Source organism: Drosophila teissieri, chromosome X (assembly GCF_016746235.2).
Source record: "Drosophila teissieri strain GT53w chromosome X, Prin_Dtei_1.1, whole genome shotgun sequence".
In the NCBI taxonomy this organism is placed as follows: Eukaryota; Metazoa; Arthropoda; class Insecta; order Diptera; family Drosophilidae; genus Drosophila; species Drosophila teissieri.
In genome coordinates this window covers 6,592,632-6,714,527 of record NC_053034.1, presented here as the reverse complement: position 1 = coordinate 6,714,527, position 121,896 = coordinate 6,592,632, and the positions used below count along the sequence as shown (strand labels likewise).

The 121,896-nt window shown below is 46.8% G+C and overlaps 19 protein-coding genes across 26 annotated transcripts in view; 9 read left to right on the top strand and 10 right to left on the bottom strand.

The window, feature by feature from the left end:
* Window positions 1-16,373: 16,373 nt before the first annotated feature.
* On the bottom strand, window positions 16,374-17,201 carry LOC122623435 (ribosomal protein 63, mitochondrial-like). Its single transcript, XM_043802593.1, has 2 exons — window positions 16,924-17,201; window positions 16,374-16,850 (listed from the first exon to the last, which is right to left on the bottom strand). The coding sequence occupies exons 1-2, from the start codon at window positions 17,092-17,094 to the stop codon at window positions 16,701-16,703; spliced, it is 321 nt and encodes a 106-aa protein (XP_043658528.1). The 5' UTR covers window positions 17,095-17,201; the 3' UTR covers window positions 16,374-16,700.
* Window positions 17,202-17,245: 44 nt separating this feature from the next.
* On the top strand, window positions 17,246-19,064 carry LOC122623434 (WD repeat-containing protein 18). Its single transcript, XM_043802592.1, has 2 exons — window positions 17,246-18,141; window positions 18,199-19,064. The coding sequence occupies exons 1-2, from the start codon at window positions 17,371-17,373 to the stop codon at window positions 18,985-18,987; spliced, it is 1,560 nt and encodes a 519-aa protein (XP_043658527.1). The 5' UTR covers window positions 17,246-17,370; the 3' UTR covers window positions 18,988-19,064.
* Window positions 18,999-19,561, bottom strand: LOC122623436 (UPF0184 protein CG14818). Its single transcript, XM_043802595.1, has 2 exons — window positions 19,398-19,561; window positions 18,999-19,336 (listed from the first exon to the last, which is right to left on the bottom strand). The coding sequence occupies exons 1-2, from the start codon at window positions 19,474-19,476 to the stop codon at window positions 19,125-19,127; spliced, it is 291 nt and encodes a 96-aa protein (XP_043658530.1). The 5' UTR covers window positions 19,477-19,561; the 3' UTR covers window positions 18,999-19,124.
* Window positions 19,562-20,428: 867 nt separating this feature from the next.
* On the top strand, window positions 20,429-21,301 carry LOC122623211 (COA8 family protein CG14806, mitochondrial). Its single transcript, XM_043802222.1, has 3 exons — window positions 20,429-20,584; window positions 20,644-20,907; window positions 20,982-21,301. Exons 1-3 carry the CDS (start codon window positions 20,534-20,536, stop codon window positions 21,195-21,197), a joined length of 531 nt encoding a protein of 176 aa, XP_043658157.1. The 5' UTR covers window positions 20,429-20,533; the 3' UTR covers window positions 21,198-21,301.
* Window positions 21,297-29,946, bottom strand: LOC122623210 (histone-lysine N-methyltransferase trr). Of its 2 annotated transcripts, XM_043802221.1 has the most exons (7): window positions 29,364-29,946; window positions 24,007-29,300; window positions 23,421-23,945; window positions 22,735-23,330; window positions 22,549-22,678; window positions 22,303-22,485; window positions 21,297-22,230 (listed from the first exon to the last, which is right to left on the bottom strand). In XM_043802221.1, the coding sequence occupies exons 1-7, from the start codon at window positions 29,779-29,781 to the stop codon at window positions 22,138-22,140; spliced, it is 7,239 nt and encodes a 2,412-aa protein (XP_043658156.1). In that variant the 5' UTR covers window positions 29,782-29,946; the 3' UTR covers window positions 21,297-22,137. The 2 variants fall into 2 exon arrangements, with proteins under 2 accessions (XP_043658156.1, XP_043658155.1); XM_043802220.1 differs by having other exon boundaries at window positions 24,007-29,946.
* A 246-nt stretch (window positions 29,947-30,192) lies between these two features.
* Window positions 30,193-31,447, top strand: LOC122623407 (39S ribosomal protein L16, mitochondrial). Of its 2 annotated transcripts, XM_043802558.1 has the most exons (4): window positions 30,196-30,420; window positions 30,507-30,572; window positions 30,639-31,263; window positions 31,319-31,447. In XM_043802558.1, the coding sequence occupies exons 1-3, from the start codon at window positions 30,372-30,374 to the stop codon at window positions 31,253-31,255; spliced, it is 732 nt and encodes a 243-aa protein (XP_043658493.1). In that variant the 5' UTR covers window positions 30,196-30,371; the 3' UTR covers window positions 31,256-31,263; window positions 31,319-31,447. The 2 variants fall into 2 exon arrangements, with proteins under 2 accessions (XP_043658492.1, XP_043658493.1); XM_043802557.1 differs by lacking the exon at window positions 31,319-31,447 and having other exon boundaries at window positions 30,193-30,420; window positions 30,639-31,310.
* Window positions 31,438-40,783, bottom strand: LOC122623406 (armadillo segment polarity protein). Of its 4 annotated transcripts, none has more exons than XM_043802554.1 (7): window positions 40,659-40,783; window positions 39,131-39,190; window positions 35,199-36,838; window positions 34,925-35,125; window positions 34,585-34,857; window positions 33,478-33,574; window positions 31,438-32,157 (listed from the first exon to the last, which is right to left on the bottom strand). In XM_043802554.1, exons 2-7 carry the CDS (start codon window positions 39,159-39,161, stop codon window positions 31,880-31,882), a joined length of 2,520 nt encoding a protein of 839 aa, XP_043658489.1. In that variant the 5' UTR covers window positions 39,162-39,190; window positions 40,659-40,783; the 3' UTR covers window positions 31,438-31,879. The 4 variants fall into 4 exon arrangements, with proteins under 4 accessions (XP_043658489.1, XP_043658488.1, XP_043658490.1 ...); XM_043802553.1 differs by lacking the exon at window positions 40,659-40,783 and adding an exon at window positions 40,180-40,326; XM_043802555.1 differs by lacking the exon at window positions 40,659-40,783 and adding an exon at window positions 39,536-39,690.
* A 90-nt stretch (window positions 40,784-40,873) lies between these two features.
* LOC122624549 lies at window positions 40,874-42,135 on the bottom strand. The gene is made up of 4 exons (XM_043804185.1): window positions 42,001-42,135; window positions 41,623-41,800; window positions 41,217-41,429; window positions 40,874-41,165 (listed from the first exon to the last, which is right to left on the bottom strand). Exons 1-4 carry the CDS (start codon window positions 42,001-42,003, stop codon window positions 40,918-40,920), a joined length of 642 nt encoding a protein of 213 aa, XP_043660120.1. The 5' UTR covers window positions 42,004-42,135; the 3' UTR covers window positions 40,874-40,917.
* A 178-nt stretch (window positions 42,136-42,313) lies between these two features.
* On the bottom strand, window positions 42,314-43,270 carry LOC122624725. The gene is made up of 2 exons (XM_043804409.1): window positions 42,797-43,270; window positions 42,314-42,674 (listed from the first exon to the last, which is right to left on the bottom strand). The coding sequence occupies exons 1-2, from the start codon at window positions 42,960-42,962 to the stop codon at window positions 42,364-42,366; spliced, it is 477 nt and encodes a 158-aa protein (XP_043660344.1). The 5' UTR covers window positions 42,963-43,270; the 3' UTR covers window positions 42,314-42,363.
* A 653-nt stretch (window positions 43,271-43,923) lies between these two features.
* LOC122624936 (ER degradation-enhancing alpha-mannosidase-like protein 2) lies at window positions 43,924-48,060 on the bottom strand. The gene is made up of 3 exons (XM_043804716.1): window positions 47,629-48,060; window positions 46,439-47,567; window positions 43,924-46,371 (listed from the first exon to the last, which is right to left on the bottom strand). The coding sequence occupies exons 1-3, from the start codon at window positions 47,754-47,756 to the stop codon at window positions 44,671-44,673; spliced, it is 2,958 nt and encodes a 985-aa protein (XP_043660651.1). The 5' UTR covers window positions 47,757-48,060; the 3' UTR covers window positions 43,924-44,670.
* Window positions 48,061-48,182: 122 nt separating this feature from the next.
* LOC122624937 lies at window positions 48,183-60,296 on the top strand. Its single transcript, XM_043804717.1, has 2 exons — window positions 48,183-48,493; window positions 57,196-60,296. The coding sequence occupies exon 2, from the start codon at window positions 57,217-57,219 to the stop codon at window positions 60,034-60,036; it is 2,820 nt and encodes a 939-aa protein (XP_043660652.1). The 5' UTR covers window positions 48,183-48,493; window positions 57,196-57,216; the 3' UTR covers window positions 60,037-60,296.
* Window positions 49,030-56,386, top strand: LOC122624935 (WD repeat-containing protein 7). Its single transcript, XM_043804715.1, has 2 exons — window positions 49,030-49,596; window positions 50,852-56,386. The coding sequence occupies exon 2, from the start codon at window positions 50,980-50,982 to the stop codon at window positions 55,558-55,560; it is 4,581 nt and encodes a 1,526-aa protein (XP_043660650.1). The 5' UTR covers window positions 49,030-49,596; window positions 50,852-50,979; the 3' UTR covers window positions 55,561-56,386.
* Window positions 60,297-61,644: 1,348 nt separating the features above from the next.
* Window positions 61,645-64,338, bottom strand: LOC122623595 (translation initiation factor eIF-2B subunit epsilon). The gene is made up of 5 exons (XM_043802836.1): window positions 64,157-64,338; window positions 63,953-64,077; window positions 62,555-63,843; window positions 62,201-62,487; window positions 61,645-62,138 (listed from the first exon to the last, which is right to left on the bottom strand). The coding sequence occupies exons 1-5, from the start codon at window positions 64,247-64,249 to the stop codon at window positions 61,914-61,916; spliced, it is 2,019 nt and encodes a 672-aa protein (XP_043658771.1). The 5' UTR covers window positions 64,250-64,338; the 3' UTR covers window positions 61,645-61,913.
* Window positions 64,339-64,455: 117 nt separating this feature from the next.
* Window positions 64,456-68,834, top strand: LOC122623438 (type II inositol 1,4,5-trisphosphate 5-phosphatase). The gene is made up of 9 exons (XM_043802598.1): window positions 64,456-65,318; window positions 65,383-65,569; window positions 65,815-66,076; window positions 66,138-66,323; window positions 66,383-66,715; window positions 66,782-67,658; window positions 67,730-67,916; window positions 67,978-68,202; window positions 68,267-68,834. Exons 1-9 carry the CDS (start codon window positions 65,211-65,213, stop codon window positions 68,452-68,454), a joined length of 2,553 nt encoding a protein of 850 aa, XP_043658533.1. The 5' UTR covers window positions 64,456-65,210; the 3' UTR covers window positions 68,455-68,834.
* Window positions 68,835-68,995: 161 nt separating this feature from the next.
* On the top strand, window positions 68,996-71,860 carry LOC122623440 (carnosine N-methyltransferase). Of its 2 annotated transcripts, none has more exons than XM_043802601.1 (6): window positions 68,996-69,234; window positions 69,680-69,938; window positions 70,382-70,500; window positions 70,569-70,709; window positions 70,796-71,053; window positions 71,115-71,860. In XM_043802601.1, the coding sequence occupies exons 1-6, from the start codon at window positions 69,101-69,103 to the stop codon at window positions 71,539-71,541; spliced, it is 1,338 nt and encodes a 445-aa protein (XP_043658536.1). In that variant the 5' UTR covers window positions 68,996-69,100; the 3' UTR covers window positions 71,542-71,860. The 2 variants fall into 2 exon arrangements, with proteins under 2 accessions (XP_043658536.1, XP_043658535.1); XM_043802600.1 differs by having other exon boundaries at window positions 70,331-70,500.
* Window positions 71,861-71,975: 115 nt separating this feature from the next.
* On the bottom strand, window positions 71,976-73,887 carry LOC122623439 (protein SMG9). Its single transcript, XM_043802599.1, has one exon. It carries the CDS (start codon window positions 73,798-73,800, stop codon window positions 72,337-72,339), a length of 1,464 nt encoding a protein of 487 aa, XP_043658534.1. The 5' UTR covers window positions 73,801-73,887; the 3' UTR covers window positions 71,976-72,336.
* Window positions 73,888-74,188: 301 nt separating this feature from the next.
* Window positions 74,189-75,412, top strand: LOC122624479 (protein KTI12 homolog). Its single transcript, XM_043804034.1, has 3 exons — window positions 74,189-74,515; window positions 74,579-74,925; window positions 74,993-75,412. Exons 1-3 carry the CDS (start codon window positions 74,251-74,253, stop codon window positions 75,278-75,280), a joined length of 900 nt encoding a protein of 299 aa, XP_043659969.1. The 5' UTR covers window positions 74,189-74,250; the 3' UTR covers window positions 75,281-75,412.
* An 8,313-nt stretch (window positions 75,413-83,725) lies between these two features.
* Window positions 83,726-89,893, bottom strand: LOC122624027. 2 transcript variants are annotated; one of them, XM_043803450.1, is made up of 4 exons: window positions 89,712-89,893; window positions 88,268-89,191; window positions 88,032-88,208; window positions 83,726-83,940 (listed from the first exon to the last, which is right to left on the bottom strand). In XM_043803450.1, the coding sequence occupies exons 2-3, from the start codon at window positions 89,153-89,155 to the stop codon at window positions 88,122-88,124; spliced, it is 975 nt and encodes a 324-aa protein (XP_043659385.1). In that variant the 5' UTR covers window positions 89,156-89,191; window positions 89,712-89,893; the 3' UTR covers window positions 83,726-83,940; window positions 88,032-88,121. The 2 variants fall into 2 exon arrangements, with proteins under 2 accessions (XP_043659385.1, XP_043659386.1); XM_043803451.1 differs by lacking the exon at window positions 89,712-89,893 and having other exon boundaries at window positions 88,268-89,296.
* A 25,162-nt stretch (window positions 89,894-115,055) lies between these two features.
* The window catches only part of LOC122624026 (hormone receptor 4), a 19,550-nt gene continuing 12,709 nt past the window's right edge, over window positions 115,056-121,896 (top strand). The window contains exon 1 of the mRNA XM_043803449.1: window positions 115,056-115,114. The gene's annotated coding sequence lies outside the window, so the exon portion shown is untranslated. The remainder of the gene's footprint in view (window positions 115,115-121,896) is intronic.

Sequence of the window (121,896 nt, the reverse complement as noted above, 5' to 3'; positions counted from 1 at the left end):
TTATTTTAGCTGTGCTCCCATTTTTGGCCAAGTTATGGCTAAAACGCCGATTGAATATATCCGATTTTTTTTACAATTTTTTTTTCGATTTTTTTATACAAAATAATCAGTATTTCGTTGATAGCATTAAAAATAATTGTCCAAAAGTGGAATGCCATACCTCGTTGAATTCGTAACAAAATTCCCTATCGATCCATGTGCATATATTGAAATTCTAATTTTTGGCCATTTTTCGCAAATTTTAATGATGGTACCCCTTATCGAAAATGCAAAAAATGTGTCAAAATTTTTTTTTCGAAAATAAAAAAAAGTAGGGATGGACATAGTTAGCTATGTTTATTAGCAGCACAAAACAGTCTTTATTTTAGCTGTGCTCCCATTTTTGGCCAAGTTATGGCTAAAACGCCGATTGAATATATCCGATTTTTTTTACAATTTTTTTTTCGATTTTTTTATACAAAATAATCAGTATTTCTTTGATAGCATTAAAAATAATTGTCCAAAAGTGGAATGCCATACCTCGTTGAATTCGTAACAAAATTCCCTATCGATCCATGTGCATATATTGAAATTCTAATTTTTGGCCATTTTTCGCAAATTTTAATGATGGTACCCCTTATCGAAAATGCAAAAAATGTGTCAAAATTTTTTTTTCGAAAATAAGAAAAGTAGGGATGGACATAGTTAGCTATGTTTATTAGCAGCACAAAACAGTCTTTATTTTAGCTGTGCTCCCATTTTTGGCCAAGTTATGGCTAAAACGCCGATTGAATATATCCGATTTTTTTTACAATTTTTGTTCGATTTTTTTATACAAAATAATCAGTATTTCTTTGATAGCATTAAAAATAATTGTCCAAAAGTGGAATGCCATACCTCGTTGAATTCGTAACAAAATTCCCTATCGATCCATGTGCATATATTGAAATTCTAATTTTTGGCCATTTTTCGCAAATTTTAATGATGGTACCCCTTATCGAAAATGCAAAAAATGTGTCAAAATTTTTTTTTCGAAAATAAAAAAAGTAGGGATGGACATAGTTAGCTATGTTTATTAGCAGCACAAAACAGTCTTTATTTTAGCTGTGCTCCCATTTTTGGCCAAGTTATGGCTAAAACGCCGATTGAATATATCCGATTTTTTTTACAATTTTTTTTTCGATTTTTTTATACAAAACAATCAGTATTTCTTTGATAGCATTAAAAATAATTGTCCAAAAGTGGAATGCCATACCTCGTTGAATTCGTAACAAAATTCCCTATCGATCCATGTGCATATATTGAAATTCTAATTTTTGGCCATTTTTCGCAAATTTTAATGATGGTACCCCTTATCGAAAATGCCAAAAATGTGTCAAAATTTTTTTTTCGAAAATAAGAAAAGTGGGGATGGACATAGTTAGCTATGTTTATTAGCAGCACAAAACAGTCTTTATTTTAGCTGTGCTCCCATTTTTGGCCAAGTTATGGCTAAAACGCCGATTGAATATATCCGATTTTTTTTACAATTTTTTTTTCGATTTTTTTATACAAAATAATCAGTATTTCGTTGATAGCATTAAAAATAATTGTCCAAAAGTGGAATGCCATACCTCGTTGAATTCGTAACAAAATTCCCTATCGATCCATGTGCATATATTGAAATTCTAATTTTTGGCCATTTTTCGCAAATTTTAATGATGGTACCCCTTATCGAAAATGCCAAAAATGTGTCAAAATTTTTTTTTCGAAAATAAGAAAAGTAGGGATGGACATAGTTAGCTATGTTTATTAGCAGCACAAAACAGTCTTTATTTTAGCTGTGCTCCCATTTTTGGCCAAGTTATGGCTAAAACGCCGATTGAATATATCCGATTTTTTTACAATTTTTTTTTCGATTTTTTATACAAAATAATCAGTATTTCTTTGATAGCATTAAAAATAATTGTCCAAAAGTGGAATGCCATACCTCGTTGAATTCGTAACAAAATTCCCTATCGATCCATGTGCATATATTGAAATTCTAATTTTTGGCCATTTTTCGCAAATTTTAATGATGGTACCCCTTATCGAAAATGCAAAAAATGTGTCAAAATTTTTTTTTCGAAAATAAAAAAAGTAGGGATGGACATAGTTAGCTATGTTTATTAGCAGCACAAAACAGTCTTTATTTTAGCTGTGCTCCCATTTTTGGCCAAGTTATGGCTAAAACGCCGATTGAATATATCCGATTTTTTTTACAATTTTTTTTTCGATTTTTTTATACAAAATAATCAGTATTTCGTTGATAGCATTAAAAATAATTGTCCAAAAGTGGAATGCCATACCTCGTTGAATTCGTAACAAAATTCCCTATCGATCCATGTGCATATATTGAAATTCTAATTTTTGGCCATTTTTCGCAAATTTTAATGATGATACCCCTTATCGAAAATGCAAAAAATGTGTCAAAATTTTTTTTTCGAAAATAAAAAAAGTAGGGATGGACATAGTTAGCTATGTTTATTAGCAGCACAAAACAGTCTTTATTTTAGCTGTGCTCCCATTTTTGGCCAAGTTATGGCTAAAACGCCGATTGAATATATCCGTTTTTTTTACAATTTTTTTTTCGATTTTTTTATACAAAATAATCAGTATTTCTTTGATAGCATTAAAAATAATTGCCCAAAAGTGGAATGCCATACCTCGTTGAATTCGTAACAAAATTCCCTATCGATCCATGTGCATATATTGAAATTCTAATTTTTGGCCATTTTTCGCAAATTTTAATGATGGTACCCCTTATCGAAAATGCAAAAAATGTGTCAAAATTTTTTTTTCGAAAATAAGAAAAGTAGGGATGGACATAGTTAGCTATGTTTATTAGCAAAATACAGTACAAAATAAATACAAAATAATCAGTATTTCTTTGATAGCATTAAAAATAATTGTCCAAAAGTGGAATGCCATACCTCGTTGAATTCGTAACAAAATTCCCTATCGATCCATGTGCATATATTGAAATTCTAATTTTTGGCCATTTTTCGCAAATTTTAATGATGGTACCCCTTATCGAAAATGCAAAAAATGTGTCAAAATTTTTTTTTCGAAAATAAGAAAAGTAGGGATGGACATAGTTAGCTATGTTTATTAGCAGCACAAAACAGTCTTTATTTTAGCTGTGCTCCCATTTTTGGCCAAGTTATGGCTAAAACGCCGATTGAATATATCCGATTTTTTTACAATTTTTTTTTCGATTTTTGTATACAAAATAATCAGTATTTCGTTGATAGCATTAAAAATAATTGTCCAAAAGTGGAATGCCATACCTCGTTGAATTCGTAACAAAATTCCCTATCAATCCATGTGCATATATTGAAATTCTAATTTTTGGCCATTTTTTGCAAATTTTAATGATGGTACCCCTTATCGAAAATGCAAAAAATGTGTCAAAATTTTTTTTTCGAAAATAAGAAAAGTAGGGATGGACATAGTTAGCTATGTTTATTAGCAGCACAAAACAGTCTTTATTTTAGCTGTGCTCCCATTTTTGGCCAAGTTATGGCTAAAACGCCGATTGAATATATCCGATTTTTTTTACAATTTTTTTTTCGATTTTTTTATACAAAATAATCAGTATTTCTTTGATAGCATTAAAAATAATTGCCCAAAAGTGGAATGCCATACCTCGTTGAATTCGTAACAAAATTCCCTATCGATCCATGTGCATATATTGAAATTCTAATTTTTGGCCATTTTTCGCAAATTTTAATGATGGTACCCCTTATCGAAAATGAAAAAATGTGTCAACATTTTTTTTCGAAAATAAGAAAAGTAGGGATGGACATAGTTAGCTATGTTTATTAGCAGCACAAAACAGTCTTTATTTTAGCTGTGCTCCCATTTTTGGCCAAGTTATGGCTAAAACGCCGATTGAATATATCCGATTTTTTTTACAATTTTTTTTTCGATTTTTTTATACAAAATAATCAGTATTTCGTTGATAGCATTAAAAATAATTGTCCAAAAGTGGAATGCCATACCTCGTTGAATTCGTAACAAAATTCCCTATCGATCCATGTGCATATATTGAAATTCTAATTTTTGGCCATTTTTCGCAAATTTTAATGATGGTACCCCTTATCGAAAATGCAAAAAATGTGTCAAAATTTTTTTTTCGAAAATAAAAAAAAGTAGGGATGGACATAGTTAGCTATGTTTATTAGCAGCACAAAACAGTCTTTATTTTAGCTGTGCTCCCATTTTTGGCCAAGTTATGGCTAAAACGCCGATTGAATATATCCGATTTTTTTACAATTTTTTTTTCGATTTTTTTATACAAAATAATCAGTATTTCTTTGATAGCATTAAAAATAATTGTCCAAAAGTGGAATGCCATACCTCGTTGAATTCGTAACAAAATTCCCTATCGATCCATGTGCATATATTGAAATTCTAATTTTTGGCCATTTTTCGCAAATTTTAATGATGGTACCCCTTATCGAAAATGCAAAAAATGTGTCAAAATTTTTTTTTCGAAAATAAAAAAAGTAGGGATGGACATAGTTAGCTATGTTTATTAGCAGCACAAAACAGTCTTTATTTTAGCTGTGCTCCCATTTTTGGCCAAGTTATGGCTAAAACGCCGATTGAATATATCCGATTTTTTTTACAATTTTTTTTTCGATTTTTTTATACAAAATAATCAGTATTTCTTTGATAGCATTAAAAATAATTGTCCAAAAGTGGAATGCCATACCTCGTTGAATTCGTAACAAAATTCCCTATCGATCCATGTGCATATATTGAAATTCTAATTTTTGGCCATTTTTCGCAAATTTTAATGATGGTACCCCTTATCGAAAATGCAAAAAATGTGTCAAAATTTTTTTTTCGAAAATAAGAAAAGTAGGGATGGACATAGTTAGCTATGTTTATTAGCAGCACAAAACAGTCTTTATTTTAGCTGTGCTCCCATTTTTGGCCAAGTTATGGCTAAAACGCCGATTGAATATATCCGATTTTTTTACAATTTTTTTTTCGATTTTTTTATACAAAATAATCAGTATTTCTTTGATAGCATTAAAAATAATTGTCCAAAAGTGGAATGCCATACCTCGTTGAATTCGTAACAAAATTCCCTATCGATCCATGTGCATATATTGAAATTCTAATTTTTGGCCATTTTTCGCAAATTTTAATGATGGTACCCCTTATCGAAAATGCAAAAAATGTGTCAAAATTTTTTTTTCGAAAATAAGAAAAGTAGGGATGGACATAGTTAGCTATGTTTATTAGCAGCACAAAACAGTCTTTATTTTAGCTGTGCTCCCATTTTTGGCCAAGTTATGGCTAAAACGCCGATTGAATATATCAGATTTTTTTACGATTTTTTTTTCGATTTTTTTATACAAAATAATCAGTATTTCTTTGATAGCATTAAAAATAATTGTCCAAAAGTGGAATGCCATACCTCGTTGAATTCGTAACAAAATTCCCTATCGATCCATGTGCATATATTGAAATTCTAATTTTTGGCCATTTTTCGCAAATTTTAATGATGGTACCCCTTATCGAAAATGCAAAAAATGTGTCAAAATTTTTTTTTCGAAAATAAGAAAAGTAGGGATGGACATAGTTAGCTATGTTTATTAGCAGCACAAAACAGTCTTTATTTTAGCTGTGCTCCCATTTTTGGCCAAGTTATGGCTAAAACGCCGATTGAATATATCCGATTTTTTTACAATTTTTTTTTCGATTTTTTATACAAAATAATCAGTATTTCTTTGATAGCATTAAAAATAATTGTCCAAAAGTGGAATGCCATACCTCGTTGAATTCGTAACAAAATTCCCTATCGATCCATGTGCATATATTGAAATTCTAATTTTTGGCCATTTTTCGCAAATTTTAATGATGGTACCCCTTATCGAAAATGCAAAAAATGTGTCAAAATTTTTTTTGCGAAAATCAAAAAAGTAGGGATACACATAGTTAGCTATGTTTATTAGCAGCACAAAACAGTCTTTATTTTAGCTGTGCTCCCATTTTTGGCCAAGTTATGGCTAAAACGCCGATTGAATATATCCGATTTTTTTACAATTTTTTTTTCGATTTTTTTATACAAAATAATCAGTATTTCGTTGATAGCATTAAAAATAATTGTCCAAAAGTGGAATGCCATACCTCGTTGAATTCGTAACAAAATTCCCTATCGATCCATGTGCATATATTGAAATTCTAATTTTTGGCCATTTTTCGCAAATTTTAATGATGGTACCCCTTATCGAAAATGCCAAAAATGTGTCAAAATTTTTTTTTCGAAAATAAGAAAAGTAGGGATGGACATAGTTAGCTATGTTTATTAGCAGCACAAAACAGTCTTTATTTTAGCTGTGCTCCCATTTTTGGCCAAGTTATGGCTAAAACGCCGATTGAATATATCCGATTTTTTTACAATTTTTTTTTCGATTTTTTATACAAAATAATCAGTATTTCTTTGATAGCATTAAAAATAATTGTCCAAAAGTGGAATGCCATACCTCGTTGAATTCGTAACAAAATTCCCTATCGATCCATGTGCATATATTGAAATTCTAATTTTTGGCCATTTTTCGCAAATTTTAATGATGGTACCCCTTATCGAAAATGCCAAAAATGTGCCAAAATTTTTTTTTCGAAAATAAGAAAAGTGGGGATGGACATAGTTAGCTATGTTTATTAGCAGCACAAAACAGTCTTTATTTTAGCTGTGCTCCCATTTTTGGCCAAGTTATGGCTAAAACGCCGATTGAATATATCCGATTTTTTTTTAAATTTTTTTTTCGATTTTTTTATACAAAATAATCAGTATTTCTTTGATAGCATTAAAAATAATTGTCCAAAAGTGGAATGCCATACCTCGTTGAATTCGTAACAAAATTCCCTATCGATCCATGTGCATATATTGAAATTCTAATTTTTGGCCATTTTTCGCAAATTTTAATGATGGTACCCCTTATCGAAAATGCCAAAAATGTGTCAAAATTTTTTTTTCGAAAATAAGAAAAGTAGGGATGGACATAGTTAGCTATGTTTATTAGCAGCACAAAACAGTCTTTATTTTAGCTGTGCTCCCATTTTTGGCCAAGTTATGGCTAAAACGCCGATTGAATATATCCGATTTTTTTTTAAATTTTTTTTTCGATTTTTTTATACAAAATAATCAGTATTTCTTTGATAGCATTAAAAATAATTGTCCAAAAGTGGAATGCCATACCTCGTTGAATTCGTAACAAAATTCCCTATCGATCCATGTGCATATATTGAAATTCTAATTTTTGGCCATTTTTCGCAAATTTTAATGATGGTACCCCTTATCGAAAATGCCAAAAATGTGTCAAAATTTTTTTTTCGAAAATAAGAAAAGTAGGGATGGACATAGTTAGCTATGTTTATTAGCAGCACAAAACAGTCTTTATTTTAGCTGTGCTCCCATTTTTGGCCAAGTTATGGCTAAAACGCCGATTGAATATATCCGATTTTTTCCAATTTTTTTTTCGATTTTTTTATACAAAATAATCAGTATTTCTTCGATAACAATAAAAGTAGTTGTCCAAAAGTGGAATGCCATATCTCGTTGAATTCGTAACAAAATTCCCTATCGATCCATGTGCATATATTGAAATTCTAATTTTTGGCCATTTTTCGCAAATTTTAATGATGGTACCCCTTATCGAAAATGCAAAAAATGTGTCAAAATTTTTTTTTCGAAAATAAAAAAAGTAGGGATGGGCATAGTTAGCTATGTTTATTAGCAGCACAAAACAGTCTTTATTTTAGCTGTGCTCCCATTTTTGGCCAAGTTATGGCTAAAACGCCTATTGAATATATCCGATTTTTTCCAATTTTTTTTTCGATTTTTTTATACGAAATAATCAGTATTTCTTCGATAACAATAAAAGTAGTTGTCCAAAAGTGGAATGCCATATCTCGTTGAATTCGTAACAAAATTCCCTATCGATCCATGTGCATATATTGAAATTCTAATTTTTGGCCATTTTTCGCAAATTTTGATGATGGTACCCCTTATCGAAAATGCAAAAAATGTGTCAAAATTTTTTTTTCGAAAATAAGAAAAGTAGGGATGGACATAGTTAGCTATGTTTATTAGCAGCACAAAACAGTCTTTATTTTAGCTGTGCTCCCATTTTTGGCCAAGTTATGGCTAAAACGCCGATAGCATTAAAAATAATTGTCCAAAAGTGGAATGCCATACCTCGTTGAATTCGTAACAAAATTCCCTATCGATCCATGTGCATATATTGAAATTCTAATTTTTGGCCATTTTTCGCAAATTTTAATGATGGTACCCCTTATCGAAAATGCAAAAAATGTGTCAAAATTTTTTTTTCGAAAATAAGAAAAGTAGGGATGGACATAGTTAGCTATGTTTATTAGCAGCACAAAACAGTCTTTATTTTAGCTGTGCTCCCATTTTTGGCCAAGTTATGGCTAAAACGCCGATTGAATATATCCGATTTTTTTACAATTTTTTTTTCGATTTTTTTATACAAAATAATCAGTATTTCTTTGATAGCATTAAAAATAATTGTCCAAAAGTGGAATGCCATACCTCGTTGAATTCGTAACAAAATTCCCTATCGATCCATGTGCATATATTGAAATTCTAATTTTTGGCCATTTTTCGCAAATTTTAATGATGGTACCCCTTATCGAAAATGCAAAAAATGTGTCAAAATTTTTTTTTCGAAAATAAGAAAAGTAGGGATGGACATAGTTAGCTATGTTTATTAGCAGCACAAAACAGTCTTTATTTTAGCTGTGCTCCCATTTTTGGCCAAGTTATGGCTAAAACGCCGATTGAATATATCCGATTTTTTTACAATTTTTTTTTCGATTTTTTTATACAAAATAATCAGTATTTCTTTGATAGCATTAAAAATAATTGTCCAAAAGTGGAATGCCATACCTCGTTGAATTCGTAACAAAATTCCCTATCGATCCATGTGCATATATTGAAATTCTAATTTTTGGCCATTTTTCGCAAATTTTAATGATGGTACCCCTTATCGAAAATGCAAAAAATGTGTCAAAATTTTTTTTTCGAAAATAAAAAAAGTAGGGATGGACATAGTTAGCTATGTTTATTAGCAGCACAAAACAGTCTTTATTTTAGCTGTGCTCCCATTTTTGGCCAAGTTATGGCTAAAACGCCGATTGAATATATCCGATTTTTTTTACAATTTTTTTTTCGATTTTTTTATACAAAATAATCAGTATTTCTTTGATAGCATTAAAAATAATTGTCCAAAAGTGGAATGCCATACCTCGTTGAATTCGTAACAAAATTCCCTATCGATCCATGTGCATATATTGAAATTCTAATTTTTGGCCATTTTTCGCAAATTTTAATGATGGTACCCCTTATCGAAAATGCAAAAAATGTGTCAAAATTTTTTTTTCGAAAATAAGAAAAGTAGGGATGGACATAGTTAGCTATGTTTATTAGCAGCACAAAACAGTCTTTATTTTAGCTGTGCTCCCATTTTTGGCCAAGTTATGGCTAAAACGCCGATTGAATATATCAGATTTTTTTACGATTTTTTTTTCGATTTTTTTATACAAAATAATCAGTATTTCTTTGATAGCATTAAAAATAATTGTCCAAAAGTGGAATGCCATACCTCGTTGAATTCGTAACAAAATTCCCTATCGATCCATGTGCATATATTGAAATTCTAATTTTTGGCCATTTTTCGCAAATTTTAATGATGGTACCCCTTATCGAAAATGCAAAAAATGTGTCAAAATTTTTTTTTCGAAAATAAGAAAAGTAGGGATGGACATAGTTAGCTATGTTTATTAGCAGCACAAAACAGTCTTTATTTTAGCTGTGCTCCCATTTTTGGCCAAGTTATGGCTAAAACGCCGATTGAATATATCCGATTTTTTTACAATTTTTTTTTCGATTTTTTTATACAAAATAATCAGTATTTCTTTGATAGCATTAAAAATAATTGTCCAAAAGTGGAATGCCATACCTCGTTGAATTCGTAACAAAATTCCCTATCGATCCATGTGCATATATTGAAATTCTAATTTTTGGCCATTTTTCGCAAATTTTAATGATGGTACCCCTTATCGAAAATGCAAAAAATGTGTCAAAATTTTTTTTTCGAAAATAAGAAAAGTAGGGATGGACATAGTTAGCTATGTTTATTAGCAGCACAAAACAGTCTTTATTTTAGCTGTGCTCCCATTTTTGGCCAAGTTATGGCTAAAACGCCGATTGAATATATCCGATTTTTTTACGATTTTTTTTTCGATTTTTTTATACAAAATAATCAGTATTTCTTTGATAGCATTAAAAATAATTGTCCAAAAGTGGAATGCCATACCTCGTTGAATTCGTAACAAAATTCCCTATCGATCCATGTGCATATATTGAAATTCTAATTTTTGGCCATTTTTCGCAAATTTTAATGATGGTACCCCTTATCGAAAATGCAAAAAATGTGTCAAAATTTTTTTTTCGAAAATAAGAAAAGTAGGGATGGACATAGTTAGCTATGTTTATTAGCAGCACAAAACAGTCAAATTTTAATGATGGTACCCCTTATCAAAAATGCAAAAATGTGTCAAAATTTTTTTTTCGAAAATAAAAAAAGTAGGGATGGACATAGTTAGCTATGTTTATTAGCAGCACAAAACAGTCTTTATTTTAGCTGTGCTCCCATTTTTGGCCAAGTTATGGCTAAAACGCCGATTGAATATATCCGATTTTTTAAACAATTTTTTTTTCGATTTTTTTATACTAAATAATCAGTATTTCTTTGATAGCATTAAAAATAATTGTCCAAAAGTGGAATGCCATACCTCGTTGAATTCGTAACAAAATTCCCTATCGATCCATGTGCATATATTGAAATTCTAATTTTTGGCCATTTTTCGCAAATTTTAATGATGGTACCCCTTATCGAAAATGCAAAAAATGTGTCAAATTTTTTTTTTCGAAAATAAGAAAAGTAGGGATGGACATAGTTAGCTATGTTTATTAGCAGCACAAAACAGTCTTTATTTTAGCTGTGCTCCCATTTTTGGCCAAGTTATGGCTAAAACGCCGATTGAATATATCCGATTTTTTTACAATTTTTTTTTCGATTTTTTTATACAAAATAATCAGTATTTCTTTGATAGCATTAAAAATAATTGTCCAAAAGTGGAATGCCATACCTCGTTGAATTCGTAACAAAATTCCCTATCGATCCATGTGCATATATTGAAATTCTAATTTTTGGCCATTTTTCGCAAATTTTAATGATGGTACCCCTTATCGAAAATGCAAAAAATGTGTCAAAATTTTTTTTTCGAAAATAAGAAAAGTAGGGATGGACATAGTTAGCTATGTTTATTAGCAGCACAAAACAGTCTTTATTTTAGCTGTGCTCCCATTTTTGGCCAAGTTATGGCTAAAACGCCGATTGAATATATCCGATTTTTTTACGATTTTTTTTTCGATTTTTTTATACAAAATAATCAGTATTTCTTTGATAGCATTAAAAATAATTGTCCAAAAGTGGAATGCCATACCTCGTTGAATTCGTAACAAAATTCCCTATCGATCCATGTGCATATATTGAAATTCTAATTTTTGGCCATTTTTCGCAAATTTTAATGATGGTACCCCTTATCGAAAATGCAAAAAATGTGTCAAAATTTTTTTTTCGAAAATAAGAAAAGTAGGGATGGACATAGTTAGCTATGTTTATTAGCAGCACAAAACAGTCAAATTTTAATGATGGTACCCCTTATCAAAAATGCAAAAATGTGTCAAAATTTTTTTTTCGAAAATAAAAAAAGTAGGGATGGACATAGTTAGCTATGTTTATTAGCAGCACAAAACAGTCTTTATTTTAGCTGTGCTCCCATTTTTGGCCAAGTTATGGCTAAAACGCCGATTGAATATATCCGATTTGTTTTACAATTTTTTTTTCGATTTTTTTATACAAAATAATCAGTATTTCTTTGATAGCATTAAAAATAATTGTCCAAAAGTGGAATGCCATACCTCGTTGAATTCGTAACAAAATTCCCTATCGATCCATGTGCATATATTGAAATTCTAATTTTTGGCCATTTTTCGCAAATTTTAATGATGGTACCCCTTATCGAAAATGCAAAAAATGTGTCAACATTTTTTTTTCGAAAATAAGAAAAGTAGGGATGGACATAGTTAGCTATGTTTATTAGCAGCACAAAACAGTCTTTATTTTAGCTGTGCTCCCATTTTTGGCCAAGTTATGGCTAAAACGCCGATTGAATATATCCGATTTTTTTACAATTTTTTTTTCGATTTTTTTATACAAAATAATCAGTATTTCTTTGATAGCATTAAAAATAATTGTCCAAAAGTGGAATGCCATACCTCGTTGAATTCGTAACAAAATTCCCTATCGATCCATGTGCATATATTGAAATTCTAATTTTTGGCCATTTTTCGCAAATTTTAATGATGGTACCCCTTATCGAAAATGCAAAAAATTTGTTAAAATTTTTTTTTCGAAAATAAAAAAAGTAGGGATGGACATAGTTAGCTATGTTTATTAGCAGCACAAAACAGTCTTTATTTTAGCTGTGCTCCCATTTTTGGCCAAGTTATGGCTAAAACGCCGATTGAATATATCCGATTTGTTTTACAATTTTTTTTTCGATTTTTTTATACAAAATAATCAGTATTTCTTTGATAGCATTAAAAATAATTGTCCAAAAGTGGAATGCCATACCTCGTTGAATTCGTAACAAAATTCCCTATCGATCCATGTGCATATATTGAAATTCTAATTTTTGGCCATTTTTCGCAAATTTTAATGATGGTACCCCTTATCGAAAATGCAAAAAATGTGTCAAAATTTTTTTTTCGAAAATAAGAAAAGTAGGGATGGACATAGTTAGCTATGTTTATTAGCAGCACAAAACAGTCTTTATTTTAGCTGTGCTCCCATTTTTGGCCAAGTTATGGCTAAAACGCCGATTGAATATATCCGATTTTTTAAACAATTTTTTTTTCGATTTTTTTATACTAAATAATCAGTATTTCTTTGATAGCATTAAAAATAATTGTCCAAAAGTGGAATGCCATACCTCGTTGAATTCGTAACAAAATTCCCTATCGATCCATGTGCATATATTGAAATTCTAATTTTTGGCCATTTTTCGCAAATTTTAATGATGGTACCCCTTATCGAAAATGCAAAAAATGTGTCAAATTTTTTTTTTCGAAAATAAGAAAAGTAGGGATGGACATAGTTAGCTATGTTTATTAGCAGCACAAAACAGTCTTTATTTTAGCTGTGCTCCCATTTTTGGCCAAGTTATGGCTAAAACGCCGATTGAATATATCCGATTTTTTTACAATTTTTTTTTCGATTTTTTTATACAAAATAATCAGTATTTCTTTGATAGCATTAAAAATAATTGTCCAAAAGTGGAATGCCATACCTCGTTGAATTCGTAACAAAATTCCCTATCGATCCATGTGCATATATTGAAATTCTAATTTTTGGCCATTTTTCGCAAATTTTAATGATGGTACCCCTTATCGAAAATGCAAAAAATGTGTCAAAATTTTTTTTTCGAAAATAAGAAAAGTAGGGATCGACATAGTTAGCTATGTTTATTAGCAGCACAAAACAGTCTTTATTTTAGCTGTGCTCCCATTTTTGGCCAAGTTATGGCTAAAACGCCGATTGAATATATCCGATTTTTTTACGATTTTTTTTTCGATTTTTTTATACAAAATAATCAGTATTTCTTTGATAGCATTAAAAATAATTGTCCAAAAGTGGAATGCCATACCTAGTTGAATTCGTAACAAAATTCCCTATCGATCCATGTGCATATATTGAAATTCTAATTTTTGGCAATTTTTCGCAAATTTTAATGATGGTACCCCTTATCGAAAATGAAAAAAATGTGTCAAAATTTTTTTTTCGAAAATAAGAAAAGTAGGGATGGACATAGTTAGCTATGTTTATTAGCAGCACAAAACAGTCAAATTTTAATGATGGTACCCCTTATCAAAAATGCAAAAAATGTGTCAAAATTTTTTTTTCGAAAATAAAAAAAGTAGGGATGGACATAGTTAGCTATGTTTATTAGCAGCACAAAACAGTCTTTATTTTAGCTGTGCTCCCATTTTTGGCCAAGTTATGGCTAAAACGCCGATTGAATATATCCGATTTTTTTTACAATTTTTTTTTCGATTTTTTTATACAAAATAATCAGTATTTCGTTGATAGCATTAAAAATAATTGTCCAGAAGTGGAATGCCATACCTCGTTGAATTCGTAACAAAATTCCCTATCGATCCATGTGCATATATTGAAATTCTAATTTTTGGCCATTTTTCGCAAATTTTAATGATGGTACCCCTTATCGAAAATGCAAAAAATGTGTCAAAATTTTTTTTTCGAAAATAAAAAAAGTAGGGATGGACATAGTTAGCTATGTTTATTAGCAGCACAAAACAGTCTTTATTTTAGCTGTGCTCCCATTTTTGGCCAAGTTATGGCTAAAACGCCGATTGAATATATCCGATTTTTTTACGATTTTTTTTTCGATTTTTTTATACAAAATAATCAGTATTTCTTTGATAGCATTAAAAATAATTGTCCAAAAGTGGAATGCCATACCTAGTTGAATTCGTAACAAAATTCCCTATCGATCCATGTGCATATATTGAAATTCTAATTTTTGGCAATTTTTCGCAAATTTTAATGATGGTACCCCTTATCGAAAATGAAAAAAATGTGTCAAAATTTTTTTTTCGAAAATAAGAAAAGTAGGGATGGACATAGTTAGCTATGTTTATTAGCAGCACAAAACAGTCAAATTTTAATGATGGTACCCCTTATCAAAAATGCAAAAAATGTGTCAAAATTTTTTTTTCGAAAATAAAAAAAGTAGGGATGGACATAGTTAGCTATGTTTATTAGCAGCACAAAACAGTCTTTATTTTAGCTGTGCTCCCATTTTTGGCCAAGTTATGGCTAAAACGCCGATTGAATATATCCGATTTTTTTTACAATTTTTTTTTCGATTTTTTTATACAAAATAATCAGTATTTCGTTGATAGCATTAAAAATAATTGTCCAGAAGTGGAATGCCATACCTCGTTGAATTCGTAACAAAATTCCCTATCGATCCATGTGCATATATTGAAATTCTAATTTTTGGCCATTTTTCGCAAATTTTAATGATGGTACCCCTTATCGAAAATGCAAAAAATGTGTCAAAATTTTTTTTTCGAAAATAAAAAAAGTAGGGATGGACATAGTTAGCTATGTTTATTAGCAGCACAAAACAGTCTTTATTTTAGCTGTGCTCCCATTTTTGGCCAAGTTATGGCTAAAACGCCGATTGAATATATCCGATTTTTTTTACAATTTTTTTTTCGATTTTTTTATACAAAATAATCAGTATTTCTTTGATGGCATTAAAAATAATTGTCCAAAAGTGGAATGCCATACCTCGTTGAATTCGTAACAAAATTCCCTATCGATCCATGTGCATATATTGAAATTCTAATTTTTGGCCATTTTTCGCAAATTTTAATGATGGTACCCCTTATCGAAAATGCAAAAAATGTGTCAAAATTTTTTTTTCGAAAATAAGAAAAGTAGGGATGGACATAGTTAGCTATGTTTATTAGCAGCACAAAACAGTCTTTATTTTAGCTGTGCTCCCATTTTTGGCCAAGTTATGGCTAAAACGCCGATTGAATATATCCGATTTTTTAAACAATTTTTTTTTCGATTTTTTTATACTAAATAATCAGTATTTCTTTGATAGCATTAAAAATAATTGTTCAAAAGTGGAATGCCATACCTCGTTAAATTCGTAACAAAATTCCCTATCGATCCATGTGCATATATTGAAATTCTAATTTTTGGCCATTTTTCGCAAATTTTAATGATGGTACCCCTTATCGAAAATGCAAAAAATGTGTCAAATTTTTTTTTTCGAAAATAAGAAAAGTAGGGATGGACATAGTTAGCTATGTTTATTAGCAGCACAAAACAGTCTTTATTTTAGCTGTGCTCCCATTTTTGGCCAAGTTATGGCTAAAACGCCGATTGAATATATCCGATTTTTTTACAATTTTTTTTTCGATTTTTTTATACAAAATAATCAGTATTTCTTTGATAGCATTAAAAATAATTGTCCAAAAGTGGAATGCCATACCTCGTTGAATTCGTAACAAAATTCCCTATCGATCCATGTGCATATATTGAAATTCTAATTTTTGGCCATTTTTCGCAAATTTTAATGATGGTACCCCTTATCGAAAATGAAAAAAATGTGTCAAAATTTTTTTTTCGAAAATAAGAAAAGTAGGGATGGACATAGTTAGCTATGTTTATTAGCAGCACAAAACAGTCTTTATTTTAGCTGTGCTCCCATTTTTGGCCAAGTTATGGCTAAAGAGCGTCGAGTGAAATAGGTGGAAACTTGATCAAGCGCACTGCCTTCACATGTGCATGCGGGTCGATTGGTGTCCAAGAGCAAGTGGCAGTTAGTCCACATGGAATAACTCGATATAACTAGATATAACCAAGCCGAATATGGATGTTAATCGGGTGACGAAACGTTATACTCTAGTCCAACAGGCATTATATAATTTCATAACAACTAGATTTATTTAACAAGTAACGCCGGCTTATATATAGATATTATGATTGTTAGTCCCAGGCCTCCTTGATCTTCAGCTGGTTCAGCCGCTCCTCAATGGTAACGTGTGGCTTCATCTTGCGCAGTGTCTGCTCGTCCGTCCACTTGGCCACCAGCTTATCGCGCTTGTGTAGCTCCTTGGCGTGACCGGAAGATTGCTCCTGAGGGCGGACAGTGGACAGTGTGGTATTAGGTCGTGTGGTATTAGGTACGCGTATAGCGAGCAAGACTTACCAGGGTGAGATACGGGTGCCGGAGGAGCAGCATGACCTGCTCCTGGCGCTCGTACTCGCGGGTCAGGGTGTCCATTGCTCGCTGGCTGACCGGCTTCACCAGGCGCCGCTTGCCCCGGAATATGTGACCAGGCACGGTCTTCTTGAACAAATTGATCAGCGTCAGGTGCATTTTGTTAGCTTAGCTGCATTAGTTAAAAACTAAACTGTTTATTTTATAACAACTTATTATTTGTATTTTGCCCGAATTACGGTGTGACCAGGTTTCGTAAGAGGAGAACCCCCACCGATTACCGTAATCACTGTTCGATACGCCAAAGCAAATCACGCTTTCAAGTATCGATAAGAAACTACCGCTTATTTCCGGTTGAATTTATAAATAATAGTAATGCAATATCAACATTTTCACGTACTATAACACCAGCCTGCATTTCGACCTGATTACAACATGGGAGACGCTGTGGAAGCCCTCTTCATCAGCACGAGCAGCGAGGACAACACGACATGCAGCGTGCAGGATTTGCGGACTGGCACCGACCTGATGCGTTACAAGGGAGGCGGATGCGCCCAGCACCACAGCCTGGACATGATCCACCTTAACTACGTGATGGCGGCGAACTCAGCGAAGCCACTGCTCCACGTGTGGCCCATCAACAAGCAGGAGCAGATGGCCGGATTGCGGTTCGTGGTGCCCGGCAAAGTCAACGCCTTGGCCCTGACGCCGGATGGGAACTTTTTGGTAGCCGCCATCCAGGAGAACATCTACCTGTGGCACATGAACTCCGGCCGTATGCTTAACACCCTCTCGAAGCACTACCAGGCGATCACTTGCCTGCGCTTCACGGACAACGGCGAGCACTTCATTAGCGGCGGCAAGGACGGAGCTGTGCTGGTCTGGGATCTCACATTCTCCGCCGCCCCACTGGACACGGGCGGGGGCAAGGATAGCACGGAACCGCTGTACAGCTTTAATGATCACGGTCTGGCGGTCACCGATTTATACTCGGGCATCGGAGGCATCCGCTCATATCTGTACACGGTGTCGCTGGATCGCTGCTGCAAGGTGTACGACCTGTGCGGGGGCGTCTTGCTGCTGAGTGTGGTGTTCCCAGTGGCTCTGCACAGCGTGATCGTCAACAAGATGGAGACCAAGGTGTATGTGGGCTCCGGTGACGGCAAGGTATTTGTCTTTCACATGGAAAATGCGCCACGCATGAAGGTGAGTCCAGATATCGTTTATCCACTGCTTCGCCAACTAATTCCTTTACTTACTCAGGAATACCACCTGGAGGAGGAGGAAATACAGGCCTTTGTGGGCCACACACCCGGCAAGGCCATCACCTGTCTGGCACTTAATTTGAGCGCTTCCACGCTGGTCTCCGGGGGCGAGGACAATCAAGTATGCGTCTGGGACGTGGGCAGCCGGCAGCTTATCAAGAGTCTTTCGCAAAAAGGCTCGGTAACCAACCTGCGCATCCGGCTGCTCAGTCCAGCCATCTTTCTGCCGGAGCACAAGCAGCCGCAGCTATTCGCCGACAGTCTAAAGCGGATGATCAGTCCGCCGGATGAGAATGACGGTATCGAGCTGTTTATGGAGGAAGACGACTCCAGTGGACGCAAAACACCAGAACTGGACTACACCCTAAGTTACCCGGGTACGGATGAGGAGATAATACTCAAGCTTATAGCGTCCATGAGTACCGGAAAGAATAAGGAGAACGAGGACGAGGACGAAGAAGTTGAAGCTGAAGCTGAATCCGAAGCTATAGATGGCGAGTCCGCAGCAGAGGACGGGGACTCGGAGGTCGAAGAAGTAGAATCCGAAGCCGAGGGAATGGAAACCGCCACCAAGGAAGCGGAGTCCGAAGAATCGGATGCAGAAGATACGCCAGGCTCACCACAGACAAACGACGTCAACGTGCAAAAGCTGCTGGCCGAGAACGCCCGCCTCAAGGAGGAATCAAAGCGCATGTTCGAGATCATGTTCAAGTATATTGCCAGCGATGCCGCTGTCCAGGGTGAAATCGCAGAAAAGCCAAAGCGCAAGAAAGCGCGCCAGACCTAGTGAACCTTAAGTTTGCCTTCCTTCAATTACGTTTACTTAGGATTTAGAACAAAAATACATGATAATAGAAAGAAACAGCACTCAGTGTGCCTAAAAACGATTAGGGTGAATAAAACAATAACTGCTCGTAGACGGATCTACTTGGATGCGTCTTCGCTGCCCGACTGCCCGTCCATGTTGTCGTCTCCCGGTTCAGGAGCGTTGTCATGTTCCTCCGCAAGCAGACGACGGATCTCCCGGTTGGAGTTCAGCAGCTCCCGCAGTTGGGACATGATGTCGTCCGTGCGCTGCTCCACGGCGTCCAGGGCACAGCTGAGAGCGTCCAAGCTGTTGTTCACGTCCTCCATCTCTGCAGGGGTCATTCCATTAGAGCCAATCCCGACCAGAAACGAGGCGCTGCCAAAACTCACCTTGGAGGTCCGCCTCCTGGACATTGCTGTTGCCAGAGTCGCCGGACGACGAGGGATCGTGATTGTTTTTGGGTGACATTTTCCCCGGAATTCTCACCGGATTTTCACCGTTTGTTTTTTCCAGTTGGGTTTATTGTCACGGGATAGCTATAAACGCTAGAGGTGGTTTGCAGAGACCGATAGTTCACGTTTCCAATTCGATACAAATATTATTAATAATCGTAGATAATAGGGGAATTCATTATATACGTTTTTCTTTTTATTGATTATAAATATAAATTCACGAACAAGTTTCTTATAAAAAAAACCTGGTTTTATATTCACGAACCATTGTAATAATTGTGGTCTATCACTTGTCGTGCTAAATCGTGTCACGAACAAAGAAACAAATGGTTTTCGCATCTCTAAGCGTTGCCTAGCCTTAAACCAACGGTTCTTTCCCATAATGCTTACTGCTGATTGGCCAAAGTATACCCCTTCAAAAAGATAGCTGATTATGAACAGCTGATTGAGTTCGCAAAGCAATCAGCTGTCGTCCAACTACGTTTTCTGTTTGCCTGGTGCCTGAAGTCGGTCATCTTACCCATTTTAATTGAAAAATAATTTCGCGGCAACAAATTTCGACAGCAAATCGGTAGATTTCTTGCTTCAAACACCAGGCGAGCATAATCCGCAGTAAGTGAACAAGCCGCCGTTTTTACCTAGTTTTCAGAGGTGCTCCCGTGTCTCGTTTTATTTTCACGATACAAGCAAATTGCTAGTGAGAGTGGTATTTTTTCGTGTCTGACGTGCCAATTGCGTGTCACGGACAAAAAAACAAATGGTTTTCGCATCTCTGCTCTTGCTTAAGCTTTGATCTAACTGTTCATTTTCAAAGGGATGCATTCCTATTGGTTCAACGGCTATTTTATTGTCGACTGGGCGGCCATTTTGGAAAAAACAAACTGTTGTTTGATTATTTCGAAATGTACCAGCTGGCTACTGGCTACGGATTCTGCTCCCCTGGTATCTGAACTCCAGAAATTCAGTCGAGAATCGCATTCGAATGCCCACAATGTTTGTTGGCATCCATATTTAGGCTGTTACCTAGCGTCACAGTCGGCCACACTGGACCTCACACATAACATAACCGAAAAATGAACAAATGTTTTAGGTGCCAGCCCCGGATATTGCTTTTCCAGTTCAGCGTGAGTCCACGATTATGTCGCCATACAGGATTTGGATTTTCAATACCTAGTTTACACAGCTACCGCGATGCTATGCCGCAGTGCAGCCGGGATGTCCACCGCCACAGGAAAAACCCGTAGTCGGTTTGGCACACAAACCCGATCCCAAGACGGTGAAGTGTGACTACATAGGACCGCCGGACGCGCAATCGAACCTACGTCCGTACGTACGGCACTACGGCGATGAGGAGACGCGGCTGGCGAGGAGCTTGCGCCTGAAGCGGATCGAGGTGGAGGCGTGGAACACGGACTTCTGGACCAGACACAATAAGCGCTTCTATGAGGTACAACCACGGCCACTGTGCCATCTCTTTCTAATGCGCTAACTCCGTCTCTTTCGGTTTGGCTCGGTTCACAGGAAAAGGAGGACTTCATTCGGCTGCACAAGGAGAGCGGAACTAGCGAGGTTTCAGCGGACCAGATGAGCCACTTCTACAAAGCGTTCCTGGACAAGAACTGGCGCATCCACATAATGTACAACATCTCCTGGTACCTGAAGAACTTCGATATTCTCACCCTGGCCGCCGCTGTCCAGCTCCAGAGGCTTCTAGCGCTGGCCAAGCGGAGAACCTAAAGTTAAAGCTGCAATATCTGTCGGCCCCATTTCGTTATTTCCCAGTTAGCCATTTGCCGTTTGCCTTTTGCCATAAGTTGAAATAAAAGATCGTGTGCGTAAAATGGTGGCATAAAATTTACTTAGCTACTATTTAAGGGGATGAAAAATACACGTTGCTTGGAGTTAGTTAATGTACTTAAAAGTAATCGCAAAACTATTAAAATAAAATAGAAATAGGTGTTTATATCCTTATCAGTGTATATATTCAAAGAAGGTTGTGCACGATACATGTAGGATAACGATAACGAAGGATCGCTCCCCATGTAAAGTTGCCGAATATTGAAAGATAACCGCTACAATTATGATAATAATAATAATGGTAAACAGAGGGGAAGGCACACACGCATAAAGTCAAGTTTTGGGTTGGCCATCGGGGCGGTCAGTTTGCTCGCGATTATTGCAATGGTGGTAGTGATGGTAGTGATGAATGTGGAGATGGTGCTAAAACAAATAAAATTAGGTGCTCCAGCGACTGTGTGAGGGGAGGGGGTCCGAAATACATTACAGGGGTGGTCGTGTCCTAGCAGTAACATTTATGTATATTCTTTCTATATGGAAACGATAGCAATCATTCAATTTAAACTATGAAGACACTCTCCACTCCCTCCACTTTTGCACTTAAGAGCGATATAAAGGATACGAATTGGCTACAGTGGGCACATATACATAACTTACAAGGTTATATGCTCTCCACGAGCATATACGCATATCTGCATTTAGCATATATATATAATTGTATATATGTACACGAACTATACTGCTTAGCGAATCTATCTATTTGATCAGATACAACAAGTCCTTTTCCTGTTCCTGTTACTGTTCCTGTTCACTGGGAGCGACGTGCACGCCGCCGCTTCTTGCGCTTCCTTTGGTCCTCCGCCAGAGGCTCCTCCCGACTCTAGTTCATCCACTTGCGGCAGTTGGGCGCTCCACAGGCACACGGTATCTTGTGCGACTCGTCCTCAATGTCAAACTTGTAGTCGTACGAGAGCTAAAGCAAACGATTTCAGAAATATTATAATTCCAGTTACATGCGTATCACTCTTCCAGTTGCGGAACCCACCTCCTCGCCGCGATAGATCTTCCGCTTGGCGAATATTATGATCCGCACGTCGCGATCGACCTCCACTATCTCGGTAACACAGTTGGGATTGCACGAATGGTTGATGTAGCGCGCCAACCCGCCGCTTAGAGTGGCGTCCACCACGCGATCCTCATCCAGCCGGAACATGTAAATGCCACGGTTCTGAGGATGCAGAGATCAGAGATTAGTCAAGGTCACGAAGGTCAACCTAGTCACAAAACCCACCTTCGACTCGTACTGCTTCTCGCGTATCTCGGAGACTTCGGTGCGGATAACCTCGCCAATGTATTCGATTATCATGGTGTGTTTCTCAATGTCCCGAGCTGCATACAAGCCAAGACCCTGGATCTTAGACCTAGAAAATGTGGGCTTTAGCAATCAGTGGTTTATGAATAGATCCTAAAATCTCACCTCGCCAAGTAGACGTTGTTACGCCACTCCTGCTTCATCTTTTTGTACTGGGAGCTCTTCGAGTGTACAAACTGCTTGCTGTAGGGGCAGGCCACCTCACCGGCGATCGCAGCCGAGTTGGCCATCCGCTGGGTGCTGCAGCTGCCAGCCGTGCGTTGCGTATGTGGCTTCCTCCAGACGAGCAGCTGGCGTTGCTTAGGTTCCGTACGTGCCGCTCCCGACGGATTGATGGCTAGCGGGAACTCGAGCAGCGGATTGCGTCCATACTTGAAGCGGTAGTCAGTGAGAGTCTCAATGCCAGGGAGGCTTTCCAGGATTCGCACTATGGCCGGTTCCGTTAGGCCAAATAGGTCCTCACCACTGATGTGCTGGGGGAAGAGCTGTAACCACTTGTGGACCTTACGCAGTCGCGTGATTGGCTGCAGGATCTGCTGCCAGACAGCCGAGGGCGAACTGTCCCGGAACTCGCGCTCCGGCTCCTTGTCGCCGGCGTCCTGCACCAGGATGCGAAACTCGGGCTTGCATCCGGCCTCCGCGATACTGCAAATGTATCGACACCTACGATTGGGTCGTCGCACGCACCAGTAGTAGCGACTCTGTGGGTGGAGGAGGAGAGGGATTGAAGATTACCTTTATCAACACACCGGAATTCGATTCGATTCAAATTGGGCCGAACGTGTACTTACCACCTTATAGCCAATGGGGTAGATGTAGTGGGGTGTGTGGAAGGCCTCCAGCTGATGCGGCAGCAACTGACCCACGTTCAGGAACGTCATGTTGCCCACACGGAGCAGGTTGCTCAACTCTGAATAGTGCATGACGGTGGCCACCTGGCGGTTTTCATCCCGATCGACAAAAACTCTGCGGTGAACAACCAGAGAGCCCAGTTCATTGTCTGCCACAGACCCTCCCACTCCGGCGCCAGTCGTGTTGCCTGCTCCTGCTCCCATGGCGATGCCGGCATGAGCATGACCATGAACGCTGCAGTGCACGGACTTGTTCTTGTAGAAGACGCACTCCTCGCGAATGGCGCATGGCAGGTGGTACAGACTGTTGCATCGCGACTTGAAGCACTTGATGGTGGCGCCCAGTTGGTGACATGCGCTGCACGCCTGGTTCAGTCCCGCTTGCAGAGCTGTCTGGAAGTTCATCAGCGCCCCAGACACCGTCTCGTACACGCCGTTGGACCACAGGGCACAGTTAAGGTGAACCTGAATGCGAAAGGGTACATTAAGCTGCGATGCAATCATTGTGGTTAGCATGTCCACTTACCCATTTATCCACATCGAAGTTGAGCAGTCGCGAGGGTCCATCCGCCTGGCCGTCACCACGCTGATTGCAGAAGACGCACTGCCGTGTGTCCTCCAACTGCAGCCCACTAGTCTCTGTTTCCCACACAGTATTATTAACCGGTCCAGTCCCAGTTCCCGCGCCCGCAGTTCCGTCGAACTCCAGCTCGGTTGGCGTCGAGTCCGTGGAGAAGCAATCAGCACTGAAACACTTCACGATGCACTTGCGCTGCACGGGGATGTTTGTGGGGGTGCCAGGTACGCCCGGCGTTTTCTCAGCCTCGTCCTCCGGCTCTTGTTTGACTACCATTTCCGCTGGGACTGTTGAGCTGGTGCCGAAGCTGCCGGGCGAGTCTCCGTTGGATGATTTCGCAGTAGAGCCGCCCGCTGGCTGAAGCAACAGACTAGCCGCCTCCGCCTGTCCATCCTTTCCGTTCCACTTGAATCTCGCGAAGCAGGCGCGATCGCAGAAGTACACAAAAGGAGGGGGAACTGCTTTCCTCGGCAACATGTCCATTAGTTGAGCCAACCGGGGAAGTTGCTCTTCTAGTGCAGGAACACTGTGCCGAGGAACCCGCAGCCCAGTGGCATGAACCATATTTCCGCAGCTGCGGCACAGCTTACGGCGTCCGTTAAGAATCTTCCTCAGATGACCGTGACTCACTTGGCTTAATGGCCGCTTAAAGTCGATGTGCTTGTCATCGTCCTGATTCATAAACTGGTCCTCCAACTTGTTGCCAATCTTGTCCTCGATGATCTTGCAGGTAAGGGCGGGTGCCAGGTGCAGTAGATTGGCCAGATCCCGCAGCACGCCGGCTATGTTCTCCGAGGCCGAGGCGGGCAGTGCGAGTATCACATTCTGGTTCTTCTGCTGGTAGTTGTTATTATTATTATTGCCCAGCGGTCCCATTCCGAGCTCCATCTGCTGTGTCTTGCGTAGCTCCTCGCCGCAGGATCGAAGCAGTGGAGACACGGGAACGCGCATGGTCAGCGGATCCTCCGGCAGCGCGACCGGCGACATCCGCCCATGGCAGCGGCTGTTTCCATTGAGCAGTATTAATCCCGGATAGCGGGTAAGTCGCGGAAAAGCCGCCCACGCAGCTACGCCCTCGCTCTCCACTAGGTCTACGGTCTCTAAATTGCAATCCTTGACGGCTCCAATGTGTCGTACCAGGCGTTCCCTAGGATTACGCTCCATATGCGTGGAGAACTCCTGGTCATAAAAATCGTTTTGGATGCTAGACATTGGTATCATCTTTTCTGCTCCCGCAGAATCTGCTGGCGAGGGTGAACGGGTTCCCGCAGAGCCACCAACTAGACCTCTACTTCCGCCGAAGCGTTCGCTATCGTACAACGAGGGTATACCCGGCAGATGTACTCGTCCATAACGGCCGAGAATGGCGCCATCACAGTCCTCCAGACCTTCCAAATGCCTGCTCAGTGGCCAGCCTCGAGATCCTCCCTTAAGTTTACCTCCTCCAGCCGAAGATGATCCGGCAGAAGCTGTAGAGCTCATCGAGGCGGGCGAACCAGCTCCAGAAGTCTCGTTACTCCCGATAAGAAAGTGAAAGTTGCGATTAAGGTGCGGCTCCAGAACTTGAAGGGGCTGCATTTGACGGATGTGCGTCAGCAACTTCTCGGTAAATGCATCGTGATCCTCCTCCACCTTGGAAAACTTGCGCACTCGCTTCTTGAGCATGGGCGAGGAACCGGCTCCAGTACTGGCTCCTACTCCTCCCAGAGAAACTCCTTGTCCGGTACTGGTGATCACATGACCAGTCCCCGATGCCGCGCCTTGTATGTACTGTGTCCCCGGCGGCATTCCTGCCAGTTGGACCATTGCACCTGCCGGTAGTGGACCTGTTAGATCCTTGAGAGCTCCAGCCGCTTGGCCGGCGTTCAGATTCGTGCGCCTTGGCTTCTGAACCTCACGTTTGCGGCGCTTTCTTTGGTCACCCGCCTTGGGTTCCATGGTGGGCCCGGGGATGGGCACTGCACCCTGTCCACCAACTGGAACGGGAAGCGACGCATTCTGTTGTTGGTTCTGGTGCAGTTGCTGCTGCTGTGGATGCACGGCCATATGGAGCTGATGCTGTACTTGCAAATGCATTTGAGCGGGTATCTGCCCAGCAGCGTGTCCGGAGATTTGGCCGGGAATCTGCCCAGACAGGTGTCCTTGCATCGTCGCCTGCATTTGCGCCTGCATCTGTGCTTGCCCTTGGCTCTGGCTCTGAATGGGTTGTGCCTCGTTGGGTCCACCGGATTTCTTCACATAACTGGCAATCGCTGAGATGAGCTGTACTTTGTCCGGAGTACCTTGTCCAGTCGGAGTTGTTGGCAGAGAGGAGCTAATGGGAATCTCTGCCTGTTGCTGGAGCTGCTTTTCGTCCAGTTGTGGGTGCATGGGGAGCTTGCGTTTTTGGGGCTCTCCAGGCTTGAAAGGTATCTTTGTGGTGGCTGCACCACCTTCTATATGGTTATTGGTCCATTGCGCAGACACAAGCGAACCTCCGGAGTGAGGTGCAACGCCCGCTACAGTGGCTCCCTGTTCCGAATGAGGCGGCGGTTCCGCTTGCTCCGGCAGCGACTCTTCGCCCTGCTCCATGGGTAGTGACATAGCAACCGCCTTGGGCTTCATCTGCAGTTCCTTTGGCGCCGCTTGCTTGGTGGATATGGATATGGTGACGTTCGATATTGGAGCAGTGGCCATTTCGTAGGGCGGCGGAGGTAGCAGTTCAGCCGACTTCGATGTGGCTTCCGTCACCAGTGTTTTAGCTGCAACTGGTCCTGAGATGAACGACGTCTCCTTGGACACAATCTGCACAGTCTGCTTGACTTGGTGGGGTGACGGTTGCAGCTGCTGCGGCTGGTGAAGTTGCTGCTGCTGCTGTTGCTGCTGCTGCTGCGGAGGCGGTGGTGGTGGAGGCGCCTGGTTCTGATTCTGATTCTGCATAATTGCTGCGGGCTGATCGGATTTCTGCTCCAGCTTTGGCTCTCCTCCCACACCTGGTGTGGTAACTGCGACAGCGGTAACCGGTATAGCAGTCGCTGAGGCGGTGGCTACCTGTTGGCTGCTTCCTCCACTGGCTACCGTTGTGGTGGTGGTGGACGTGGGCACAGCTCCACCGCTACTGCTGCTACTACCTGCCGCCTGCGTGGCAGTGGGCACCGGCGGAATCACCGGACGCGCCAGTTGGTCCTCCAAACTTCTGACCTTTCCCATGCTGGGCGCCCGTACATTGATAACCTTGCGGGCGGAAAGAGGTGCCGTTGTGGAGGCGGAACCAACGTGAGCCGACGTGATGCTTATCTGGTTGAGGCTATGACTGCTGCTGTTGTTTTGGAGCAGCTGCTTTAGAAGTGCATTGTCCTCCGCTGCCGAGCGCTGGTTGTTCAGAGGCGTGGCACTCACTGTAGGATTGGGTGTGCTGGGATTCGAAGCAGTTGAGGTAGATGTGGCCATTTGAATTTGATTGGCAGACTGATTCTGCACCTGGTTAATGGGCGTCATTGTGGCATTTGCGTTCAAACGCTTCTCCGGCGTACTGATCTCCTCGACTCGCTCCTGCTCACTGGACGGAGTCCCAGTGCTATCCTTAACAACCGTCTCCTGTTTGACCAGTAGCTTTGCCTTAGATTCGGTGCCAACTTCCTCCAGCTTGACCACGTCCGGGGCCAGACTAACGCTGAGTTTGGTGGGCGCATTGGCGGCCGTTAACTTCAGCTGCATCGAAGCTCCCGAGGTAGCAGATCCAGAGGTTGCAGTAGATCCCGCCTTGTCTGCACTCGAATCCTGAACCAAAGCATGATGCATCTGCAGCGCCGCCTGGCTGGCCAACGTGGTTGTGGTTATCATCTTCGGTTTCTGCTGGGCCATGGTCGTCTTGGACAGCACCAGGGATATGTTCTTGTTCTGAATGGAGATTATCGGCCGCGTACCCATCATCGGACTATTTATGCAGATAGTTCCCGCCGAAACGGAAACGGTGGAGGTGGTGGCCAGATCTGAGGCACTCCCCGATGCCATGGTAAACGTCACGGGTGTACCTGCTCCACTGCCTACCGCGGAGATTGATTGGCTTTGAGCAGCCTGTGAGTGCTGCTGCTGCTTAAAGATGTTAAAGCTGGGCGGACAATTGAGTGTATTCTTGTCGAGCGGCTTTATCACCACGCTGTTAATGTTGGCGAACTCCTCCGGAGCTCCAGTCGTGTCCTGGGACTTGCTCTTGTTAAGAATTTTTTGAAGGTTCTCGGAGTAGGCAGTAATCTTTCGAGGCGCCGGCGCATCTTCTTCCGAATGGGATGCAGCTCCCACTGTCGCAGAGTCCTGAACCATTGCGTACGTTTGGCTGGGATTGGTGGTGGTGATAGTCACTATGCTGCCTGTGGGCGGAGCAAGGCCTCCACCGCTGGTCACCTGCAGCTGCTGAATCTGCTGCTGCTGTTGGATCTGTTGTTGGTGCTGCTGAAGCTGCAGCATCTTCTTGCTTACCACCTTGGTGGCCACAATTTTGGTGTTCGCCGGCTTGATCTGTAGTCCCGAGAATGAGACAATAGTGCCGCTATTTTTTGGACCCCGTTTGATAAGTTTGGTGAAGTTGTGATGTCCATGCGTATGGACGTGTGGATGCACCTGCTGACCCCCGCTCGGCTGCGCAGCACTCATTACGGTGGTCACCTGACCTCCCGGCTGCAACAGTTGCTTGCTCTCTACAATCGTCGCTCCTCCGGCAGTGGCCGCTCCACTAGCGCTCATCAGCGGCTTGAGCAGCGGCACCGATATTGTTTTGTTGCCAATTGACACTTTGGCCGTGGTTTGCGTAACTTCCGATAGCTTCTTGGCGTTAACCACCAGCTGGGTTTTCATCTTGGGGTGCAGATTCACCCGGTTCAACAATGTTGTGGTGGGCGTTTGGCTGCCAGTAGCCGTGGTATTAAAGATGTTGTAGTTCGTGTGGCCGGATTTCTGGGTGAGAATTGTAGTAGTGCCGGCTCCACTGGTTCCTGCCGTCCCGTTGTTAGCGTTCAAAATAATAGTGGAGGTGGCTCCAATAGGCGTTCCTGATGGGGTTCCTGTTCCGGTGGAGTTGACCACGGTCGCAGTGCTATCCGCGCCGCTGGCTGGCATAAGCACGTAGTCGAGGTCCTCCGATTTGCCGGAGTTTTCAGCATGATCCTGCCCCGAGCCACTGGGCTCGATGGAAATGACGGACGCGGTGGACGAGGATGACGATGCCGACGAGGAGGCGCCCTCCTTTTTGGTAAAGCTGGTAAAGGCTGTGTTTCGGTGTGGAAAAGGATTAGATTGACTGTTCCTTGGAGTGCTGATTCTGTACTCACTCTGCTTGTCAGCGTCCTCCGCCTTGATGGCACCCATCTCAGTGCCGGAGCCGAAGTTGCACACTATGATCTGCTGATCGCGGGCGTCCCAGACGCCGTCCGTCGACTCAACATCCTGCGGCTCTGACGCAGCTTTTACCTGAACCTTAGCCTGCTGGCCACTCCGCTGAAAGAGGAGCTGCTGCGGTGCGGTGGTCGACGCTTTGGCGGGCAAACTGGGCGCTGGCGTTCCAGTTCCGAGGAGCAGCTCCGTCTTGGCCTTCTTGCGCGTGGGATCCTCCGCCGGAGTGGCGGTGTCGTCGCCGCTGCGCTTCTGCAGGCTGACCGCATTGAAGGCAGCGGCGGCCACGGATGCTACTCTTTCGGGTTTCGCCTTTTCGGCGGCACCAAGCGATGTTGTCACCTTCGGTATATTCATAACAAACACACAAGTGGAAACGCGGAACGCGGGATGCGATGCGCTGCGTTTCGTGGGACGGGAAGGGCGGCGGTCTAGCTAGCTAGGGCTCGCGCGGCCTGCTTTTTTTTTTACCGAGCGAAAACATGCACGATTTGTCAAAAAAATTTTATTTTCGTGTATGCAGAGCAGTGTTACCAGATGGTAAAACGGCCTTTTCCCCTGAAACGTTCACACCCAGCCCTGGTTTTCCATTTGGAAACCCACCACTCTTCCCTTCCCATTTAAATATATCGCCATAGCGATTACAATCGGAACAAGTTTCGACAGAGTTAATTTTCCCTTCACTGCAGTAGTTTTCAATAACAACAATAGGTTTTAAATATTATAATGTGTTCTAAATACAAAATTGCACTTCTTTGCACATTTTGTTAACAGCAAGACTGAAGCATAGTCTGGACAGGGCCGTCCGCTCATTTGACCAAACGTTTTCTATCGTTTTTTTAGTACCACATTTATTAGCTGGATCTGGCAACGCTGGCCGTTGATGCAACACATCGTAACATATAAAAATATTATAAATAAATGATATATTGTGACATAAACCCGCCATGCTCTCACTAAAAACAGTCTCCCAGCTCTTTAAGCAAACCCTTGCGTGTAAGTTGCAGGCGCGCTTCCTGCTCAGATCCATCCAATCCGTGGACAGTTGACATCGAACCACCTAAACTTTCCTTCATTTGCAGCGGGCAACATAGCAATTGTCAACACAGCCGGTCTTAAGTATTTCGCCCCGCCCATCAAATACAAGAGTAAGTAGCTGCATTCAAGTCTGCACAAGAAGATTAGAGCAATGACCACTTACTTGGAACCCCCAGATGTGGAGCAGCCGGAGAGACCCAAGCTGAGGATCATGGAACGCCAGCCTCAGCTGCCGCCAAACATCCGTCCGCCGAAGATGCAGAAACGCTTGCGATACATGCGCGGTCCGGAGATGGTGCACAACACCCTGCTCCACAAGCAGTACGCAATCGTGGCCACTGGCGGAGGGCGCCTGCGCTGGGGTCACTACGAAATGATGCGTCTGACCATCGGACGCAAGATGAACGTCAACACTATGTTCGCCACATGGCGCATTCCCGCTCCCTGGCAGCCGATCACCAAGAAGGGCCAGGGCCAGCGGATGGGCGGCGGAAAGGGAGCCATCGACCACTACGTGACTCCCATCAAGGCCGGTCGCGTCATTGTCGAAATCGCCGGCAAGTGCGAGTTTGTTGAGGTCAAGCAGTTCCTGCAGCAGGTGGCCAACCAGCTGCCCTTCCAGGCCACCGTCGTTTCCCAGGAGATGCTCGACGAACAGAGCGCCGCCGAGGAGGAGCACGCTCGCCAGAATGAGAACCCATTTACCATGAAGTACGTAATCCAGAACAACCTCAACGGCTGCCACCGTTGGCTCTCGCCCGTGGACCACAAGTGGTTTGGCAAACACCTGTAGACGTACAGGTACAGGTTCAATAAATAAAGAAATCCTTTGTTAATCTGTTATGAAACTGTTTAGTGTTCCGCAAAGTTACTGCCGGGCTTGGGTCAATTAAAAAACTGGCAATATAGAGGCTCGGTCTTACAAACCGCGATCCAGCAGCACCCAATTGTAGAGGAAATAAGAAAAACGCCATGTGAAGGGAAATGTACGAGTTCTATTGCAAACATTTGTTTAATTTTCCATTTCGTTTACGTGGGTAATATGTAATGCATCATATAATATGTTTTGCTTGCCGTTTCGTTCGCATTATAATAAATGTATAATATTATGCATGTATGCGTGTGTGTATGCTTGGTCGCGGGGTGTGGTGTGTGAGCAATAGCCTTCTCCCACGGGCTTCAGTTCTGAAAGCAGAACCTTGACCGGCCGCAGCTAATCCTCGTCTTTGTCAAGTAAAATCAACACCTTCGTTGATCTAGTCAAGTTCGGGTGATCGGGAATCCGTGATTCGGCATCCGGGATGGAATCAAAGCCGGTGGAAGAGGGCTATAGTGCTGGGATGGGGATTCGTGTGTTTTGTGTTTTATGTTCTTGGGGTCGAATGGATGCTCGACCCTTACCCTTAGCTCGGCTCGTCTAACAGTCGGTATCGTACCAGGCAGCCAGGTTGTTGTTGTCATTGGGTGGCGTCGGCATGGCGTCCAAGTCAAAGTTCAATGCACCGGCATCAATCTCGCCGACGTCCATGTCCATGGAATAGGGCGATGTGGGTGCGCCGCTTGGCGGAATGGCGCCGATGTTGCCACCGCCGCCGCCAGCTCCACCATTGCCGGGAGCACCGCCAGCACCGCCGCCGCCCACCGGGCTGCTGATCTCCAGACCTTGCATCGAATCTATTGGTAGAGTATCATATCCTGCGAACAAACGAGATTGGCAAAGAGTGATGGGGAATACTGTGATTAGTAAAGTGGATTCACAATCTCCGCCAGCCATCAACTGGCAGATGGTGTGACACCTTGAGTCCTGCAAAAGTGGATGCATTGCTGTTCGCTGTAATCGGGAACACATTTAAAAAGGTAACTTTTACATCACCCCTATTGGGTCTTCCCCGATTCAAACGAAATGCAGACTCCACTCGTACAGGACGATCCTTGTACATTAACCTAATGTATCAAACAACAAAAATCGGTCGTTGAATGCTGGTTAAAAAAAAACTAAAATACGACACGACATGGACGCGTTATTGTCAATTGGAATTCGTCCTCTTAAATTTGCATGCACACACGGCTTACAAACTATATATAGATATATACACGATAAGATATATGGATTGTGGGTGCCTAAAACTATGCGATTATCGCAGGCTACGTGACATGCAATATGAACCGAACTAAAGTTTATTACTTCTTCTTCGTTGATGTAAAACTTTTAAGATAAAAGCAGTCTAATTGAACTAAACAAAAGAGATTTATACAAAACAATAAATTTGCGAAATTATTAAAGAAACGTACGTGTTTCTTTACCATTTCCGATCCTCTTTCGTAAGGTTGCACTTTGTGGTAATTTGTGGTTGATCGGTGTTCGTGTGTGTGTTTGTGTGTAGTGCAAAAATCTTCAAGCTACGTGTAAAGTCCGGAGAGACTGAGATTCTTTTCCAAATGAGAGAGCAGAGGGAAAAAATCCTTCAAAACACTGACGTTGATCGTTTTTTGTGTCATTTTAACGCAGACATTGTTAGAGAGGAAGAAGCTGATAGATGTAATTGGCGCCTAACGTGGGGCCTCAGTTGTATAAGATTTGGATTTATCGACCAATGTGTGTGCACCGCAATTGGAAACGGGCGGGGGTATGGTTATATTCACTTCCTTCGCATGCAGCCGTGGAGTTCAAGGGTTAACGATATTAGGGGGTAACGAGCAAGGACACAGAGATATTGAGATCGAGCGAGGAAGCTGGGTGGATGGGGGTTTCGCTCACACTGAAGAAATTAAAGTGAGCTTAACGTCTTAGCTTCGATTAACGAGTGCATATTTGAATGATGAACAGACATGATAACGATTAAATGGATGCGGGGTTTTGGGGCGGGGCCCGAGGGTTTTTCGAATTGTCTGAACCTGTAAACGTTTCCGTTGGTCTACTTTTTAGTGGGGTTATGCGGGATTCTTCTTCTTGGGGTGTGGCTCGTGGGGTACGATGGGTACGAGGGTCTCTTCTTACGCATATGACATACATACCTTGCTGATGGAATGCGCGACCTCCGTGCGAACTGTGCACGCTGGGCGGACCTTGTCCGTACAGGCCCTCATATGCTTCTTCTGGTCCAAGCATATCCTGTGATCGATCGAATTCGTGTTTGTTTATCGGTTTATCGGTCGGTTTGCGTGGTATGTGCGTGATCGTACGTGTGTGGTTGTGTGGTGGATGTATTTTTTACAGTTTCGTTTTCATTTATTTGTTGTTGGGATGGATCAGAAGTGAAAAGTTGTTAGGAAAGAAGAAGACACGCGCAAACGCCAGTTTGCAAGTGAATGTGAGCGAGAGGGAAAGAGAGTGGAGTGGGGTGGGGTGGAGTGGTTGTGGTATCGGGGCGGTGAGAGTGAGACAGAGAGTGAGAGTCGCGTTGTTTGATTGTTGTTGTTGGTGAGATTTTGGTGCAGTGATTATCCGTCATTTCGGTTGTTGTTGCGGTTCATTTACCGTTGCAGTTGTGTTTATAGTGATTTTGTTGTTTGGTTTTGTTTTGGTTTTACACACACAAAGTAAACATAAAGGAAAAAAAGAAAAGAACAAAAGTAAAACAAACGTGAATTAATTACAAAATCAAAATTAAACATAAACAAAGATCGCGATGTCGCAGCGAGTATACAAATTGAAATTCATGTAAGTATGTTTCTGGTCGGGTTGTTTTCGGGGGATAAGTGGAGAGGGGAGGGGTTGGGGTGTGTGGTTTGGGGAGGGTATCAAATATGATCAGAACTAATCGGAATCCGTATTTGTAATCGGCGTTCATCTACAGCTACCTACTTATCGACTAACATATACGGTCTATCGATTGGTGGTTTACAAGAAAAGCAAAAAACGGAACGAAATAAACCCAAATAAAATGTAAATTCAAAAATAGGTTATCGAAATCGTAAGCAAGCGATATATAGGTCGATACTTAATATGGATACCATTATATAATGCTTGACTAAAGTAGGTTCTCTACAAATTTACAATTTTATGTACAGATTTCGCTTCTCGCGCTGCATTTCAAATCATATTCAATAGAACACAAGAGGGGCATTTAAAAAGCCGGAATCCCGGAGACGTCGAATTTGCTTAGCCTACTTAGCACGCACCTGCAGATCGGGACCCATGCCCAGGTCGGCACTGGCCCATATGTTGTTGTCCTCGCGCAGCAGCGAGTTGGTCAGCTCTATGGATAGCCGCTTCTTGTAGTCCTGCGGCTTGTCCTCACTCATTCGGAAGAGAACGGCGGCGGCGTATGTGGCCACGCCTTCATTGCGCGAATGCAGTAGATCGGTCAGCGGCCCAGTGGCGCCCTCCTGCTCGATAATCTCGGCGCCCTCCTTGTCAGCGGCGAGCTCACAAAGAACACCAGCAGCCACGCGCTAAAGTACAAAGGTATAGTTTCATCATAGCATACATAAATGCCAACAAAATAAACTTCAATCCCACCTGTATGTTCTCGATTTCGTTGAACAGCAATCGAACAAAGATCGGTATTACCGACTGCTGGCGTATGAGTGCCCGGTTGTGGGACTCACGGGCCAGGATATGTAGCGCCCCCACCGTGCCCTCGACAATCTCTTCCATACGAACGCCGTCAGCGTATGCGGACGGCTGCTGTGAGCCTGTGGTGGCTATCGAGGAACGTTGCTGCAAGGGTAATGGTATATTGGGATTATTTATATTCGAACCAAATATTACTTTTACTACTGCTACTACTCACCCTCTCTGTGTCTTGGAAGGCGCGCATTAGCAGCCGCACCAGATGGTGGATGGCCCCGTGCTCCCGCAACGGGGCGTGATTGGCCGGACAGAGGGCCAAATTGCGTATGAGCCCAATGACGGCCTTGATCAAGGGCCAGCGTGATGGTGGATGCAGAAGCTTCACAATCACCGATAGCCCGTAGTTAAGACGCACGGCATTCTGGGCCAGCTCCGAGTCCACATGACGCGAGGTCAAGTGACGCAGGGCACAAACGGCCGGCTCGGTAATCTCTTCGCGATCTCCGGCATTGATAATAGTACGGACGAGGGCGTCCACACCGCCCACCTGGCAAACGGTGGCCTTGTTGCGCTGATTGTTGCACGTCAGATTTGAGAGGATACCGGCGGCACAGGTGACCACGTTGACATCGGTCGAGCCCAGAACCTGGACGAGAGATTGGAGCAAAGCTTCGAGGCCCTCCACCTTAGTGGCTGCATCCGACAGATTGCGGAGCGTCCACAAACAGTTTTGCACAAGGCGCGGCGACATGTTACCCAAGTGCATAGCCAGCGCCTGCATTCCACCGGCATCCACGATGGCCGGCTTGTTGCTGGAGCAAACGGAAAGCACTTTCAGTACACGCGAAGTGGTCCACAGTAGCTTCTCGTAGTCGTAGGAGCGCATGATGCGCACCAGTTCGTTCGGCCCGCCGGAGGCAAGGATTATTAACTTGCTCTCCTGGTTACCATAGGCCAGAATTTGCAGGCAATCTGTGACGATAGCCAGAAACTTGACGTTGTTTCGTTGCAGCAGCGTAACCATCTTCTGAAGCCCACCGGCCAGGCGCACAGCCATCTTGGATCCATCCTGGTGGAGCAGCAGATTGTGCAGCGTGGTAATTGCATAGAACAGCACACTCTCCACTGGCGAGGAGAGCAACTTGACAAGAGCCGGAATGCCGCCACTCTTGAAGATGGCCAGCAGACCCTGGCGATGGTGTGATAAGTTGTGCAGCGTTCCTACCGCTGCCTTGGTGCTCTCCAGATCGTTGCTGTTAGAGATGGCACGCACCAAAGCGGCCACCATCTGTGGGCTGTTCATTATGGCGTGGCGCGAGGCCTCCTTCTTGGACAGCTGGTGGACCATCATGGCGGCCTGGGAAACTACCACCTGATCCTCATCGTTCAGCAGCTTGATTAACTCGGGTATGGCCCTGGTTGCCAGTTCAGCATCGTCCTGGTAGTTGATCAGATTGACCACCGCGTGCTTCAGCATTTGCGACGGCTCCGAAAGACGTTGCACGGCCGTCGGCTGTTGTGGATCAAACTGAGTGGAGGGAATCTCGATGCCCTCCTCCAGGGTTTCCGGAAACATGGCAGCACGGACACGTTGGGAGCGAGTCTGGCTGAGCTGCTGGTTCATATCGTCCACTTGGTCTTGTGTGAAATTCTGCGGGAAACCGGTGTCCAGGTCGAACATGAGCGGATCTCCCTCCATCTCCTCGTCCTCCTTGCCAGACAGCGATGGCACCTGGGTCACGGCACCCGAGTGGATGCCGGAGTCGCCCAAGTATGAGTTCTGCTGCCACATTAGGGTCTGCTCCTTGGCGGACACCATCGGCGGCAGATCAGGTGGATTGTATTGATTATTATGCGACACTGCAAAAAGTTGATTGAGAAATGTTTTAGAGCGGATGGGCAAAAAAATATACAGTCGAGCTTTGCTAACTCGAATCACCGTTGCGTTTCCATCTAACCATTTGCAGCCCAACATAATCGTGTTAAAAGACCCCAAAAAAGCGGAAATTAAGTGTAAGAATAATCCTTGTGTGTTCTTTTTAAACCTGTTTACATCTGTCTATACATTCATGATAACTTTCCTTTCTTAAAACCTTTTGAAGTGGAAAAATGGCACAGGAGAATGGAAAACTGAGTGCAGCACAGCATCCACATATAATGCATCGAATTCGGATGCGGGGATGCACACGCTTTAACCCTCTGCAACCCATTTGCATGCCTTCTCCTTAAAGGATGGCCAAATGGGAAACGACAGCGACTGACAGCAAAGTGAGCAGCATCCCAACAGCCGCCGCAAAAAATGCAAAGAGGAAAACTTTGAAGCGTGACAAATTGAACGCTGCAGGATATTCCCACAAAGTTCAGGGCGCTGGGCAGAATGGGTTTCGTGCGGGGGTCAGATCCTCACACATGAGAGGGTACTGGCAAAGGGATTTGTGGGCGTTTTGTTTGCCACTTCAGTCTTAATTATGCCGTTCCAGGCCCAGCTTTTCGCCTTTGTTGTTTTACTTATGCGCGGACACAGCACGGCCACGCCCCTTCTGTATTCTGCATTCGTAATTTCAAACTTCACTGCTCTTCGCCAACCACTCTTTAATACTACAGTCAAATCTCAATAGATCGAACAAGGTGCTGACTGATTAATGTGACTCCCTTAAATGGAATTACTGAACATCAGCAATAAAACACACTGCTAACCTATGGACCAGCTTCTTCAATAAGATGTGTTCACCAAAAAGGTTTAGCAACGCAGTTTATGAACCTTGTTCGCTATACGCACATGCGACTGTAATCCCATTTCGTTTCATTTCCCAAATCGATTAAGCGCTTTTTCTTCGCAGTATCCCTCGAGTGGGCCACGCACTTGAATGGAGTGCTGCTGAAATGGAGGGAGCGGGGGCGCTGAGCCTTTAATTGCAAGTTGCCGCTTACTAATTAAATTGTGCACAGCAGCAGCGCCAGAAAAAAGCAAAGGCAAAAGCATAAGCCAAGGAAAATGTGCAGCCAACTCGAGTGCGAGTTCGGAAGACGGAGAACGAGAACAAGGTCCTGCAGAAGAGCAAGGAGCGAGGGAGAGTGGGTATGGCATGGGTTGGAGTGCCACGTGCAAGTACACGAGTCCTCGAATGTGTGTGTGCGTAAGTGGGTGGATGAGGGAGGGAATGGAGTTTCAAAGGATTGCGAGCAGCGGCCTACGAAAGGGGATTTCGGGGTTGTATAGTAATTAGTTGGAAACTAAATGAACTGAATATTTAATAGTGGTTGAATTGAAAGGCCACTTCCTAAATGGCTTTGAACTGTGCACTACTGCAGTACTAGTATGAGTATATTGACATTCCTCGACTTTCTTTGGCAAAAGTGATGGGAATTCAATGAATCAGCAAGACAAAATTCATTTGCTAGGTCCTCCCCTTCGATGAAGTCCTTTCCTGCGCCTCTGAGTTCCTCACCAACGCACCCTGCAAATCAAGTGGCAAAACGGAGTGCGGCGGCGGGAGTCAACACAGAATCTTCTTTCCCACTCAGTTTGCTGCGTCAACGAAAAATTGTAAATTTCAAACTCCCAAGGAGATGGAAACGCTATTTCTGATGACTCGGATAAGAGCACAGCGTGCTGGTGGTTGATAGCCCAACAGAAAAAAGATCATCAAGCATTACAAGTATGTTGATGTACACAAATTATTCGTCTGGGGTGGATGAATATAGTTGTTACCCTATATACCGCCGAGAGCTAACGAAGGGAGCATCACAAACAAATGGCAAAAGCAAATACTTTATGTCACATTTGCCAAATTTGTCAAAAACAAGCATCGCTTCCTCAATTATCTTTGGAGAGGGGTTGTTATTGTATTGCGATACGGGTGTAATTGTTTTTCAGGAACAATGCGCTGTTGCATCCCCTTCATAGGGCCATGTATTTTGACTATTTATCCCAAATGTTATAGACTCCAAAGCTTCCATGACGTAAATGCGTCTATTGAAACGGCATATCATCTCTAATTTTATGAAATCGGATCCTGTATTCAACTGAATTTGTATAGGGTATGCAAAGAGCCCAAACTGGAACACGCTGATACACAGTTTACTTGGATGCTTTTTGAATACGCCCTGGAAGCTGGGAACGGGAAGAGTACCGCTGCTGGAAATACTTACTGGTTCGATTCTGGGCTGGCATGTAACTCATCTTGGTGATTGAGGCGCTTTACACCACACCTGCAAGAAAGAGACGGAAAGTATATGAGTAATGTGCTGGACAGTTAACATGGAGTTCGTGTGTGTTGCGGATGGAGACCACGAAACTACAGTAAATTGGGGGGCTCGAAAAGAAGGGCTTCGTGTGTTTGCAGACTGCTCCACAGACGCTGGTATCGCCTGCTAGTCACTTATTCTAGTTGTTGTTTTTTCTTAAACTCATTTCCGCTTTGAGATGCCGCAGCATAATACGAAATATGCTGCGTATACCAAACAAACGCACTAACACACTCTCAAGCAGGTAGAACGGGTATTTGTGAGTGTGTGAGCGTGTGTGTCTACCTGCCGAAGACTTTGGCCACGAACCTTGAGTTATTTAATTACTTTGTTTAGCACTCTTTCAAATCTCATGCACTCAAACAAAAAGGATTTTTCACTTCTCTTGAAAAAGGCGCAGCGGAAAATACGACCGACCAGCACGCTCGTTTAAACGGAACAGAATCGAGATGCCGAGAGCGCAAAGCAAAGCAAAGCACTTGCAACACGACGCGTGCGGAGAGCGGGAAAGGGACTGGGAGAGGGAGAGAAAGTAAAGGGCCGCGGCAGTGCAGCATACAAATGCAGTGCTGCGCAGAGTTGCCACACATCCGAATAATTGTGCATACACACACACACACTCGCGGAGGCAGCTCAGAAAGAATCCCAACTCCATTTCAGTTGTCGATTAGATAAAACACCTAACGATAAGCCTGCCTTTAGTTTCGAGGAAAACGATTTCCTGTCTGCGGCATTGTTTACATTCCAGCGAGCAACAAAACAAGCGCCCGATTTACGGGGGAGAATACATAAAAATGCCGTTTGTGTGTATCCAGCTCTCACACACACAAGCGCACATCCAGCAAACCCCTGCCCGCCCCCGCGCCTACTTGTTTGCCCTGGCTTTCCAGCTTTCATATTACACAGAAAATTCGTATTTCCAAACAGATCCACTGCCGACTTTCAGTACTCACCGCGTCCAAGGAATTTAAGTCTGCTTTAGAGCAGGATTTATTTATTTAAAACGCTATGAGAAACAAAATAACAACGAATTGTCTGCTCAAGAAAAACTGTGTATATGGCGACGAAACCCAACTAGCGATGGCCTGCTGCTGCCCCGATAACTCGATATTCGCTGTTCGATAGACCAAAGGAATGTTTCAAATTTTTTTACTTCTAAGAACACAGAAATCTCGAAATATTTGTATGGTATTTTATCCATACGAAATCCAATACAGAATATTTTTTATGCGAATTTTTTTTTGACAATGCGAATGTATTTTTTGTCCAGCCTCATCCTTATTATCTCGAACTCACTGTTTATCTTGTATAAACATTTACCAACACAAGCACCTGATTGTACATGTGGGTGTATGACAACACAGGTAAATGCAAAAACTATTGTTTCTCAGCGTCGAATTGTAAAAATGTGTATTACTTCAATATTACTCACCGCGTCAGAAGTAAATTTGGCTGCTCAAAGGCAGGATCACGCACTTTTAACGCACTTAAATATTTAAATACGACAAAATCCCCCGACTACGAAAACTGTGTATATGAGCGAAGAACAGATAACCGATAACTTCTCTACCGCCGGTGGCTGCCAACTCGTTTAAAAATAGAACATGGCGCACTTTTTGAATTTTCAAAAGTATTCAAACACTGGTCTTTAATCTGTTAATACCTATATTAGTTGGGCAAGTAATATTGGCTTATGTAGTCGTAGAAGTAGGTTCATTGGTTATGGTCAGAGAGGATGGCGGAGGATCGACGGCCTTCCGTTGATCCCTAAAGAATTTGACCCATGCGTTCTTGTTGAGCTCCATTCCATCACAAAGCCCATACACCTGGGTAAAGCCAAAATAAGCAGCAACAGCTGCGACACCGAAGAGGGGAACCATTATAGCTAGTCCTCCCAGGCAGGCGAAGAACACCATGGACACGATGGTTAAGAGTGTGCCTGAAAAAAGGCTATTAGAGCGTGATCTCAAGCTAATACTACCAAACGCACCTTCTAGTACTAGCAAACCAGTAAATGTCATAACCATGGTGGCTATTCCAAAGCCAAATATTATGAGGAAGGGCAGCATGAATACAAGACCACCAGCTAGCAGGCAGATGGCAACATGGGGATTCCGGGTGCACCAGGCCGCAATGGCCTCCAGGAAATCATTTCCACCTAGCTCGGACATCACAAATTCTGCCAGGCGGCGCAATTGAAGCCCTACAAGATGGAAACATTATGAGAAAGACAATTTGAAAGCATTAACTTAAATCATAACAGTCTGAGGTACTCTCAAAATTAGCGGTGTGATACACAAACAGGTTTACAACCGTACAAAGCAGTTACATATAACTGATTTTGGCAATTAGCAATTAAGCGCTTTTACAGATGGTACTTTAACTGCGGGACATACATGACCTGTAGAGAGTCTGGAGCAAGCTCTCTAGGAACTGGTCGCCAGTGAGGATTCCTGCCCCAAGATCGTCTGGGCCTTGTACCTTTGCGTGCTCCGGTTTGCTCTCAGTTCCTGATCCCGCAGACTTCTTGGCGTTTGCTTCCTTGGCTGCTTTGCGAGCCTTATTCGAGTGAGCCTGCAAAGTCGATCAAATCAGATCAATAATTAATATTACGTGACGTAAAGAACATTAGTGATTAGGTGCCGGCTGGCGCTGAGTCCGTGAAACGCGACCTTTGACTTGCGATGCCGATTCCGGCCGAATTCTACGGATTCTACGGATTCCGCCGAAGCCGCCGGAACTCCAACTTCACACACACACACACCCACACCCACCATGTTGCGTGGCTACTGCGAAAATCTCAGGCGGCTGCTGTGCTCATTACCGGAGAAGGAGTCTGCTCCAGGTTCATTCGCCTGGTTGAAGCAACAGTAAATGAAAACAATATAAATAAACAAAAAATAATCGACGTCGCAGCCCTCAAAACAAAATCATCGAGGCAGAGTTGCCATCCTTTTCACTAAATTCGAATTAGACAAAATGCGTTTTTTCAATAACGATCTAAAGTGGTTGAAATGTGCATTTTAATCATAATTGAATTGTTGTAAGCAAATATAAACACTAAACTGCACTCATATTAAAAAAAAGTTTGGAAATTTATAATGTCGGTCAGCGTAGGACATTTTTTAGGCGCAAGATTAGTGAAGCAGGAATCTGAGTCCGTTAAAAGGAGGTCGCGCCGTAATCCTCTCCGCGATCAAGCGCTCCCCGTGAACAGTCATGCCGCAGCGCAGTTTCTTTGCATGCAGGAAGTTCAGATCAGCGGCCCGCTCTCCAGTTTTGAGCGGCAACCATCCGTACACCTGCGATTCCAGGAGGGGAACCGCCTTTGCGAGCTGCCTTTGACGCTCCACATGCTTCTCGGGCCATGTGTGTCGTAGGTACCTTAAGGTATCCGCCGGCTGGCGTTGCTCGTACTGGGCGTAAAACTTCCGGGTCAGCGGATAAACTGGAAGTCAGGAAAAGATCTCATCATTTGGGGCATTGCCAGAGCTCGAAGACCAAGCGGTAGTGAAACAAAATTTAAAAATAAAGATTCACTTGAAATATGATATACCAACTTAACCATACCTTGACCCACTGGAACAAAGTTTTCGTAAAGCCGGATGGATCTGTTGGATCTTTGGATCAGCTCCTTTTCGAAGTCATAGGGCAGCGGTCGGGGATCGCCCTCGCGATGATCCTGTGCGTCGCCATTCTCCTCGCCCTCGTCGGTGGTTTCGAGTCCCGGTTTCATGCTCCCCCACGTTTACTTTCCTGCTCCCCGAAGGAGAGCTCTGTTTACGGAATTCCAGGCAATCCGTCCGCAACGCGTGGCGTGCTCGCTTCGTTTGACTGGCTGCGGACTACGCTGCAGCAAGGACACCTGTCCGTCCGCCCGACAATCCGTTTGCCTGCCGCCTTCTGCCTGCTGACTGCCTGGCTGTCTTTTCGTTTTGGCAGCAACTTGTACTCATTAAAGTTTTCCCATTGTTGCTGCATGGCAGGCAACGTTACCAATACTGTACACGCATCCCCACGACGCAACCCACGGAGCCCAAGGAGCCCGAGCTTCTGCTCCCAACTTCCAACCTTCCAACTCCCGGGGGTGTCGATGGTGTAGTGGTGTGACCCACAATCACAGTTTTGCCAACGTCAGAGGCGCCTGTCGGGCGGATTTCCCCTGCAGTTGCTGTGGGCTGTCCACGATGTGTGCGATTGGGTCAGGAGAAAGTGAAAGGAAGTCAGCCAGTGATGAGACGGTGCACGGGTACTATTCAAGATTCCACTGGGTTGAAGTATATCCAATAACCAAGAGTACCGAAGATGAAAGTCGCTAGTTTCTCCACACACCAAAGTTCAGCGATTGAGAATTATTTGGGATTGGGAATTATCTCGCTACGATATGGGCTTACTATGCCTTCGCATCACTGCTTCCAACACCCAAAGGTTGGCTCCATTCATGTCGTTGGCGTAATTTGGTACAAGCCCGAAACCCGAATCCTTGAAGTAAACACCAATATCCCAAAATAAACCCATTCGAGCGATTGCCTTTGCGTGTCCAAACAATCGCAGCCACAAAATTATCTAGAGGTGGAGGAGGAGTTGGCCACCACATCCGGCACTTGGCCGCCGCAATTCTCAACGTTCGTTTCGGGTTGTGCAACTCTCTCGATGTCGTCAATTTCAGCCTAATCGAATCTAATTGAATGCATAAATACGGAAATAAATCAATTTAATTACAATACAGCCAACAACAGTCAACAGTCATCGCAAATAGTTTACACGCACACAAACAGTCGAACCATAAATACGATTATTATAGTATATAAATTTCTTTAAGCCTTGGTAATGTATTGAGAAAACCTCAAAAAGTTGTCGGTTTATATGCTAAATAAATTAATTGCCGGGCACAAGTAGAACCACTTGAGCTTTGGCACGCTAGAGGGGTATTCGCACTTGATCGTAAACTTTAATTTCTGAGGTGGGTACTCTTAGGTAGTCCTATGCTAACTAAGCTATTACACATCGCTGCTAAGATTTGGAATAACATGATTGTTCAAGAAGTTTAACTCACAGAGAATGGTATGCTGGTATGGTATGGTATTTGTATTTAGACTACAATTCAAACAAAAATGCAAGTCCAGTTGTAAATCGTAAAAAAAAAAACTAAGAGTTATGTCCAGCACTACAAATATCATGATCGGTAACATTCTAGAGAACCGTATGAGATGATGGTTCTCCAAGTGAATTGAGGTAAATTTGTTGCAAGACCCATTTTTCAATGGCCAATGATTGTGACCTAGAAATCATCGGAAGTAGTGCAATTGAAAATAAAATAAAATCCGCGTAAGACTTATCTACATACATATACGGTTGCCCAGTCACCAGAGCGAATACCCCTAAGTAACTAAATACATATCTACAGATCAGTCGTGTTTAGCTTTAGTGAGGTGCTTGCAAAGCTACAGTGCTTCCGGATAAAAGTCCCGATAAGCGAATCCCTCAATGTACTCCGGCCGGTGGCAGGCGAACAGATGGTGGGGCAACTCCTTGTGGGCGTGCTTCTCCAGTGCCTTGCGCGTCTTTTCCAGCAGCACGGCCTCGTCAAACTTGACCCGCTGCACGGTGGTCTTCCGCAGGATGGTCTGCACAAACTGCGACCACACGGAGCCCGACTCCTCTTGTACCAATCCAGAGCCGTTTTCGGCAAGCTTTCCTTTTTGAATTTGTGTCGACTGCTTCGCTTCCTGGCTCGGCTCCTGCTGCTGTGCCTTCGCCGCTATCTGGGCTTGGGTTTGAGCGTAAACTGTGGACGCATCTGCTTTGGGGGTCTGAGAGTCCGCAGTGGCTTCTGTCTTCTTGGGTGGCGGAATGTCCTGCATGAGCGTCTGCAATCGGTCCACTGTCTCCGCCATTCGTTTCCGAAAGTCCACTATTCGACGGGCGTAGCTGAAGAGGGCTCGCTCCTCCGCCAACTTAAGTGGCCTTTTCCGTGCTTCCTGACTTAGTTCGGCGGCTTCCAACAGTGGGTGAATGCGTACGCCGGCCTCCGAAGTGCCACTGAGGTAGATTCGGATAGCGAATTCCTGCATGGCCGTAGTATTGACCATGGCTATGGCATAAGCATTACGTGCTTTCAGAATAACCTCTCGTATATTAGCCAACTGGGGCGAGGAGGCATTGGACACATTAGTTTCAAGATCTTGCGGATTCATATGCTCCAAGTGAGCCGACTTATCCAGGCTGTCCAGCACCTCAGTCAAATGACTGGGTATCCGGGCACTGTCCGCCTGGAATGTTAGCAAGCCCAATCCTTGAATCAGTCGGATGTTGGCCGCATATTGCTGCTCCAGTTCGTACAGCTGCCAAAGGGACCTCATTCGAGACTCATACTCTTTCTGGGCACCTATGCCCAGTACACTACTCATATTAGTATCGTACATTTGCAGGCCCCGTATAAAGGCCACATCCATGGTATAGTTGGCCATGAAGGTCCTTACATAGTTAAGCGCTTCGGAGGAGCTTGCAAAATTCTCCCGTCGCTGCGCAAAGAATTCATCCAGATCGCTGACGGTCAACTGGTTTCGTGCCACCACGTTTCTGTGCAGACTCTCGTTTAGCTCCCGCTCCTCGCGTATCTGCTCGAAGTTGCTCACCAGCAGATCGCCGGCGGGCTGTTGAAACTCGTCGAACACCTCGATATCTACGGCCATAGTAGTGCTTGTGCCGGATTGGTCGCGTCCCTGCTCTTTTCCAGATTCCTGCGCCTGCTCATTCTCCTGCTCCTTGTTATAAAAGTCGTGGTTCTCTGCGTGACACTGGGGCACCCACTGTTCCTGAGCAGCTACCTGACGCTTTTTGCTCCTCTCCAATATTGCCCGTGGACTAAAGCGCTGTAGATCCAGGGAGGTGTAAATGTCCTCGTTGTGGGCGTGGCAACAGTGGAGGGCTGACATGTCCATGGGATGAGCCTCGGTGTTGAATATGTAAGCCCCAGCCTGAACCACGCACACATCATCCTCGGTGGACAGCAGCTCGCCCCCAGACCCATCGTTGTGCAGGAAGTTTTCCTCGTCAAACAGCAGATAAAGATACTTGCTTGTTTCCGCCAGGAAGAATGACTCCATGCGATTCTCCTTTTCATGGGTGACAACATTGCGAATCTGGAAAATGAAGCAACAAGAATTACAGTTTAAAATCCTTGGATAGCTTGTTCACAAAACTTCTTACCGTTGCATATCCGCATTTGGTTTTAGCACTGAACTCCAAGGTCTCTAGCATGTGCTCACCAAACTCCAGGAGATACTCATTGCCTGTGGCTCGGTAGAGATACATAGCTGACTCGATCAGCTCCGGTCGCAGGGGGTACACCTCCCGATTCGGCGATGCCTCTCCAGCAGCGATGTTATAAAACTCTGGCAGGAAGCCGTACTTCTTCCAGACGCCAATGTACCTTGAGATGGTGCGCAAGGCCGGCTCCGTGTCGCCAATTATGCTCAGGATGCCGGGCCAAAACGCCTCCAGGGACTGAAAGACGGGAAGGGTGACGTGGCCTTTGTTCATGCCTACCCACACGTACCAGTCCTCCTTGCGCATGTACTTATCAATAGCCGCACGAGCCTCGTGAAATAGCTCCAATAGTTCCGGCCTATTGAGCAGGACAGATGCCTTTACCAGGTATTCAAAAAGCGAATCCACGCCTGCTCCGATTCCAGAGTCTAAGGCGGTCCAACGACCGCTCTGCACGTCGATGTGATTGCCAAAGAGCCCAATGGGCGAGCGATATGCCCATAGAGCATGCACCGCCTGCATAGCAACCTCCTCGTAAATGCTGTTCCCGGTTAACCGGCTCAGGGTGCCAAATTCGATAAGGAATGTCCCCACGCCGGCAGTACACGTTACGGAGGTCTCCCCCTTGGGCACGCCATAGCGCAGGTTGACCGTGCCATAGGGCATCCCCGTGTTCGTGACAAAGGCTGGCAGCAAACGTCGGGCCACATCCTCCGCCAGTCGGAGCAGAGGTCCCTTGCAGGGCCATCCTTGCTCTAGCTCTACGCCAGCCCGCTTGGAGAGCAGATGCGCGGACAGCAGTCCGCCCACGATGCGGATGTTCGTCTCGAACACGGACACGTTGATGTCCCGGTCGAAATCCATCTTCTCCTCGAGCAGTCGGGCCGCGCGCCGGAATTCCGTGAAATTACCCATTGTGGCCAGCGTGTCCAGGGCGTCGATCAGGGTCAGGGAGTAGCTGCCCCAAGTGTCGTGGCCGTCGCAGGTCAGGGGACGGAGCTCATCGTAGTTGGAGGCGTGGCGCAAGTAACCATCGTAGGCGTGCTGGAACATGCGGCGCACATCCTCCCTGCAAATTGCAGCGCTCGTTAGGATTAGTATGTCCGAGTGAAGCTCGAGACAAGACCCACCTCAGTTCCAACTTTCTTGCCTTCGAATACTGCTTCTGGCCGCTGACACCGCCGGTGGACAGCAGGAGGAGGAGTCCCGCGCAGATGAGGGTGCATTTATAGCCGGTGTTTCGGGTTTGCTGCTGCATCGTGGGACCGTCAATTAATCAGGGCCGCTAATTCAATTATGGGCATGGTCAGTGTTCCATAGCCAGCGTGGATGTGGGATGTGTGGAAGTCAAATGCGGCTACGTTGTCGCAAAATCACAACAAGGGCTGTTTCGGAGGTGGCTTCGACCGGCGAATACCCTTCGCATTGCCTTTTGTTGAGTGCTTTTTACGGAAGGTCTAGAGAAGCAAACGGGCAAAAGAGCACAAGCCAAAGTGCTTTTTTAAGCTAACATCGAAAAACGAATATGTTAGCAAACACTGTGTTCTACGCCCGTACTTAAGTACGTAAATTTCACCCACAAGCCGCCAACAATCGGATATGCCGTGCCGTAGAGTGCAATCAGCTGTTGCCGATCGAAGAACTATCGGAAGGGTGGTCAGATCGCATTTGGATGGTGGCCACCGCTTGTAAAGGAATACAACAGTAAAGAACTGCCAGAAAAATAGCGCGGCAGTATTGAAAGCGGGCTTAAACCATTAAACGCCAATCAATATAAGATATCATCAAGTCTGTGCTGAAAAATATACCGATTGTTGGTGGCTGCTTTGCGCGGCACGCGCGCCTTTTATTCTTTTATTCGCGCCGAGTTGGCAGCACGAATCAGTGTTTTTTTTTTGGCCATTCAAAAGTGTGTGTTTGTACGGGTGAAAGGTGTTTTAAATTCAAAATATCCAGCGAAACGGCCGCCTGCAATAGAAGCAACTGTACCCAGTGGTAAGTAAATGCCTAATGCATCTGTTTTACACCCGGACATCTTCCGGATGAGCTGACCAAGCAAGTCGCAGCCTTTGTTACGGCTCCCACTGCGGATTGCCGTTCTGCCGATGGGCAGCGATGGTTTCTGTTTCGGTTTCGAAACATGCTCCGCGGGGGAAAACCCTGAAAGGAGGTCCATTATTTCCTCGCGGGGTCAGTGCATCACGGCCAATGTGCCTTTTGTACCCGGTGAAAGGCGTCCCTGTTAATGTAATCGCGTATGGTTAATTGTCCGTTGGGCGAAAAGTAACAACATTGTGGGACAAAACGTGCGTGATTGCTTCTGGATGAGCAGAAACCATATCGAAACCGTCCCTTTGATCAGTAGACATTAGCGTGTGCCATTTGGCGTCTTTAAATCGTGTTTCCACCCAGTTATTTGCAAATATATAAACAATTAAGGGAAAATATTAAATTTTTTGGCCAGGGCTGTCGCTCCTCGCATGGCATCGATATCATAGCGCCCGTAGCTGCGGTTGCAACCCTGTCCGCTCACGCAAACCTATCGAAAATTTTTACCCCACGGTCGATAAAATATTTTCGTTGCTTTTTTTCACAGTCGTGTACAAAAAAAAAATAATAGGAAATAGCAAGTAAATTGAAAATACAGTGAAGTGTTTTGATCCCGTGGAGTGCAGGTTCCAGCGGAAAGTGTGTGCAACAAATATGAGCAGTACGCAAAAGTGGCCAGCAAAAGCAATAACAAAGTAGCAACAGCAACGCAACGTGTGTGTGTTGTAAGCAATCTGTACAGCGGAAAGGTGTTTGTGTGTTGGTGTGCTCGGGGGGTGGTGTGCGTTTCGCCCGTCCCGTGTCCATAAATTAGAATCGAATCGAAATCGACATTGAAGTCCGCTGCTCCGCCACCGCGATGTCCGTCGACCAGGATCAATAAGCACCGTCACCACCAGTAGCTGACCATCATAAAGTTCTCCATATCGAGAGCAGACTGACTCGGGACTCGGAATCGAATTCGGAATTGGACTTGGAATCGGAATCGGAATCTATAGCGGAGGAATCACGCGCGGCAGCCAGCCCAATACGGAAAACTGCTGAAAAATGTTAGCTAAATGCCCAGTTATCTGCAATTATTGTGGCTCTTCCCTGTGTGCGTGCCCAGTGTGAGGGTGTGTGTGTGTGCGTGCGATAGCTGAGGCAAAATCCGCTCAAATTGCGATGCCAAATTGTCGCCCAATTAATTGATCTTTCAATTGGCGACAGCGGGCGCCTTCGCATATTCCCTGCGCCGCACGAAACCCGATATACATGTGTATATCCGTGGATCGCTTCTCTGGTTTTGCCACTGTCGCCCACCGCACATATTGTATAACCCTTGTTTATCTTTGGACATTCCAATTTCGAGGTGGAGTGGAGTACAGTGGAGGCTGCCCAAGGTGGACACACGTGCAGATAAGGTGCCGGGGGCGGGAACGAGAACGAGAACGGGAACGGGAACGAGTGTCACTTGTGAGGCGGCCTTATCTTAAGAGTGCTTTGCAGGTCACACCGACCGACATATTCACTTACGAACTAGAAGGGGAAAGCCCAGTGAAGAATTCATCAACACGATAAAGTCAGATTTCTAGAAGATTGACACATTTATAACACGCATAAATCACTATCAGGCCAGATAACTTGCTCGCAAGATTCCAGACGCTAGCCTTACCACATAATCTATCCATAAAAATAGGAAGTTCTTATCTTATCGTTTGCTCTAAGAGAAGTCTTAAGATGGATCTTTATAAATACTTTTGTATTTACAAACCAATTTAATGTTTTCAGTTGCCAACAATTTGCAGCTAATCATAGAATTATAGACATCAAAAGTCTCGCCAAGGGTAGAATTTGTTTTCCATTTAATCTTTCTTATAGTGTTTACACATTGCATAAGTTGTAAATGTAAACCTCGCTTAGTTAGATTTCGCTTCTTGCCAAGAATCTGTTTAAACATTTAACAGGAAATGAGAAACGGAGCTTGTTCAATAAACATTAGGTAACATTACCCCTTTGGGATTCTTCCTTTCCAATAAGAATGCCATATACGTTCTGTTTTCAGTTCATATTGGATAGGTGTGGGTTGTAGATATAGCTGCTAATAGCTGCTTGGAAACCAAGTAAAATAAAATGATGGTGAGAAATGAAAAGTTTAGAAAGACCTTGGGTGAGTCACTGATTAGCAGCTTTCACTGTACCACTGTATCCACGCACTCAAACCCGATCCAAACTGGAGTACTTACGCACACAGGGGCCGCCACACATAATCCACATCCACTAGCTGGACGTGAGCAAATGTTTACTCAATAACAATTCTTACAGAGCCCGCAGTAGCAGCAGAACCACGATCACCAGCGGCACGAGCAGGGAGCAGAAGGAAGCCGACGGAGGAGGAGACGAAGAAGGAGGAGAAGGAGAGCCACCACAAAGATTGGGTAAAGCGCACCACCATGGTGAGTACCAATCTGGTGGTGCCGGTGGTGCTGTGGGGACCCACGGCGCCCACGCACTGCATCTCTAGCGTGTTCCTCTCGGACGATCAGTTCACCCTGGTCACTGGCTGCTACGATGGACAGATCTGCCTTTGGCAAGTGGAGCCCACCACCCTCAAGATGTCGCCGCGCTGCCTATTGGTGGGCCATTCGGCGCCCGTATTGTGCTTAGTGCGTGCCTCGCTTCTGCCCGAGAACAACTTCCTTGTCAGCTCGTCTGAGAACGGAGAGATGTGCACCTGGGATCTTACGGACGGCAAGTGCATGGAGGCGGTCAAGCTGCCGCAGGTGCACACCCAAATCCAGAGCTACCACACCGCCAACAGCGAGGATGTGCGCCTCTTCTGCATTGGCTACTATGCCGAAATCATGGTCATGGACCCGTTTAGTCTAGAGGTGATCTACGTGCTCAGCTCGAAAGTCAAACCGGATTGGATATCCGCCATTCACGTACTGCGGCCCATGCGTCGCAAGGATGATGTAGTGTTGGCCATCACCACCACCGGAACCGTGAAGGTCTGGACTCTGACGGGTAACGAAAACAAACACGCGGAGCCCATCTACGAGAACGAATCCAAGGAGATACGCTGCCTGAATGCCATCACCATGAATTGCTGCGCCCAGAACCAGCGCACAGTGCTCCTAGTGTGTACTAAATACTGGCAGATCTATGATGCCGGCGACTTCACCGTACTCTGCTCCGTAATAGCACCGGCAAGGGAGCGTTGGCAGGGCGGCGACTTCATTACCTCCGATCGGGTAATGCTCTGGACAGATGAGGGAAAGGGCTACTTGTATAAGCTGCCCGCAAACTGCATTCCCGACAACAAGGAGTTCCACTCAAAGAGTGTCGTCAGAGATGCACCATATCTCTACTACGTGTTGCAACACGCTGGCGATAAGGTGCTGTCGTGCCCCCCGGCCATGAAGTTGCTTCAGGGCGCCGGTGGTCAGCACAATCTTCTGCGCGGCGACTCCGAGGGATACATCTCTGTTTGGAATGTGCCGGAGGTGCCGTTAGACAATATTAGCATACTGCAGGCCAAACAGATGCCGCCCCGAGTCCTTAAGCCGCACGTGTGCACTTCGCTGGTCGAGGCGTGGTCCATAATGGATCCACCACCCGTGGGCATTCTGGACCAGCTGTCCCGCATCACAGAGTCGCCGGTGAAGCTAACCTCGAGTATCTATCTGCCACAGCAGAGTCGCCTGGTGATCGGACGCGAGGATGGCAGCATTGTCATAGTGCCAGCCACCCAGACAGTGATGATGCAGCTGCTGGTGGGCATCAAGCAGAACTTCAGCGATTGGCCCTCGCATCAGATCCTCTACGGTCATCGAGGAAGGGTCAACTGCCTGCTGTGCCCCTCGATGATTCACTCGCGGTACGAGAAGTCGCATCTACTCTCCGGTGGCATCGATTTCGCCGTGTGTCTGTGGGATCTGTACAGCGGCAGCTTGCTGCATCGGTTTTGCGTGCATGCGGGAGAGATCACACAACTGTTGGTGCCGCCAGAGAGCTGCAGTCCAAGAATCCTGAAGTGCATATGCTCGGTGGCCTCGGACCATTCCGTTACGCTAGTGTCCCTTCAGGAGCGCAAATGTGTGACCCTGGCGAGCAGACATCTGTTTCCGGTGGTCACCATTAAGTGGCGTCCCCTGGACGACTTTCTAATCGTAGGCTGCTCCGATGGCAGCGTGTACGTGTGGCAAATGGAAACGGGTCATCTCGATCGAGTGCTGCACGGGATGCTGGCAGAGGAAGTGCTTTCAGCTTGCGATGAACAGGCGGAGGATGGCGGCTCGGGAGGTGGCGGCGGCGGTTCGAATGGTGCATCTGCCAGCGAGATGGGCATGGCCAATCCTGCAGTGCACTTCTTCCGTGGCCTGAAGTCGCGCAACATGAACGCAATCCGGCATGCTACCCAGCGTGGGATTACACAACTCCAGCAACTTCAGGGCCATAATCAAGGAAACTTCGATTTCCTCATGAAGCACCGCAGTAATCCTCTAGTGATCCAGGGTCTTCGCACAAATCCCAAGGATGCGGAGAGCCACATCCTTTTCTTTGACATCGAGGGACTGATCTTCGAATTGCACAGCGAGGAATACGCACAGATGACACCAGCTACTTTGGAATCACTCGGTGTCCACCTGCAGAATCCCAAAGATGGCAAGTCGATGCATTTGGATGCCAGCAAGAAGATCGGTGACTTCTTCAACAAGGTGAAGAACAAGGCCGTGGATGTGGAGAAGATCCTGAAGGACAAAGACAAACATGGACTGGTGCAGAAGTTCAAGGAGAAAACTGAGATTGTCGAGAAAAAAGTACAGGCCAAGGTGGAGAGCCTGCAAAAGGCAGTGGAGCCGCACGAGGAGCAGCAGGATCTGAAAAGCAAAATCGCTTCCAAGATGGAGGTTACGCACGTTATGGAGGTAGCCCAGCTACTGCTTTCGCTGCTCCATTCTTGGGGCCTGGATCCACACCTAGACAAGATGTGCGAGACGCGTTTGGGCCTGCTTAGACCCATTGTGCCCATCTCATACGGAGTGCTTTCCAAGGCCGGCTATATGTCTCTGCTGCTGCCCACATGGCAGAACAACTATGCCATACCGCCGGGCATACAGCTTCCCTCCAGCTCCAAGAAGCGCCCGCTGCCCGAGGAGTTGCAGCGCCTGGAGCATCTCACGGCTGTTTTTACATCCCGTCTGCATTGGGAGCTCAGCACTACGTTGACCACCAATCATATTCTCGCTCTGGTGGCCATGTCCAACACGCTGCTATCGATGAGCGCGGCCTCCTTTCTGCCGGACAGCGAGAAGCACAAGAAGCTGCAGCGCTTGGCTCAGCGCACGGACTCCACATTGAGCAACGAGGAGGAGCGCGAGGAGCTGGTGGCGCATCACATCTCCCAGATCAAGCACGCCTGGAGCCTGCTTGCTACCCACCATTGCTTCCTGTTGCCGGATAAGATTGAGGCCCTGGAGCCGAAGAAATTCAAGCGCCCGCAGGTGGAAATGATGGTCAAGCGCTGGCAGCATCACTGCATAGAGATCAGGGAGGCGGCACAGCAGATCCTCCTGGGCGAGCTCACCCGGATGGGCAAGAAGGGCCGCAAGCAGCTAGTCGAGAGCTGGGCACAGTATCTGCCCCTCTACACGCACACGGAGCCCATAGTGGGTGCCCAACAGCAGTTGGCCCTGATAAGTCAGCCGGCGGGCGGAGGAGCTGGTTCGGGATCGGGTGGCAATGGAGGGGTGGGTGTTGGAGGCTCCGGCGGCGGCGGTGCCGGGAATGGTAGCGGAGCAGGTGGCAGTGTTCCAGGCGGAGATGCCCACCAAGATGAAGACTACGAAGAGGAGGAAGAGGAGATTATACGCAAACCATCCAGCTTGTCGGAGCTGAAGCGCAAGCAAACAACGGCCGTAATCCTATTAGGCGTGATAGGAGCAGAATTTGGACAGGATATATCCCAGGAGTCGCCAAATCACCGTGGAAGTATTAGCTTGGCCACAGGAGCCAATCTAACCAGTGGAGTTGCTGGCGGGGAGCGCCGGAAATCCAGCGTGGTGGAGGGTTTCGGCATAGCCAACAATCTAGCCCGTCTCACCTCAATGGCCCTGGCCCACCTACTGTACGCGCCACCGTCTCCCAAGCTACCACAATACACGCCACTGCGCCGCGCCGCCATTGATCTGTTGGGTCGCGGTTTCACCGTGTGGGAACCCTACCTGGATGTGTCCAAGGTGCTGCTCGGCCTGCTGGAGATATCGTGCGAGGGCAAGGCAGTGCCAAATCTGAACTACAAACTCCCACTTACCCCGCAAGCCGATGCCTGCCGCACCGCCAGGCACGCTCTGCGGCTGATAGCCACCGCTCGGCCGGCGGCGTTCATCACAACGATGGCGCGCGAGGTAGCCAGGTACAATACGATGCAGCAGAACGCGCAGTCCATCAACACGCCGCTCACCCAGTCCGTGCTGCACAAGGCCAAGGGCGAGATACTGCAGTGCGTTGAGATGCTGATCGACAAGATGCAGTCGGAGATCGCCGGCCTTCTGGTGGAGGTGATGGACATCACCCTGCACTGCGTGGACGGCAACGAGCTGAAGAGCCGCGGCCTGGCGGAGCTGTGTCCCGCCATCTGCAAGTTTAACCAGATCTCGCACTGCGCCCAAACACGGCGCATCGCCGTGGGCGCCAACAGTGGCAACCTGGCCATCTACGAGCTGCGGCAGAACAAGTGCCAGATGATACCGGCCCACACGCACCCGATCACCTCGCTGGCCTTCTCGCCGGACGGCAAGTACCTGGTCTCGTACTCCTGCGCGGAGAACCGCCTCTCCTTCTGGCAGACCTCGACGGGGATGTTCGGATTGGGCCAGTCGCAGACGCGCTGTACGAAGGGCTACTCCACGGCCCCCATTCCGGATGTGTCGCGCCTGAATCCGATGCGCCTGGCCAAGCTGGTGTGGATCAACAATCGCACGGTTACACTCATGCTGGCCGACGGCTCCGAGACGCGATTTAATGTCTAAGCGATGACGATGGAGGAGTCCTGCGGGATGTATACCCTGTTAATTGGCAATCAGTGCGGCCTTCAGCGCAGCGCTTCGGAGGAGCAGAACGAGGATAACGAGGAGGACGAGTCGGCGGTGGAGCAGGAGGAGGAGCTGGGGAAGCAGAAACGACAAAACAATAATTATTCGAAAATAAAAGTGCGGTAATGTACGGCGTTTCGTTGAATAGTTAAGGCAATGGAAACGAAGAAAAGCTTAGCAACATTAAGTCGAAACGAAAAAGAAAACAAAGCTGGGGCAAACGAGAAGCTAAGCGAAGTTGGTTCGAGCGAAAATTCACAACACATTTTGTTATTTATTTATATACTTACCCTATATATCTGTATCTGTATCTGTATCTATCTGTATCTAATCCGTATCTGTATGTATTTTAATGTATTACACGATTTTAATATGCCCCTTATTCCCCCCTTTCTGCGTCCATTTTAAATTTTAGTGCCTAACTTTTACCCATACTCTTAGAACACGTGTTTCTGTTTCCGTTTCTGTTTCCGTTTCTGTTTGTCGTTAATTTCCCATGCGGAAAAAAGAAAAACTAAATCCAAATATTAACAAAGTAAACAACAATTAACCACATGCAAGCAAACAACAACTACACGAGAAAAACAAAGGAAATGAAAAACGAAAAAAAAACAAAGAATGAAAAGCTGTTATTATGATTACACAACTATTATTATTACAATTGTATGCTACTATTATTATTATTATTATTGATATTTGTTATGCCTAATGTATTGTTATATATATATATCTAAAATAAACCTAAACAAATGTATTGAGCAAAGTAACGAAGCGAAAGCCAAGCAACCAGAGCAAAAAACAAAAAACGAGGAGTAAATAACTAGTGAGCGAAGAGTTTTTTTTTTACACTACATTATAAACATTGTAACTCCCATATATCTTATTCTTTCGATGTTATATTTCTGCTAAAGCCTGTGTAAAAAGTCTTATTGTCCTGTGAGGTTGCACGGGCATTCTGTTCATGATGCTGACACAGTTCAGTTGCAGCGTAAATGTGCATCGAGAGGATCGCAGAACGTGGAGCCTAGGAAGCCACCTGGTCAACTAGCAAACTGGTCAACTGGGAACCTGGTAACCTGGTTACGGAAATGCCTACAGCTGTACGGGAGGGCTACTTATCCTAACTATAGATATAATGCATACTTATATATATATACCCAACTGAATTTGCAATATGTGTTCGTTTACGTATCCAATACAACACAGCAAACACACGTGTACTATGTGAGAGAGTTAATTGAATTTGTGCTTCATTTCAATTGCGAATTATATATATATATATATATATATTATGTGGGGACACGAGCATACTTATATACGAGATCCTTCAATCAAAGTATTACACAAACAAAAGAAACGAAGCAACTACAACAATTATGTACGGAGTATACAACAAATAAAGTCAAAGAAACATCCGCAAATCCCTGTTCCCTGTGCTTTCCATTGGTGGGGGCAACGCTTCTGCCGGAGCGCATCTGGCATTGTGGCGGAGCAGTCATGTTCTCGACCTTATATTACGTGGTTATAGTCGCCTAGATTCTCACCTCATAAACTGTGCTCCTTGAATTTCAGCTCTCCGGTCGTCCAGTGAGAATGTCCGTCGCCGTAGCCCACAAAGGACGGGGCAGGAAGGCAGCATCTGCCGTATCCGCCTCTGCAATCCGGAGGCAGTCCGCCCTCAGCGAGGAGGATGAGGCCATTGACGTCCGGCCGATGGAGCACGACGATGAGATCAATCGCGATGATCTCGATATCGACGACGGCGACGAAGAGGAGGAAGAGGAGGAGGAGGAGCACGTCGACGAAGAGGACGACGACGAGGAGCCGGACAGCAACGAGACCAGCGAACCCGAGGAGCAGGTAGAGCCACCGGCCTTCAGCCTAGCGACGCTGGGACTCCAACGCGTGGGCAGCGCCCCGCCGCCCAAGCCCAAAGTCCAGAAGGCACCCATCCTGACCCTAAACGCCCGCGGAATGCCCGCTCGCATACGTAAGAGAAATCGTCTCTTCTACGACGAGAACATCATCAACGATGACAAGCCGCTGCGCATGAGCTTGGCACCCAAGAAAATGCCCGGCCGACCACCGCTGTCCGCCGGCGGAGGCTCTGCCCAGAAGATCCCGCTCACCCCATCGAAGGTGCTGAAGAAGCGCAAGGGCGTGGTCTCCCGCTACATGCGTTCCAGCGAGCAGGCATCCAACTCCAATTCGGGCAGCAGTCAGCAGCAGCAGCAGCAGTTGGGCAAGAACAAGAAGACGCCATCGAAGAGTCAGTCGGTAGGCAGCAAGCTGGGCTCCGGAGGACTGAAAACGGGGCGGGGTGCCCATTTCATTGGAAAGGGTTCCGCTGCAGCTGCGGCTGCAGCAGCGGCCGCCGAGGAGGAAGCCAGCCAAGCGGAGGCTGCAGCGCTGGCGAACAAGCGATTGGGCCAGTCCATTGGCCTGAGGCTGCGCAATCTCCTCAAGCTGCCCAAGGCGCACAAATGGGCCATTGCCGAGTGGTTCTACTCGTACATTGACAAGCCACTTTTCGAATGCCGCGACGAGTTCATGAACCATGTTAACGAGCTGGCGCCCAGGCTGGGCACCCGCAGCCTCAATCGCCACGAGTGGGTGAATATCAGGCGGAGGATGGGCAGGCCGCGGCGCTGTTCCGCCAACTTTTTCAGTGAGGAGCGCAAGGAGCTGGACCGCAAACGCCAGCTGATCCGGACGCTGCAGTCGCGGAAGCCAGGCGAGTTCAAGGACTCTATGTTGCTGTCGGACATGCCGGAGAAGATACCCATGCCACTGCCGCTGGGCACCAAGGTCACTGCCAGATTAAGAACTCCCCAGGACGGGATCTTTGCGGGCACAGTGGCCGCCTACGACTCACTGAACGCCATGTACCGAGTGACCTTCGAACGGCCCGGCTTGGGCACCCATGCCATCCCAGACTACGAGATTGTGTCGGAGAACTTTCACGAGATGCTGCCGCTGCACAGCTTCACCAAAGACTTCCGGCCGAACCTGATGAGCATCTATCAAACTAACAATCTCGGCTTCACCACCAATCTGGGCTTCACGGCCAATCTTACCAACAACTATCTGCAGAAGAAGGACAAGGGCGTCGGCGGTGCAGGAGCGGCAGCGGCAGCGGGATCGTACTACTCCAAACCGCAGAAGCACCTGGCCAGCAATAATGCGGCTGCGCGAAATGCGCTCAGCATGAAGCTGAACAAGAGCGATCCCCTGCTGGGACAGGATTCGGTGGGCGAGAGTCCCATACGGCAGCAGTTGGCGCGGCATCACGCCTACTCCAGCTCGCTGCTGGAGCATCTGGTGCGCCTGGAGAAGTACATTGCGGTGAAGGCGGATCGAATCCAGCGGCTGAACAAAATGAACGCCACCGCCGAGCTGGCCATGGGCGAGATGATAAGCCAGGACGAGAATGGTGATCGCCATCGCCGACAGATTGCAGACAACTTTCAGCGGCAGTATGCCTTCAATATCGTGTCCATCGAGCGCATCAACGGCGAGCTGATGTTCGAGCTCACCAAGGTGCAGGAGATGTCCTCCAGCCTGACACGCAATCCCAATGTCCAGGCCATGATCTCGCCAACATATTTGCGCGAAGAGTGCCGCGCCAAGGCGTCGCAAACGGTCGACGACATCAACAAGGGGATGGTAAAGAATACGCGGATGATAAAGCTGCTGAAGAACCTCACCACACTGCTGATCGTGACCCAGAATCTCGGCGGCGACTGCGACGTGAGCGAGGTTAACAAGGTGCTCGAAGGCTGCCTCGAGGAAGTGCGCAGCAATCTATTCTGCAGCGAGAACAGCGAGGTGTTCCAGAAGAGTGTTCAGGTGCGACTGGAGTACATAGCCATGGATATCAGCAGAAGCTTGGAGGAGAGCAGCTTGAATCGCCTGGCGGATGGCAACGATGACATGAAATCGCTGAAGTCCGAGGAGGAGATGGATGAGGACCATGTGCAGGATCACAAGCACGGGGAGGATGAGGAGCCCGCCGCAGACACCTCCAAGACGAAAGCGAAAGCCAGGCCAAAACCGGCTGAAGCGAAGGATCACAGCGACGTTGACAAGAAGGGCCTGAATAACCAGCACATGGACACAGACACGGAGAAGGATGAGAAGCTGGAATCCGACGGGTCGGAAAATGCAGAGTATGTGAACCAGCAGCGGCCAGACGATGATCAGGACACAGAGGAGCAGCACCTGGACCACGAGGAGCAGTCACTCAATCCGGCTGTCACCGAGGACACGCAGATCACCATCGAGTCGATGAAGGAATCCGATGAGGAGTTTCTATCGGCTGCCGAAACCGAGGAGGACGACATGGTCGGCTTGGAGCCCCTGATCATGGAAGGAGAGGAGGAAGAGGAGTTTGCGTACGAGAAGCAGCTGTAGAGGATTACCTGATGGCAAACACCCGCATCTTTCTGGATGGACGTTACCCTAGGAACAGGATTAAGTGAAAAGTTTTGAATAACGCGTTGCAATAGGAAATGTAACAAAACAATCCGCATAGCTTTCTGACTCTATCGTTTTTTTTTTAATTATTGCGACCTTGTAAGAAAGTGTATTTACGAATTCAAAGAAAGCATTGGTACTTTGAAATGTTTTAAAGTATGGCATTGACTTAGTGAGAAAGTTTAATAACAAATTTATAGAAAGTCTTCAATAAACAGGACAAAAAAATGACGCTTTTTGACTGGTTTTTGGGCAAATCCCTCTTTTTTTAGGACTGGAATTTAACAGTTAATTTAAAGGCTTTTTAATCATAACATTCTTGAAAATCGCCACACAAACAGAATAAGTACTGTTTTGGTCATCAAATTAACCCGCCTAATTATCCCTATAAAATTGTTGCTGATTTTGAAAAAAAAAATGTTTTACAAAATTTGCCATTTTTTGTAAGGGGTACCATAATCATTTTTTGCCAAAAAGGGCAAAAAATCAACATTTCCAGCCTGGGACGCCGCCATTCGATTGGAAATTTTTTTGCGAGTTCAACGATATATGACATTCCATATTTAGACGCTTTCTTCAAATTTTGTAAACAAAAGACTAATAATTTTTGAGCAGAAAATGAGGAATAGGCAAAAATAAATATTTTTCGGAGGGGTTTTCATCATAACTTTCTTGAAAATCATCACACAACCATAAAAATTAGTGTTTTGTACAGCTAATGATCCCAGCTAATAACCCCTATTACTTTTTTGAAGATTTAAAAAAAAAATTTTTTTTTCCTAAATTTCACTTTTTTGTAAGGGGTACCATCATCATTTTTTGCGAAAAATGGCCAAAATGCAACATTTTAATCTGTGAACGCCATCCGATGGGGAATTTTATTACGAGTTTAACGAGGTACGACATTCCATATTCAGATCAATATTTTGAATGCTGTGAACAAAAAACTGATTTTTTGGGTGGAAAAAATCAGGCTTATAGAAAAACTATGTTCATTACGGAGATTTTACATCATAACTTGGCCAAAAAACTTTACACAGCCATAAAAATTACTATTTTTTACAGCTAATGATCCCAACAAACGATCCCTATCAAATTTTTGCTGATTTTGAAAAAAAAAAAATTTACAAAATTTCTCATTTTTTTAAGGGGTACCATCATCATTTTTTGCGAAAAATGTCCAAAATGTAACATTTTTATCTGTGAATGCCATCCGATGGGGAATTTAATTGCGAGTTCAACGATCTATAACATTCTATATTCAGACAGTTCCTTCTATTTTTATTAACTAAAAACCGATAATTTTTGGGCAGAAAATCGTGATTGGCCAAAACTAGTTTCTTAACTGGGATTTTGTATCATAACTTTCTATTAAATCGTCACAAAGCAATATAAAATACTGTTCTGTGTTGCTTACGAACCCAACTAACGATCCATAAAACTACTTTCCTGCTTATTTGTTAAAATAAATAATTTGTTGAATTTCCCCCTTTTTGTAAGGGGTAAAACCACGATTTTAGCAAAAAAAATTTGAAAAGTTAAAAGTTTTCAGGCTCGAATGCCAATCCATTTGGATTTTAATTACAAGCTCAACGATGCATCCGACTTCATATTTCGACCATTATCTCCAATGTTGTGGCCAAAAAACTAGCAGTTCTCGGACGCAAAATCGGGATTTGGCAAAAATGTGAGTCTGTGATTTTTCTATCGACCTTAGAATTATTTTCCATTTCTTTGCTCGGTCTCGGGCATTAGGATAAGCAAGGAAATTACTTAACTAAAATGGGAATAAGAAATGGAGGCCAAGTCTTTGATTAGTCATCGTCCTCCTCGTCGTCGTCGTCATCATCTTCCTCGCTGGACTGATCCAGCCAGGCCACGAGCTTTGCGAGGCTTTGGCGCAGGTGTGCATGCTCCTCCTCGTCCAACTGCTCGAACCAGGCCTGGATGGCACTCTCGGACACAAAGTCCTTGTCGTACAGATAGTGCACGATCTGCGAGATCTTCTCCCTCACCAAATGATTCTCCTCGTACACATCCTGCGGGAAAAGGGGATTGGTTGGTAAATGGGGTTTTTTGTGAAAATGATGGGGACATTCACCTCCAGCGCCTTGAGACAATCCATCATGGCATCCTCGCTTTTAATGTAGTTGGATACCACAGGTCCCAATTGCTTGAAGGCGGCGTTTATGGCGACTAGTACGTTGTTGTTGGCCGGTTCCACGATGCTCTGCATGCCGAAAACGGCCTTCACCACGTTGAAGTTAACTTCCTTGAGGGACATGTTGTACGCATAGCGCGAGGAGTTGATTTCGAGGACAAGGAAGTCAGGATTGGACTTCTCCCGGAAGCCCCGTGTCAAGGAATCGATTACTTCTCCCAGGAAAACTACGGTTCGCGAATTGGTAAAACATGATTAGAATGGATTTCAATTGCACACGCAGACAGCACTCACTGTTTGTGTCATCGGGCAGCGGCGTCACTGCTCGCGAGCCGTCCTCGTCGTCCTCGCTGAAATCGCTGCAGTAGCTGATCTCGTCCAGCGGCGCCAGCAAGTCTCCCATTTTAGGTATACAGAGCGGTTGCTGCGGCAACAAGTCCTCGCCATCCGAGTCTTCGGGATCACCCGTCGTCAAATCGCTGACAATGTAGGCATTCGGACCGATGCTCTTCAGCTCCACTGCAACCTCATCCTCGCTGCGCCGTCTGCTGGGCGAGCTGGTGATGAGGGTCTTCGCCAACGTTGTCTTGGCAGGCAGCACGCTTTTAGCGCCGAGCACACAGCCCGCGCTTACGTCGCAATCCACGTTGATGAAGGCGCCATCGCCCACCACGCAGTGTTCCAGTTTGCAGTTGTCCATGACGGTGACACCGGCCATGAGGTACGCATTGGTCAGTCGACAGTTCTTGCCAATCCGGCAATTGGCGCCAATCACGCTGTCACTAATCACGGTCCCACTGTCGACGTGACTGCCAGCTTGGATGACCACGTTCTGCAGCAAAGCCACTTTCGAGACATGCGCCTCGGGGCTCTTGTAGATGTTGTCCTTGTGGAAGACGTACTGCTGCTGCAGCTTGTAAAGGCCAATGTCCGGTACGAATGGGTAGGCCCACCGGTTGATGATGTCCCGGCTGACCAGCTGGTAGGCCGGCCAGTTGTTCACCTTGTGCGCGTACTGGGCTGCCGGCAGCATGGCCACATATATCCTGCTGTCCAGCAGCTCTTCGTTTATCAGCAGACCGCGGACGAAGTCATCACGCGTCTGAAAGTCAAAGTTGTCGTTGAACAGCGACAGCATTGAGGGCGAGCCAATGGCAATCTGCGGATCCAAGAGGTTGTGGTGCAGCGCCACACACGAGTTGCCCAGGAAGACGTCCAGGGGTATTTGGTAGCGTGACTCCTTGTGGTGCATCCGCAGCCGCTGGTGGTAGTGCAGCCGGTCGTTGCGGCGGTCCACGGCGATCAGCAGCTCGTTGCCAGTGCGCACATTGTTGGCACACTCCTTGAACACCAGCGTGGCGGCGGTGCCCTTGTCGAACTTGGCCTGCCGCTTGTGCTGCTCCAGCACCGGGCGCAGATCGGCATTGGTCACCGTATCGGCGCCAAGCAGTATAAAGTTGCCACGGATCAGCGCCTTGTTGTCCAGATCCCGCATGGCATCGCCAAAGCAGCGACAGCCCTCGTCGCCGATCACATGGACGGTCATCTTGAAGGACCACGCTGCGTCCGTGGCAATGCCGGCCCTGCAATGTAGCGAAAATCGAGCGAATATCAGCAGCCGCAACATTGCATCATCCCATTATCCCATTATCCCATGATTCCGGCAGCCACTGCAACTTGACCCACACCCACCTGATGTGCTCCCGTATGCTCGACCGGTAGAGGCTGGTGTACACGAACACCTCCTCCACGCCGCTGCGATTCAGCGCCATGAGCGCATAGTCCAGCATCCGCACGTTGACCAGGGGCAGCAGAGCCTGTAAAGAATCGCATCGAATTGAATCGAATCGCAACGAATTGAATGGAAACGGACGCAGCCAGTGGGCTGCTACTCACCGTGGAGCCCTCGTCGGAGAGGGGCTTGAAGTTCCACACATTGTTGTCGGCGATCAGCACCGCCTGCACGATCTCCTTCTCGAATTGGGCCATATTTTTGGTATTGCGGGCGCTAGTTTCGCCACAAAACTGGACAATTGCTTTGCTGGCCACTGGTGCGTTTGCGATTGCGGCATGCCCATGCCGAGCACTTGCAGCCTGGTCACACCGCCAGCCGGTTTAGCCGGGTCACCAACCATTTCTGATTGGACCAATGTCAACGCCAAGTGTAATGGCATTTTGGCGCATTGCCACGCTGGTCACACCTCGAAAACGGCTGCAAAAGTCGCCCGGAAAATAAGTGCTAATAAATATAATGATCACAGCGGCGTAATAAGCACGCGTGCCACTCTGTCTGTGCTGTGTTCCCACCGCACCGCCTACCCCGCGCCGCAGCAGCCACTGGAGACGCGCAAGATCGCGCTGGATTGTCAATAATTGTCATCACATTACCGATGAATAAGTGCCTCTGTGCGCGACTGTGTGCGAGTGTGTGTGCGTGCGTGTGCGTTACACCCACCTTGAGGGAAACAACAACAAAGCGGGGCGAGAAAACAAACAAACGGCTGCGATAAGCGCCGAACCCGATTCCACAACTCGGATTCCGCCACGGTCGCGTTGCCCAAGAGCAGGGTCACCCGGCCAGTTGCAGTGACTCGCCCTCGTCATTAGAAACCAGCTACCATCAGCCAGCTACCAGTCACAGTCCAGCAGAAAATCGAAGAGTTCCCCATTCTCAGCCGACGAACACCCGCAGCAGACGAACAAAAATCGCGCTGGGCGTTCGCGCCAACTATAAATAGAAAAGAGCAACGACGCAGCGAACTGTCCATACTGCCCGTATCCATATCTGCATACATTTATCGACGCAGCAGAAGAAACCGCTCGAGTATTACCCTTCATTCCGAGATTAGCGCAGCGATCTCTTGGCAAACAGGCGGCCCAGCAGGATCCAGCTGGGCAGGGAAAACAGAGGCGCACTAGAAACGTTATCAGCAAGCAGGAGCCGGGGGAAATGGACACGTTGAGCGAAGCAGTGGCCAATGGAGCCGCTACTGCGGCCACCAGGACGATCAAGGACATTGTGAAGGAGCGCTTCAAGGAGGACGAAACAATAGAATACGTAAGCAATCATCCGCCATCTATCATCCGATAACTGCTGCTATTAAAACATCCTTTGCCTACAGATATTCGAGGCGTATCAGATCAAAGGTCCTGAGTACTCCAATCGCCTTCTGGCACTGGTCACATCGCAGTCGGGCGGCACGTTCGCCATCATCGCCTTCTCCTACTTGCGCACTCCGCTGACCGCTGCGAACGAGCTGATCGTCAACAAGGTGTTCGCCATCGACCACAATTTCCAGTTGCGACAGGGTGAGCAGGGTGCATGCACCGCCAGGCAGCCTAACGTTGTTAGCTAAACAACAAATTGCACAGTGACTGTTTGTCAAGCCGTCACAAAACCAATAAGTTTGCACTTCTTATGGCCACATGTCAGAATAACTATGCATTTACCTACGATTATATCGGCATTCAGCTGTGATGAAAGCAAACTAATTAGTGAAAGCACCCTCGAAGTTTGCACGTCTTTATCATAATTTTGTAATATATTGTTGCAGACAGCAAGACCTCGATCACCTCGCAACAGTTTGACCTGTCCACAGCCGAGGATGGGCCCATCAAGTACTACTACTACGCCACGGAGAGCGACCACTACGAGGAGTTTGTGGCCAAGGTGATTTCCTTCAAGAGCACCATGGCACAGCATGATCCCGAGACGGTGCTTAACTTCAGGTGGCTGAACGACTACCGGCAAATCGGAGAGGTGAAGCAGGAGCTGAAGAAGCGGGAGAGCGAGTACATTGTCTACAAGGACATCATGTGAGTTGGAACATGCCCTGTCAAGCGAGAGTCACCTCACCAACGGGTTTCTTTCTTGCAGAATCTACTGCGCCACTTGGAATGTGAACAACAAGACCTGCAACGACAGCAACAATCCGCTGCGAGCCTGGCTGGCATGCAGTGAAAAGCCGCCGGACATCTACGCGATTGGACTGCAGGAGCTGGACACTCCCACAAAGGCTATGTTGAACTCCACCCAGATGCAGGCCCTCGAGAAGCAGTGGATGTGAGTGTGTGCCACATATGTTGTATAGGCTCGCGCCTAATTGGTTCTTACTTGTGCAGCGATAATATGATGGGGAGCGTCCACCCAGACGTGGAGTACGAGATCCTAATGTCGCACCGCCTGGTGGCCACTATGTTGACGGTCATTGTGCGCAAGCAGCTGCGACAGCACATCATCCGTTGCCGGCCCAAGTCGGTGGCCCGCGGCATCTTCAATACGCTTGGCAACAAGGGCGGCGTCGCCATCAGCCTGCAGCTCAACGAGGGCAACATCTGCTTTGTGAACTCCCACCTGGCGGCCCACATGGGCAACGTGGAGGAGCGGAATCAGGACTACAATGCCATCGTGGAGGGCATACGCTTCGACGACGGACGAACAATCAGTGACCATGAGTAAGATTGGGCAAAAAGTGCATTGATGAGTATTATTTCACTCCATATCTTTCTTTCTTTTTTCAGTCACATCTTCTGGCTGGGCGATTTGAATTACCGCATCCAGGAGCCGCCTGGCCAACAGCGACCAGGACCACTGAGCGATGCCCAGACCTACGAGCTGCTCCTGCAGTACGACCAGCTGCGTCAGGAGATGCTGCGTGGAAAGTGCTTCGAGGGCTACACCGAGGGCGAGATCAAGTTCCGGCCGACGTACAAGTATGATCCGGGCACGGACACCTACGACAGCAGCGAGAAGCAGCGTGCGCCGGCCTACTGCGATCGAGTGCTCTGGAAGGGCACGCGCATCGAGCAGCTGGTCTACAACAGCATCATGGAGATTCGCCAGAGCGATCACAAGCCCGTGTACGCCGTGTTTCAGGTGAAGGTCAAGACGCGCGACGAGATCAAGTACAAACGGGTCCAGGAGGAGGTGCTGAAAGCAGTGGATAAACGGGAGAACGACAACCAGCCGCAGATCAATGTCGAGAAGACGGTCATCGATTTCGGAACAGTGCGTTTCAACGAGCCGAGCACGCGGGACTTCAACGTCTATAACAACTGCCCACTACCTGTGGACTTCAGTTTCAAAGAGAAGGACATACACGCCATCTGCGAGCCATGGCTGCACGTCGATCCGCGCCAAGACTCGCTGCTGATCGACTCCGCCCGAAGCATTCGGCTGAAAATGAACGCCAATGTGCGGACCATTGCCGGATTGCTGCGCAAGATCCGCGCCAGCGACAACTTCGATATTCTCATCCTCCACGTGGAGAACGGGCGGGACATCTTCATCACGGTTACCGGCGACTATCAGCCCAGTTGCTTTGGCCTTTCCATGGAGACGATGTGCCGCACCGATCGACCACTAAGCGAGTACTCTCAAGATCAGATTAAGCAGCTGGTGAGTTCCCTGAATTTTCTTCATTTCTGCAATATTCATTTCGAATAATTATGAATCACGTTTCGTTGCAGATGAATGACGAATCACCGGAATACCGTGTGACGATGCCCCGGGAATTCTTTCTGCTGATCGACTACCTGTACAGGCAGGGCTCCAAGCAGGTGGGGGCCTTCCCGTCCTATGACTCGCGTCTCTCCCTCGGTGCTCAGTTTAATTCGGTGCGCGACTGGTTGGACACCTGGTCGGATGATCCGTTCCGTAAGTGGACTTTGTGTGTTTGTCCCCATACTAGTTCTGAATATTCCTGTACGATCTGCAGCTGCCAACGCCGAGACGGCTGCGCAGGCGCTGCTGCTTTTGCTGGATCTGCCGGAGCAAGCGCTGCTGGAGCCGGTGGTCGAGAACCTGCTGGAGTGCACCAACAAGTCGCAGGCCATGGACTACATTTCGCTGTTGAGCCCTCCGAAGCGCAATGTTTTCATGCACCTGTGTATGTTCCTGCGCGCGGGCATCGAGAGTCAGTTCTACGATCTGCATCAAGTCGGTGGGTAGAGAAGATACGCAAGCATTGTACAACCATCGTAACGCCTTTCCGCCTCTCCACACAGCCTCCACCTTTGGCCGCATTCTGTTGCGCAGCACCGAGCGTGCCGCGTGGATGGACTACCACAGCCGCTGCAATCAGTTCATGAGGCTCTTCATCGACACCGACGTCGAGGCGATGGGCAACGGCAATGAGGGCGCCGGAACTGGAACAGGCTCCGGATCCGGGAACCGGGCCGGTCTGCAGGCATAGAACCGGAAGCGAGCGATAGATGTACTCTGTTGATAGTTACGCATAGTGTTAGGCTATTTATTTTACTTGTTGGTACTTTGTTGGCACTTAGCATTTATGTTTTCTCTGTTTTAACTGTTAATTGTTTGTGCCCGCCCTCCGTTCATTCCAACTCGGTTGTCCCCGCCTGCATCACAAAGCCACGGAGACACGGAACCAGCAACGCAAAGATAAATGAATTGTGTAAATAAGTTATTCGAAGTGTGCTGCACACGCGTTATGTCGATGTTTCGTTCAGCACGATTGCTTGTTAATTTAGATTAATGAAGTGACCCTCTTACATCCCCGTTTCAGTTGCAACTGAAAAATAAATGAACACCGTTACATACAGTATCAATGTATCAATATGCTGAACTTATTTTTCCTGCGTCCTCCACATACTGGGCCACGCCTTCTAAAGTTTCAAAAATTTAAAAAGCGCGCTTCGCGCATGCTGAGCATGGATGATATCGATTAAATTCCCAAAGTCATCGACATGCTGTAGTGTGACCAGAGCATGGTTGCCGTATTCAGTTTGACACAGACGACAACATAATGCAAAGGCAACAGATTACTGCAGGATACAACTAGCTTAGATTATCGTAGAAACCGCTGCCGACGCGCCCTGATGAGCTCCATGGACTGCGCCACGTTCCCGATGCATCCCAAAATGGACGAGCAGCTGGCCCGGGCGTTCGCCGCCAACGAGGAGGAGGAGGAGAAGCACATTCAGAAGGTCCAGAACGCCTTCCTTTACTATGGGTAATTGTTATTGTTTTTGCGCTCCGCTCTGGAGCACATGCTCCAAAGGGACGCCTGCCGACCAAATGTGGAGCGGCGGGGTGGGGCCGTGCGGTGCGGTGCGGGAGCAGCGACATGTGCAGACAAGCTGCCGACAAACTCCCGTTTCGTTTGCCGCCAGTGCTGGCGGTGCGGGTGTATTCACGCCAAATCTGGCTAGCGTCTTTAAATGGCCTACCGCTCCATAGAAGTCGCCCATCCTTAAACGTATCCCATCCAGTCAAATCAACACGAAGTATTTTTTATAAGAGTGCTTTAATTCAGATGAAACATATCTAATTACCAAGAGATCACATTATATGACGTATAAGATGGCCTATGCAAAGTTTGTAAACAATCGAGGGTGTCATCACTGGTGATAAGCGTGCTTGCTGATAATGAAAATCAATTAACTTCTCCCATGCAGGCCATATGCGTGCCAGCGGCTAAAGCGCTCCATGGATTACCTGAACAGCCTGTCTGGCGAGGATCAAATCATGCTAGCCAGGTACCGAGGGCATCTGGAGTGCGTGCGCACGTGCATCGATCGCAACCAGGCGGTTATCCGTGAAATACTGCGGGAGCGCGTCCTCTATCCGGCGGAGGAAGCGACTGGGGATCCTTCGGCGGACCGGTGGGAGTTTGACGAGCCGCCGCCAAATGTGAGGCACGGTGACATGGACCAGGTAATCGACCAAAGCTGCGGTTCAATGCGGCACCTAGGAAGCACTCCTTCATCCTCCCTCAAATCCCAATCCCCTATAATTTAGCTATATTACTTTTTACTTTTTCCACCGCTTTGTAGATGGTCAATTGAATTTGTCCCTTTAGAATTGTTAAATTTTACACTTACTATTGGTAAAACAATTTACTTATAAAATGGCCATTTCTGTGTTTAGGATTTATTTATTTATATAACCATACATATATTTGAATTTGCTCTGTTACACCCCAATATCTTCATTTTCTCTTTTTATTATTGATTGGAAATCCAACTTCTTTCGCTTATGTTTCTTTTCCATATCTGTACACGACACCCACACCTTGTATCTCGCACCCGCTCTAATTCAACTCGCAGATTGATATTCCATTCGATGAAGCTGACGTTGAACCTCTAAAAATTTTAAAGGCCCAGTCGACGTTGAAGTTGATTGCGCGCGACTGGAGCACTGAAGGAGCCTTGGAGCGGGAGCAGTCCTATAAACCAATCATCGACAGCATCGTCGAGTACTACAAGCCCAGCGATTTGTGAGTAACAACTGAGCACACTTCACTGCATTTATTGATTTGATATTCATCTGCTTTCTTTCGAACAGCGAGCTGAAGGAGATAAAGATCCTGGTGCCGGGAGCGGGACTGGGACGGCTCACCTACGAGCTTGCATGCTTGGGATACTCGTGCGAGGGCAACGAGTTTTCCTACTTCATGCTGATCGCCTCCAATTTTGTCCTCAACCTGTGAGTTCAGTTCGGTCAGCTCGGTGCATTGCTTTCTAATGCTTTCTAATTGGAACGTATTCTGTTGTCTCTTTCGGCTCTTTCAGCTGCGATTACGAGAACAAGTACGTGCTATACCCGTGGGTGCACCAGTATGTGAATAACTTAAGGCGCGAGGATCAGGTGGCCGCCGTTCGGTTTCCAGACGTCTGCCCGCTTAAAAATCCACCCAAAGGACATTTCGAAATAGCAGCAGGGGACTTTCTGGAGGTCTACAAGACGCCGAACGCCTACAACTGCGTGGCCACGTGCTTCTTCATAGATTGTGCCAATAACGTCATTGACTTCATACGCACAATTTACAAGTGAGTTACACAAATGCATACACATATACCAGCTATGTTGACTTTTACATAATCCTTGCAGAATCCTCGTGCCGGGTGGTATTTGGGTGAATCTCGGACCGCTGCTGTACCATTACAGCGACGTCAGCGGGCAAAACAGCATCGAGCCGACGTTCGAGGACCTATGCATCATCATGGAAAGTGTCGGATTCGTGATCGAGACATCGCGCACCGGCATCCGAACCAAGTACGCCCAGAATCCGTCTTCAATGAAGCAGAGCGAGTACCAGAGCCTCTTCTGGGTTTGCCGCAAGCCGGATACGTTTGAGGAGCAGCGGGGCAAACGCAAGGCCTCCAGGGAGCCACACGATCTCATTGTTCGCGAGGACAGCGAGGAGGAGGAGGAGGAGGAGCAACAGCCAGAACAGAATGAAATGGGACAAAAACAGCAACTAAAAACACTGGCCATGGCCAATGGTGATACTGAGATGAAGGCCCAGCCAACGTGATGCAAAACCAAAACCAACACCACATCTAAACACCACAATCAAAACCAAGTGCAAACCCACCTAAAGATGGCATCACATCACCAACATCTTAACTACCACGTCACAGGCAAGACAGGGAACTCGAATCGACACTACATTGCTTCGATGTTATAGATTAACCTTTATACCTCTATTTACTCCTCTATACAGTTTTAATTTTTCGAAAATTGCTAAGTTTAGGAAAATTTCGCGCTCATTATGCTCATCATGCAAACTTAAATGTGGGAAGTGTCCCAACTAGGCCAACCAAATATACCAAAAGAAAAACTTAAAAAATTTAGATAAATAATTTTTATTTGTTCAACTAGTGGCTTTAACTACTACCTTACCAATTCGATAGATGTATTATTAATCGGTTGATAAAAACTCCCATGCTGTATTCTAATCGTTAAACCTAAACTCAAAAATGTAAATACTATTTTTTGTGAATGCTAAACAATTATTTTTGAAGTCTTTTATTAATTATGGATATGTCTATAAAACAATATGTATATCAGTCACTTTCTCAATTTCTGATTCATATGTTAACTTTAAACACCTCCTTTGAAAAATAGACTTGATATCGGTCGGTATTTAGCTAAACATATTGGCCATAACACTGTACACGTCTTTAATAAAAAGATAGGTAAGCATTGACACTGGAACTTTCATCACTAGAATGGCCCAGGACAGCAATCCGTGCCTCGCGAGTTCCAGTACAAATCGCTTCACCCACCTGCATAGTTCTATACCAACCGCATACCCACAATCTGTGGATCAGCTCTCGGCACTGGAAGAGAAGGTGCGCCAATTGTCCGATCGCCACTGACAGCGGGTGTCCAGGTGGCGCAGCTTGATCTCTGCGTAGATCTTCTCGAAATGCGGAGCCCCCTTGCGAGCACTTTCGGCTAGGATCTCAAACCAGATGGCCTCGCTGAGTTCGGTGCTGGTGTGGCACATAGAGATCCGCGTGGATCCGAGGATACGTTCTCGGAACTGACGCACCACTTCGCCGAGGCACGAGTGAAAAGCGGTGGCTTTGTTGCTCCCCACCTCCGGCAGCAGGAAGGTGTTAATGCACCGTGCATCGCCTCTTCCCCGGTAAATGGGCAGACCCGTGGGCCCGTATAGGTACGCCAGCTTTTTGTCCAGTCGCTCCCGCTGCTGTGGCTCGAAGTCTATTCGCTGGGCACGTGTGCGTACGAATACCACCTGCGGCAAGTGATCCCGCACATAGCCTTTGCAGGGAAACGTCGGTCTAAGGCGAAGAGCAGCGTTTATCAGACGCAATTGCTCCACGGCCAAGCCGTCAATGACTAAAATCAATACATGGCATACGCTCAATAGTTGCGCCATGGTCGCCAGAGAGTGCAGATCCTGGTGATCCGGCTCCTTGCCCACAGGCAGCAGCGGTGGTGTGTCCAGCAGTATGTGACGTTCCCGGGTGATGAAAAACTGCAGGGTCTCCGTGCGAGGACGCAATATGCTCTTCTGCCCGTTGTTCGGCTTGACCTTGTGACGCGTGGCAAAGATGCATTCATCCGCCTCGGGAGAGAATAGATGTTGGTAGTAGTCGTAGTCCAGAGACCGCTCTGCGGCCAGGAGATTGAGCAGTGTGCTCTTCCCGGAACTCTGACCACCCAGGACGCCGATGACGGTGAAATCCGTATTGGATTTGTGGAAGAGCTTTCGGGCATTGGCATTAAAAACGCCATTGGCCACGATGAGAGGGGTGGGACGGTTCATGCGTGGCGGCTGCAGCTCCTGGATAGCATTCGGAGCTCCGGACGAGGTGCCAGCTGTTCCGGCACCACCACTGCAGTTACCCTTGTCCCGGCCAGGTGGCGCCGAGCTAGCCAGTGCGGCGCAAACGGAGGGGGATGGCACGCCGGAAAAATGCCCGCTTCCCTGGGCAAGAGCACCTCCGACCAGAGACATCTGGCACCTGTCTGCCGGCCGCACCTCACTCGTGCGATTGATGATGATCGTTTTGAGGGCCGCCGGTGTATCTGGGTAACAACTAGGACTCGACTCCGTCTCCCTGTCCCTCTCCAGCTTCCGGTCCTTGTCCCGCTCTCTGTCCCAGGTCTCTTGGTCCCGATCGCGATCCTTCTTCAGCAGAATTTTCGGCTGTATCATGCGGGCGGCGTCCTCGCGCCGGGCAATGGTCACGGGTGCCAGGAGGCCGGAACAAGGATCATCCCGCTTCTTGTTACGGAAACGGCGACGGGGCTCAGCCATTCGGAAGCCGGTTATTCGGGGTTTATATTTAACTTAATTTAAATCCGCTTGAACACGTTCGTGGGGGTCAACGTCAGTCCATTTCGTTTGCCAACACTGGTCAGCACATAACAAACCCAGATGTCGTGCAAATATAGCTAAAGAGCGAAAACAGCGACATTGAAGAAGAAAAATATTGAATTTCAGAGGCAACCATTGACTGGCCCAACAAATAGGGGTACACAATATTAACAATTTTTTTTATTATAAGTTCCCTTATAAAAGCTGGACTAGTTGCCAAATATTTTTTTAGCATGAGTGGTGAAAAGCTAGCACATAGCTAGATCCAGCTGGAAACCAGCTGGATGCTCAGCTCTCACGCTGCCACTAGTGTTAGTGTTGATAAGCGAGTGCATCGTGGACAGAACGACCAGCACGACTTTGTTTATTTATTATTATTAATTAAGGACCATGCCCATCGTGGTGATTACGGGTCTGCCGGCCAGCGGAAAGAGCACACGTGCCCGCCAGCTGCGCGATCACTTCGTGGAACGCGGCAGGAAGGTGCATCTAATCAGCGAAAATGAGGCAGTGCCCAAGGCGGGCTTTGGCAAGAATTCCCATGCAGGTGATTCTCAGAAGGAGAAGGTGGTGCGCAGCGATCTGAAGTCGGAAGCCTCGCGGCACCTCAACCAGGAGGATCTGGTCATCCTGGACGCCGGGAACTACATCAAGGGTAAGCCTTACCACGGTTCAGCCAAGGCAAGAGGTCATTAAACACAAGTGAAATTCCTTCCAGGCTACCGCTACGAATTGTACTGCATGTCCAAGGTGTCGAGGACCACCCAGTGCACTCTATTTTGCTGCATACCCCAGGAGCAGGCGTGGACCTTCAATGGCCTACGAACGTCGGCGGATGAGCTGCCCGGCGACAGTGAAACGGAGCAGCCGGTGGACAACTCGGATGTCCCCTATACCCGAGAGTCTTTCGATGCTCTGTGCCAGCGCTATGAGGAGCCGCAGAGCAACAACCGTTGGGACAGTCCTCTGGTGGTAGTCCTACCCGAGGACACGCTCGACATGGAGGCCATCTACAAGGCTTTGTACGAGTCCCAGCCACTACCACCCAACCAGAGTACTTATAATGTAAGCATAGAGCCTGGCCAGAGTTCCATTCGAAATATCATAAGTAACTGCTTTGTCTAATTCGCAGGCACCGCTTGGAGCGACCAACTACCTTTTCGAACTGGACAAAATCGTGAAGGAGATCATCAAAGAGATCCTCGGCGCCGTCAAGATCAAGGCCTTCGGCCAGCTGCGCATCCCTGGAAGCAGAAATCCCGTAAAGGTCGCCACTTCGATGAACGCCCTCCAGCTGAACCGCCTGCGCCAGAAGTTCATCACGAGCACGTGTCACGCCAGCCAGACGTCTCCCACTCCGCTGAAGCAGGTGCCGCACCTGTTCGTGCAGTTCATCAATGCCAACACGATCGGCTGCTAGCACTGTGATTGCGGCCGGACAAATGCTGAAGTGAAGTTCCTACTTCGGGCAGCAGGATAATGTTTTTGGGTTGATGCCGAGCCGAAACAATGTTTTGTGGAAAACTAATAAAATATGTAGCTTAAATACTAATATGAAGATCGTTTTTAATTTTTAATTAAGTCACGCTACTGGGACCATGTGGCGCACTTCATTGCCGTGGATTTTCTGCCGTCTTTAATAATTAAAAAAACAATACATTTTTGGCTGTTCAAAATAAATATTGTGATATGAAATCAATTTAAAAATTTAGCTATTTCAATCGTGATATTTTTATATTCAAATTTAGTAAATATTTCCCTTGCCTATGAAATCTACTTTACTTACAGCGAAAAAAAGTTCAGTGAACGAACTTTTCTCTTGCGCAGAGGGCACGAAGAGAATGCTCTCTTGCGCGCCGCTCTTCGGCCGCTCTCTTCTACCGCAGCGCTGCAGCACGAGATTGGGGCAAGTGGAGTGGTGGTGCCAGTCGGTGGTGGATTGTTCAGTGTATCCCACGAGCTAGTCGCGCGCGGAAAGCAAACGCTTCGAAAATCAAACGATATTTCCGTTGTGGGTTCCCAAGAAATAATAACACAAATCGAAATAACTATTTTTTTACGTTTTTTTTGTTGACTCGCCAGGATTTTGTTGACCACCGTAGAGATTGGATATGTGAAACAAATTTTAAGGGCATCCATCGCCCCCACTTTCTCTATCTCGCCCTAGCAGCAAGGTGCACTTTGTGTGTGTTTGTGTGTGTGCGACAATTTGACAAGTGCAACAAGAATAAATGCAAAGGAAAATATTTTTTTAATTGTTGACAACAAGAATTTGCAAGCATCTTTAAAGATCCAACAGAAAATTGGCTTGTTTTTGTTTTGTGTGTGTGTACGTGTGCGTGCGTGCGTGTGTGTGTGCGGCGCAAAAATGAAAAATGCATAACGACACCTTGGCACTGACGTTATTTTTTTAATTCTATTTTTTATGTGTGTGTTCCGTTGCAGTTGACGTTTCCCCCCACCCACCAAAAATAATGCAAATCTAACTAAAGAATCCTGGAAAAAATCAACAGCTGCTCGATCTTGCTGCCTCGATATCTTGAAGTCCTGCAGCAACCAAAAAGCCCCCAAAACAAAACGAATGCAAATACACTAAAGTGAACAACAACAACTACATTGCAAGTGAAATGTTTTAAGCCGCTGTGTGCTGTGCTGTGTGTAACAAAAATAAAAAAGAAAAGAAAAACCAAAACCAAAACCAAAAGAAGAGTGATTCAAAGCAACCGCAAGCAATCAACTTGTAACGGTAGTCGGATACTCGCTTGCCGGCGGAGCATGGATATCGCCCCAGTTCCACCACCACCATTATCGATATCCGTATCGCTCTCGGCTCCAGGATCAACGGTATTCGCAAGCGCTGGCCACTAGGGAAGCGTCAGCCGAATGCTTCAAAGATGCCACCGCTGCAACGGGACCAATTGAAGTGAGTACCAGGAAGGACCCTCCGTAGCATGTAAGCAGTGCCCCCCCTATCCTTGGCCATCTTGTCCATCTTGGCCATCTTGAGCTTCCGCAGCTTCACTAGCTTACGAATTGGTGAATGCCCAAATGCCCTAAATCGATATACATACATATGTACATTTGGCTTGGCTTATCGATAGGACTAGAGCGGTTTCCTATATAAGGTCTAGGTAGATCTTCGTTTTCGGGGCTCTGCCCATAAATACGATAAATACCAATACCCTTAGCTTGTGCCAGAGCATGGGAAATGTCTCCAAATGGCGCAACACTTTAATCACTGGCCAATAATCCGGGTGATGGCATTATAATTGGCCTTCGGCTGCGGGGCTCTACAGCTCTACAGCCCCACAGACCCCAGCCGAGCTTAAGTTCAGCAGTTTAGGGGCGCTTGGGCTTAGTCACCGCGCCTTAAAGTTCACCGAGGGGGTGGGAGGTGGGGCGCAGAGCAGCAGCAGCAGCAGCAGTAGCACATGTTGGCCGGTTCGTTGGCCTGGCCGAGATAACTCGAAATAAAAAAGTTCGAGCTCGAGTTCGCCGCTCTCTGTTTATGAATGAAACGCAACGAGGAAGCGCGCGCAAAACTCAAAGCCAAAGAGAGAGGCGAAGAGAGCCGAGAGAAATGGCCAGAGAAATGGAATTGGGAAATGCGGAACAAAAACAATGAACGTAAATCGTCGCTTGCTCTCTCTCTCTCTATCTCTCTCTTCCTCTCTCTTGCGCTGCCGATGGCGAGTTCATCGACCTTTGCTATTGAAATTTTTGGGAACGCACACACACACACATACACACACAAACACACACAGATACGAAAGACGCACACGCACAGGAACACAAACACGGATACGAGCGCTGCTTATTTACACATTGATAAACAATCGTTGATGCTGAATGTCGATGACTACGATTTTTATGCCGCTAAAAAACCAATTATATGAAAGCCTGGCAGATGCCCTTTCTGGCCAATTTACCAAATTGTATGTCAAATGAAGTTTGAAGTTCGATTTGCGATTAGCCAAACACGCGAAAAACACGACCGCAAATGAAGGGTTGTTTGCGCTTGCTTATCTCATAGATGTTTCTTGTATCATTTTGTTAAATATTTCTAAGTATTTGAAATGCCAACAATCTACAATCTTTTGATTGTGATAAAGGGAACTTCTTCTGCTTTGCTGCATATCGAAATCAAATAGTTTACTCCTGCTCCTGGACTCCTGTTTATGGGAAGAGCATCGAAAGTGCGGCGACATCCGCGCCAAACATTTATTGCCTGGTTTCTTCTTCCTGATTGCCGACGTGTGTGTGTGAGTGTGTGTGTGTGTGGGTGTGTGTGTGTGTGAGTAGCGGGTGGGTTGGCAAACGCACGATAACAACGCCTAGAACTTGGGGACTCTCCGCAGGGTGTGGGAAGCGAGGGGGTGGCGGGGGACTGGGGGCATTGGGCATTGTTTTGTTTCTGCTCCCTGCTTCTTCGCATTACGACTGCCGCTTGTTACCAAGTCCCAAATGGCTCTACATTGCTATATGTACATGTGTGCTGGGCGCAGGGGAGTAGGCGGCAGTTAATTAAGGGGGTTTCAGATCCCAACACGAGTCCTCGCAGCTCGGACATTCTCGGGCATAGGGCATAGGGAATAGTTATGGCAACAAACGTGCCAAACTTCAAAGAATTCTTGTGGATTCGGGGGCACCTTCGCCTTTTGGGCTTTCTGGGTTTTCTGGACTTTCTGGGCTTTCAGCACCCAAAACTTGAATCCCCTCTGCACGCCACTGGCCTTCTTGCGCGAGTGCTGTATCTGTGTGTGTGTGCGTGCGAGGTCAATGACCAAAAATGTAGTGACAAGGGCGTCAGAGAGATTCCAAAATTTGTGTATATTTCGCCATTACAGCGAAGAAACGAGGAAGAGCCCGTAAAAAAGGGGCAACGCTTCATTCTGGTTTTGTGTCTGTTTTTTCGTCGTCGCTCTGTTGATGTTCTTTTCATTTTCGGGTATTTCTGGCGAAGCAGTAGAACTTACCCTGTCCAGAGACACAAACGTTGAAGTTGAAACCTTCAAAATCGGTTTCAATGTCATGTAACCCCCGTTTTACATGGCTTACCCGTGCGCGAAAGAGATGGAGATGGCACGGGGTGGTAATTTGGGAGGCAGAGGTTTTGGGCAACGCAAACGCAAACGCAAACACAAACACACGTACGTTGGGTGCCCAATTATGGGAGGATATTAGGAAATGCTCATGCAGGCAGGAATCCGGAAACCAATCCAATGGCTTTCAATCCTGCATCCCGAATTCTGGCAGCTGTCAAATGGCGAAAAGCGTCTTAAACGCCACACTTGCGGTCCAAAGAAGACTTGAGTTTTGGTGTTTGTCTTTAGCTGTTGGAAATATTCAGGGTTTGTCGCAGTGTACGCAATGTGAAGTATAAAAATCGCATCTTATAATTAAAAGGAAACGCTGTTTCAAACTTTTGCTCGTTTTGCAAAAACTTTTGTTGCATATACACAAGTGAATACGTGAGCGAGCGAGCGGCTATCGCATTTGTTTCATTTCATTTTGTTTCGATGCTTTCGATGCGATGCCTTCGGTTCCATTTCGTTTCGCCTTGCGTTTTAATCAATGCCAATGAACTTGAAGTTTATTTAGCGCGTACTCAATATCTCCCCTGGGATAAGGTGCATTGGCATTGCCCACATGAGAACTCCACCAACCTGGGAAGTCCAAGTTCCTACGTAAGCGTAAACAAGCCTATCAGTTCGATTACCATCCGTTCCGCTGGCTCGCCCATTGGGTTGTTCCATTCCACGTGGCCCGTGGCCCAATACCACTCGGTTCGCAGCTGCTTGATCCCCATCGAATCTCGGGCTAGGTTGCAAGGAATGAAGAGGAATTTGCCTTATCTCTAGTTTGCCGCTGACATTTTCCTTTTGCCATTTGATAGCTGTGACAATATTATGCACAGTGGAAGGGGAAGGGGCAGCGGAATAGGGGAGTCGGTGCTAGCCATGCACATATGCACATACATATGTATGTACATACGTAACTTATAAATCACCCAGGGGTCAGTGGCTCGATAAAGTTCTTATTGTCTCCGTATCGCACTCTTTTCTGCTTTCTCCCTCTTTGTCACGCGCCTTTCTATCCTTAGTCATGATTACTAATTATGTGCCATTGGATTGATTGTGTTCGTGTTCAGCCGCCTCCCTCATTGCGAAAATTCAAAGTTAAGAGCTTGATAAATGCTAGATGCAAAGTGCTAGTTCAATAATACCAAGTATTATTATACCATCTGGTATAATTTCATGATGTGCCATATTAAAACCGCAATCATTCGAAAGTTACGAAACGCCTTGAGCGTGTGTTCTTTGGAATTTTAAATCGACTTCCGCGTGGATTGCACTTTCCCAATCCGCGATGAATCATCCTGTTCGGGGTCACAATTGGACACCTTTTGTTCCAAGCTGGGTTGGCAACTTTTCATCGCTTCGTCTTTTCGTCTTTTTAGCGACGCTTGCAGTTTTGGCCGCTTTCTTTAGCCATCAGAAGCGACGGAACGATCACGTTGCGACCTTTGGACTCACGACCTGGCGATCTGTCAGTCGAGTCCTGACTAATAAACTACGCCGGGGAATGCGTAATATCTGGCCAGATGCGATCCAATCCAATCCAATCCAATCCAATTCCAAACCGAACACAAGCAATCTGATGGATGCGATCTTTCGCCGCTGCCTCTTTCCCTTTGGGCCAGTTCGCCATTTTACCATTTTACCATTTCACCATTTCACTTCCACATACTTCATCGCTCAAATTTCTCCACTCGGTTGTTGACTTGTTCGAGTGCGGAATACGAAGAGCCATTACTCAGTTTGCCCTTTCCTAGCGCAGAAGCTTATTGGCTGTGGTTACAGTGAGCAGTATTTTGAATTTCTTTCGAGGGGCTAAGTACTTCTGGTTCGCTCGGTACTTTTGGCAAATTTTGAGCTTGAATTTTAAACTATGGATTCGTAGATGGAGCAATAAATGCCTTGAGTGTGTGCATTATCTTCACTCATTTTATTTTATATTGTAACACAAAATTTACACGAACCGATAAGCCATGTTTGTCGTTTGTCCCGGACTTTGAGGGATATGCCTTCACCTAAGGTAAGGTGCGTTCTAATCACATATGTACTACATACCTATGTATGTACCTACATATTATATGTTGTATACCTTTTGCTAATAGAGTATTTGCCATTTCTTTGCGACTGCTATCGGAAGTTCGGGTTTCTCTTTTAATTTGTTGACTTTGTGCACATTCGTACGTACATATGTACGTATTCGTATGTTATTTTGTAACTGGCGAATAGTAATAACAATAGTAATAACAATACGGATACAATTGTATGGATGTGTGTGTGTGAATAGCGAAAATAGGTACAATGTTCGTTCAATGACCTTTACTTTTACACTACTCCCATTACCATTCCGCCCTCTCGCGCTTTGCGGTGTGTGTAAGAGAGTGTGTGTGTGTGTGTGTGTGTGTGCGTTTTCGCCCATGCTTTCCCCCTCGAGTGCTGTCTCTTTCGCTCGCCGGTATTCGAGCTGATACGGTTAAATTAGTCGGTTTTTGCGGAATTGCGTAATCCGTTCAATAATGACGTCAATTCCAATGGACCCAGCTCAAATGCAAATTGCACTGCATACAAAAGAGAACAGGCGGCCGTCTTGCCTCTCGCTCTCTCTCTCTCGCACGTTCGGTAATGAGGTAGAAATGATATATACGACAAGGATTTAAAAAAAGACTCAAAAATGTTAAGCGTCAAGTTTAAGTTGAAGTTGCTGCACACAGACACAGATGCCCTCGCGCACACAGATACTCACACGCACACACACGCGCGCGGAAAGCGCGCACAACGAACCAAAAGAAAAACAACAAAAAGGGCATGTTCAATGTGAATGACCGCCAACTAACACACATTTGTGAGCGCGCTAAAACAAAAGCAGAAACAGAAGCAAAATCAAAATCAAAGGCAAAGGCAAAGGCAGTGCAAAGGCAAAAGCAAAAACAAGACCGCACAGCTGCGCTGCCGACGTCGGCAGAGGAAGCAAAGTAGCGTCGTCGGGGCAACAACAACAACTAAAAAGTAAAAATACAGCACAGCAGAAAGTTGCAGCAGTGTTGCTGTTTTGTTACACACCCCACAAATGAGTCGATGGCGTTTTCAACTAGTTTACATTTATACATTCATACATAATATACATTTTAATCGTTTTAATTATGAACTTAGTGCAAGTCCATATGTATTTGTTAAACTTAGATTTCAGTTCTGTAAAATCTAATATTAGCAATGGATTGGAACCTGTAATCGGGTACGAAGCGAAAACGTTTGTGGGGTGGACTTTATTCGGGGGAAAGTGCGGAGTGGCTTTCAGCATTTCTTCGGTTACTTTGGTCGCCTGGACGGACTTTTGTGCGCATTTGTATTCACTGTACAGTCGGCACAGTGAAGTGTGGCTGTGTTGTTGTTGCTGCAGTACTTTTATTTGCCTTGCAAGAGCAAACGTACAAGCCGCAAAGAACAACTACAACTACAACTACAACAGCAGCTACGAATACGAATACGAATAAAAATAAAAACAAAGTGTACGAAAGAAAGAAGAAAACAACGGCAAGCAAGCAAGCAAGAAGAAGAAGACGGACCGGCAATGTCATTAAACCCTAAACAACAACAACAGCAACAATAACAACAACAATGGAAACCGAAACCAGAAGCGTTATGACATAAAGAGCAAAACCGGCCGGCTGAAAAAAGCGAGAAAAAAGCAAACAAAATTCAGCTCTCTCTTACTCTCTCTTTCCCGCTCTTGCTGTCGCTCTCGCGATTTCAGGTTGAACGACCGACCTAGCCATTTTGTATCTGTGTGTGCGCGCGGTTGCGCCTGTGTTGGTGTGCCGTGGGGATCAAGTGAGTCATTTTTTTTATTACTTTTGATTTGATTTCGTTTGCTTGCCTGCTTTGGCTCCGCTTTTAACCTGCGATTGTTGCTCTTTTTCGTTGGCCACTTCGATTTTTGTGCACTTCCTTGTTGATCGCCGCCGTCGCCGTCGCCGCCTTCGCCGCACCCACCCACACACACACACACTTACACACATACACCACACACACACTAAGCTCGCACACTTTCCTTGGCTTCTGCTTTGCATTCGTCGTATATGAAATTCTTTGTGCGCTTATCATACAAGATAGAAAGCAGTGCGAATATATTTTAAAGTGGACCAGCAGCCAGCAGAATCTCCTTCAGAATCGCGTTGCTATGCGCAGGCACCTGTTGCCCGCCAATAAACGCATTTTAAAAGTATCTAAATGCACATGGATTTAAATTTGTATTACGAAACATCTTAGGTGAGCGAACCACCCACCCGGGACCCGGGTCCACCCCAATTTACCGTACACAGCAACAAAAAAGATCCGCGGTTCTTTCTTTCGGCCAGCATTCGCATTCGCACTCGCTCTCGCACTCGCGTTGTCCCGCTCACTCTTTGCACGCATGTTGACCTTGACTGTGACTTTCATAAAATTGGTCGACGCTGCTTCTGCTGTTGTTGGTGTTGCTGCTGTTGTTGCTGTTGTTGGCGCTCTTGAGCTTTGCCATTGTTGTTGCTGGCGGTCTTTTCTTCAGTCGCTTATGAACTCAATTCGGTTCTTTGAATATGTATGTATGTGGAGCACATAGAAGAGCTACAAAAACAAATAACAAATAAAGAAAATAACAAATACATAATAAGCGTACACGCAGCAGCGATTCCGTTAGTCCGTGCGCTGCTTATGGCCTTATCTCTTGGCCAAATTTCAAGCTTATGTATTTCCTGCCCAAATAGGAAGTCCCACGACCGTAGCTGTGCAATAAAACTCAGATTGATGCTGCCTTATTTATTTGATTGTGTACAAGTTTTCCTAACGGGTTCAAGCGAAATGATTTCCATGCAGGACTTTGTGGAAATCATTTCGCCTTGAACTAATACTCCATTTCTGCCAGCCGCCAGGGATTCCTTGGCCAAATGTCAGTGTTTTTTCGTATTTTTCTTGTTTTTCTTGTTTTTTTGGTTTTTTCTTCCATGCCAAGGAATCTATTGATTGTATTCTGAAATGAGAATGATTAGGGGCGTTTTATAAAACTGTTTAATGGTTCACTTGCTAATTCCTAGCTCACCCAACTCACACGCCTTTGTTCCCACACTATCGCACACACTCACACACACACACACACATCTATGTAGAATTCGGCAAAGCTCGAAAGTCAAGCCGAAAAAAGAGATTTCTGCCGCGCGCTTTCTATGCGAAAGTTCACTGAACTGGCCCTCCACACCAAAAGCCAAATAAAACGGAAAAGGTGGCCCCCGAAATGGCTAATAAGATGCGAGGGAGTGCGAGAGCGAGGGGGCACTTGAGTGGGTGGCTGCTGGCAGAGGGCCAACGCAGTTGCTCGTTGCTCAGCGATGCGCATCCATTTCGAGTTCAATGTCAAACCACAAAAACGCCAACGTCGCTGCGAAGTCGCCGGTGGTGCGGAAGGGGAAAGGGCGGGGGCGATGGCGAAGGCGGTGGGTTCAAAGGGAAACGCTCCATTTTCCTTAGCAGGCAGCACAAGAAACACAAGGCAACGCTTTATACTACACTTTACCAATATCTTCCATATACAATGTGCGGCTATACAAATAGTATAATTTCTTTGAGCCCCAGAAATTTAGATGAAATTGGAGTAATTAGGGACAGTTTTGGGTCACCGAAAAGTAACAACGTAACAAGTCGAAATCAGGTAATGGGTTAAGTGTCAGTGAATTCGGCTAAGACTTCAACTAGAACTATGGATCTGCATTTGCCGTGAGTGGAACTCCAGTGGTGGAGTGAACGTGGACGTGGAACGCGAGCGCTGGCGTTGTGGAATTGCCAGAGGGCGTTAAACTTCACGGTCATGGCATTTTCCTTCTTGCTCTCCCCGCCTCTCCCCCGCTTTCTCTCTTCTTCTACACTTCTCTACTTGTCTACTTCTCTCCCTCTCGTTCTGCGTGTGATTGATGGTGACGCATTGCTGACCACTACGCACTCTCCTAGATTCTCGCACTCGCACTCCCACTACCACTGCCGTTTCCCCACTGCCGTTCCCCCACTCCCCCACTCGCCCACTCCACCACGGCCCCACTGGTTTATCTTCCGCCGCTCCTCGCTGCCTCCCTTTCACACTCACGCACTTGGCGCAGGAGGCGAATGACCGATAAAAGCCAACCACGCGCCAATCATCCGACTGATAAACCCTGCGACAGCGAAAAGTGAAGAAAGTGGCAGGAGCAGGGGAAAGGGGAAGGGCAAAGCGGAAGGGCAAAGCGGGTGGGCAAGGAGAATTAAAGGCCTAGACGAATCAGATACCAAAGCCCACTGTTGCCTAGTGTAGAAAGCGAAAGATTGCGAGCAACAAAACTAGCGTGAACTCAACCGATAGCGTTTATAAATACATGATTTAATCAACTCGGCCAATACTCGTAGTACCAATAACACCATTTCGAGTCTTACAACAATTCTCATTCTCTTAGCTTCATCATTGAAGGCTAAGCTAGCGAGATTCGCCTGCGAAACGGCAACGAACCGATGTGTCTGGAGTGCCCCAAGCAGCAAGCAGGGATAACTCGATAGCTGCTCCCCTTTAAGCCCCTTTAAAACGTGTCGCACGCTGCAGATTGAAATGAACGCCGGGCTGGGGGTTCCGTAATAGTTAGTTTGCATTGGCTCGCCACCCGAGCGGGAGGAGAGCGGGGTAGACGCGGACGCGGCCCGTCGAGCATTCAACCCTAACCTCAGACAATGTTGAACTATGCACCAACACTCGAGCACAACACACACACACATACACAAACGAAGAGTGCATCGGCAGCAGCAGCCCTACATTTCGCTTCCCCTAAATACAAAAACCGAATAAATGGGAATACAAAAAGCAGCGTCAACAATCGCGAGAGGCCATGGGCGGAGGGGAGGGGGTAGGTGCCACAAGGAAGAGCAGAGAGGAAGCAGCGCCATCGGGAATGCCCTGTTGCCACATTACGTCACGAAGGAGCGACAGAGAGGGGAGAAGCGAAGGAAAGGCCAACGACCAGCACACATTTCAGGCCGCAAAAAGGAGCGACTGTGCGATGGACAGGGATAGGGATAGGGGTATGGCGAAGGGGGAGGGGGAGGAGAGAAGAGCATGTAGGGAGTAGGGAGTAGGGGGGCGACCCTCGTCAAACAGACAAGGGCCGGTGCCCAGCGGGAGCGAGCGAGACAGAATGCGCGCTGCCGAGTTCAACAACCTTCGGCGACCCTGAGAAGAGGTCAGCAACCCCTACGAGTTATTACGTGCTGCGTGTGTGTGTGAGTGTTGTGAGTGTTGTGTGTGTAGTGTGTGTGTGTGTGTGTGTGTGTGTGCGAGAGATTCAAGAGAAGCAAGCAAACTCTCTTCGAGAGAACGAACGCTCCAACGCCAGATGGAGCTGCTTGGGGGTAGGCAAACTTTGGATGCGTTTGCGTTTGTTTTCGCCGGTCGTTGCCCGAGAACGTTGGCGTTGGCGTCCCGACCGACGTCACCGTCCGACGTCGACGTTCCAACTTTGGGGTCGTTGGTGGTCGTTATCCTATATAACGAAAAAATCTATTTTTATTTACATGCGCCGGGTTGCCTTTGCCGTTGCCTTTGCCTTTGCCGTTGCCTTTGCTTTTGCTTTTGCTATTGCCTCTTCCTGTGGCGCTGTGCTGTGTGCCCTCCGTCTCGTCTCGTTTCACTGGGATTTCATGCGGCATGTGCTGGGCGGCGGGGGGAGTATTGCAACTAGGTGGCCAGAGGATGGAGTTGGAGATGGACCTGCCCTCGGCCAACTGTTGTTGCACCTGCCCCTCCCCGGGGGCAATGGGGCTTGATCGGATTGGGCTTACGCAACACATTTGTTCAGGTGCCGGCGACGGAGGTCCTTTCGGTGCCACAAACGTGGCGCGATCTAATAGCCCGTTTTTAACACACTTGGAAAGCGGTTCCCTCTTCCCTTCCCTTCCCTCACTTCCTTCGACTTATCCAGCTGTCTGCCATCGCTAGACTCGGAGTTCATTTTGTTTTCGTTTTCTGTGTGCTGTTTTCTGTTTTCTGTTTATTTGTTCTCATTTTCCCGGCGAGGCCCAGCCCCTCTTTGCATAGCGATGGCGTTGCATATTCTTCCGCGTTTTTGCAGTTGCATTAGAAATCAAGAGCGTGCTCGATGCAGTGAACCCATAAAACCGAGTGTTTACTGCAGCGATTGTCAAGATTACATAGATTTGAGATTTCGCGATTTTGCCAATTCATTTTGTGCCCCTAGAGGCTTCTATAGTCACGCCTAAAAGTTCATCAGATGAGGGAGGGGGCATAAAAGGCGGGCCTTTCAACAACAATGGGCGTAAACGTAAGCAAAACTACAACAAAATATCCAACTTTTGGAGTTAAGTGAGCCATTAAAAGGACAACATCGAAACGGAAAAGTAGTACAAAAAAGAGGCGGCCGCCACTGCGTTTGTGTCCATGAAACGTACTTTGTTGACCTTTCGCTGCCGCTGTACACACACCCACACCGCCACATACACACACCCCTACATACACACACATGCGCATGCATGCATACATATAGCGTTGGGGTTAATGAAACCGATTGGCACACAAACTGAAACTGCAGGCGCAACGCCATCAAAACAAAGGCCAGCACGCCATCTAGTGCAGCAGCTGATGGCTGGCGCCATCTGTGCAGCGGCCACCAGACATAGAGGGCGCCAAAGGTTGGTGCGCCGGCTAAGGCAAAGTCAAGACACCAACCAAGTCGACGCAAGTTTTGCGCACTGCAACATTTAGATAAGCATTTCAATGAAGCATTTCAATTTCGAGTTGAGCTAACAAAATCCACTTCATTTCTTCCCTTGCAGCCACCAACAATTTGTGCACCACTATTTGCAAAGTCAACCTGTCAATAACAAAATTGACAGCTTTGATATTAACCATATACGTAACACCATAAACCCGACCACAAACCCGAAGGTTAGAACTAAAGACCGTTTCAAGACAAGCAGCAAGTGCAACATTACCAATCCGCGGAGCGGAAATACCCAACTGTAAGTTAGCAAAAGCTTCTAAGCTAATTGTAACTAGTTATATTAGTCTTAAGCCTGAGTTTCGATCGAACTTACCCTTTAATTTTAAAGTTGTTGTATCTATGCTGGGTCACCTGGCGAAACTTGTGCTTGGAGGCTTGGGGATTGTGTGGGGAATTTGGGAGTCTACTCTACGGCGCAGACACGTTCCTGAAAGGCACGGTAAACGTGCATGGTGCTGTCGCTGGGGCTGTACCAGAACTTCGACTTGTCCTGCAAGAGGCACGTTATCTCGCACACGGATGCCAACGAACTGGATGGGCGCCACTCACCTGTTCCAGCTGCGCCACGCAATGGTTGCCCGTACCGGCGATCAGCTTGTAGATGCGACGGGCATGCAGAAAGGACATCAAGCCCTGGGCCATGAGCAGGACCAGCTCGATGGAGTAGACGAGTTGCATCACCTGATTCAGATATATAAGCATGCGCCAGGTGTTGAATGTCTCGGCAAGGCTCAGCACGTGATCGTTGTAGGCCGCCCAGGTGTCCCTGACGAACACGTAGAACCCGGCATGCAGGCGGAGCACATAGGGCAAGAGGCCCACGAAGAAGACGCTCACGTTGACGGGCACCTCAATGTTGGGGCCTCTGGCTTGCGGAATACGGAGAAGGAACCGATTCGGATGCGCCATGCAGAGCATGCTGTACAGGGGCACGGCGGCCGACAGGAAGGCGCGGATCAGCCCCCGCGTAGTGTTGACGCTAAATGTCAGGGCCAGACGGCGCTCCTTGAGGAACTTGAAACTGCCGGCCTGGTTCCATTGGTCCGGGAACTCGATGCGCGGACCCAGCTCCAAGATGACGGGCGCCAGGACAAGGCCCAGATAGAGCAACACGATTTTCAAGCGCCAGGCGTTTGTGCTCTGGGTCCGCCCACGCATCTGCTGCCCGAAAAGCTCGTCCATGGACGGCGGCTGTTTGGTCGCTATGCGCCTTACGCGGCGCAGATCCCGGCGATAGGAAATACGCGGCTCTTCAGTGGAGGCCGAGGCCGGGCTTTGGCTCCTCGGAGAATCTCCGCTAACTGACGATGCGGAGCTAGAGCGCGAATGCCTGTCGATCGTCCACTTTTCCACCTCTGCCAAGAAGTCGGCCACGGCGGCATCGCCCGCTCCACAGTTGCGCCTCCTAAGACCTGCATCCCTCGACCTCCTGGACATCGTGCTTTTGGTGATAGTCGTTCTATAGAAAGTGCACTTTGGACGGAGAATAACAAATATAAGTATGGTGCACCAAGCGGTAAGGATTTCGACGAGCAACAAAAGCAACAAAAGCAACAAAAGGGTTGAAGTTTTCCCAGACACCGACACCGAGTCGATAAAAATAGAAATGCTGCTCATGGCCAGGGCTGATCAACTTTACAAACGTCAATGTGATTTGCCTTTCTTGCCGTGTAGCCTTATGCATAAGCAATGCCGGAATGCCAATGGGGGCGAGCCACCAAAGGGGGTGGAGCATCCCCGGCGGGTGTGCGGCGGTGTGGGAAGGGCTCCGCCCATGTCGCCGCCTCCTGAAGCACACTCCAAAGTCCGTGACTTCGCTGGCTGGCGTCGACATTTCGCAGCGTCGCTCCTTCCCGTTCCGAGTGAGATTTTATGTAAGGCCACCCCAAACCCGGCGGAAGCACCACCCACTGTGCCGCCACCACCCAGCCGGGGTGTCCTTCAGTCTGCGAGTGCAACGAACGCTGCCCTTTAACCTACATAGCCCACATACCTGAGGGTTTTCCGCTTGCTGCTTCTCGTTTCGTGTGCCTTGTTGTTCAATTTTTTTCAATTTTTTTCACTTTTTTTTGTTCAATTTTTCTCAATTTTTTTTTTTTGCTCCTGAGGGAGATGATGTGAACACGCTGGGTTTTGGATCAAACTGAAGTGACTGACTGAGTTTCAGGCTTCTCGTTTTGTGTGCCTTGTTGTTCAATTTTTTTTAATTTTTCTCAATTTTTATACCCGTTACTCGTAGAGTAAAAGGGTATACTAGATTCGTTGAAAAGTATGTAACAGGCAGAAGGAAGCGTTTCCGACCATATAAAGTATATATATTCTTGATCAGGATCAGTAGCCAAGTCGATCTGGCCATGTCCGTCTGTCCGTCCGTCTGTCCGTCTGTCCGTCTGTCCGTCTGTCCGTCTGGCCGTCTGTCCGTCTGTCCGTCTGTCCGTATGAACGTCGAGATCTCAGGAACTACAAAAGCTAGAAAGTTGAGATTAAGCATACAGACTCCAGGGACATAGACGCAGCGCAAGTTTGTCGATTCATGTTGCCACGCCCACTCTAAGGCCCACAAACCGCCCAAAACTGCCACGTCCACACTTTTGAAAAATGTTTTAATATTTTTTCATTTTTGTATTAGTCTTGTAAATTTCTAACGATTTGCCAAAAAACATTTTGCCACACCCTCTCTAACGCCCACAAACCGCCCAAAGCTGCCACGCCCACACTTTTGAAAAATGTTTCGATATTTTTTCATTTTTGTATTAGTCTTGTAAATTTCTATCGATTTGCCAAAAAACTTTTTGCCACGCCCACTCTAACGCCCACAAAACCGCCAAAAACTGTATGTGCTGACTCTCCTTCGCACTTCGAATAGCTGAGTAACGGGTATCATATAGTCGGGGAACTTGACTATAGCGTTCTCTCTTGTTTTTTTTGCTCCTGGGGAGATGATGTGAACACACTGGGTTTTGGATAGAACTGAACTTTTGATAGAACTGAAGTGACTGGCTGAGTTTCAGGCAATGACACTGATTTCTACCATCTCATGGCTAACTCGATGAGTGACCAAAGTCATTGAGCATTGGGGCAAAAGAGTGCTGTTTCAATCAAGGGTTGCTCAACCTCAAAAGGGTTCCGAGGTGTGTTATGTGGCAATACTGTACGAATGTATGAATGTCTTGACTGGCTTGCATCAGGACGTCTTTGTGCATTGCATACTTTTGGACGGCTTTGGTACCCTGGGGATGGCTGTGTGCCATTCATTATGCTTAGTGTCTCAAGTTACACGGACTTGGGGAGGTTCCAGTTGGGGAATTGGGGACTAGTATACATATACATATGTACATATGTCCGTTAATACACACACATACCCATTTGCAGGCGCATATTACGCCATCGAAAGCAACAAAAGCAACAAAAGCAACGAAAACAACAACTGCAGCTGCGGCGACGACTGAAATATCTTCATGTTCATCGTCGCGACGCCATCGCCATATCGAAGGGTGAATGGGAGGAGGGAGGTGGTTGGTTGGGGGGTTGGGGGGTTGGGTGGGCGCCAGCCAGCGTTTGCCTTAGCTTCTTAGCTTCTATTTACATTTTGAAGCTCTGCCAGCTGCAGCGCTGCCAGCGCCGATGCCGACGACGACGTCGCAGTCGCCGACGAAAGCGAAAGGCCATTGTCCGGAATTTTGTTGACCTACTAAGGCAGCGGCAGAATGTAAAGTACGAGGCACGGCTACACTGTCATTGCCGTTTGCCGAAGTCGATGTCGATGTCGAAGTCGAAGTCGGCCGTTGTGAGTGGCGCGAGACTGAGAGCGCGAGAGCTTGAGCGCAAAAGCTCGCTCTCCTGGCTCTGAAATCTTGCTGAAAGCTCTACTGTAGTGCGGGTAGCCAGAGCTACAGTGGTCGCTCCACAAAGCAGATCTCTCTAATAGTCGAGTCAAAATGTAGCCTACTTATTGGACAACAGCCTGATTCTAGTTTTCCAAATATGGTTTTTTTTTATTAATGATACATTATCGCAAGCTATTGCCTTTGATGGTCATTGTAACGAGTGAGCACTGTGCACGATAACTATGAAAAAAAATCGGAAGAAACCGAAATAGTGCCTTGCATTTTCGTTATCGAAATAGTCCGATATAATAGGGTACACTAGAGGGGGAGCAGAAGGGGGGTGCCAAAAAGAGATGGCAAACGAGCTGACTGCGCAACTTTTTTATACCCAAAGTCATTCACCTTTCGCTCGCTCTCTCAAATGTTCTGCTCTGGGGCTTTTTTACTTACGATTACTTGGCACCACCACGAACGAACGCAGCTTAAAAGACTTCTCTTAATTCTCTCTTTTCAACTGCGCCGCCGACTTAACGCCCACACACACACGCAAGCCCGAAAATGCTGGCTGAAGGGGGGCTGGAGCGAGACGGGGGCGGGGAGAGAGAAAGAGCATGGAGACAACAATAGAAAACGAAGCGTCAAACTTTTTTTGATTTTTTGATGGGCAATAAAATATATTGACTAGAGTGTCTGTGTGCGTGTGTGTGTGTGGGGTGTGTGTGGGGTGTGTGAGTGATAAGCATGAGTGTGGGGTTTTGTTTTTACTTTCTCTTGGCAAATAGAAAATGAATTACATGCAAGGCAATTAGAAGCGCAGCCAGCTGGTAACTGTATGCATGTAAATAAATACCATTGTTTGAGGTTATGTTCGGTGGCAATATTTTTGAGGGTCTCCCCAACAATCTAGAAAGACACCCAAAATGCTGTGGATCGCTTCAACAGACACATCTCTTACTTAATAGCTCACTTGCCACTCGAATGCGACACTGTCCTTGCTAGCGAGGCTCCACTTTAACGCATTCGCCTTTGATGCAGCGCAAGCTTCCGTTTGGGCCGCTTTCTGGAGCTTGTTAGATCGGATGGATCGCAGTAGGAAATGGTTGCTGGCATTCCTTCAGGTGCTCCCTGTTTTGTTTTATGTTTGCATAAACAAACTTTGCAATTTGACTGCAGTTCTGCTGGGTTTTTTCTTTTCGAGTGCGTGTGCGGGCATATTCGTTGTGCATTCAAATCGGTTCACTGCTGCATATTCATATTGCGTGTGAATGATTCATGAGTTGTATTTAGGCAAACAAACCGCTTCTCTCTTCCGCTCTCTCTCTCTCTCTCTCTCTCTCTCCCTCTCTCTCTCTCCCGCTGGTTGGCCATGCTCTGTTGCACAGAAAGTTCAATTTACAGCCGCCTCGCCCCCAGCCGCCCCATCGAGGTAACTTTGGCAAGCTTTAACCCAGTTTAAGGTCATTTCGAGTCAAAGACAAACATCTGTGCTCGCGTGCTGCAAGAGCGGGGTGGATAGAGGGGTGGATAGAGAGGTGGAGAGTGGGGCGCATTGCAGTTTGTTGTTGTGACTGGGGGATGTTGTGGGTGTTGGGGGCGCAGTCCCTGGTCAGCGCTTGGCATTTGTCAAGGACTTTGGCGAGTAACGCAATTGCATTTGCACTCGCAGTGGAATCGAATAAGCCAGCTAAAAGATGGTGGTTTCCTATTTAATCGGGAAATGCGAGTTCCGGAGCGCTTTGGCCCCCAAGCAAATATCATCGACCTTCAGCCATAATAATGTTTTCATGTTTTCTGCTCCTGCAGCTTGGCCAATATCCTGCGGATTTCTTTGATCGAAACCCCGACAGGTGCCGAGTCATCTTATTTGTCGAAAATTAAGGTTACTACAGTCTTGACATTGCTGAAAACCGCTAAAACCCCTGATGACGAAGACGTTGGCTCGGGTCAAACGAACGAAGCCCAATTAAACACACACCAACACACTTGTTCTCTTATCAGCCGGCTATGTCAGCCAATTTTATTCACGTTCTTTTGTGTTTTATGCCTTCTTTTTTTCGTTCGTGGCGACGTCGGCAGCGACGCCAGCTGCGGTGATAATGAAATTGAACATTTCATTGCTAATTGCGTTTAATATTTATAATTGACCCAAATACATTTTTGCGATTGGCATTGCCGAAAAGGCGTAAAAACAAAAGAAAGCAACGGAGCGCGCAAAGGGCAAATGAGAAAGCGAGGAGCACGGCTTTGGCTGAAAGGGTTGGTCGGATCGCTGGTTGGACTGCCAGGGATCTGCTCCATGGATGCATCTATGCCTTATCCTTATCCCTATCTCTATCCCTATCCCTATGCTCATTGGATTGCAAAGTTGAATGCACGTACATATGTATGTAGCTCGTTTGGGTTGATCATCCTGCTCTCTTCAGCGTCCTCCCCTCTCTTTCTTACAAGTGCACGCTGCATAAAGGCAGCCGAAACAACAGAAACACCAAGGAAAACAACAAATGAAGCAACAAAACATCAAAACAACAAAACAACAAAGACGGCCAGCAGAAATCGAATAAACTACAAAAAGTGTTCTAAATATATATGAGAAGTGCACTCGCACACACTCGCAGAACGACTCAAATGACTCACACACACACGCACACATAACATCGGTGTTCTATCTCCCTCTCCCCCTACCTCTACCTCTCCCTCTCCCTCTGCCTTTCGCTGTGGCACTTCGCTTCTTCCGCCAGACATTTACAGTTCTTCTGCCGCTCCATCGCTCCATCTCGCTCGTTGAATTATTTAAAATGCAAACTTTTCTCTTGCCCCAAAAGAACAAAAAACACACTCTCACACACCCAAACACACACACACACACATTCACACACTCGAACGAAAAATCCAAATCAAAAACGAAACAAAAAACAGCAACAACAAACGCAGAGCCAGCGAAGAAGAAGCAGCACACACAAAAAGTAGGTGAAAGGTCTTCAACCTTTATGCATGAAAACAAAAATGCTGAATGAGGCGGGGCGGTAAGAAAAGGGGCGCAAGGGGGAGCAGGGGGGCGCGCGGCGGTGGGCGTTACAGTTCTATGTGAAATACAGAAAAAAAGACCTAAGCATGGAAAAAAATGCCAGCATAGCAATAAAATGTTAAAAGTGAAAAAGCCCGCTTGAGGAGGAGAAGGGGGCGTTAATAAAGGGGTGCACTGGCAGAAAATGCACTAGCCATGTTATTGCAAAAGTGAACATAAATATTGTTATTTTTCAAGTTTTCTTTTATATTGCATTACTGGTAGGAAGGCATAAAAGGCTGTGTAAAATTGGATCAAAGTATTTGTGGCAATGAGAAAACAGATACAAAAAGTCGAAGTTTCAAACACGGAAATGTATTTTTCGATCCCAAAGATTTTCAAAAAAGAAAAAAAGCAGGACTGGTTTACATACATATGTATGTGTTATTCGCGAACGAAGGACAGGGGGTGTCGGGGTGTTTTGGCAAGTGACCGACAGACCGAGCCACTGCATTTAACTATTTTTAGCCGCCCCAGTCGAGCACTCACACACACATATGTATGCACGAGTACGAGTACACTAATACGCACACAGAGGCACAGAGGACTTGGACCTATCCCAATGGCCCAGCTCCGTGGGGCAGGTTCAGTGCGGTTCAGCCGAGTTCAGCCCATTCAGCCCACTCCGGCCCCCTCCCTCCCTCCCTCCCTCTGTTTGGTTTGGTTTGGTTCACTTGAGGTTGAGAATCGCACAGAACAGATGTAGTTTATTCGCCTATTCGCCTTCTTGCAACGAGCGCGAGCTTTTCCGAGAGAGCCGCCTCTCAATTTGGCTAATGGCGGAGCCAACCAGCGCTGATGCTAAACGTTGTCCCTCACCGCGACCCTCAAAAGCTTCTTCTTCTGCCGCACAGACAGGCAGACGGAGACATTGATTTTCAGGGGGGGCGGGCTGCGGATTGCGGACTGGGTACTGGGGCTGGGGTATTGGGGGTTTTTCAGGGCTGCGAAGCTTTCCTGGAGCTGGATCGCACATGGGAGCGGGAAAGCTGCCGCCGTGGCTGCCAACTTTCAACCAAATTTTGGCCAAAGGACCCAGGCTAGCAGGCATCTAAGTGATTTGCGCTTTTCCATGTTTTTTTTTTTGCCATTTTTCATGGCTTTTATACGATTTTCATTACCCCAACGAGATAACTGTAATTGCAGAAAAGCTGTTGCTATTTGAAAAATATAAATAATCAAATTTGAGCCTTTCATTCTTGTCGAGACCTAATCATCATTATCATCAGTGGAGTGCTATTTACCGCCTCTTTCTTTTACTTTTACTCTTAGACTCCTCAAATTTGATTATGTAATTAATAGTAATCTCTCTGTTGCAGCCATTTTCATTCGAGTGAAACGCCAGACTTATCCGCCTCAACTTCGCTGTTGCCGTCCGCATTTGTTGCATCTTCCGCCGCCGTGGTGAATGTGGTAAGTGTCGGGATTGCTTTATGCTGCAATTAGGAGTTAGCCTTATGACATAGAATTGCAATTTTGGGATAATACAATTGAAATTGTTGGGATACGTTTAAGTTATTTTTGGGATAATAAGTATACGTAATTTTTGGATAATACGTATACGTAATTTTGGGATAATACGTATACCTTTATTTTAGGATAATACGTATACGTTATTTTAGGATATTACGTATACGTAATTTTTGGATATTACGTATACGTAATTTTTTATTGTTACGTATACTTAATTTTTGATTACTACGTATACGCTGTTTTTGAAAAAAGAATATTAAGTATACGTAATGCCACAAAGGGATACCACGGCTACGTACTTGATTCAACATGGCTTTGCATTGGGTACAGTCGTCACCTGCATTCGACTCCTGTTATCAAGCTAAGTCCCGTTACCGATTGCCCAGCTGGTTATCGATAAAGTGCAAGAGCAACAAAAACGAGAAAAAATCCAAAGGCGAAATAGAAGCGCAGCAAACTGAAGCACAACTGCGAAAAAAAAAAGGAAAACAACAAATGTGCACGGCTGTCGTCGTTGTGTGTCTGTGTGTTTGTGTGCCTGTGCGAGTGTGTGTGTGTGTGTAGAAACTGTGCCAATGCCCTGACAACGGCACAAGGTGATGATGCAAACTGCAGCCGGCTGCAGTCGCTGCCGCTACCGCAGTCGCAGTCGCCGCCCGCGTCGCAGTCAGTGAGGCAGTGACGCCAATTGCCATGATGAAAGAGCCATCGAGCCAACGAGCCAGTGGCACAGTAGGAGCGACTACTGCCGGACGGGCGGCGAGGGACGAGGGGCGGGGTGCTGCGGCATCGCTGGCGATGCGTTGGTGAACATGAAATGACGCGAATGACACAAACACCGCCACAGTCGCGGTCGCACCAATAGCAGTGCTCTAGTAGTTTGGCGTGCAGCGATGCAAAGAGTTAATTCCGCTTTTCTGCTCATCAGTCCTTTCGTCACTTTTGAATCCCTAACAACATTTGGTGCTCCATGGAAATGGAAAAGCTTTTCCATTAGCTCCCCATTGGCGACACTGCGTTGGCCTGCGGTGTGCGCACATTTGTGTGTGCTTGCCTGTAATCAACGACTAGGCGAGCAGCGTCGAACGGAGGCGGAGCAGCCAAGTCGGTGGTTACCTACTCCCCATACTCCTCCACCAGCTTCTCCTTCCCCTGCACCCTGCGGGTGTTGTGGAGCATACCAGGAAGGACGGGCCATGTCGAGGTCGGGCAGCGGAGAGTGGGGAGTGCTGCTTTGTAGCTGCCTTTGCCTTTGCTATTCAAGTACAGTATGTTGCATGCAAACAAGGAAGTGCAAAAATTTCACGCTTTGCAAAGAAAACACAAGACGCAACCTGAGGTGTGCGATGCGGAGGGCATGCGGAAAGGTAAGAGAGGTGGCTTTGAAGTGTGGGACACACTCGAGTGTCCGCTGGGAAGTGGATTTTAAGTGTTTGACAGGCCGACAAACCGACAAACCGACAGACCGACATGTTCCGCACCCCTCGACGGTACTCTCCCCCTGGGACTCCTGCGCCGCAAGCAAGACCTCCTTGGCAACTTTGACTTATGCAATGGAAAGTGGTTGAGGCCGAAATCAATGTGAAGTCTTACCACGGACTGCGTTTTAGGGGGGTCGTTGTTCGCAGGAGCCTCAGACAACGGACTTGTGGTAGCCCGAATATTCCTCTACGAGGATCAGTTTCCCTGCATTGCCTCTGCCCATGTGAAGCGTTCCAAAGGAATGGCAATTTGGAATGGAGTGATTTTTTAAGAAATTCTAGGGTGATCACAGTTCGTTGCAACTCCACCTCACCTTAACTTACCTTACCTCACCGATTTCCACATTTTCCTGTTCAGCTATTTTTGTTGCGCTTTGGTTTTTCTCACGAACTGCACTCGTGATGCGATGCGAACTGAATCGGTTTTTGGGGTCGGATCGGTTATTTTTTGTCGGTTCGGTGTCTGCTCGGGCGCCATTGACTCGTTGACCGAGCGACTCACATATGTATGTACATACATACATACATACTAGCACCGTTGCATTCTGCGAGCGAAACCGAAAGTTCAATAAACTTTCACGTAATCGCAGTGATACTTTTGGGTGGTTGGGTTGGTTTTATGATCGCAACAGATATGTGGGATGGCTTGCGCTACGACGCGGATTATTTTTGCCCCTTTCGCGGGCAAAGAAAGTGAATGGTGGAAAAGGGCAAGTACCGTAGAGAAAGAAAGGAGGAAAGACCGGAATGAAATGAAATGGAATGAAAAGAAATTACATAAAGGTAACAACGAACTGTTTGCGCATGAACAAATCCCCCAGCAACAACACCAACAACACCATCAACCCAGCAACAGCAACAGCAACATCGCCAACATCAACATGGAATGCCAATCAACAAAACAAAGCAAAAGCAACAACACACTGTTAGAAGCAACGAAAGCGGCAAGGAGCGAGCGAGACGGGGTGATCTCGCTCAGTGAACTTGCATTATGCTGCGTTCTGCTTAGCTGCTCTATGGCCATCTCACTCAGTTGGCTTTCACAGCGCGATTCCCGTTCGTTTTGATGGCTCCACTTCTCTCGCTGCCTCTCCTCTCGTTCTCCCCATACTCATCCCCATTCCCTACCTCTCTCGCTCTCTCTTTCACGCTTCTGTGGCTGAAAAATTGGGTCAGCCATTGAACCCGTTGCGTTGACGCCGACTGCGCAGTCGTTCTGCCGCCGCTTTTCAGTGTTTTTGCTTTTGCTTGTGCTTGTGCTTCTGCTTCTGTTTCGGCTTCTGCTTCCCCACATTTTCTTCTCTTCCTCTTCTGTATCACGCTTCTCGTAACATTGCGCCGATCAGCCTCCCAAAAAACAGCTGCGATCTCTCTATCGCACTCTCTCTTACACATCAAACCACCACCCCGCCCCCCGAAAAACACAAAAACTTAAGGTTATGGTCAACTCGTAATGACCGTCAGATTTTGACCCCTGTCCGAAAAACCGAAAAAAAACCAAAAAAAGAAAAGAGTGAAAAGTAAAGCGACGAACAAAATAAGCCATAGCAAACCGAACGAAATTTCACTTTCACATCAATTACGCTGAAACTCCGGCGGCCGAAAGGTTTTTGTTGTACTGTACTGTACTGTACTGTACTGTACTGAACTGTACTGTACTTACGAAAACGAAATGAATACACATCACTCACCATATTATCAACCAAACGGGGGATTTCCCGGCTTATGGGCCTACTACTTTTGATCGATGTGAAATGGATCAGCACTACGGTTCTGGCAGTCGACCATCTATGAAAATTGTATCTTTCCGACAATCCGCTTTTGGATCGTTTGTGTGCATTGAACAATTGTCGCTTACGACGATCGTTAACTCATTGCCGCAAATGAGGAAATCAATTGTATGCGCTGTTTCTCCTGAGATGCCACGAATTGGTGGAAAGATCTTCCATTTCCACTTCCACTGCCACTTGGAGTCGCGTTTCGACCAGCTAACTACGTTCGGCGGTGTCAACGAACGCTTAATGGCCCAACAACAACGGCTCTTCGCCCTTTTTGCAACAACAACAGTAAAACAACAACGCCAACATCAAGTTTACCCAAAACTGGTAGACAACCAAAATGTCAACGAAAGAGACGGGGACAGATATCTCGAGAGCGAGTGAGAGCGAGGGGGTCTAGTCATGCTCAGCATACTCTGCGTGGCTTGTCTTAAGCCTCCAAAGGCTCCAAAATAAAAAGCACTTTTAATTTGTGCCACAACTGATTCGCAATTGCTTTAATCAAATCCATGGCTTTGCTCCAATACGTGACGGCTTATCGACTTTTGAGTATAGAGTATTCAAGTGCCTAGTCACCCTGGGCCGTCGTTATGACAGCTTTCCTCCAAGTCATCGCCCCCCCAACCCCCCGCCGAACACCACCCACCTTTGGCACCTCCCAGCTGGCGATGAGATACGAAAACCGGTTGCAGTTACAGTTCAAACATCGCTGGCATCGTCTCTTCTTTTCGGGGGTCAAGCCCAATCTTACACTCACACACACTCACACACACACGCGAGACGACTTGCCACACCTTGAGGAGCCCCCCCTTTCTTCTGCCCCCCATCCCATGGGTATCTCTGTTTCTGTCGCCCTCTGGCGCTTTCTCCCTTTCTCTTTCTGGCCCCCCTTTCGTCATTCTGACGCCCTTTATTTGTTTCTTATTTTTTTGGGTAGCTTAATTTCCGTGCGTTGTTGTCTCTCCAGAAAATAAACTTGAACTTGCCCGTTCACTTTTACCAAAAAAAAAAGAAGAAAAAGCCAACTTTGAGAGTGTGTGCGTGTGCGTGTGTGTGTGTCACTGCTTCCCATCACAGTTAAGCACTCACCGCCCCCCTTACCCATCACCCCTCTCCCCCGCGAAGACACCGTCCACGGGCTTGCAGATGCCCCAGCTTGATTACTAAACGGATGGGATGAGTCTCCTCTTTGTTGTCTCAGATTTTTCGGGGCCCCATCATGGCCGTTGATCATGAAAATTTTCAATTCAAGTTTAGGTGAAATTTAATGCGTCACCGCAAGAGCGGAAGACGGGAAAGGAGGGGAGGAGAGGGCTGAGATCGTAGCGAGGAAAGTTTTGGGATTCTGTTGCTTGATGTGCGAAGTTGTTCGGATCGCTGGTAGAATCGACAGTTGCAACATGATATTCTTCACATTGCACGCACTCGTTTTGTAATAGTTAAAGTTGGATGTTGCAGTATTGTACAAATTACGCCTGGAGGCCTTCGAAATTAAAGTCTCTGCCTTCTTCCCTACCTGCAAACCGCAATCCAATCCTTTGAAGGATGCAATCTTGCAGCTCATATAGCGCAACATTGGCCCAGGATTGGATTGTGGGCTGGAGTGGGTTGCTTAATGGAGTAACCACCACATGCGGTTTGCTCATCACCCATTTGCCAGTGTGTTCCTCTTCTTTGGAAGACGAAAGTGAAGTTGTGGCTTGGCTCTTATTAGTGTTCTGGCCCGAATGTGCGGAAGCAATATTCGACAGTGAATAAACACGGTGGAATTGCTTTCTGCTCTGACCCACTGCAATTATGAAGCAACTTGCCAGTGTTGTCGCTGCATGTGGCGTTGCCTCTGCCTCTGCCTGTGTCGCTGCCCCTTAGAGTTACCACCCACATATGGCAAGCATTAGCCATCACCACCCCCTCCCTCCCACATTCAAACATGCTCAAATGCTTTATAGAGTTGCCACCACATGGTGTCTGCATATTTCGCATTTGTAGCAATTTATTCGGTTTCTGTTTGCTCATTGCGGCACTGCTTCACTCTTCACCACACTTCACTTCCCGTTGCCGCTTTCATCCCCTCCCCCTTGATCATGTATGTACATATAGCCAGCGAAAGTTTACTGGGACTATGACCGCTTAGAATGTCTACACAAATACACCCACGTCCGCACAAACACAGACATGTGGGCACACACAAACATACACATGGGCACACATGTGTGTACAGGAACCAGAGTCTGGAACTTGAAAGCACTATTTTTCGTTCCCCCCATCCAGCATTTGGATGCCCCACAGAAGTGTCTGCCAGTTGAATGGCAGTGGCAGTTGCGTTGCACCACCGCGTCGCCCACCCACCCACTGCCCCATCCCCTGGCATGCGAGTGTGTGTTCCTGCGTGTGTGTGTGTGTGTGTGTGTGTGTGAGTGAGTGTGTGTGCTTATCTCAGAGTCGTTGCCTTGAATGTAGGGCAGTAGTCGGCACTCGACAGTTGCAGTTGCTGCAGTTGTTGCCAGTTCCCAGTTGCCAGTGTTATTGTTGTTGTTGTTGTTGTTGCCGACGGAGGGCAATGCAACGCAATGCAATGCAACATAGGCCCCCAGACACACACACGCCACTCACTGAGGGAAAACAAATACTTGTAAACACGCACCCCCACCCCTGTCCGAATCTAAAATTCATGATACGCTGCCCTTAATGATACCCTGCAGTCGCAGAACTGGCAATTACAATACATAGCCAATAGATTGCTTCATCTTCAATCTGATGGAATTAAGGCAGAATTACGAATCACACTCATCTTCTAACGATACTTCCTCGTCCAAAAAGACGTAGCAGATACTTTCAACTGATGAACTACTATGAACATCCCCAGCATAACATCTCTGTGGCAAGGCATAGATCAGCAGTTTGCTTTTCCAGGGTATCACGGTTATGTTAGCCCAAGCTTTTCCCTTGAATAGAAGCCACATGTATATGGAACCGGATAGTGGGGCAAGGGAATGGGAGCGACTAGTAAGTAAGTGGTTAATGGAAATGGGAGTTCGAGATAAGATTGAAGTGCAATGGCGTGAGGTTCCCAGTCTGTGATTACCCTGTGAAGTTTTAGGAGCTAATCTCAAAACATAACACTTTGTTGTTATAATAGCCAGTAGTGAAATGTATAAACAGAGAACTTATTTTGATTAAACGATCATAAATAAACTATTTGCTCTCACAGCCAGACATTTTCAGTTAGAGGGTGCGATCCAGTCGTTCTGGTTAACTACTTGTTTGTTTTCTATGGCTCTTCGATAAGCACATTAAGGAACTTGACATCAAGGCTTGTACTGAAAGTGATTTATTGAGTTTTCCATACATATTTTCCCGTATATCACTAAGCTGCTAAGCAGCTTATGTTTTCCAAAGGTTTTTTGGTCCTTTGCCATGCTCAGTTCGCTTTTTCCTTCATAATTTCTCATCCGCAAAATGGGAGTTCCTCCTCATGCAGTCTCCCTATTCCTCTGGCTATATAGTATATATAGTATGTCTTCCTGTTCTCTGCTCGCTTGGGCTGAGGTTAAAAATACAAAATTAATGGAGAAGGAAAAGCACTTCGAACTGCATCGAGCCACATAAATAACAAGAAGAGCCAAAACTATTTTCAGACGGGAAAGAGCGGAAAAGCGGAGGAAATGGCCGACGAAGTAGCCACAAGACGGGGCGGTGGATGGGTGGATGGGTGGATGGGGGGATGGGGGGAGGAGGGCATGAAAATAAAGTCATCGCCGTCTGTGTAAATAAGGCGCAAGAATTGGGTTAAAAGTTTATAGAGCAATGCGGTGATTTGTCGCTATCGCTATCTCTATCGCCAGTGCTATGGCACCCTCTGTCCGTCTCTTTCTGCTCTTTTTGCTCTTCCGAGGAGTTTACTCTGCATGGTGTGTGTGCGATGTGTGTGCGTGTGTGTGGCATGTCAGTTGAAGTGGTTACATGGTCGAAGGCTGCGCCAGTTTCTAATGGCCGAGACAAGTCAACGTGCTTCACCTGTGCCTCCAACTGACACCCACGACCGGCGCTTAACCCGCGTCGCCGAGCAGGAGGGGCTGAGTTGGAGTCACCAGGCCATTTACCCCATTCCCCCCGCCTGAAGAGGCAAACAGAAAAGAATGCGGCATTGCTTTACGCAAACAAGTCAACGAAAAGGGAAGAAAGCCACCTGGCAGGAGTTGCAGGAAGACGGAAGAACAATCATGCTGGAAGGAACACACTCATGCATATGTATTTGAAAGGGGTTTGGATGCAGTGCATCTCGTTGGGGAAGTTGGCATAGTTGAGCATTTGCAAAAGAGCATGTAGAATCGGAGGAGAACAGCGGAGGAGCCCTTGGATCACACAGATGACCAGCAACCAACAGGGACCACCCAATCATAGGGGCGAAAAGCCATTTCCACACGTGGAAACCAGGGAAACCAGGGACTGCCCCTGTGTGCCTGAAAGGCGAGGAAAAGCCCGAAAAGCCCGAAAAGGCGCATCAATAGAAAATGCAAGTGGGGAGCCATGGATGAGAAATGAAAAAACGGGGAGCGGGCGGCAGGACAGAGGGGAGAGGAGAGCGGAGTGGAGTGTGAAGCCAATAGCAAGGCAATAAAAAGCAACAACAGCTGAGGGAAATAATAACAACGTGCAAATGAAAAGCTGAACGACGGCAAGGAATGGCTGCTAGGGGGCGTGGGGGCGGGAGAGCGACAGTGCAAGAGAGCGTCAGAGAGAGAGAGAGAGAGAGAGCGCGCGCTCAGCAGTGGGTCAAAGACCTGTAGGAGGTCGTTTCATCCGTTGCAGTGGCAATAGGCAACGTACAATACCATGGCAAAAGCCCCATGTGCTTGCTGTTCTTGTTGTTTTTATGTTGTTGTTCCTGCATTTGTTGCGATGGCGGCAGATAGCGCTCACTTACACACACACCCACACAGATGCACAGCTCTATTGAATAACCCAGCGACGTCAGCGGAGCAGCGGTGCATTCGCAGAGCTTTTACAGTTTGTCACTCTCTGCTCTGCTCTGCGCTCTCTCTCTATGTTGTGCTCTATCGCTCTCCTAATGCACGAGACACGAGCGTCGCACGAAGTTGAGCCGAACCAAAAACGAAATCAAGAGTGAAATGCACTTCTAGAAAAGTGGGGGCGGTGGGAGGGGTGGGAATGGAGATGGGGATGGGGATATAACTGCAAAAGGCACGTAAACATGCATTTCAATACAGCTGCCCATCTCTTTCGCTCTCGTTGCAGACATGCCAGGCGGAGGAAGGACAAAGTTCAGCAGGATCACACTACACAGGTGAGTTGATGAAGGACTTTTTTCATGCAGTGCGCGGGTAATTGTTATTCGATATTTGGGCAATTGCCTAGTTTCTCTCGTATTCTATCGATTTGCATATGCACCATCCTATTTTTCTTTGCCCAAGTGTACGTTTAAATTCTTTTTCCCAAAAAACCGCCCCTCAAATGTTTGACAACTTCTACTTTCCGCATTCACTTCGCTGGCAAAGCCAACACTGCGTATGCTTGATGTGTTCTAGAACCACTTATTTGCGTGATACGGAATGCTATTCATTGAAAATTTGTCACAGCTTAGAAGACCCATCGAAGGGTAATAGCTTTTCCAAACAACATATGAGATTGTGCCTAGTTATGCCTAGCTCCTCATCGAAAGTCCAGGAAGTGTAAGCAGATTCTGTCTGCCCACCACTGATCAACTCAGCCTGTCAGTGCCGTGGGTTTTCCTTCGTTTCGTTTCGTTTTCCCCTTTTTTTTTTGGTCGGCATATCATTTTCCTTTCGCGTCGAATGTTTTATGTGCCACAGAGCTCCCGCAAAACTTTTCCGCTTTTCACGTTCAACGACGACGATCGCCGTCACCCAATGCCCCTGCCATCCCCCTGCCCCACCCCACCGCCGCCCCCTGCCGTCCACGGGCAGCAAAGCCATGCTATCTTGTCGTCGATGTTGTTTTCCTTGTTTTCCCGCCGTCCGTCGTTTTTCCACAGCTCGTTTTCTTGCCTGACTCCATTTGCGCAACACATTTTGCGGTGGTGTGGCAAGGGGTGGGCAGGGGGGGCGCCTCCACAGGGAGGGGGTGCATCATATGATTTGCAATTTCCATTGCATTGCTGCATGGGCTGGTTGCGTAACCCAAAAGTTAATGCCACATAATCATGGCTGAAGTTGCAACAAACGCTGGCCGCAATGGGAAATGGGGAAATTGTTGTTGGGATTAGCGTGGGGAAGGAAGGCAGCGGTGAGCGTGGAGCGGGGAGCGGGGATCGACTAACGACTAACACGCCATCTTGCCGATCGTCGCTTGCAGTTTTTTTCTGTTTTTTTTTTTTGGTCTGTTGTATTGAATGCAGCGTTTTTCCTGCCACTTTCTCTCTGTGCGCGGCGATGAAGTAATCGACTGCCCCAGCAGTGGCGCCGCTCCCTCCTGCGATTGCAGTTGCAGTTGCACTTAGCCGTTGCCGTTACCTGCCTGCCGGTTTTTCATTTTGCCGGTGACTTAATTTTCGTTTTGCATTGCTTTCCATGGAAAACGGGTTTCGCATTTTCCTCCCTGCTGCCATGCCAAATGTTAATGACGCTCGTTGTCTGGTGCAGTTTTTCACTGCTTTCTGCATTTCCCTCGCCGATCGCCAGCGACTCTTGGCTTACACCAAACTTGGCTTACAAGGTGATTACGTGGCAGGCAGCAGCTGCCCGGCAACGATTCGGGGTAAATGATAATGATTGGCGGGACTCTGGGAGCCCTAGACCTCTGGTCGAATGCGGACTATCGAGTTGGGGCTCGTTCGAGTTGGGCTTGGATTGGATTGGGGCGGGTCATGGAGGGTCACAGGGTCGTGGCGCCTTTGCATTAGATGTATATGCAATGCTGCACTCTTGCATGCAACTTTTCATCAACAAAATAGCATAAGATCTAGGATAAGATCTAAGCCGATTCAAATGATTGGGACTTCAACTCTAATTGCAATATGGGTAAAGGCAAAACACCTTTTAGCCGCAATTAACTTGAAATTACTTAATTAAGCATGGCTATAACACAAATTACTGCATAGCTGATGGAAAAACATTCCTCGGCCAGTACTTGTCTTAAAAAACAAGTGTACATTTCAAATAATCTTAAGAAATGATTCAAAACTGGGCTTAAAGTACTTAAGCTATTGAACTTTGGGCATTTTCTTGTGGAAAATATGGAAAATGTCTTTGTAAGCCTTTGATTGTTCGTATTAATGTTGAGTTCAGACTGCAATATTTTGGGTCAAATAGTGAAATAACGATTATCATTGGCACGATCGAGGAAATGCGAAATGTGACTGCAGCGAGCGATCTTCAGTTCGCGGCATCAATTTACCTATCTGTGAGTGTGCTGGTAACCCCTCTTGCCCCTCTTGCCCCTCATGCCCCTCATGCCCCACTCCCCGCGCCATTTGTCGTTGTGAGGCGCGGAAAATCGAAAGGGGCAGAGAGGGGCAGTAGGAAAAGCTGATCGTGGCGCTTCCTGCTTCGCTGGCTTGCAACCGTTTGAATTCGATCGCCATGCAACAGTTGCACTCCTGCTTTTCCGCCGCTTTTCCCCGATCTTGTGCCCTCTCTCCTCTGCTGGCTTGGCTTGTAACGGTAACGGTAACATTGCCTGCTAACACCATTTTCCTTTTGCCGCTGTTACGTGAGGAAAAACGAAAGTAAGACTCGCAATTTGCCGTTGCCGCGAACGACGATGACGATGACGACGCCGATGACTTTGGTGCAGCGATGCAATGTGCATTTGCTTTTGCTTTTGCTTGTGTGCTTGTGCTTGTGTGCTCGTGTGCTTGTGCTTTTGCAACTGCAGTTGGCATTGTTAGTTTTCATTTTCACATTATACTCTTGCCAGGCAGCGCAAAAAGCGAAGCCCACTCGCTCAATTGTTGACTTGGTCATGGTTCGGAAATGGTTTTGTGTGCACTACTCAGGCAAATCAGACAAGTCAGGCGATCTCAGACATCGTAGTTTAAAATTAAAATATGATACAAAAAGGCAGCACTGCATAAATGTCGTGATCTGAAATGGGGATCCTCAAGCTTTCAACCTTTCTAGTGTCACCTTTAAGCGGCATCCTTAGGGTATTTGGGGCTGCGGCCTCAACTCGCCAGTTTCCTTCCATTTTCTTTTGGATTTCCATTTTCATTACGCCGTCCGATCGAATCAGTGAATGGGAAAAACGGGATTTTCCAGCCAAAAGCAAGCAAAAAACTGGAATGTGGCACAAACACTGGCCCAGTCGGTGGGCGCTGGGGCTAGGGGGCGGGGTGGTGGGGTTTGCTGGAGTTGCTGGAGTTGCCGTGGGGTGTGTTGCACCTCGCTCTGTTCGTGGAGGTAAAGATCGCCTCCGTTTCTGCGTCTCCGCTCCTCGGCGCACCAGTTGGCTTGGGTTAGGCGATTGTTATGTCATACAAGGAAGCAACTGATGGCCAACAATGGGTGGCCCGGGGGGCGGTGGGGCTTGGCGGGGATTGGACATTGGGAAATTGGGAAATTGTTGCAGCAGCTGGAGTTTGGGACTCGCGTTTGGGACTGAGATCTTGCAACTGACACATGGAAAAAGTGGGCCCAAACAACCAAACAAGAGAAGTGTCAATTATATGTGCAATCCATCCCTGAAAACGCATAGATGGAAGATGGAAAACATTACTTCGAACGCACTTCGAATGCATTTTTTTCTCCGAGTGCACTTCCCCCCGCTCAGCTCCCCTCCCCACGCTGCTATCGCCGGTGCAGCATAAACTTCGTGATGTTTTCCCATTTTCATTTCATTTTCGCTGCGCTGGCTTCGTTTTTCTAGGTTTCCTGCTGCTCTTAGCGTTAGTGGGTAAATGTTACATAATCTCTGCTGGCTCCCCAAAGAGCCAAAAAAGACGAAAGGGGGGCTAAGGGGGGAGTTAAAGCGAGTTTGCCCCCCTTCAAGTCAATGAACCTTGGTGGAGGTGAAACAAGTCAGAAATCGCGATACTGTGATATTCAAATCGATATTCCGATTCGAGGGGAGTTTCCAGGAGTGTTCATAGCTCCGTTGATTTTTGGAGGTGGAGGTGGAGATGGAGATGGAGGTTGGGCTGGGGCCTTTGTGTTTCAGTGCGGGATCAGTGCGATCGATGCCAGTACAGGGTAACCCCAGTGCCAGTGCCAGTCCCAGTGCCCCGCATCCCCCTCCCCAGTTGCCGTTGATAATGGGCAAAAAGCAATTAAAATGTCAAAAGCGTGCACAAAAGGAGAAAGTGAGAAAAAAAGTGCAAAAAAAATGGTGTGCTGAGCGTAAGTTTTATTATTTTTGCTGTTTGCATTTTAACAATTACATTTTTAAAATGCGAGACAGCCGAGCAGCGAATAAAAACCAAAGCTATACACACACACAAAGTGACCATGGCAATGGGAAAAAAACCAACAAAAAAAAAAAAAGGAAAAAAACACAAAGTTGGTTGGTCTTTGGCAGTTAAGTAGGGATTTGATTCCTTTCCGCCTCTCAACCAAACTACGAAACTACTTGTATATGGCCAATAATGAGCGTGCTCATCATGAGCTTCATCGCTGAATACATTGAATACATGACGATGGGCGCAGTCTTGACACCCGGCCAATGTGTAATAGCAGGCAAAGTAATAGGTAAGTAATAGGTAAAAATACACAACAGCAACAGCAGCAACAGCAGCAACAACAGCAACAGCAGCAACAATAATCATAATAAACATTTGAGCAACTTTCACTTGGCGCTTGAATTCAACGCACGACAAATTCAAACGACAACGATCAAAGCCCATTGTGTGCGCATGTGTGGGTGAGCGTGTCCCTGTATTAGTGCCGCACACACACACACACACACACACACCATCAGCATACACCCACACCCACACAACAAAGTCGAGAAAGAGACGAAAGCGCGAAAATGCGCGAAAGACTCCAAAATTCGCCCATGCAAACCAGCAAACCAGCAAAACGGCGATGAATCGAAATCGAATGCGAATGCGAACCGATTTGATTCATAGAATTGGTGAGTGCATGTGGCCGATTCATACGATTCACAGATCACAGATGGATGCCGATTTAATTCGTGGCTATTGTACTTGGAGTTTCGCAGATCGCAGCAGTATGATGCTGCAACCGATTTGCATTCGGCGAACAGGAAGCTGCCAGGGGATTTCAAACATAAATGTGCTTCGGGTTTTTTTGTTACTGAAGAAAAGACTGAAAAGACTGGGGAAACTCGATGCCTGCCTATCCAGATAGCTGCCAACAAGAGTGGATTCGATCACGACTCCCATCTTCGCCCACTCGGAAGCAGAGTTGAAGGCTGGATTTTCGTTAATCCGCGCCAGCCTCCTCCTCGGATCGTGGTTGGTGGTTGGTGGATGGTGGATGGTGGTGGACCGGTCCCAGCCAGACTTCCTTTCACCTGGAAACGGGCGACTGGCGACTGAGGAGGACTGCAGACTGGAGACTGTAGACTGGAGTCGCTACTTCCGCTTGGGCAGGCATCCGCCTCGAAGATGGAGGCCCTCTCCATCAGTTCAGTTCGGTTTGTTTCGAATGGGATGTGTCGCTTCCTTGGCTTTTCCAGAGGGGTGGACCCGTCAATGCCAGTGACACACTTACGCTAACGGCGTAATCACATGTGCAGGCTCATGGCATATGGCGCACACTGTATGTGAGCATGCACACGCACACACTCGCGCATACACACACACACACACACACACACAAACACAGTTGGCCAGGACTCTCGACTCGGCTGGGCTGTCATGTGCAGCAGGCATTGTCGGAGCGTATCGATGTCCTTGGCGGTGCGTTGAACCTTTGCTTACGTGTTGCCTTGGAACGGTCTGCACAAGTGGGCGGCCTGTGGGTGGCGTGGCATGGCGTGGCATGGCGCTCTGCGTGGCACCTGCGCAGTGGCAAGTTTGGCCGAAAACGGCAAAAGTTGTTGGACAACGCTTGAATCGTTGCGGCAGGTCAGTTGGCAGCGAGCTTTTCCTGACCTGACCTACCCCATTCGCAGTTCGCTTGTGCAGGCGCTGCAAAGTCGCGTCATTCTGCCAGCAGGGACATCCAACCACCACCACCCACCACCACCACCACCACCTCTCCCCTCCCAAAGAACCCCGAAAAAAACAAACCAGCAGCCTGCCACTTGCCCCTTGTGCCTGCCTTCTGCATCTGCTGCATCTGCAGCTGCGTGTAAATGTGTTTGTGTGTTTGTTTTGCGCCCAAGTGCAAGTTCAATCTATAAATTTGAACGGATTCTGCTTGCGACCCCGACCCTGCCCTCCCGCCCAACAAACTGCGGCTGCTGCTGCTGCTGGTGCTGCTGCAACAGCCCCCCCTTTTCTGCCACCCCGCCCCCTGCAGTGGCGTGTCCTTGCCAAACTGTAAAGTTCATGCCACGCAGCAAGGAGTAAACATCCAGCATATATACATACATATGTACCACTCGTATGTACAGCCGAGCACATAGATTATGTTTCATTGCCTTGTGTTGAGTGCTTCAGTTGCGCGCTCTGCACACTCCACATGCATAATGTGTTCGGAATCAAATTATTTGCGATTAAGGGGTCTGTGCAATGAATCTGGCCTTTTTGTATCTGGTTGAGTTTTGTATCTGGTTTTGGTTGTGTTACGAACAAAGTTTCATTCGATTTACGTCCCGTTACATTAGCCCAATTAGTCCCGAATTACCGAATTACCGAATCGAAATGTAATCCAGAAAGTCTAATTATGAAATAACAACCCATGCTGCTGAATGCATAAATATGTCCAATGTAGAATAATAAGGAATAAACACTCTCAACAAATTCAAATCGAAGTCAGTACGTACAATATATGGCTTTTCTCTTCGCTGACCTTTAACTGGGCCCAATCCCTCACCTCATCCTAATGTTACCCCAATGTAGCGAAGGCCACAGCTTGGCAGCCAATGGGAACGAGATCAAGATCAAGATTCGTAGAATCAGGTTGGGACTCAAAGTGCGGGGCTTTGTCTGTCTGGCTGGGCAGTTGGCTAGGTCTAGGCCATAGTTGCCTAGTTGCCAAGTTGCATAGTTGCAAGCGGCACAACCAAGCCCACAGAGCCATAATTGCGGCCACGATCGTACACCGGAAGAAATGGTACGCTGCGTTTCAAGCCAATGCATCGGCTGAAAGCGAAAACACTGCTCGAAAAGGTCACTGCTCATTGGAAGCTGCCAAGCTGGAAAGTATCCGCTGGAAAGCTGTCGAGTACTAGACCATTTTGTTTCTCTGCAGCCAGAGACTTGCCTTTCGCCATCGCCATCGCCATCGCCGCCGTTCTTGGCTGTTTTTGTCTACCTGTCTGGCATTCCCGGCGTAAATATCAGTTTCCCACTCGCTGCCGCCCCTCCCCGCTCCCCGCTCCCCACTCTCCGCCTCTCCGGTTCGAAGTTAAGTTCAATGTTGAAATTAGCATAAACTACCGTTAATTGTATTAGCATTAGTGTCTGGCCGGCATCGCCTCCCTCCCTCCCTCGTCGCAGCCGATCGATCACAGCTCCATCTCTATCTCTATCTCTGTCTCTATCTCTGTCTCTATCTCTATTTCTATCTCCAACGCCATCGCCATCTCTCTCCGATGCGCTGCGATCCGATAGCCGGCTGTTCTCGGCACTCGACTGCACTTTTTATGGCGCATTCTTGGCGCATATGTCACGGCGTCGGCGACAGCAGTTATCCTTGAGAAGCAGCAGCAGCAGCAACAGCAGCAAGCGACATTGCATGGCGCATACGCTCCGTTGGCCGTCGCTTCCACATGCTCACTATGCACCAGCACCAAAATAGCTGCAAGTCGGATTGAATTGGCTTGAATTTGAGGCAGGAAGGCAGCTAGATGTGCCGACCATTCCCATGCAAATCAATTATCGCTCTAAACCATCGATCGATCGGCGATCATAAAATATGGTTATGGGTCCCCCTTTTCTAGTTCCGTTATGCGCAGTTGAAGATATAAATAGCAACGCAGATCGGACTGCGTCCATACACTATGATATATAGTAGATAGTAGCAAGTAGCTAGTAGCTAGTAGATAGTATATAGCATATAGCATATGATGCGATGTGTGTACTTGTATCCAAGAAGAGATTCAGCGAAAGGCAATCAATGACACTGGCAGCTGTAAGCTAAGGCGGATCATAGCCAACGTGTTTGATAATCAAGTATCTGGTACTACATTTGTACTTTTGTACTTTTGTACACTTGGGATTATAATGGAACTATAGCTGTGCACACACAGACGTATGTACATATATATGTACATATGTACGTGCGTACTTCGAAGTTGTGAGCAGTGCTCTACGAATTAGAATTAGAAAGACTCTCGTACAATTATGGTTAATATTAGCGGGCAGTGGATTGCGGACTGAGGAGCGAAGAACGCGTGGAGATAGCTACGCAAATACACGTCAAAAAGTTTGACCCAGATTCCGAGCACGCTGTCTGTGTTGGTACTTATTTGTCTATAAGTATATATATTTTTGTTGTTACTTCCCTCTATCGCCGAGCAGCGCCACACGGCTGTTTTCTGGGATACCCGCCGCCGATCGGGAATATCCGCTGTGGCACCGCCACAAGTCCATAGCCCATCTGCATTTGAGCCACTGCATCTGGGATAGTAGTTCCGCCTAGAAAACCTAGGAAGCAAAAGTTCACAAAGTTCACAAAGTTCACGAAGATAGAAGATCCAGAAGATTCGGAGCGAAGAGAGCGCGGTGAAGGGAATCTACGATTCGGCTTGCTCCGCCTTTCTTTCCCGTTTTCTTCTTTCTCTGTTGACGTTTTATGCTGGGTGCGAGGAAGCAACAAACACACGCACACACACACGCACACACACACGCACTCACACACACCAACGCAGCGGCAAACGACGAAATAATTTTTTGTTTAAACATTGCTGGTTCTTTTCTCTTTGGGGAATAGAACTCAAAAACCGATGACTGCCGATAAGATAAAGCCAAAAGAACCACGGATTTCTGGGATGGCAGGGGAGGGGAGGAGGGAGGAGGGGGGAGCGGCTGGTGAGCGGGAAAAGTGGCAACAACTTTTTCCCTCTATTTCAAAACGCTGGCGACCTACTTGTTGGCTGTGTTGGATGTGCGGGCGTAGATCAAGGGGCGGTGTGTGTGGTGCGGGGTGTGCGGGGGCGGTACACACACACACAGTGTATGCTGCTTTCGTGTGTGTTGTTTTTGTGCGCCGCTTATTGTTAGAAAAAGCAGCAACAACAAAATAAACCGAAAAACGATTGTAAACAAAAATAAACCTTCAACTTGATACGCGTCCAGGGATGTGTTGAAGGTGTCGCCCCACGAAGATAGTGCGGCTTGTGGGTGGTGGGGTGTTGGGGTGTTGGGTGGGAAACTGATGGCGTGGGAGGTGGGGGGCGGTGCGTTTTCTTGTTGGGGGGTGCCTGGTGGCGGTCGGACTTTTGTTTAATGCGTCTGTGTGTGAGAAGCAAAAGGCGAGGCTAGCGTTCATAGAAACGGGCGCAGGCCTTAAAATCTTTCAATGCCTCATACCTGTACGCAATTAGGGGATCGGTGGTGGTGGTGGTGGTGTTGGTGGGGGGGTGGTGCTGGTGTAGCCGATATAGGTCACCAGCTGAACACAAATAGAGCTGGCCAAAAGCATGACGAACGCCACAGCCACAGGCACAGTCTCCCAGGCGGAAGATCGATGGGAAGAATGCGGCATAAGGGCGATTGGCATTATTGGTTTTCGGAAGAAGTTCAAAAATAGATAATCACCAAGCGGCTGTGGCCCATTAATACATCCTCAAATCTCATATCTCCAATCAATTGATAGATTGTATTCAAGCTTCTAGAGAGTCTGCCTAGTATATGCAACTATCGTGATGTATGTAGAGCCAAATGCTGAAAACCATCCAAACTCAGAAGAGACGAAATGTGGAGCAGTTGGATTCATTCAGCCCACACAAGTTTTCAAGTTCTTGGCCCAGCGCCCGTCGCCCATCAGATGTGTGAAGGAAAAGGGTGAGGGGGAAGGGGAAGGGGGAAAAAGCCAGTGCGGGGGAGTGGAAAATCATCGATGCTCTGTCAAACTGCGACCGCTTCGAATTGATCCCTGGCCAACGGCAACTGCAGTGGTTGTTGCGCCGCCTGTCACTTACTGTCAAAATTGACCTAAAAAGTGAGAACGAACGAGCGAACGAAATGAAAGAATGAAAGAAGGAGGGAATGAAAGAAGGAAAGAATGAAAGAACGAACCAATGAATACCGAAGGAGGAACATAGGAAAATCTAAAACGAAATGAGCATTTCAAAAAGGGGGGGACGGGGCAATTTGATACACCCCACCCCGAGGAAATCCGAGATAATGGGTATCGCTATATGGCTGTGCCCCATATGCCACCATAGAACACACACTTCACTTGACCGACAAACGCTCACCCAGTTTGCCGAAAGACTACTATATAGAATATCTGCATTATGCAAGACTATCGGAGCCCCAAAGCAAGGGAATCGAAACTAGAACAATCTGCCGAATGTATCTTCCGATATGCTCGAACATGTGTGTGGATTTGTCCAATTGCAAATGGAGATCCATACGATCCAAGCCTCAACTCTATGTTTCCAATTAATTCTACATTAAAGCCATTTATCTAAATATCCTTTGTCTTGTGTCTAATTGCAGTTCATAGAGGGAATGACGCAGGCATTTCTTTTGCAGCGTTGGACTTTCGTTTTATAAGGTAAGTGGAGTTGGGCAGCTGCCCCTGATTTACTGATGTATGGTGCATGCCACACATAGATGGCTTAGATTTATGGCCAAAACGGGAGGCACTAAGGCGATGGCATCGCAGCCCGCATCCATACAGCACCGCCAACAGGTGAATTCGATGTCTGGTTACAGTTGCTCTGCCCCCGCGCCCTGCACCTCGAATGTATTAATGTATAACTAGAGGTATATATGTTCGCATACATATGGTATATGCGAGTATGTATGTATGTACATATGTACATACATATGTGGTGTGACCCAGAAACATTATGCGAGTGAAACAGAAGCAAACAAACAACAGCAGCGAAAATATTGTCAGCATTTTGCACTTTTCCAGACACACTTCGCCACTTCGTCACTCTGCCACTTCGCTAGCCCCCTCTCTGTCTATGGCAGTGCACCCCCCTCTTTCTCCCTGTCTATCCTCCTAGCTGCCCCATGGGGTTGGCTTCTCATGAACTCTGTGTTCACTTGACATTCGTTGCCACAATATATGTATATGTATATGCATATGCATATGCATATGTATGTTTGCCCAATTGAATCCGAATCCGAATCCGAACAAACTATTGCCATTTGTTCTGCGTTTTGATGGGCAAACTGAATGCATGCATGCATATGTATGTACATATATGAAATACGAAGGATATAGGAAATGCATCGAAGCATTCAATTCCTCGAAGGAACAAGCAATTAATATTCGGGAGGGAAGAGTACAATGGCAAGAAAAATAAAGAACGCGCACAGGTAAATAATAAAGTGCCATTAACTTTGCCCTCAATAGTTCGTTGTTGTTTTTCGTTTTTCGTTATTCGTTATTCGTTTTTCAGTTCACAAAAAGAAGCAAACTACAAACTACAAACTTTGCTGGCCAAGTCCTCGTCTCCCCTCTCTTTCACTTGCTCTCGCTCTCTCCTTCTCGCTCGTCTGTTGCAATGCTGGCGTATACGTAATCTCATAGTTTGCTTCGCGCCTCCGTTGTTGTTGTGGTTGCTGTTGCTGTTATTATTATTTTTATAATATTTGTTCTTGCTGTTGTTCAGCTTGCAGTCGGCTTTATATGCAAATGGCGTTCAAGGATTTCTGTGTGAAAGTTGTTGAACCTCATGACTGGCAATTAGAATATCACATCACACTGGCTCTATATAGGCGCACACTGCAGATGCAGTCGGTGGCAGTTGGAGCCACAGTTGGAGCTGCCATACATGGCATAATGCATCGATGCGGACACACAAGGAAGTGGCCGCATTTTACCATTAACTTCTACAATCTGGTATATATTCTTATCCTTAACTAACAGCAACGGCCAAGCCAACTGGACTGTAATTGAGCCAGAAATTAATCCGAGTATTAATTAACTCGCCTCTGATGGCGATTCAATTTATATTCAACCCTTTGCTGCTGCTTGCTGCACTCACATTGGTGCACAAGAAATGCTCTGCTAATCGACAAAGGAGGCCAGGAGTTTGTTGAACAATAAAGACGTCCCCTGCATTCTCGTCCTGCAGCTTCTCGGCCATTCCTTGGCCAGGCTCAGTTCCTGGCATCTGGATGCGCCTGCCACACGCTGCCAGTCCTTGGTCTTTGTTGCACACGACATGCTCCTGGTATCCATGGCGACAACATGGCTAACAAGGTGCACTGCCTACCCACTGGACTTGGGCAATTGGCCCGACTCGATTCCTGTTAATAAGCTGCAACGAAAGTGCACGCAATTCGCGAATGCCAAACAAATAAACAAACGAGCGAGCGAGCAGAGAGCTCAGTGTGTATATAAGCTATATGCATTTCCAATATCAGCCAAGGATATTCGGCTGCTAAGTCCACATGACCTTCTAAAGTTGGTTGACTCTAGATGCCGTGCAGGCGCGTCTGCAAAGGGGGTGTGTGCTTTCCGCGGGTGCAAAGGGGCATAGCCCACCCTATGCGCACCCCCTGCTCGCAGAGTAGAGTGTTCTAGATTCGTTGAGACGTATGTATGTATCAACCGGGCAGGGGAAATGCGCTCCCCACCCGATAGGGTATAACTAACTATCTTGCTCTTGATCGGTAGCCATTTGTCCGTATGTCCCTTTGTCCGTCCGTATGAACGTTAGGGAATACACCTTGGTGACTGAGCAGCGGGTATCCGATAGTCGAGTCACTGGACTTCCTTCTTCATGTTTTCGATTAAGCAACGGCGAACTGCAAAATTTGTGTAGTGCAAATTGCAGGGGGCCCATGATGCAAGCGATTCAAATTCAGATTCGGCGGCACAGAGAGCAGCACTCAGAGAAGCAGCGAGAGGGAGAGCAAAGCTCTGAGCCATGTGCACTTGATGCACAAGTGTTAGATGCCATTCGTGGGCCAAGAGCAGCAAGCTGCCCCAGCAGCCGCCACACTAGAAAAAACGGCTGCCACATTGGCCACCTTGGCCACCTTGGCAGCCCCAACAGCCGGACAATGAATCCCGCTCCCAAGGATCGACCGCCCAGTTTCCAGGGTGCTCGTGCTCAGACAACTGTCTGGAACGCTACGTTATTTTCCGGCCAGCTGCTCGAGGGGCTCGAGTTGTTTTTCCGAGTGTGCCAGCAAGCTTTCGAAGGCAGCCAGGAAAACCCACATTGCAATCTGTATGTTGCCGATGTTGCTGCTGCGCTGCAGAGCTCGTGGGCTCTTGTTTTCGATTTCTGCTGCTGTTTCTGTGCTGTTTCTGTGCTGTTTCGATTAGTATGTTAGTTGGGTTTCTCGAGCAGTGTCTCTCGCTTAAGCTCTCGCTGTTCTCGCTTCTCGGTTCTCAGCTGGCAGTTCTCAGTTCTCAGCGCTGATTGCCGAGTGCTGAGTGCTCGACTCTCTGGGCCTGTGGGTCTGCTTGACAATTTCGCTACGCGGCTGTTTTGGTGGCTGCCAGTTGCACATTTCCGTTATATCCGTCAGCCAGCAGTAGCAGCAGTAGCAGCAGTCGCCAAAGCAGCCAAAGCCAAAGCGCACACACTGCGTATGAGTAATATTCGCACAGCAAAATCAAACGAGCAAGCAAATAATGCCCAATTAATCAAGAGACTCCCCACACGAGAGAAGACAAAAAAACTGCAATAATCAAAGAAAATTCAAAGCCGAAAACTTGAACAACAAATAAACGAAGTAAAAAACCCCAAAAAAAAAAAAAAACCCAAAAAAAGTAAGGTGAGAGGGGAGCAAGTGCAGCGCTGCCAACGGCGACGGCGACGCGGCAGCGGTACGGGCTTTGTTTTGGCTTCAGTTTTGGCCCAGCAGCTTCGACTTCAGTTCGATTCGTGATTCGTGACTCGTGGTTCGTGGCTCGTGGTTAGTGGCTAGTGGCTAGTGGTTACTTGTTCGTGGTCCGCAGCTCTTGAGGCGCGCAAAGAAGAAAATCTCGAGCAATCTGCAGTACAGTATATGCATCTATCTATTTCTTTTTTTTTTTTTGCGTTGTTGTGAGTTCTGAAGTGAGTAGTTCTAGACTTGAGTGCTTGCGTACTATGTGGCCACTGCCACTGGCGTCCGCGCTGCTGGCCCACTGAAGGAAAAAGAGTGCGAAACCAGGCCGAAATCAAAGTTTGCGAGCAAACAACAGCATCAGCAGCCCCCAAGACGTCAGGCAACAGACAGCAGCAACAACAACAGCAACCAGCTATGCCTGGCCCGGCTTTGTGGTCCGGTGAGTGTTTTCATTTCAGCCAGAAAGCCAGAAAGGCAGAAAGCCAGAAAGCCACGCCGCCAATCTCACCCAAGTCGAGCTTGCAGATGACGTTGCTCTCTCGCTCTCCTGCGCGATCGTGGGCACGAGAGCTGCTCTGCAGCTGCAAGTTGCACTTCCGCATGCCATCTCTCTTTCGCCCGCGATCCGTGGCTCCAGAACGCAGCGGTAACAACAATAAACTTTCACTTTAGCACATCGCGCGCAAGGGGCAGAGGGGGGGGGGGGGGGGGGGGGCGGGCAGCAGAGGGGGGCCTAAGCTGTTGGCCAAAGGCTTCCTGGCATTGCAGCTTGCAGCAGCAGCAGCAATAGCAGCAGCAGCAGCGGCAATTGCAATCAGGTCTTAACACAATTGCCGCCGCTGCTGGGCTGCTCATTATAAAGTCGTAAGCCATTTGCGTTGTGTGAGTGCGAAGCGAAATGTCAGTGAGCAATAAGGAAATGAAATGTGCGCCAAACAATTATTGCACGTTGTTGCTCTTGCTTTTGCTGTTGCCACTGCTGTTGCCGTTGCTGCTGCTGCGGCTGGCAGCAGTTGAAATCGAAAGTGCTTTCAGACAATGGTCAACGAACGTATGGAAAGGGCATTAGAGAAATGCCGAATGCTGGTGTGGGTGCACTGCCAAAGGCACGCGGAGTACAGAGTGAATAGTGGACATCAGACAGCGGACAGTGAATAGCGAATAAATAAGTAATGCGAGACATGAGCCACATTGCTTTTGGCCATGTCGAAATTCATGACATTGCTTCTACTGCTCGCAGTTAAGCTGTCTGCCCGCCGCTTGTCCGCGAATTTGGCATTGTCCGTTTGTCCGTTTATCGATGAACTTGTCCGTTTGTCCGCCGATGAACTTGTACACTGGCTCACTAGTCCTTTGTCCATCTCAGCCCCGTCTTGCTTGTCCGTTTGCCTCGTTTTCCGCGCCAATTGATCCCCATTGCTGCCGCTGTTACTGCTCATGTTGCTGCTGTTGTTGCTTTGCTTTTCCTCAGCTCCGCTGTGCTGTTCGCTCTCGACGTTGCGCAATCGCTTGTCATTGTCCATTGTTGGGTTGCTATTGCTGTTGCCGTTGCCGTTGCCGTTGCTCTAGTTCGAATTAACTTTTACCTTTCCACAGACGGCCACAGCCCCCACCCCGCGCCGATCGCAGAACTCCATTGCCACAGAGGTAATGCGGGGGATAGGGGATGAGAGGTGGGGGTTGGGGGTTTTAGGCAGAAAGTCTCAGAAAGCAGGAAGCAACAATCTGTGCTGCAACTGCAACACGGCAGCTCGCTCTCTTGTGGCGGCAGGAAAAGCTTTTGCCGAGCACCCCTCTCTGGACTCGTGCCCCAAACGCCCCCCTCCTCCCTCTTCCTCTCCCCCTCCGTTCTCCTCCTCCACGCCCGGTGGAAAGTGCATTGGCACAGTTTCGCTTGCAAGGCAGCAGGGAGAAGGGGGGTGGGAAGGGCGCCTCCTCACAAAAGGCGAGTTAGCATGAGAGTTGGAGCTTTTCGGGGCAGCTAGGAAAGCTCCTCCCTAATGGCAGTGCCCCCCTGGCAGTGCCCCCTGCCTCCAGAGTGCCCCACCCCCTGGAAAGCCGCCCCTAAGCTCGCCGGTCAACGTCCACACCAACAGCAACAGCAACACCAAGTACACCCACACACACTGGCAGCACACACTCAATGCAACTTGTGCTGCTGATGTGCTGCTGCTGATGTGCTGCTGCTGTTGCGCTGCTGTTGTTGCGAGTCAATTCTAATTTGAATGCAGTGCTTAGATAAGGGAGCAAGGGAGATGGCGCTAGAAGGGCACACAAGCGATGGGAGAGAGTGAAGTTTTTAGTGGCAGCTAGAATGCAGTTGCAGTTGCAGTTGCAATTGCAATGAACCCTATTGGGAGTGTGTGGGTGGGGGAGGTGGGTCGGTGTGTAGGTGGAAAGGGGAGCCTGCCAGAGTGCGATAGAGAGAGAGGGAGAGAGTGAGAGAGAAAGAGAGAGGTGGACAAAAATGAGCCTAGTGCCTCTGCTGGCGTCTGCGTCGCTGCCAAAGCATAACTATGACGTCGCCGCTGCCTGGTGAGCGTGTGTTTGTGTGTGTGTGTGTCTGTGTCTGTGAGAGAGTGAGTGTGCTTTCAGTGTTTTTTGTTCGTTTTGTCTATTGGTTTTCATTTTCGTTTGCTGCCGACGTCGACGCTTCTAATGCTCGATCGCGATAGACGGAGAGAGGTAGAGAGAGAGCGAGGTAGAGAGAGAGCGAGGGAGAGAGAGTGCGAGCGAGTAGTGGAAGTGGAGCCAGTGGGGCGGAGGGGGAGTCGACGCCTGCGCCGACTGCGACGCCGGCAGCGGCAGAGGCAGCAGCAGCATTTCGTGGCTGCTGCTTTCTTTCGCTCGCTTACTCCTTTCATTTCACTTTATTTCGTTCGCATGCACGCACGTTGGCCGCGGAGCAACATCTCCAGCAAACAGAAACAGAAACCGAAACCGAAACCAAAACCGAAACTGAAACAGCAACAGCAACAAAAAATAAAACATAAAACGTAAAAAAACAAAACGAAGCTACAAATACAAATAACAAAAAACAAATAACACGGCACGGCAGCAGCCGTTGCTCAGACGCGGAACTTGGCTCGAACTATAGTTCAGTTGTTCGGTTTTTCAGTTTCAGTGGCCAGTGGCTAAAGTGCGGCGATATCGGGCGAATCGGTTAACGGTTAACGGTTAACGGTAGCCAGCGGTTCAGTACGCGCCAAATCCTTTTTTTTCAAGTTTGTCAATGTTCAAGTGGTAACGAAAGAAAAAGAAAAACTCATCAGTATATGTAAAGTATAGGCAAGAATCTAAAGCCAAGAGTGGTATGTGCCCCTAGTTTTGACCCAAGACCTACAAGTAAAGACCCTTGACAACCAGAACCACCCACCCACACACGCACACACGCACACACACACACACACACACACACACACACAGAAAAACACACAGTCTCATTTCTCAGTCTCAATCTCAATCTCAGTCTCAGTTTCAATCTCAGCTCCAATCTCAGTCTCAATCTCAATATCAATCTCAGTCTCATTT

Bases quoted from the DNA above. Each gene is read 5' to 3' on its own strand.
- LOC122623435 (XM_043802593.1), bottom strand. From the start codon at position 17,094: ATGCACCTGACGCTGATCAATTTGTTCAAGAAGACCGTGCCTGGTCAC. The intron at 16,851-16,923 runs GTAAGTCTTGCT...GTCCGCCCTCAG, and splicing joins GGCACCCGTATCTCACCCTG to GAGCAATCTTCCGGTCACGC.
- LOC122623434 (XM_043802592.1), top strand. From the start codon at position 17,371: ATGGGAGACGCTGTGGAAGCCCTCTTCATCAGCACGAGCAGCGAGGAC. The intron at 18,142-18,198 runs GTGAGTCCAGAT...TTACTTACTCAG, and splicing joins AAAATGCGCCACGCATGAAG to GAATACCACCTGGAGGAGGA.
- LOC122623436 (XM_043802595.1), bottom strand. From the start codon at position 19,476: ATGTCACCCAAAAACAATCACGATCCCTCGTCGTCCGGCGACTCTGGC. The intron at 19,337-19,397 runs GTGAGTTTTGGC...TGACCCCTGCAG, and splicing joins CCAGGAGGCGGACCTCCAAG to AGATGGAGGACGTGAACAAC.
- LOC122623211 (XM_043802222.1), top strand. From the start codon at position 20,534: ATGAACAAATGTTTTAGGTGCCAGCCCCGGATATTGCTTTTCCAGTTC. The intron at 20,585-20,643 runs GTGAGTCCACGA...TAGTTTACACAG, and splicing joins TATTGCTTTTCCAGTTCAGC to CTACCGCGATGCTATGCCGC. The intron at 20,908-20,981 runs GTACAACCACGG...CTCGGTTCACAG, and splicing joins ACAATAAGCGCTTCTATGAG to GAAAAGGAGGACTTCATTCG.
- LOC122623210 (XM_043802220.1), bottom strand. From the start codon at position 29,781: ATGAATATACCGAAGGTGACAACATCGCTTGGTGCCGCCGAAAAGGCG. The intron at 23,946-24,006 runs GTAAGTGGACAT...TTTCGCATTCAG, and splicing joins ACTTCGATGTGGATAAATGG to GTTCACCTTAACTGTGCCCT. The intron at 22,679-22,734 runs GTGAGATTTTAG...CACATTTTCTAG, and splicing joins AACAACGTCTACTTGGCGAG to GTCTAAGATCCAGGGTCTTG.
- LOC122623407 (XM_043802558.1), top strand. From the start codon at position 30,372: ATGCTCTCACTAAAAACAGTCTCCCAGCTCTTTAAGCAAACCCTTGCG. The intron at 30,421-30,506 runs GTAAGTTGCAGG...CTTCATTTGCAG, and splicing joins CTTTAAGCAAACCCTTGCGT to CGGGCAACATAGCAATTGTC. The intron at 30,573-30,638 runs GTAAGTAGCTGC...TGGAACCCCCAG, and splicing joins CCCGCCCATCAAATACAAGA to ATGTGGAGCAGCCGGAGAGA.
- LOC122623406 (XM_043802554.1), bottom strand. From the start codon at position 39,161: ATGAGTTACATGCCAGCCCAGAATCGAACCA. The intron at 35,126-35,198 runs GTGAGTAGTAGC...TTACCCTTGCAG, and splicing joins CCTTCCAAGACACAGAGAGG to CAACGTTCCTCGATAGCCAC. The intron at 34,858-34,924 runs GTGGGATTGAAG...TTTGTACTTTAG, and splicing joins ACGAAATCGAGAACATACAG to CGCGTGGCTGCTGGTGTTCT.
- LOC122624549 (XM_043804185.1), bottom strand. The intron at 41,430-41,622 runs GTATGTCCCGCA...TCCATCTTGTAG, and splicing joins CCAGACTCTCTACAGGTCAT to GGCTTCAATTGCGCCGCCTG. The intron at 41,166-41,216 runs GTGCGTTTGGTA...GCCTTTTTTCAG, and splicing joins TGGTTTGCTAGTACTAGAAG to GCACACTCTTAACCATCGTG.
- LOC122624725 (XM_043804409.1), bottom strand. From the start codon at position 42,962: ATGAAACCGGGACTCGAAACCACCGACGAGGGCGAGGAGAATGGCGAC. The intron at 42,675-42,796 runs GTATGGTTAAGT...CCTGACTTCCAG, and splicing joins CTTTGTTCCAGTGGGTCAAG to TTTATCCGCTGACCCGGAAG.
- LOC122624936 (XM_043804716.1), bottom strand. From the start codon at position 47,756: ATGCAGCAGCAAACCCGAAACACCGGCTATAAATGCACCCTCATCTGC. The intron at 47,568-47,628 runs GTGGGTCTTGTC...TGCAATTTGCAG, and splicing joins GCAAGAAAGTTGGAACTGAG to GGAGGATGTGCGCCGCATGT. The intron at 46,372-46,438 runs GTAAGAAGTTTT...TTCATTTTCCAG, and splicing joins CCAAATGCGGATATGCAACG to ATTCGCAATGTTGTCACCCA.
- LOC122624935 (XM_043804715.1), top strand. From the start codon at position 50,980: ATGGTGAGTACCAATCTGGTGGTGCCGGTGGTGCTGTGGGGACCCACG.
- LOC122624937 (XM_043804717.1), top strand. From the start codon at position 57,217: ATGTCCGTCGCCGTAGCCCACAAAGGACGGGGCAGGAAGGCAGCATCT.
- LOC122623595 (XM_043802836.1), bottom strand. From the start codon at position 64,249: ATGGCCCAATTCGAGAAGGAGATCGTGCAGGCGGTGCTGATCGCCGAC. The intron at 62,488-62,554 runs GTGAGTGCTGTC...CGCGAACCGTAG, and splicing joins GCTGCCCGATGACACAAACA to TTTTCCTGGGAGAAGTAATC. The intron at 62,139-62,200 runs GTGAATGTCCCC...CTTTTCCCGCAG, and splicing joins ATTGTCTCAAGGCGCTGGAG to GATGTGTACGAGGAGAATCA.
- LOC122623438 (XM_043802598.1), top strand. From the start codon at position 65,211: ATGGACACGTTGAGCGAAGCAGTGGCCAATGGAGCCGCTACTGCGGCC. The intron at 65,570-65,814 runs GTGAGCAGGGTG...ATATTGTTGCAG, and splicing joins CAATTTCCAGTTGCGACAGG to ACAGCAAGACCTCGATCACC. The intron at 67,659-67,729 runs GTGAGTTCCCTG...GTTTCGTTGCAG, and splicing joins AAGATCAGATTAAGCAGCTG to ATGAATGACGAATCACCGGA.
- LOC122623440 (XM_043802600.1), top strand. From the start codon at position 69,101: ATGAGCTCCATGGACTGCGCCACGTTCCCGATGCATCCCAAAATGGAC. The intron at 70,501-70,568 runs GTGAGTAACAAC...TCTTTCGAACAG, and splicing joins TACTACAAGCCCAGCGATTT to CGAGCTGAAGGAGATAAAGA. The intron at 71,054-71,114 runs GTGAGTTACACA...TAATCCTTGCAG, and splicing joins TTCATACGCACAATTTACAA to AATCCTCGTGCCGGGTGGTA.
- LOC122623439 (XM_043802599.1), bottom strand. From the start codon at position 73,800: ATGGCTGAGCCCCGTCGCCGTTTCCGTAACAAGAAGCGGGATGATCCT.
- LOC122624479 (XM_043804034.1), top strand. From the start codon at position 74,251: ATGCCCATCGTGGTGATTACGGGTCTGCCGGCCAGCGGAAAGAGCACA. The intron at 74,516-74,578 runs GTAAGCCTTACC...AATTCCTTCCAG, and splicing joins CGCCGGGAACTACATCAAGG to GCTACCGCTACGAATTGTAC. The intron at 74,926-74,992 runs GTAAGCATAGAG...TCTAATTCGCAG, and splicing joins CCAACCAGAGTACTTATAAT to GCACCGCTTGGAGCGACCAA.
- LOC122624027 (XM_043803450.1), bottom strand. From the start codon at position 89,155: ATGTCCAGGAGGTCGAGGGATGCAGGTCTTAGGAGGCGCAACTGTGGA. The intron at 88,209-88,267 runs GTGAGTGGCGCC...TGCCTCTTGCAG, and splicing joins GCGTGGCGCAGCTGGAACAG to GACAAGTCGAAGTTCTGGTA.